At 43.3% G+C, this 116008-nt stretch overlaps 3 protein-coding genes across 4 annotated transcripts; 1 reads left to right on the top strand and 2 right to left on the bottom strand.

Annotated features, from left to right (window-relative positions):
• Positions 1-16370: 16370 nt before the first annotated feature.
• On the bottom strand, positions 16371-94517 carry LOC137063834 (cadherin-7). 2 transcript variants are annotated; one of them, XR_010901441.1, is made up of 13 exons: positions 94390-94517; positions 89646-90099; positions 63590-63884; positions 57171-57290; positions 51573-51740; positions 44228-44415; positions 41097-41350; positions 36926-37062; positions 34864-34985; positions 28347-28464; positions 26979-27230; positions 17922-18601; positions 16371-17075 (listed from the first exon to the last, which is right to left on the bottom strand). XR_010901441.1 is itself a non-coding variant. In XM_067435108.1 (12 exons), the coding sequence occupies exons 2-12, from the start codon at positions 89865-89867 to the stop codon at positions 18090-18092; spliced, it is 2388 nt and encodes a 795-aa protein (XP_067291209.1). In that variant the 5' UTR covers positions 89868-90099; positions 94390-94517; the 3' UTR covers positions 17437-18089. The 2 variants fall into 2 exon arrangements, 1 of the variants encoding a protein (XP_067291209.1); XM_067435108.1 differs by lacking the exon at positions 16371-17075 and having other exon boundaries at positions 17437-18601.
• Positions 90115-92408, top strand: LOC137063810 (uncharacterized). Its single transcript, XM_067435077.1, has 3 exons — positions 90115-90131; positions 90588-92060; positions 92102-92408. Exons 1-3 carry the CDS (start codon positions 90115-90117, stop codon positions 92406-92408), a joined length of 1797 nt encoding a protein of 598 aa, XP_067291178.1.
• A 2827-nt stretch (positions 94518-97344) lies between the features above and the next one.
• Positions 97345-107871, bottom strand: LOC137063809 (uncharacterized). The gene is made up of 6 exons (XM_067435076.1): positions 107685-107871; positions 105587-106194; positions 104122-104917; positions 103659-103846; positions 102905-103575; positions 97345-98230 (listed from the first exon to the last, which is right to left on the bottom strand). The coding sequence occupies exons 1-6, from the start codon at positions 107869-107871 to the stop codon at positions 97345-97347; spliced, it is 3336 nt and encodes a 1111-aa protein (XP_067291177.1).
• Positions 107872-116008: the final 8137 nt, after the last annotated feature.

Genomic DNA, 116008 nt, shown 5'->3' with positions numbered 1-116008 from the left:
TCATGTATACTTAATTTACCTAAGGCTGCAAAGCCATCCCCTCGCTTCAAATATGGTAGGACGATAACCGCTGCGACTAAAGATTGCTTTGTACATAATCTTCCTCATCAGTTCCATCTCCTCAGCATTACAGATAGCCAAGATGAACTTGATGCTGCAACCGAAACTATTGACTCTCTCTTTACTAGCACTTTAGACATAGTTGCTCCCCGGCGCTTAAAGAAGATTAAAGCAAATAATCCAACGCCGTGGTACAACGAGCACACTCGGGCCCTTAAAACAGCAGCCAGAAAAATGGAGCGCAGCTGGAAGAAAACAAAACTAGAGGTTTTTCGCAATTTGTGGAAAGAGAGCATGATTGCATACAGAAAGGCCATAAAAACTGCTAGATCTGCTTATTTCTCATCTCTTTTAGAAGAAAACAAACACAACCCTAAGTATTTATTCGATACAGTGGCTAAATTATCAAAAAATAAAGCTTCAGCTTCTGATGTTTGTAAACAACACAGCAGTAATGACTTTATGAACTTCTTTACTAGTAAGATTGATAATATTAGGAATAAAATTATAACCATGCAGCCGTCTATTACAGTATCACTTCAGACAGAGCACTGCAGGGTCACTGAGGAAAAATTACACTCATTCACTGCTATAGGAGGAGAAGAACTGGCTAAACTTGTAAAATCATCAAAATCAACAACATGTATGCTTGACCCTATACCGACTAGGCTATTAAAAGAGATACTTCCAGAGGTCATAGAGCCTCTGCTTAATATCATTAATTCATCTTTGACATTAGGATATGTACCGAAAACTTTTAAGTTGGCTATAATTAAACCACTTATTAAAAAAACACAACTTGATCCTAAAGAATTAGTCAATTACAGGCCAATCTCGAATCTACCGTTTCTATCAAAAATACTAGAAAAGGCCGTGTCTTCACAATTATGTTCTTTTTTAGAAAGAAATGGTATATGTGAGGATTTCCAGTCAGGATTTAGACCGTATCATAGCACCGAGACTGCTCTCATTAGAGTTACAAATGATTTACTCTTATCATCTGATCGTGGTTGTATCTCTCTATTAGTGTTACTCGATCTTAGCGCTGCATTTGATACTATCGATCACAATATTCTTCTGAATAGAATCGAAAATTATGTTGGCATTAGTGGAACTGCTTTGGCATGGTTTAAATCGTACTTATCTGACCGTTATCAGTTTGTAGCAGTAAATGAAGAGATGTCACACCGATCACAAGTTCAGTATGGGGTACCGCAAGGCTCAGTGTTAGGACCGTTGCTTTTCACCCTGTATATGCTACCACTGGGAGATATCATTAGGAAACATGGCGTTAGTTTTCATTGTTATGCTGACGATACTCAGCTCTATATTTCCTCACGCCCGGATGAAACCTACCAATTCACAAGATTAACAGAATGCATAGCTGATATAAAAAATTGGATGAATAGTAATTTTCTGCAACTTAATTCAGATAAAACTGAATTTTTAATTATTGGACAGAAAAGCTCCACAAGTAGTAACAGAGAATACTGTCTAACACTTGATGACTGCTCTGTCAAGCCCTCGTCGTCAGTGAGGAACCTGGGTGTGCTCGTTGATACCAATCTTTCATTTGAAAGCCACGTTTCTAGCATCTGTAAAACCGCATTCTATCATCTTAAAAATATATCTAAATTACGGCACATGCTTTCAATGCAAAATGCTGAACAGTTAGTACATGCGTTCATGAGCTCAAGGCTAGATTATTGTAATGCTCTACTGGGTGGTTGCCCTGCTCGCTTAATAAACAAACTCCAGCTAGTCCAAAATGCAGCAGCTAGAGTTCTTACTAGAACCAGAAAGTATGATCATATTAGTCCAGTTCTGTCAACACTGCACTGGCTCCCTATTAAACATCGCATACATTTTAAAATCTTGCTTATTACTTACAAAGCACTAAATAGTTTAGCTCCCCGGTACTTAAGCGAGCTCTTAACGCATTATACTCCATCACGTCTATTGCGGTCTCAAAACTCTGGCCAGTTGATAATACCTAGAATATCTAAATCAACTGCAGGCGGTCGATCATTTTCCTATTTAGCTCCTAAATTGTGGAATAGTCTTCCTAGCATTGTTCGGGAAGCAGACACACTCTGTCAGTTTAAATCTAGACTAAAAACACATCTCTTTACTATGGCATACACATAGAACATTTTTAACTTTCATTATTCAGATCAATTGACTGATTGTTCGGCTGCATTAACTAGGTCAGCCGGAACCGGGAACACTTCCCATAACACCTGATGTACTAGTTACATCATAAAAAGAGTGACATCTACGCTAATGTTAGTCTCTCTGTTTATCCCGAGGTTTATCCCGGATCTGGGCCCTGTCGGGATCGGATGGTGGACCTGCCTGGACATGACCAACGCATCCTGGAGTGTCTGCTGAGCCGTGTCAAATGGTGTCTCCTCCGAATTTGCCTCACTGGCACGACATGCTCAAAACCCGTCTTCGGCGCAATAATTCCGATCTTTCATGTATTCATACTCTTGTGTAATTGACGCCCCATCCTAAATAAATCTGTCTCTTCCGTGATACCCTGAAAATTTTGAATAATCCGATCTAATATGATTTCCGACCTGTAAGGTTGCCAGAATAATAATCTTACACGGTGTGTTAATAGGCCAGAGGAGAACTGGCACCCCGACTGAGTCTGGTTTCTCCTAAGGTTTATTTTTCTCCATCATGCCCTGATGGAGTTTTGGTTCCTTGCCACTGTCGCCTTTGGCTTGGCTTGCTCAGTTGGGGACACTAAAAATATGATTAAAGTTATTCAACTTATTATACAAATAAAATATATGAATTAGGTCTTATTTAATTCTATAAACTATAATACTGATCTGCCAACATTGTCGCTATATGATAAATTAAAATAAGCTGATAACATCACTGTTTTCTCCAGTACGGCTGTACAGCCAAATCTAATTTTGTCGCAATATTACCCTGTTTGACACTGTGAAGCTGCTTTGACACAATCGTGATTGTAAAAGCGCTATATAAATAAAGTTGATTGATGTTTATGAATGCATTAGTGAGTGATTGCATGTGAATTAATTCTACCTGCCAGCGTCTCTACTAATAGTGAAGCTGTGAGTTTTAGTTATCAAGAAATATATGCTAGATATTTCCAGTTTCTCAGCTATTTTATTGATAAATCACAGAAATGGAAGCTTCAGCTTAAGTTCTGCCAGGAAGACTTAATTACTTCGTCACTATTAATTTCATCTCTATCCAATCACATCTTCATATTTTCTGTATGAAGGTCGTACTTACACATGCTTGAATTCGCAGATGCTGATGCGACAACAACCTCCACCCTCCCCACCACCACCAGGATGGTTCCGTCCATACCTCTAAGGGGGGGTCGGCTGCGCCCCCGCCTTCATCTCAGACAGGGATTTGCTGATCCGCTACCCTCGGATCACAAACTATGGACGGGCCTATGCCAAAACTTTATTATGCTTGCTGGGCTGTTAATAAATACATGCTTCATTCATCATTCTATCTCTGAGTCTTTCTGGTAGAACAGTGTTGACAATACATTTCTGCGCTACTGAATGGTTTTGTATGAGGTGCACGCGATCTCCGCGTGATCAGGCTGTGTGTGTGTTGCAATGCAAGCACGCATTAGTTTAACATGATGATTAACTTACGTGTACAATAAGCCTGCATTCTCCTGATCAATTTTGAGCATCCAGATGGTATATTCAAACATGTCTTGTGGAGAGCTCTCGGAGTATGCATTTATTTGTCATTTTTAACTGTTCAAAACTGTTATCCTGTTGCGCCCGCTATAGGCCAGCGACTAGTCGACGTCAAGCTTAAAGTGTCATAGCAGAGCATTAAAGTCGACTATTCGATTAGTCGACTAGTCGGTGCAACCCCTAGTTGGTAGAGTAAAGGTAGAAAAAACAGAGTGGGGAGATGCATGAGAAATAAAATGACAGGAGTCATGATAGAAAGTACCAATAATTAATTGCTGATGTACATTATTAACCTTAGACTAAAAAAAACTCATAAAGCGATCACATAATTCTGTGGAATACACAGAATCAGGAGGTCACAGAATATTGTTCACCACAGAGAAAAGAGACCTGGGATTTCCATTACTTACTCCAATTATGTTGGAGTAGTGATCAGATTTCGCTTTGGACAGTGCATTTTTGTACATTTGGATATGTTCAGCATACATTTCTTTATGAACAGTAAGGCCAGATCTAACGTACAACCTCTCTAACCTACGGCCTTTAGATTTAAGTTCATGCAGTTTAGGTGTAAACCAAGGAGCTGAATGTACAAATGAAATAGTTTGAGTTTTCACAGATGCAAAATCATCTAAAATCATGTTCAGTCCATTATTGTAATATGAAACTAGTTCATCAACATTAGAGAAATCAGATTTACTGGAGAAGATGGCAAGTTCATCAGCAAGAGTAGGCACATCAATGCACTTAATATTCCTAAATGTGATTGGACGGCACGGGTTTACCTTAAAAAATGCCAGTTGGGCATAAAAAGACACCAGCGGGTGATCAGATACGGACAGGTCAGAAACTTTTATAAGGTACTACAATTATAAGGTGCTGTACCTGAACAACAAACAAGATCAAGAGTATGCCCCTTAGTGTGAGTGGGCAGAGTGTTAAATTGTTACCAAAGCAATCCAAACATGATACAAATAATTTGTAAGTGCATTACTGACATTGTCTACATGAATGTTAAAATCACCCAACATAAAAACATTTGGAGACATGGAATATAGATAAGACAAGAGTTCTGAGAGTTCAGTTAAAAAGGCATTATTGCTTTTTGGAGGACGGAAAATGTTTGTGAGGATGGTTGGAATTGCCCATTAATTTTTAAGGCAATTGATTCAATAGAAGAATATGATGGCAAAGTTAACCGAGATACTTTAAATTTGTCTTTATAAAGTATTGCCCCTCCCCCTCCCCTCCCGTATCACGTGATTTACTTACGTAACCATATCCTGGGGGAACAGACTGGTTTAAATGAAAAAAAGTCATCTGGTTTCTGCCATGTCTCAGTTAGAGAGAGGAAGTCAAACTTACGGTCAGACAGCAGATCATACACCAGGGGTCCTTTAGTGGAGAGTGATCGTGTATTAATCCAAAAGAGATGTTTTTACCAGAGTCGTTGCCAACCGATCTGGCCAGGATGGTTAATACACTGTGATCAACAGTCCGTGAGGGCCTCCTCTGTGGGCGTGGTTTAGATGACCAAAATGACTAAATTTGATAGGAGTCATCAATGTTATAACTCCGCCGAGACCCGCGATGTATATATTTCAGATGTGGTATGTACACAATATCCGAGGGAAGATGTCGAGCTGATGGTAGATTAAAAGGACGCAGACGGAGGTGAATAAGTTCCGCCGCCGAATACTGAAGCATCGTCCATACCACAGAATGGTATGCAGCAGAAAGGACAACCCAAATGTAGTTCATTCGCCACAGTAGCTCAGTGATCCTCATAGTTGATCCCCGTGCCAGAGGTACCACAAAGAACAACCAGGAACCGGAAGGCAAACCGGCAACCGTAAACCAACCAGCGTACAAACCCGCAGAATCAACGCAGATACATAGATCAGAGATTAAAGATTGCATTCCTGCATTCATAAGTGCAGGAAGATTTAAAAGTATATTCCTAGTAACCCCGGTGTGTTAAAAAAAAATATAATAATAATAATAATAATAACATTTTTCTAACCAAACCTATATATATAATTGGGAATATATATAACTGATATTTTAATGTATTTTTTTTTTTATTTAAGAATTTCTAGGGGTGCCAATAATTATGGCCAACATGCACTGGAGAAAGACATTTTATAATGTGAGTCCCCCCCCCCCCCACACACACACACACTTTCAATGGTTTTCTTTAATGAAAGGTTAGAATTGTGTGAAATGTTAGAATGAAAGATCAAACGGATAAGCAATGCAGATTTGTTTTCACAGCCACATCCGATCATATTTACCAAGGGTGCCAATATTAGTGGAAGACTCTGGTATTTCCATGTTAAAAAAAAAGAAAAGAAAAGAAAAATAAATAAATAATATTAAATGTTATATATATCAATCAATCAATCAACTTTATTTATATAGCGCTTTTACAATCACGATTGTGTCAAAGCAGCTTCACAGTGTCAAACAGGGTAATATTGCGACAAAATTAGATTTGGCTGTACAGCCGTACTGGAGAAAACAGTGATGTTATCAGCTTATTTTAATTTATCATATAGCGACAATGTTGGCAGATCAGTATTATATTTTATAGAATTAAATAAGACCTAATTCATATATTTTATTTGTATAATAAGTTAAATAACTTTAATCATATTTTTAGTGATTATTCCACTAAATCATATTTAATTCATATATATATGTGTGTGTGTGTGTGGGGGGGGGGGTATTATGAGTCGTGATGCATATAATTAAGTTTAGTTTACAGTTTGTTATGTGTTTGTCATCATTAGTCATGCCTGGGCTGCAGCGTGTGGGTGGCATGCGTTCATTTGTTTATCATGTTGACACAGACAGCACTTACATGCAACAGTTCTGCTCTATTGCGCTCTCTGTTTCCCAAAATGAGTCCTGCCCTAATGATGCTGACAGCACTGCGTCTGTGGGTTCATAAATAAAGCAACATTATCATGAAATATGTATTTAAGCAGCACAAGTTTAAGTTCACCCTGTCTCATTACAGTGTTGTTGAATCATTTCCCTTTAATCCCTTTCAGTGTTTCATGTTCAGATCACATCAGATGGTCGTGTTAACTAAATATTTTTCCATCATTGACTGATTTATTTTTAAGCAGAGATTGAAAAATCTGAAGGCCATCCATTGTAGCAGGTCCGTCACCCATGCTGGCTGAACAACGTAAAGCTGCCGTAATGATGTTATTCAGAGTAATAACTTCAGCTTAGTTTGAAAATCAAAGTAACACTGACACTGTAAAATGGATTATTGGAAGAAAAAAAACGAATAATGACTAAATAATCATGTAAAATTGAAGTAAACAAGCAATGATTTTCTTACTAATTGTAGTTCACCTCTTCTGCTAAAAATCATTCCCGATTTAAGGTCAATTTTCATTCAGTCATGTAAGGGTTAGGTGGAGAAACTTTGCTGCCGCACATTAAGAGAGGTGGAGGTACCAGTTCTGTTCTGCTTATGACTGCAGAGAAAGAGAACGTTTTGTCCATCCTGAGACCTGAGGCATGGGAAGGGTAAGGAATTTTTATCTTAACAGTAAAATAACAGTCAAAAGTGATATGTAACAAATATGAGATGTGTGTGAGAGTGATGTTTCAGGTCAGTGAGTAAGGCAGAAGCCAAATACTTCTAGAGTAGGAGAACACAAGATATTAGCTTACGTCTGAATTAAAGGCTAATTTTATACAGCTATATTTGAGGTTTCTAAGACAGGGATAGTGAACCTATTCTGTAAAAAGGTTTTAAGCTAAAGTTTAAGTTTTGAAATTTAGGTATAATACTCATTACAGTTAATGGCCGGCTTAAAATTGCATGCTATGATCAAGTCCGTCTCAGATATGCACAGATATGTCCAATTGGGGGCCAAGACCCCCGATGTCCTCCATCTCCTGCCCCAGGCTGCCAGCGCCTGTCCTCCATCTCCCGCCCCAGACTGCCAGCTCTTGCCCTCCATCTCCCGCCCCAGACTGCCAGCTCTTGTCCTCCGTCTCCCGCCCCAGACTACCAGCTCTTATCGTCCATCTCCTGCCCAAGACTACCAGCTCTTGTCCTCCATCTCCTGCTCCAGACTGCCAGCTCTTGTCCTCCATCTCCTGCCCCAGACTACCAGCTCTTGTCCTCCATCTCCTGCTCCAGATTGTCAACTCTTGTCCTCCATCTCCTGCCCCAGACTACTAGCTCTTGTCCTCCATCTCCTGCCCCAGACTACCAGCTCTTGTCCTCCATCTCCTGCTCCAGATTGCCAACTCTTGTCCTCCATCTCCTGCCCCAGACTACCAGCTCTTGTCCTCCATCTCCTGCCCCAGACTGCCAGCTCTTGTCCTCCATCTCCTGCTCCAGACTGCCAGCTCTTGTCCTCCATCTCCTGCCCCAGACTGCCAGCTCTTGTCCTCCATCTCCTGCCCAAGACTACCAGCTCTTGTCCTCCATCTCCTGCTCCAGACTGCCAGCTCTTGTCCTCCATCTCCTGCCCAAGACTACCAGCTCTTGTCCTCCATCTCCTGCTCCAGACTGCCAGCTCTTGTCCTCCATCTCCTGCCCCAGACTACCAGCTCTTGTCCTCCATCTCCTGCTCCAGATTGCCAACTCTTGTCCTCCATCTCCTGCCCCAGACTACCAGCTCTTGTCCTCCATCTCCTGCCCCAGACTGCCAGCTCTTGTCCTCCATCTCCTGCTCCAGACTGCCAGCTCTTGTCCTCCATCTCCTGCCCCAGACTGCCAGGTCTTGTCCTCCATCTCCAAACTGCCAGCTCTTGCCCTCCATCTCCTGCTCCAGACTGCCAGCTCTTGTCCTCCATCTCCTGCTCCAGACTACCAGCTCTTGTCCTCCATCTCCTGCTCCAGATTGCCAACTCTTGTCCTCCATCTCCTGCCCCAGACTACCAGCTCTTGTCCTCCATCTCCTGCCCCAGACTGCCAGCTCTTGTCCTCCATCTCCTGCTCCAGACTGCCAGCTCTTGTCCTCCATCTCCTGCCCCAGACTGCCAGCTCTTGTCCTCCATCTCCTGCTCCAGACTGCCAGCTCTTGTCCTCAATCTCCTGCCCCAGACTACCAGATCTTGTCCTCCATCTCCTGCTCCAGATTGCCAACTCTTGTCCTCCATCTCCTGCCCCAGACTGCCAGCTCTTGTCCTCCATCTCCTGCCCCAGACTACCAGCTCTTATCGTCCATCTCCTGCCCAAGACTACCAGCTCTTGTCCTCCATCTCCTGCTCCAGACTGCCAGCTCTTGTCCTCCATCTCCTGCTCCAGACTGCCAGGTCTTGTCCTCCATCTCCTGCCCCAGACTGCCAGCTCTTGTCCTCCATCTCCTGCTCCAGACTGCCAGCTCTTGTCCTCCATCTCCTGCCCCAGACTACCAGCTCTTGTCCTCCATCTCCTGCTCCAGATTGCCAACTCTTGTCCTCCATCTCCTGCCCCAGACTACCAGCTCTTGTCCTCCATCTCCTGCTCCAGACTGCCAGCTCTTGTCCTCCATCTCCTGCCCCAGACTGCCAGGTCTTGTCCTCCATCTCCAAACTGCCAGCTCTTGCCCTCCATCTCCTGCCCCAGACTGCCAGATCTTGTCCTCCATCTCCTGCTCCAGACTGCCAGGTCTTGTCCTCCATCTCCTGTCCCAGACTGCCAGCTCTTGTCCTCCATCTCCTGCTCCAGACTGCCAGCTCTTGTCCTCCATCTCCTGCCCCAGACTACCAGCTCTTGTCCTCCATCTCCTGCTCCAGATTGCCAACTCTTGTCCTCCATCTCCTGCCCCAGACTACCAGCTCTTGTCCTCCATCTCCTGCCCCAGACTGCCAGCTCTTGTCCTCCATCTCCTGCTCCAGACTGCCAGATCTTGTCCTCCATCTCCTGCCCCAGACTGCCAGGTCTTGTCCTCCATCTCCAAACTGCCAGCTCTTGCCCTCCATCTCCTGCCCCAGACTGCCAGATCTTGTCCTCCATCTCCTGCCCCAGACTACCAGCTTTTATCGTCCATCTCCTGCCCAAGACTACCAGCTGTTGTCCTCCATCTCCTGCTCCAGACTGCCAGCTCTTGTCTTCCATCTCCTGCTCCAGACTACCAGCTCTTGTCCTCCATCTCCTGCTCCAGACTGCCAGCTCTTGTCCTCCATCTCCTGCCCCAGACTGCCAGCTCTTGCCCTCCATCTCCTGCCCCAGACTGCCAGCTCTTGTCCTCCATCTCCTGCTCCAGACTGCCAGCTCTTGTCCTCCATCTCCTGCCCCAGACTGCCAGCTCTTGTCCTCCATCTCCTGCCCCAGACTGCCAGCTCTTGTCCTCCATCTCCTGCCCCAGATTGCCAGCTCTTGTCCTCCGTCTCCCGCCCCAGACTACCAGCTCTTGTCCTCCATCTCCTGCCCCAGACTGCCAGCTCTTGCCCTCCATCTCCCGCCCCAGACTGCCAGCTCTTGTCCTCCGGCTCCCGCCCCAGACTGCCAGCTCTTGCCCTCCATCTCCCGCCCCAGACTGCCAGCTCTTGTCCTCCGTCTCCCGCCCCAGACTACCAGCTCTTATCGTCCATCTCCTGCCCAAGACTACCAGCTCTTGTCCTCCATCTCCTGCTCCAGACTGCCAGCTCTTGTCCTCCATCTCCTGCCCCAGACTACCAGCTCTTGTCCTCCATCTCCTGCTCCAGATTGTCAACTCTTGTCCTCCATCTCCTGCCCCAGACTACTAGCTCTTGTCCTCCATCTCCTGCCCCAGACTACCAGCTCTTGTCCTCCATCTCCTGCTCCAGATTGCCAACTCTTGTCCTCCATCTCCTGCCCCAGACTACCAGCTCTTGTCCTCCATCTCCTGCCCCAGACTGCCAGCTCTTGTCCTCCATCTCCTGCTCCAGACTGCCAGCTCTTGTCCTCCATCTCCTGCCCCAGACTGCCAGCTCTTGTCCTCCATCTCCTGCCCAAGACTACCAGCTCTTGTCCTCCATCTCCTGCTCCAGACTGCCAGCTCTTGTCCTCCATCTCCTGCCCAAGACTACCAGCTCTTGTCCTCCATCTCCTGCTCCAGACTGCCAGCTCTTGTCCTCCATCTCCTGCCCCAGACTACCAGCTCTTGTCCTCCATCTCCTGCTCCAGATTGCCAACTCTTGTCCTCCATCTCCTGCTCCAGACTGCCAGCTCTTGTCCTCCATCTCCTGCCCCAGACTGCCAGCTCTTGTCCTCCATCTCCTGCCCCAGACTGCCAGCTCTTGTCCTCCATCTCCTGCCCCAGACTACCAGCTCTTGTCCTCCATCTCCTGCCCCAGACTGCCAGCTCTTGTCCTCCATCTCCTGCTCCAGACTGCCAGCTCTTGTCCTCCATCTCCTGCCCCAGACTGCCAGGTCTTGTCCTCCATCTCCAAACTGCCAGCTCTTGCCCTCCATCTCCTGCTCCAGACTGCCAGCTCTTGTCCTCCATCTCCTGCCCCAGACTACCAGCTCTTGTCCTCCATCTCCTGCTCCAGATTGCCAACTCTTGTCCTCCATCTCCTGCCCCAGACTACCAGCTCTTGTCCTCCATCTCCTGCCCCAGACTGCCAGCTCTTGTCCTCCATCTCCTGCTCCAGACTGCCAGCTCTTGTCCTCCATCTCCTGCCCCAGACTGCCAGCTCTTGTCCTCCATCTCCTGCTCCAGACTGCCAGCTCTTGTCCTCAATCTCCTGCCCCAGACTACCAGATCTTGTCCTCCATCTCCTGCTCCAGATTGCCAACTCTTGTCCTCCATCTCCTGCCCCAGACTGCCAGCTCTTGTCCTCCATCTCCTGCCCCAGACTACCAGCTCTTATCGTCCATCTCCTGCCCAAGACTACCAGCTCTTGTCCTCCATCTCCTGCTCCAGACTGCCAGCTCTTGTCCTCCATCTCCTGCTCCAGACTGCCAGGTCTTGTCCTCCATCTCCTGCCCCAGACTACCAGATCTTGTCCTCCATCTCCTGCTCCAGATTGCCAACTCTTGTCCTCCATCTCCTGCCCCAGACTGCCAGCTCTTGTCCTCCATCTCCTGCCCCAGACTACCAGCTCTTATCGTCCATCTCCTGCCCAAGACTACCAGCTCTTGTCCTCCATCTCCTGCTCCAGACTGCCAGCTCTTGTCCTCCATCTCCTGCTCCAGACTGCCAGGTCTTGTCCTCCATCTCCTGCCCCAGACTGCCAGCTCTTGTCCTCCATCTCCTGCTCCAGACTGCCAGCTCTTGTCCTCCATCTCCTGCCCCAGACTACCAGCTCTTGTCCTCCATCTCCTGCTCCAGATTGCCAACTCTTGTCCTCCATCTCCTGCCCCAGACTACCAGCTCTTGTCCTCCATCTCCTGCTCCAGACTGCCAGCTCTTGTCCTCCATCTCCTGCCCCAGACTGCCAGGTCTTGTCCTCCATCTCCAAACTGCCAGCTCTTGCCCTCCATCTCCTGCCCCAGACTGCCAGATCTTGTCCTCCATCTCCTGCTCCAGACTGCCAGGTCTTGTCCTCCATCTCCTGTCCCAGACTGCCAGCTCTTGTCCTCCATCTCCTGCTCCAGACTGCCAGCTCTTGTCCTCCATCTCCTGCCCCAGACTACCAGCTCTTGTCCTCCATCTCCTGCTCCTGATTGCCAACTCTTGTCCTCCATCTCCTGCCCCAGACTACCAGCTCTTGTCCTCCATCTCCTGCCCCAGACTGCCAGCTCTTGTCCTCCATCTCCTGCTCCAGACTGCCAGATCTTGTCCTCCATCTCCTGCCCCAGACTGCCAGGTCTTGTCCTCCATCTCCAAACTGCCAGCTCTTGCCCTCCATCTCCTGCCCCAGACTGCCAGATCTTGTCCTCCATCTCCTGCCCCAGACTACCAGCTTTTATCGTCCATCTCCTGCCCAAGACTACCAGCTGTTGTCCTCCATCTCCTGCTCCAGACTGCCAGCTCTTGTCTTCCATCTCCTGCTCCAGACTACCAGCTCTTGTCCTCCATCTCCTGCTCCAGACTGCCAGCTCTTGTACTCCATCTCCTGCCCCAGACTGCCAGCTCTTGCCCTCCATCTCCTGCCCCAGACTGCCAGCTCTTGTCCTCCATCTCCTGCTCCAGACTGCCAGCTCTTGTCCTCCATCTCCTGCCCCAGACTGCCAGCTCTTGTCCTCCATCTCCTGCCCCAGACTGCCAGCTCTTGTCCTCCATCTCCTGCCCCAGATTGCCAGCTCTTGTCCTCCGTCTCCCGCCCCAGACTACCAGCTCTTGTCCTCCATCTCCTGCCCCAGACTGCCAGCTCTTGCCCTCCATCTCCTGCCCCAGACTGCCAGCTCTTGTCCTCCATCTCCTGCTCCAGACTGCCAGCTCTTGCCCTCCATCTCCTGCCCCAGACTGCCAGCTCTTGTCCTCCATCTCCTGCTCCAGACTGCCAGCTCTTGTCCTCCATCTCCTGCTCCAGACTGCCAGCTCTTGTCCTCCATCTCCTGCTCCAGACTGCCAGCTCTTGCCCTCCATCTCCTGCCCCAGACTGCCAGCTCTTGCCCTCCATCTCCTGCCCCAGACTGCCAGCTCTTGCCCTCCATCTCCTGCCCCAGACTGCCAGCTCTTGTCCTCCATCACCTGCTCCAGACTGCCAGCTCTTGTCCTCCATCTCCTGCTCCAGACTGCCAGCTCTTGTCCTCCATCTCCTGCTCCAGACTGCCAGCTCTTGCCCTCCATCTCCTGCCCCAGACTGCCAGCTCTTGCCCTCCATCTCCTGCCCCAGACTGCCAGCTCTTGCCCTCCATCTCCTGCCCCAGACTGCCAGCTCTTGACCTCCATCTCCTGCCCCAGACTGCCAGCTCTTGCCCTCCATCTCCTGCCCCAGACTGCCAGCTCTTGTCCTCCATCTCCTGCTCCAGACTGCCAGCTCTTGTCCTCCATCTCCTGCCCCAGACTGCCAGCTCTTGTCCTCCATCTCCTGCCCCAGACTACCAGCTCTTGTCCTCCATCTCCTGCCCCAGACTGCCAGCTACTGACATTGCTGTATCTGTTAGTGTGCTGACAAAGATAATTATGTTTGTTTTCTTATTATGTTGCTGATTTATGTACTTCATATTTCTTACGGAAGCCATAGGGATGAGATTGCCATTTTTTAATGAAATAAAAGAGTGGTGGCTTTTGTTTTTTATTTGGGATTTTTTATTAAGTAAATTAAAATGATCCCCTCTTTAGTTAGAATCACTTTTTTTATTATTTTGGCCTGAACCCCTCCTGAATATCCAGGCTTCCTGTTATTTATTTATTTATGAATAAAATATTAACTTTTGTGTTCTTACTGTGTGGTGTTAGTGTGTGAGCTGATACAGAAAAGGGGACATGGTCATTAACCTTCTTTTTATTATTATTTGCCACTGGCATTCCCAACCCTAGATAGGGGAGTTTGCGACAGTGTAGTTGGATTATTTTCATTAAAATAAATTTGGTTCCACCAAATTATATTTAATATCTTACTACTGATGTAAAAATACATTTAAAATACAGTTAGCATGACAAGAGAGCTGTATAATAAAAAGCATTTCAGTCTCAGTTTAGCATTTGCTGCCTCATTTTTGTTTCTCTCTCTTGCCGTGACATAAATGCTAATCTTAAAATCTCACACACACACACACAGACACACACAGACACACACACACACACACACACACACACACACACACACACACACACACACACACACACACACACACACGCATGCACGCACGCACACACACACACACACACACACAGAAATGAGGACTGATGTGTCAGAATCTATTCATGCGGTGAATCCCTTGCAGACTGTATTTCTGTCCACTGAGATGACACACTCTCCCTCAGGCCTTGCTTGACATTAACATATCTCTTTTGGCAATTGATCATTCAGAAAATTGAATCTCCCCAAAGACTGGAAGCACTGAAACATGAAGAGCAATTAAGAAAATAAAATAGTCTTGTTTGGAATGTTAGAACAATCTACAGATTTATGGCAAGTTCTTTTAAGATTTAATCCAATTTCAGATAACATGCAATTTTGACTCGTAATTGGAATTGAAGGTATCGAGAAGGCTCTTTTGACTAGTCATACTTCATTGACATACTAGACATTATTTTTTGATATTTACAAATGTGTTTTAATTAGTTAAAATTGTAATTAAAGTTGTTTATAATTATGTTAGCTAGGAGGCGTGGTTCAGCGGAGTCAGCAACAGGAGATGAGCGGTGAGTGAAAGGTCTAAAACTGCACTTGACCAAACTTACCAACGAGAAAACACTTAATATAATCTCAAAATACAACTTAAGATCTGGTCACACTTTACAATAGAGGCGCACTAATATTCAGTCATGTTTATTAATGCACAGATAATCATAAGTTAATGAATAACTAAGCCAGGCATTAATGATAATAAAGAGATCTGAATAATAGATATAGTACTATAGGAATGGCTAATAATTAAATGTGTTATCGTGGAATAATTTACTATCAACATCTAGTATTAACTAACAGTGTAAATGTGTTAATTATCACAATGAGTCGAAGCCATGGACTTAATCTTCTTTGACTCATATCCACAATTTAATGTATGAACCTAACCCACATTGTGCACTCCATCAGGACAAACAGGACATTATTGAATCAGATGATCCATGACTAAATATTATGCCTTTCCAAAAATAAATAACCATAAACAGTTCAAAAATCAACCCAATCAAAGTCTAAAACACTATGCAAACGTAATCATGGAAAAACTGGAATGCAGGGAAAAGTGTTGAACAAAGCAGACCTAAAAATGTACAAACTGGGTTTCTAGAATTCCAGATGCATTTCATAAATCTTTATGTAACCTTAATATTACAGACAAACCTCTTTCTCCCAGACTCTTCTGATGCTGCTACACTTTCTTCTTTCTCTGTGTGCAGTACAGTATCTTCAAAATGTGTGGTGTCAATATCCCTAAGGATGGATTCTGTTTACCAGCAAGCGGAGATGGGATACATCCTCATTGCATTTGGTTGCATCACGGCAAATTAAAGAACACCTTGCTGATTTCACTGACATGACGCTCATACAGTCTAACCCTACACCTGGTATTGCATCACTACACATAAGCCAGGGATGCATATGGCATGCAATTAATGAGAAAGATGCCCTTTAATGTTAACCCTGACAAACAGGGCACTGATGTAATAAAGAAGCCCCAGCACATAAGCCCTGGACTGTTTCTGTGCATGATCCGAGTGCGGAAGAATGACTGTATGAGCCCAGCTGCCCAAGGAGAAACAGAACATACAGCAAGTGTAGCGGGACGAGGGAAGACAGACTCGGTGGGTGTGGCGTCAGGCCTCCAGAGACTTTTATTTTACATAAATTTAGGTTCAAATAAACAAGGGTTTAAGTGTCATAGCTGTGCCGTTTTGTATAAATCTATAACTGCATTATGTTTAATGCTAATATACAAGAAGAAGAAGAAGAAGAAGAAGAAGAAGAAGAAGAAGAAGAAGAAGAAGAAGAAGAAGAAGAAGAAGACTGCATACCCTTATGAAAGGAAAATATATTTACCAATATATTTTCTTGAAGTATATTTTAATATATGGAATACTATATTGATGGTATTATAAAATATATTATATATTCATGCAATATATTGCAAAATAAACAAATGATTGCCGCTTTCAATATATTGCAATATATTGGAAAATATAAATATTAAATCCCATATATGTGATGTTGCAATATATTTTTGTTTCGTAAGGGTATGAATAAAAGGGTATCATGGAGCAATGTCCCACAGATTTCACTGCTGCCTTTTAACTACAAAAACTAGAAGAAGACCAGAAACACTGGAAATGCATACTTTCTCTCTCCTTGAATTAGAAACGTGTCCCTTTCTTGGATTTTATTAGCTGGGATGGCCAGTTTGATATCACCAAGAAACTAAATATTTCACCTTTCCAATCAGGAATGATCTTCCTGACCTTTATAACAGAAAATGACCAACTACAGCTTTCTTCCATTTCTCAAAAGAATAACAAACATTTAATAGGCTTTTGAAGAACCCAAAGCTGTTTTATTGTTCACTCAACAGTATTTAAAAAAAAATCCAATGCAAATTTTAATTTATTGTATCTTCAACATGTAGAACTAAAAATAGTTCACACGTTTGTTTTCTCAGCTTTGACGGGGATATTTATCTCCAAGGGAAACCTTGAACTGCATTGCTTTGAAACCTCAGACTTTCAGCAAACGTATAAAGTCCTCAGCCTTGAGTAGCGACACACATCCGTGGAAGCTTTCGCTTTATTACACTGGTGGGTTTCAGAGCTTTGACCTCTCTCTGATGTCTTGCTGAAAAAAAGTTTAAAGCAATGTTATATTAGATTTAAGAAAATAGATTGCTGAACCTTTTAAATTTCAGTCTGATACTACAGGTCACAAAGTGAACACTCAAGATCTATAAACTCTGACAATCGGAGGTTTACAAAAACATTCCAATAATTATTTTTAAGACTTGCATGGAAAGATTCAAGCAAACAAACTATATCCCCAACACACTTAATCATTTGGAATGCAACCCTAGTTCATGATATCAAAAGTAAAATAAAACCAAGTTGAAACATGTGTCATTTAACCATGTTTAATGATAAAAATGTATATGTTTCTGGTCTGTTATGAAAATTACAGTTCTGGCTGATTATTAGGAATAACGTCATTAGGAATATATCCTAATTATATATCCTAAGATGCTCTTTTGGAACCCTCTGAACATTGACAAATTCTCTGAAGTGCAAATGTATGTTATGTTGTCCAAAGTCTTATATTATTCAGTGCACGAGGTTCCTCAGATCCGTCCCTTAACTGCCCTGCATAGAAAACAGTTTACTGGTCCAAGCCTCTGCTCCTTTTCAATTGAGAATACCATCTTAAGTGCAATTTGAACACATTCATAGTATCTATAGCACACCTTTAAACTAAGCTTTCAAAAACCCATGGTGCACACTACAGTTCTGTGAAGATGTGGCATCTGAGACGCTCTGCTTCCTGTAGTGGCACTCGCTCAGTGTTTAAATCAGACAACGATTGCACTGCTTGAAGTTGAACGCTCCTCTTGATAAACTTGCTCAGGTTTCTGTGATTAAGGTTGAAACTATGCAAGGCAGTGGCCAGATTGGAGGGACACTTCAGTACACCTACCAAATCTAACCCTGGTACCACACCTTTGTCTCTTTCAGTGATTCGACGAACCTGTTAAAGCCAACAAAAGAAATACAGACCTTACACATTGCCTTTACATCTGTAGAACAATAACATTTGTTATCTTGTTGAATGTTTGTAGGCCAAGGTTGGCCATGATCCCTGAGGCTAGGAGAACCCACTGCTTCCCTCCAGACTGCCGTACAGGTCTGCCAGCCGCTTGAAGCGCGGCCCACAGTTGCTGAGGTAGTCGTAGCTCTGCTCTGAGTCTGAGCGGGGGGATTCCAGCGAGCTCAGAGACCCCGCCACCGAGCCATTCCCCTCGAATGCGTAGGTCTGCAGCGAATCATACGGTGGTGCTGAGGGATCCGCGTCAGTCACTTTCAGTCTGTCCCAGATAAACTCTTGAAAGACAATGTTGTCAGGAAATGTTTTGTAAGATGTCCGAGCTGAAGCTGAGTATGGGTTGACAGACGATGTTTCTGGAGTGACATTCTGGACCTTTGAATCACGAATGACATTAAGATTACGCAGTGCAGCCATATCGAAAGCTTCTGTATCTTCTTCACCTCCTCCTTCATCATCATACTGAACAATGTTCTCCCGCACATCACGCTCGTCCTCCAGGAAAAGAGGCACTTTTCGTCTGCGTTGCATTGCCACGATCAGCAGCATCAGAACTAGAGGAGAGAAAGACATGCATGTTGGTGCACCAATATAATGGAACCAAAATTTGACACAATTTTCCACTCCGAACAGATATGACTTTCTTCTGTACATTTTTGAAGAACAACCTGATCACTCTTTTTTAACTCTTTCCCTGCCATTGACAGAAAGTTCCCCCATTTGTGAGAAAATGCTTCCCCACCATTGATGGAAATGTCCAGCTTTCTGTGTTTTCTGTTATATGGTAGGGGGCGCTATTACACATCTTCTGAAAGAGTATTGAGCCTCCCGATCAAAACACAGGAAAAGGAGCAGAAACAAGTGATGTCATATATAAGCAGATGCATATGTAAAAAAAAAAGATCAACATTAAACAGCATATAAATAAAAATGATCTAATGTTACTGCATGAGATGTGGACCCAGGACGAGCTCTAGGACAGTGAAGCTTTGGGGTGTTGATGGACGCGATCTCCTCCATCGGTGTTTGATTATTGCTCTGAATCGATGTCCTTTTCCAGTTTACTTCACGCTTGTATGACGGCAAACACTGTTCCATGTACACCCGGCTTTAAAAGGGTCATGAGAAATCAAATCCCTGATCTTTTAACATATAAAATTATGATCAAAGTTATTCAACTAAATATACAAATAAAATGTATGAATTAGGTCTTATTTAATTCTATAAACTATAATCCTGATCTGCCAGCATTGTCTCTCTCTGATAAATTAAAATAAGCTGATAACATCACTGTTTACTCCAGAACGACTGTACAGCCAAATCTAATTCTGTTTCTGTTTCAATAATGTTTTCTGTTTGAAGCTGTTGTGAAGCTGCTTTGACACAATCGGCATTGGAAAAGTGTTATATAAATAAAGATGATTGATTGATTGATTGATTGATTGATTGATTGATATAAGAGGTCTTAAATCTTCCTACAAGTTTAATAGAAACCATAATTTTCTTTATAAACAAAGCATTTCTTTAACCAAGCTACGAAAATGGTTTGTGTGGATATTGTGGGATCTGTGATGAAAATTAATTTGCATAGAATTCCTCTAGAGCATTACAAAGATGAAACATTTTAAATCATCTCAGCATAAGCCTGTCACTGTCGATCAGTCACGTAATGGCTGATGTCTGCCAACCCCAGACATGATCAAAAGCAAACCCATTATAATGACTGACGCTGTCTACACTGCACACAGTAGATGGCTGCCTGTTCAGTTTCTGATGGACTCTTCTGACAACAGGACAAATGGAAAAAGAAATCTTCTCTTTCTGGCATTCTGTTTGAATGGCTCATTTGTTTCTCTGTACAAACGTCAGAAGGACCCCGAATCAGGAGCAAGTGCAGAGCTGTGTTCTGTGTGATGTTAAGTGGGTTCCACAGCTTATTCTGATCAGGAACCATCCACGTAGCCAGGAAGAGACGGTTTGAATGATATGAAAAGGAAATTTAAACAGTGCTAAAAATACTTGTGGATTTTTTTATAAAAACATTCCTCCTCAGGCTCCATTACCATCTCACTCATTCTGCCACTTCCCCACATATTACAACCGAAAATAATCTACCACCAAACGTCAACCAGAAAATGCCTAATGATGCACCATCCATCAATTTTCCAGCAGCCAGAGTGAAATATTGCTCGGTGAAAGCAATATTTCAGTGATTTTAGTGAAACCTATAAAGATTCTAGATAGTAAGACATTCATACAGGCTTTCAGAGGCAGAAAGTCCAATACTTTATGAGATCACGTATGGAGACTATGGAGATGAAAACTATGGTCTAACTTCAAGGCTGAGGAACATAGCAGAAGTGAGTTAATATAAGGGTTGTAGTTCCACAAGCACTAGCTGTACTAATGTGTGGGAAGAAAGGCCCTGAGCCTCATTTACACTCCAGGAAGAGAGACATGACGCCTGAAAATTCACCCATTTCTGATTGATTGCACATGATGGATCGTTTGCACAATTTAATTACATCAATTCCTCAGGAAAAAAAAATTGGACCATGGAGATAAATGAAGAAGGCGACAAGGGGAGATTCTTCAAGTTCAATGGAAAAGAAGAGGGTTTTTTAAATACAATTTCAACTTTAATGAACAAATGAATAATGACTGTACAAACTGAATATTTCTTTACTCATCTTTGTGTTGTTCAATTCTTATGACCTTTATTTTTTGAACACAAAAGATCATTTTTTATGTCCGTCTCACGGTTCACCATTAAAAATGGCAGTGAAGGATCGCCTTCTTCAAGCTGACGATATATGCAGATGTTTTATAAAATAATACTGTGTGATTAATTCCATATTTTCCAATCATAACATCCTGATGCTGTTTGAGGGTAAATGAGAAAGAAGAGAAAACAGAAGACGTGGATTCTGACAGTAACGCTAGTGAAAATGGATGACATGTAAGAAAGAAAATGGGTGAAAATATGATAAAAGTGCCAAATAAAGAGTTACAAGAGGTTCTCCTGGCTTGCCCTTGATATTGGATGTTCTACCAAACCATATAAATAGAGAAGATGGCACATTATAGCAAGAATTAATTAGAGAGAGAGAGAGAGAGAGAGAGAGAGAGAGAGAGAGAGAGAGAGAGAGAGAGAGAGAGAGAGAGAGAGAGAGAGAGAGAGAGAGAGAGAGAGAGAGAGAGAGAGAGAGAGAGAGAGAGAGAGAATATGAATAATAAATGTTAGGTGAAGAGGCAATGAAAGTCAGCACTTATAATGAGGCTGGTAGACGATCTCATAAATGACCTGAAGCTCTGCAACTCAACCTGTACATGTAAGAAAGCTCATGAAGACAAAGAGAAACACTAGGAAAGAGACTTTAATATCAAATATACTGGATACAGGCCAACATAAACAAGAGCCGGCAAACACCGAGGGAGAACTGAGGATTTCTACACACGGAACTAATGAAGATTGGGAACTAATGAGATAACTAGACCCCAGGTGTAAATAACTGGACAACTCAGGAAACTTGGGGCAGGACTGATTAGACATGTGACAGCATCAGAGGATGGGTTTCATTACCAAAGATGAGTCTGATGCCACAGGGCACTACCCAATCTTCCCATTCCTGCCCAAAGACACGAGGACTCACGCTATTCGCACTAGCTCTGCCTAACAATGCCTGGTTGTGCCAAACAACATTTGAAAAAACACTCGTGATTTAACGCCTTCAGTAAAGCGTTCGGCTTATGGATCATTGTTTTGACGCGATCAACACGGGTTTGAATTCGCCTTTTCCAAAGCTTGCTCTTCTCTCTTTTCTCATCACACATCACATCAGAAAGGCATTTACTTTCAATAAAATTTAAGAAAATGTTCTAAATGTGGAAATAAAGTGCCAAACAAAATGTTGAATAATAATAAAAGCATTTATTGGGTAGGGAGGGCTTTTAGTGTCCCTTTACGGTGGCATCCATTTATTCATTTAAGCAAAAATATTAATTTACAGTATGTTATTATTGCATCCTGTTAATATACAAGAATACTGAGGTGCAAATAGTGTGCATCTGTCAGAATAAAGTATAAACTACATATAGTTACTAATTGCACATATTGGAAAGAACTGCTATTTTTATATGCTGTAAATAGAATATATCACTATTTTCACTTAGTAAATAGCATCTACAGATATTTTCACTGAGTGTAAATCTCATCTATTGGGCAAACGGCTTGGCAGCAGCCGACACACTTCACTGAATCTGTTCCTCATGCTCGTAGAAACCTGTTGATCTATAGGTGAGAGACAGCTGATCTATGGCTTATTATCTAAGTATGCATTTATTTACAAAACCACACTTTTTGTATACCGAAAGTATTTGTTTATTTGTTTGTTTGTTTGTTTAGTACAGGGGTATTCAATTAAAATTCTAAGAGGTCCAGTTAGAAAAAAATTCAGCAACCAAAGGTCCGCAACATCACAGTGACTAACCTGTGTCCTCATTCAGTGCCGCAGCCTAGTAGTTGTATGAAAATACGTAAGTAGCCTAGTCAAGAGACGACTGTCAAATAAAATGAAAGTAAAAATGTAATTATATTTCAACAATATTTATTGTCTGTTTATTTATTGAGCTGTAGGGAAATAATAAGTACTCTAATAATAAATGATCAATTTAAATAAAATAAAGGCTGCATTTAAAAGTATATAAAAAAATATAGCTTGAGTTTCCCTTTTACTTTTTAGTTAACTCCCTTTCACATCTTAAGTTTAAACACATTTTAAAATAACCAATCTCAACACATTAACTATTGAACAGCTTTAACACCTCCTTTTCTCTTTCTTTCCCTTTTATATCCAACTTCCACACTTTCTCTCTCTCAGTGAGCAAAGTGGCCCTTGCTTGTCCTGCCAGGATTTTAAATCTGGGCTGGAATGGTGTCAGGGCCATTCTCAGACACACGTGTAGGTGCTCATTGGTGAGCCTGGATCAATATTTGCTTTTAATAATGTTCATTGTGGAGAAAGCTGCCTCACAGTTGTATGTGGAGCCAAACATGGTAAAGATGTGCAAGCCTACTTTCCTAAAACCTGGGAAAGAAGTCTCTGAGACCATTTGAAGCCAGAAAGTGGCAGGATCAGTTTTTCCAAAATGCTCTTTGAAGGCCACATCTGCTTGGAGATCGACCAGTTGCATCGGTGTGACTTTCTTTGAGATCTCCCTAACATCTGTGATGAGGAATGGGTTCTGAATGAACAGGATGAGCTCCTGTCCAAGGCTGAAGCTGCCGAAACGCTTGCTGAAGTTTACAATCAGCTTGTCAACAAAGTCAACAAAAGAAGACACATCTCTCTCACCCTGAACCTGTTCCTTCACAGTTGGAAAGTGTGCACAGTCTGCCAGCAGGTCTTCCCCAAACAACACAAGTTTCCTCTGAAAGGAGCGGACAGATGTCATCAGATCACAAACTGAATTGTCCTTGCCCTGTAGCTTTAAATTCAGTTCATTCAGGTGTGAAGTGATATCAACCAAAAAAGCTACAATATCCATCTTCTTGTCATCCTCCAAAAAGAGAGAAAATGTTGTTGCCTTCTGGCTCTTCAGCTGTGCCAAGTAAGCTGCGATTTCCCCTCGGATGGACCAAAAGCGCTCCAACACCCTACCTTTGCTGAGCCATCTTAAGCCCCGTTTCCACCAAAATTACACGGAACAATTTGTACCAGGAACTTTTTCTTTCTTTTTCTTTTTTCTTCCCCCCAGACCTGCAGCTGTCTGCGTTTCGATCGCGATCTAAAGTTCCGAGAAGATTAGGCAAATTAATTCGGTGATGTAGGACTGCGCGCGACTGAGCCGTTATCTAAACCGATCTGGTGTTTACATGTGATGACTTTCAATCACAATCATTTTGTCATGCAGTTTGTCTGCCGCATCAAAAATGTCAACGCTGTTTTCTCCAGCAGCTGGAGTGTGTTAACTGTAGCCATAGCAACTCTAAATGGCATTATATAAGCTATTTATTTGTTGTAAAGTGTAATAATCATCTCAGAAAAAAAAAAATCTTCTGTCAGGCGCAGTTAAAGTAAAAACTGCCTGGGGCAATATACGCTGTGTCATTACTCCAACATTATCTTCATAACTTACGAAATAAAAAGTTTAGCCCTCAGAAAAATGAGCTTTCCTCTCTCGTCAACATGAGCGCGGCACGTGCTGTCTCGTCATGTAAGGACGCACACTTAAAAGTAATCAGTCAGGTCGTTTACATGGTGAAAAAAATAATAATAACGAGTATGGAAGAGATTCAAGCTGTGCTGCTTTTGCTGGTTATGTATAGGTTTACTAAGGTAATTAACAACGACAGAAAAGAGCACTAATATGCAGATTCAAATTTAGATTCAGATTTAAAAATGCCGGTTGAACTAAAGGCTGCGTGAGCTAAGCCAATCAGCATGTTCAGCGCCCAAGTCCCGCCCTCGAAAGTTCCTGAACTTTGAAAAAGTACTACCTCGCGAGCAGGGCCGTTTGGAGGGGGAAATATTTACCCTGAACTTCATTTAGACCCTGGTTCCTGCGGTCTAAACACACCGAGTACCACCCAAAGCTCCTGGTTCCTGGGTAAAGTTCCTGTGGTGGAAACGCGGCTTTACATTGTTGTGTAGCAGAAGGTCATCAGCATTTGCATCCACTTCTCTGAGGAATTCCCTGAGCATGTGATGCTGATGGGAAGAGGAAGCTCTGAGAAAGTTTATCATTCTCATCATTGTGTTCATCACCTCAGCATACTCGTCTGACAGGGACAGGACTGACTGATGAATTATGCAATGGTAAGAGATGAGTTGTGGATTGTCATCTTCACTCTTGCCACAGCTCCTCTCTCTCTCTCCTCACCACGCCAGGGCTCCATCTGTGGTTATTGAAACCACCGGCTTCAGCTCTATTTCCCTCTTCTTTAACATCTCCTTTATAGCCTGGTAGATGTCCTCTCCTTTTGTACTGGCCTGAAGGGCTGTGACACCTAACAGGTCTTCACAGAACTCTTCCATGTCCTTGTTGAAGAACCTCACAAAAACGAACAGCTGAGCATTGTCAGACACATCAGTGGACTCATCTACAGCTAAGCCTATGCATGGTGCCTTGTGAATTGCTTCATCCAGCTGAGCTAGCACATCATGGGTTAATATTTCTGTTTTATTTGTGGCTGATGATGCTGACATAGGTATTTGCTTGATTTTTACACACGTCTTCTTTTTGTTTTCCCTCAAATAAGGTTTCAGCACTCATGCACTCCTTGACAACCCCTCCATCAGTAAATGTTTTTTTTTGTTTGCCCAAAATCCAAGCAACTTTAAGGGAACATTCATTAGCACGGTGTTGGGCAGTGAATGAATGTGTTAGGATTCTGCTGGATCGATCATATTGGGCTTTTAGATCGGTTATTTTCTCTGCCCTCAGTGCGGATTTAAGTGGGTATGTTTGGTCAAAAGATTTGTGCTTTGTCTCATAGTGGCGCTTCACATCGCCGCTTTTAATAATCGCGACAGTCTCTGAACATATGAGACATACCGGTTTGGAACTGCCCGTGGGAAGAATGAACATGTAAGAATCGGTCCATTCTTGATTAAAAGCTCTGTTTTCGCTGTCCACTTCTCTTTTTTTATAGCACGCCATGTGAAACGTTGTCTCTCTTTCGTCTCGTCTCTCCCTGTGTGTGTGTGTGTGTGTGTGTATCTCTCGCTGTCTGACTCGAGTAGAATCATGTGACATGATTTACAACGCATGCTATTGGTCTGTGAGTTTCCTGGGCCGCGCGAAACCAGTACCATAGATGCTAGAAAAGCTGCGCGGATTAAAATAGAAATGCTCCGTCAAAAGTAAATAATTATCAATAATGAATGGGTTATTGGTCCGGGTCCGGACAGAACGGCGCCTGGGTCCGGATCGCGGTCCGCATATTACTGACCTCTGATTTAGTAGATGAAAAAGGAAACGCAGCCAACACGTGAATATCATGGGATCTCTATTATATAAAAAGTTATAATTCATATGTAAAGGAGGTTACTTTGATAGAAGATAGCTTAGATTGATGAATTTACTGGTCACTTACATATAGTTACTTCATATACATTTGTGTTATTTCATAGTGTTTATAAAACCAATAATAAGTAGTAGGAGGAGGTTGCAAACTTTTGAGTGGTAGTCTACTTTAACTCTTCCAAAACAACAAGATTCCCTGCCTTCCCTCCTAGCTCTATGGTGTGTGTGTGTGTGTGTGTGTGTGTGTGTGTGTGTGTGTGTGTGTGTGTGTGTGTGTGTGTGTGTGTGTGTGTGTGTGTGTGTGTGTGTGTGTGTGTGTGTGTGTGTGTATGTGCGACCTGGTAATCCCTACGTTATGGGGACAAAATGTCCCCACAAAGATGGCAATATCCGAAATCCTTGTCCTTGTGGGGACATTTTTAGGTCCCCATGAGGAAAACATCTTATAAATCACACAGAAGGAGATTTTTTGAGAAAGTAAAAATGCAGAATGTTTCCTGTGATGGGTAGGTTTAGGTTTAGGGGCAGTGTGTGTGTGTGTGTGATGGGTAGGTTTAGGGGCAGTGTAGGGGGATAGGATGTACAGTTTGTACAGTATGAAATCCATTACGCCTATGGAAAGTCCCCATAAAACATGGAAACACGACACGTGCGTGTGTGTGTGTGTGTCTGTGTGTGTGCGTGCGTGCGTGTGTGTGTGTGTATGTACAGAGGGAAAACAGTGCGATCTACAGCCCAGGAGAGGACCAAACTGAGAGTAATGGCACACACACGGCATAATGAATGAATGGGAAGTCCGATGAAGTGTGGGCAATCACTTTATCACAGCGTGAGGGCAAATAGATGGATAAGGAGAGCGGTCGTTGCGGTTTAGGTTAGATGAGTTTCTGCACGGTTTCTTACCCAGCAGTGTGAGGATGCAGGCCAGGACAGCGAGCAGAGCTCCGGTGCTGAGACCCGTGGGGAAGGAGAAGGCAATGGCACCACAGGCCTGAGGAAGCCCGTCCGGATCGCACTCACACACACGCACCGAGAGTGTGTTAATGCTGCTCAAGGCCGGGCTGCCACTGTCCATGATCTGCACTGGCAGCAGGTACAGAGACTGATCCTGCCTCCGGAAGCCAGAGCGCTTGGCCAGCACTGAGGCGGTGTTATCTGAGAGGGACGGCAAAGGTCAAGGGTCAAGACTGGTCACCTGACACCAAACCCAGCACTGAGAGTTAATGAATATCTAAATGAAGCGATAGATGGATGAAGAGTTGGATGATGGGAAAACACAATCACTTCATGCTTCATGAAAAAGAAAGAAACAATAAATACGAAACATAAGCACGTTCCTCCGCGATTCTCTGCGGCGCGAGGATGGGGGACTAATGTCACGATCATGTTCAGTTTTGTCTTTTTTTATATTCTTTTCCTTGTCCTTTGGTTCCCTTTCCCTGATCTTATTAGTTTTGGGCTCCCTGCGTGTATGATTAGTTCCCCGTTTGTTCCTGTGGCTATAGATCATGCACTATCCCCTCTTTATTTAACTCCTGAGGTTGGTTCTGGTCTTCATCACGTATTGTCTTGTATTGGTACGAGCTGTTACTCTATCCTGTGCTTCCTGGACTGTTTCGTTTATTTGGATTAAAAGACGAATCCCTTCATCTGTTCATCTTTGCCTTGAGCGCTGCCACCGTTTAACAGCTCGCTGATCATCACTTTGGTCTGTTTGTGACACAGCTAATATTTCACTGCGGAGATGTCAAATATAACACACCATCTGTATGGAATACTTTAATTTATTAAACAGCTTTAAAGATTTAATTTTCCTTTCTATGAAAGTGATTATAATCAAACAGAAAAGAAAGGCTAAATACATGAACAAAATCTAATCTGCCTGTGTAAATATGTGTTTGAAAGGCTGCAATAAGAGATTCGGCGTAACATGACCTTTGACCTCAGTTCATCAATTCATAATTAAACGCAAGTGCCATACACTATCTGACTGCAGACAACTGTACACACATATATAAAGAAAAACATCTGAACTATAAAATCTAGAATTAATTAAAACTATATATAATATTTATCTTCTGTTCCAGCAAACAGAATAGCAAATAGTTCCCTTTTGTCAAACAAACAGCCTCTCAAAATAAAACAGCTCCGCATCTCGGTTTGGGGTCACGGAAATTAAACATAATATGAAATAAAATATTTATTTTAAGGTCAGAAATGCTACATTGCTGCATCATACAAACAGTTCCTTAATTCTCTCTGGTGGCTTACCTCGATTATCTCTGAGGGTGAAGTTGCTATTATTGAGGGCAGAGAGCGCGAGAGAGAAAGAGAAGCGGTGTCCGCTGGGAGGCTCATCTTTATCCACAGCACTGACCGTCTGAATGACCTGAATCAGACACAAGAACACACAAACAGCTGGTCAAAATATACAGCAAGCTTCAGAGTTTAAAGCACTAAAACCTAGAATTGTAATGTTTTCAGGTTTCTGCAAATCTAATTTTAATGTAATATTCATCGGTTTAATCACAATCATTCTGTGTAGCCATGTTTAATAACTCATGTTCATAACTCACTGCTGAATGTGCAAACAACCACTTAAGAGAGCTGAGGGTTATTTGTTTATACGTTTCCACTAAACAACAAAAGATGAACTTGTTATGTACCGTACTTGTTACTGTAACTGAACATGAAGCTTTATTAGATCTCTATAAAGGCTAATGGTGGTAAGAAAATACATATTGCACTTAACACAAACTTCTGCTTTTACCTTTGCACTATAGAACAAATCACGTTTTCTGTAGTGACACCTGTTGGATAAACCATTACCATGAAAATGTGTTTTTTATGTCCACTAGCCTGTACTAAATTTGGTTTGAATCCAGTTTTCAAACAGCTTTGATTCATTTCTTGGAATCACCCAATTCTGACGTGGAATCCAACAGCACCTAGCACTAGCAACTAGCAAAAGTTTTCACCAATCATTTGCTGACAAAAGTTTAAAATACTTACTTTTTTAAGAGCCGAATGTCTCTGTTTTTGTGGAAAGTGCTATTGAATGCATGTTATGACCCATGTTGCTTGTTGAGGTTGGATAGTTTCAGGTTTTTAGCTTTTGTGACATACTTTATCACTCAGACTGAAAGTGGTTATTTGGCAGGACATTTTAGGCTGATCTCAGAAGGAGAATCTTTTTAAGCAGATCTAAATCTTTATGTCTAAGAAAAGAATCAATACTGTAATTAACTTATGAGGACATTGTCCTTTCACAAAGAGAATACATGATTAGGCCAACTTGGCACTGATCTAGATAATGCTGTACAAATTACAGCACACCAGTCATTGCAGGACTAGACGTTTGGATTGCAGCAAAGACTCAATCATCGAGAAGGAAAAAAAAAAGTTAGATGACAAATGTACCAACAATTATATGCAAGTATTGTGGTTTTAAGCTTCAAATGAATTGCAAAACTTGAAGTTGTAAAGCTTTTTATTAAAGCTTATATTAGTGTCTGCACCAGCCGACGATATCCTTCTGTTTCTATGCTCGAGCTCATTACATCCTGTGTGGTTTTCCAGAAAGCAGGTTAAGTGACATATCTGGGCATGTTTAAGGGTTAGTAAGTGGATAACCTCAACCTTGATTTCTGGAATACACCCTTGGAGGGATTCTGATTGGCTGTCAAAATAAAAATAAAAAAACAATAGTTCTGACAGTGTTTCCAATGATATTGTTTCTCTGTGCCCCTATCGTTTCATCTGTGGTGTGGTGAGAAGAGTTCCATAGATGTGTGTTTCTTAATGTCATTAAAAACACCTAATAAAAGAAATTACAAACAACAATGTGCAGTATGTCTCAATTATAACATTTCCTTACCCTAAACAAGATATGCAATTTTGAACACAGATACAGTGGGGCAAAAAAGTATTTAGTCAGCCACCAATTGTATTATTTTCTCTAGCTGCTCCTTGTGACATCAAATGAAGGAAGGCAGAAGAGATGTAGTCCTCCACTAGGCCTGTATCTTCAAGAGCTTGTTTGGGTTAAGACTTGGGTTAAGAGCTTTCCTATTGCTCAAACAGTAGAGCATTGTGCTAGCAATGCAAAGGTCATGGGTTCGATTCCCAGGGAGAGCAAGATGTAAAAAATATGTAAAAATGTGTACCTTGAATACAATGTATGTCGCTTTGGATAAAAGCGTCTGCCAAATGCATAAATGTAAATGTAAATGTTAAGACTGGTCCAATGCCTGGGCTGTGGAGCATCCAGCTTTGTGTCTGCTCACCTCCTCTGCTTCTCTCTTACTCTGGCTTCTTTGTTCTCTTTTATGTGGCTGTTAATTGAGCCCAACAGCCTGCCACTGAGGTTCCCTGTCGGAGGGGAAATGTGCACGCTTGTGTTGGAGCAATCCTCGATCCTGACCATCACTGGTCCTCCTCTGATGTTGCTCTGATGGCTGACACCACCGGGCCTCTGGCTGAAGCCACCGGGCCTTTGGCTGACACCGCCGGGCCTCTGGCTGACACCGCCGGGCCTCTGGCTGACACCACCGGGCCTCTGGCTGACGCCACCGGGCCTCTGGCTGACGCCACCGGGCCTCTGGCTGACGCCACCGGGCCTCTGGCTTACGCCACCGGGCCTCTGGCTGACGCCACCGGGCCTCTGGCTGACGCCACAGGGCCTCTGGCTGACGCCACCGGGCCTCTGGCTGACACCACCGGGCCTCTGGCTTACGCCACCGGGCCTCTGGCTGACGCCACCGGGCCTCTGGCTTACGCCACCGGGCCTCTGGCTGACGCCACCGGGCCTCTGGCTGACGCCACCGGGCCTCTGGCTGACGCCACCGGGCCTCTGGCTGACGCCACCGGGCCTTTGGCTGACGCCACCGGGCCTCTGGCTGACGCCACCGGGCCTCTGGCTGACGCCACCGGGCCTCTGGCTGACGCCACCGGGCCTCTGGCTGACGCCACCGGGCCTCTGGCTGACGCCACCGGGCCTCTGGCTGACACCACTGGGCCTCTGGCTGACACCACTGGGCCTCTGGCTGGCACTACTGGGCCTCTGGCTGACACCACTGGGCCTCTGGCTGATATCACTGGGCCTCTGGCTGGCACTACTGGGCCTCTGGCTGACACCACTGGGCCTCTGGCTGATATCACTGGGCCTCTGGCTAGCATCACTGGGCCTCTGGCTAACACCACTGGGCCTCTGGCTAACACCACTGGGCCTCTGGCTGACACCACTGGGCCTCTGGTAGTGCACTACTGACTCAGTAGTGCTCACCTCTGCTCCTAAACAGCTTCCATCTTCAGATTCTTTCGATTCTAGACTCAAAGCTGAGCTACTGACACAACAGAAAGGAAGCCGCACAAAACTGATGTGGTAGATTCAAAAAAAAGATTTGCTTTATTTGCTTTTATGAGCAGTAAGAGCCAATGCAAATCCACATTAAATAAATAAGCTTAATGGCTGTTTCTTTAATAGTATCATTTTGATCTATTATACTTGTTTATGTCCTTGTGGCTTTTCTCCCTTGCTCAGTATATTTTCCAAATGTCAAGAGCATCCAGTTCAGCTATTTAGCTCCACAATAGACTCAAAAAAACTCTTTTTCTACATATTAGCTTTAAATGACTGTGAATAAAGGTCAAAGGAGGCACACAATTCACACATTATATTCTTCTCTGTTTGCCTGCATCTTTTGTCTATCCAAACCACAAGGTGCAGGTGAAACAGGAGTAGGACATATAGTAAGTAGGTTTTATAAATGTGCCTTAGGGCGTTTTCACACCTGAAAGTCCACACCAAGGTCTGAACCAAAGTTTGGGTTTTGATATATTGTATCCATTTGGTTAGTTTTGGTTTGCCGCCACATTGTAGTTATGTGAGCGCACTAAAGAACTTTATACTGTCGTCCTGTTCGTCATCATCTATGTGGGCTGCATCTTAACATTGATTGGTTTGTTAGTGGACGTGCGTCTGACGTTAGTGTGTTGTCAATTCAGTGGCTAACTTTGACAAGAATGAATAAACAGACGCATATCATTGCCAAGACTGTTAATATTATGGCATTATCTGCAGCACCAACTATACTCGAGGCGAATTCACCAAATGAACGTCCTCATTCTGTGAACATTTTATCGGCACTGACAGGAAAGGATGATCATCTTCTCGAGAAGACTAAGCTACTTTTTTTTTAGCCAAACAATGTATTTTGTTTTATAGTTTTGTTTAAATATTATAATGTTATTTTTTTAATTTCAGCTGGGCTATATTGATTATGAAACGTGCACAGAGGTCAGAAATGATTTTGTGTGTAATGGTCGTTAGTCCTATGCTTTGGTTTACAACATGGCCGCCACACCAGAGCCTGTGCACAACATGGCCACCATGTCAGAACCTCTAACTGTGCTACACGAAGTCTTCAGCTGCCTTGGACTTGACTTGCCGTGCACATGAATCCATTAAGGTGGTCCCTATGCGAGTGAGACTGGCATCCAGTTTGGAAAACACACCACTGACATCGGTAGGTGTAACCGGCATTCCTAGACCAGCGCCATCTAGCCCACTGGCCTCAGAAACATCAAGCCTTGTGGTGCCTGCGCCTTCCGTCCTAGAGGTTGCTCTCTTGTCCTCTGTTCTCCACATCACAGCAAAAGCCACTTCGTGTGTTTGGGCCGCACACTACTCTCCAGCCCCTAGAGTCTAGTGTCCGCTTTAGACCTTTTTTCCTACAAACTTCCTCTCTTCCCGGACCACAGAGGTCGCCCTTGAGTCCTCTGTCTGCCCTGATGCAAACACGGAGTTCGTTTCTGAACTTCCTGTCTGCCTCGATGTGACTGCAGAGGTTGTACCTGGGCTTCCTGTTTGTCTCTGCGTGGCCAAAGAGGTCATACATGAACCTGAAATGAACACAGAGGTCAACCTGGAACACCCTGCCGGTCCCATTTTGACCATAAAGGCTGCCCTTGAGGTCCCTGCCTGTTTGGACAGGGCCGCTGAGGCAAATCTTAAGCTCTCTGTGCTCTGTGTTTCCGTTTTGCTGTTGTGGTGGTGATCAATAACGCCGTGGTGGATTTCAGCCCTGTCTCCTCCACCTTGGAGGTCTTCGTGGTGTGGTGTTTTCCAGCATGTCTGAGGTGGTCTTCAGCCCTTCCTGCCCAGCCTGCTCAGCCTCAGTCTGCAGGCCCTCTATCACTCAATGGACCTGGTCCACCAACCTTCCTCCTGGTCCACCTCCGCTTAGCCTCAGTCTGCAGGCCCTCTATCACTCAATGGACCTGGTCCATCAACCTTCCCCCTGGTCCACCTCCGCTTAGCCTCAGTCTGCAGGCCCTCTATCACTCAATGGACCTGGTCCATCAACCTTCCCCCTGGTCCACTTCCGCTTAGCCTCAGTCTGCAGGCCCTCTATCACTCAATGGACCTGGTCCACCAACATTCCCCCTGGTCCACCTCCACTTAGCCTCAGTCTGCAGGCCCTCTATCACTCAATGGACCTGGTCCATCAACCTTCCCCCTGGTCCACCTCCACTTAGCCTCAGTCTGCAGGCCCTCTATCACTCAATGGACCTGGTCCATCAACCTTCCCCCTGGTCCATCTCCGCTTAGCCTCAGTCTGCAGGCCCTCTATCACTCAATGGACCTGGTCCATCAACCTTCCCCCTGGTCCACCTCCGCTTAGCCTCAGTCTGCAGGCCCTCTATCACTCAATGGACCTGGTCCATCAACCTTCCCCCTGGTCCATCTCTGCTTAGCCTCAGTCTGCAGGCCCTCTATCACTCAATGGACCTGGTCCATCAACCTTCCCCCTGGTCCACCTCCGCTTAGCCTCAGTCTCCAGGCCCTCTATCACTCAATGGACCTGGTCCATCAACCTTCCCCCTGGTCCACCTCCGCTTAGCCTCCCTCCTGGACTTCTCTAACTATGTTAGGAGTGTCTGGAATATTTACCCATAATCATTTGCACAGACTCATTAGCATTCATTGTGTTCCGCTGTTTCTCATTGGTCTGATTACCTAACCCTATATGAGCCTGGTTATTGCCAGTTCATTGCAAAGGTGAATGACCTGATGCAAAGCTCTCATTGGCTGCATGTTTGTGTCTTGTTTGGTTTGAGAACATGGTTTAGGATTGTGTTCGCTGGCCACGTGCTCATGTTTTTGTCATTTTTAGTGTCTATTGTTTTGACATATTAGGGGGTTTCATTTAAATTAAACATTTTAATCAACTATTTTTACAGTGCAAAGACTGTACCTGCAAAAAAAAAACTTACTTAACCTGGACAATGACTTTCTTCTAGAGCTGCTGTACAAACAGTCTTTGTTGCATTATTTCCCTGTTATCACTGTGAAGCTGCTTTGAAACTGTATTGTAAAAGAGCTCCATATTTAACGGTGACTTGACTTGACCCCACCTTTCTTGTTACCTGATTATTAATCTCTTCATTTCCTCTCCTATGTATTCTCCTTTAGTTCTCTGTCTTGTGCCAGTTGGTTGTCTGCTGTTCTCATGTCTGTTCCTGTTCTGGCTTGTCCTGCCCAGTCCAGCAGACAGGAGCGTTTTTCAAACAGGGTAGTTATATGTTTGATTTTGTTTTATTTATTACAAATAAAAGCCAATTGCTCTCTGCATCTTTGAGTCCACGCTCATCCTTCACCACAACCTTGACAGATTGGGTATTAATATAGTCATTGTAATTCAATTCCATATTTGATGTATTTCATGTTTATTACAACACTAATGCTGCATTTTAACCCTAATAATACACAGAGAGCTACACATACCTGTCCAGGTGAAGCATTTTCACACATGAGTGTCTCGTACTCAATAGCAAACACTGGAGCGTTGTCATTAATGTCCATGACTGTGATCAGAGCGATTCCTCTGCCAACCTGAGATGGGTCCTCTGACAGAAAATGGCATTACGTTAGTAATGATGTTTGGTGAGTGTGTATGAGAACACATTAAGATTCTGTGGCGTGAGATCCTTTCTCCTTGAAAGTGTTATTCTGCATGTGTGTCACCTCAAAGCATGACATTTGCATAATTAAACGCAGAATGATTGTGTATACATGCCTTAGTCAGCATATCACGCAACATGTATTTTTTGCTCTGCATTTCTGGTTCTTAACCTACTGAAAACACGTTTAGTGCTGTACATGCCCTCCCTCTGATCACACAGGCCTCAGACTGCCCTCTGAGCAGGACAATGAAGCACTTGAATATGAATGTGTTCTTCTGGGACGGATGGTTACCCATGGCTCAGGGTCTCAGCTGTGGCTATGAGCGGAGCTGCTTACTACGGCATGTAGACACAATTGTTCTGCATTTAATTATGCAAATGTCATGACGTGAGGTGACACACAAGCAGAAAAAAACTCTTTCAAGGAGAAAGGATCTCGCCCTACAGAACATATGTATGTGTGTGTGTGTGTGTGTGTGTGTTACCTGATTTTCATAATTCCTTTAATAATAAACAAATAAAATAAACCTGTAATATAAATAATTTAAAAACTTTGCTGTGCCTCACAATTCCTTAGCAACGTAGCCTTAGTCATAATGCTGTGGTCCGAGGTGCAAGAAAACAGAGGGAATAAAACTGAAAGAGACTGCGTTCTGTCCGTTTCACCGTCGCACACAAATAGGAGAAGTAATACAATAGGGTTACACTTTTACCATAATGCTGTTTAAAAAGTAAACAAAGTACAAAACAATGTTTACTACTTCACCCTTACAATAACTACACTGTTAAAGATGTCATGAACTGGCTTTAAAAAAAAGTGTCATGTCTGAGGTCAACTAATGACGTGTGTGTGGTTTTTACATTCAAAAACATCATAACTAATACTGTAAGTAATAGGCTGTTTTCTACACTGGTTTAGAGGCTCTCTCCAGAACGCTGGGTTCTGGTGGGCGTGTCACTGAAGATTTGGAAGCAAACGCCCACGGCTAGGATTGGATACATTTGCATATTTAATGAGCTTCAGCTCCCTTCAGTTCACAAGAGGGAGGGGTTGTTTTGAAAGCTGAAACCGGAATGATTCTCTCCACCACAGGCCTCTCAAAACGTCTTTATCAACAGACACAATGATTTATCTCTCATCCACCCATGATTGTTTGCTTTTTTTTATTACTTGGTCCGCCTGATCGGTGGATAAGGGAGTAAACCACACACACACACACACACACACACACACACACACACACACACACACACACACACACACACACACACACACACACACACACACACACACACATGCACGCTCTCTCTTCAAACACAATGGAAATCCAGAAAGGAATGTTATTTCACTATTTGAGATTCACCGCCTGCCAACGTGCTAAGTTAGATGCTCTGTTAGACACATCACGTACACATAATCAATACGATCTGTAACAATACAATATATAAAAAACACGTTTCAATGACATAAGTGTGCTGCACAATTCCTGTCGGATCCAATATAAGAAGCACAGCATTGTGTTTTAATCTCAATATGTCTGCAAACCCAGTGTCGACCGGTGTGTTGTTTGCAAATGATTATCTTGCTATCTCCGGCGTGTTTATTGCTCATTTAGCTGCACGAGTCTGTGGGTGGGGCTACAGAAGCAGACGAACACAGTTATCTGTAGAGGCGGCGTGTTCCCTTCTAATACATGATTGATTTGAGAGCCTCGTTTTCTGGGCCTGGTGTCTATAAAAGATTTTATTTTGCTAACAAGGACATTTTCAGCTCTGAAACTTACAGGATATTATTATATTACCCTGACCTTTCATGTTTACATCCGATTTCAGATTTCAAATTTCCCCTCAGAATTGCCAGATGTGGCTTATGTTATACTCACGGTTCTCAGTGGCAAATATGGTGATGTTGTGGACTGAACTGACTTCTCTGTCCAGAGGTTTGGCTGTGCTGATGACTCCAGACAGAGCATCCACATTGAAGAACCGCTCCAGGTCTGTGTTACGGTCTATGGAGTACCTGGACACATCAGTGACGAGACTTTTAATCATAACAGGGAAAATAATGCTTCTTTATGGTCTTTTGTCTTTTTTAGGTCAGTCAGGAGCACTTTGAGAATTGAATGTATTGAGAGTCTTTGGATTTAGCAAAAGGCTTAAGGTACGTTCACACCAAACACGAATAGAGCGTCTGGAGCGAATAATGTCCATGTTAAGTCAATGGAAAGGCGCGTTGAAGCGCATCTGGAGGTCCTGCGTCGTGATAGTCGCGTTTCGTGCGGTGCGATGGACGCGTTTCGTGCGGCGCGATGGACGCGTTTCCGCCTCATTCGCGCGTCCAGTTCGCGCGAATAGCGAATAGCGAATAGCGCGAATTTGAAGCGAATTGAGCGTCTTCCGCGATACGCACGTTAAGCGCGAGCGGTGTTTTTTGTGCATTCACGCGTTTGAAGCGAATTCGCGTCTACGCCCGAGTAGAAAAATTTGAACTTTGGCGTCAATTCGCGCCGCGTTAACCAATGAGGAGCCTGTTTGCTGCTGCCACGTGATGAGAAACCCTGCATATAATTAAAAAATACTGATATTTTGCCACTAAATGTAGTTTTAATGCTTTTCAGTTGATAATGTAGTTGTTTAAAGCTAAAATATGTTTAAAGCTAATATTTACCTAGGATGTTTTACTCATAGACAGTGCCTATTTAAAAAGAACACTCTTGGCTTTTTGGAGTTGTGAGATCCAGGCGCTCAGCGGGCGCTCAGCACTCGTTAACCCCGGCGAGAGCAGCCTTTCCTCGGCCAGTCCTTCTGGCGTTTGCCGCTGGCTCGGATGTCTGTGTAGAGGTTAAACATGACATATACTTCGTCTTGTGTACATCTAATGGGCGATCTTTGGTCCAATTAATCTATTGTTACCTACCAAATCATTTTGACTAAGAGCAAAGTGAAGTTTCATAACTTTATATTTTATTTAAATATAGATGCGGTGAAGATAATCCAGGTAGTGCGTTGGCTGAACCACATGTGTGCCTGTTAATGATTAATATATTTCACCTGGAGCACCTTTAACGCGCTTCTATTTCGCTTCAAATGGTCGATTTCTACGCGCGTCCAATTAGCTGCGGACGCACGAATGGATTCAAAATGTTCACGCGTCAAACTAGATGCGGTAGACGCGATTTTGACGCTCAATTCGCGTTTGGTGTGAACGTAGCATTAGGATCCAAGGTGCTCGAGCTGAGCTTGAGATAGATCCTCGAGACACAAATCCCCCAAGCCTTTGTAATAACCAAATGTGTCTTAGCACATATTACAGAAGGAGATACAATGATTGCATAAACAGAGTTTCTACACAGAATCTGATGTTCAGTTATGAAGATGCTAGGAGGTGAAGGTGTAAATGTCTGTGTGACAGGCTGAGGAGCGTGCGTTTGAATGGGCTTAAAGACTGATCAGTTGATCAGAGAAGGTGGAGTGAGCGTCAGCTGATATCGTTTAGCGATCAGTGGTCAGCTGAACTACGCTTCAATTCCATTCCCTCACTCAAGCTCTATTTATCATTGGCTCTAACCTGAAAAATAATTCACCTGATTAACTGGAGCATAAATAAAAGGATTCACAGATTTTTTTCCTCCTGTGTTGTTATTAAACAAGTACAAATATTAAATCTGCAGTTCAATCATTGATCTAACTCAGTTTCCTTCAGTCACAGAAAAGCCGTCCTAAAAAAAATATTAATAATATTAAAATTAAAGTGAGTGATATAATTTTTGGATTAAAATGACAGATAATCTTAACCATCCAAGCCTCAATTGCTCACAGTAATTCTTCAATTAGCATATAATTGTAAAGGATCCCAGTGTGTGTGTCAGAACGGATTGTGTAGTGTTGGCATGTTACACTAGTCTCTGCTTCCAGCATGGGTCAAGAATTATTACCCTTTAAATCTGCATAATAGATATTTAAAGAGCAATTTGATCAAACATATTTTGAGTCTGTTTGTTAATTACTCAAATAATGATCTCATTCATTTCGATTAAGTTTAAAATCTTAATGAATAAAATAAGACTATAATCTTTGGTAATGCTTTCGATTACGGCCGAAACGGTAAGTACGTGTAGGTATAAGGGAACAATATGTAATATTGGGGGAATTAAAGGGGTAACTATCAGGAAAATGAACAAATGATTTATACTGCAAGTGTTTTTTAATTAAGGGGTGATTATCCGTGTAGTGACAGGGTTAGTGTGACTCTGCGGGCTGTAAATTACAGTGGCTCTTGTTCCCCTCATGTCTTTAGCTAATATTCTGTATTCTGTAACTGTTACACTGAAAGTACAGTGCACGCAGAAATGTCATCACTGTTTACTCGTCTTTTACCCTCATGCCATCTTAAATAAAGAATAAAGGCATATACATAAATAACAGGGGTGTAACGATTCGTTTTAACAACGATTCGATTCGTATCACGATTTGAGGTTGTTGATACGATCCAAGGACGATATTGGTTCATTTAGAACGATACGATCAAATGCATTATTTCCTATTATTGATACATTCAATTGATTACCTTTTAAAATGATATTAGATCGATATATGTCATCCAGAAGGCCAACTTGCCGAGCACAGATCGATGTAGTTGGATCATATGAATATAAATCGATACATCGATGTAGTAAATGAATCGTTACACCCCTAATAAATAAATAATCTCTGGTAATGAAAACTCATTTGGGTTTCTAAGACTTAAAGCATCAAACAGCACAAACAGCAATAACTACAGTAATCCATACGATCCCAATGGATGAATCAATGTCTTCTGAAGTTAAACAATAAGTGTTTGTAAGAAAAAATAACAATAATTTACGTTATTTAAACTGTAGACTATATATCGCTTCCGACCAGCAGTCATCTGCGTGGACATGCGAGGGTTGATTTCACGCTTGGCGTAACTGGAAGCGTGACGTCCACGTGCCGAAAAATCTCTGGTCATGCTGTCGGATGATGTCGGTTTTTATTTTTTTTAATGCTCAAAACAGTATACAAACAATAACACAATATATGATTATAGCAATTAGAAACAAACAAGACTAAAAGACAAGAGACGTCAGTTCTCGCGTGTGTTTCAGATGAAACGTGCAAAACGTGAAAAAGCTTAAAGCACCTCGTGCAAGGGCTGGTCACAGCTGATCGGATAGGAAACCATTCCTAAATTATGACAGCATTTCTTAATGTACAACTTTTCCTTTTTAATAAATAATAATGCAAAATATCAAAAGACATGGGATTCCTCTAAAGATCCTTCAATGGAAATAATGAAAAAGAAAAGAAGAGGAACAAGAAAAGAAAAAAGAAAAGAAAAGAAAAGAAAAGAAAAGAAAAGAAAAGAAAAGAAAAGAAAAGAAAAGAAAAGAAAAGGAAAGACAAAACTCTTTCTGTCAGGTTGTTATCACTTGAAATGAAAAGTTTAAGTGTCTAGTGTGAGCGATGCGTATAGTGCCACCCCTGGGATAATCTGATCATAACATGCACAGCCCCAGGATAAACCACAATCAATTTTCACAATCACAATCAAAACAAACAAAACACTTTTGTGAATATTAAATTGTAAAACACAATTTTAACCAGAAAGTTTGCAATTACATCCCCAGTCTCTCTGTTTAGATCAATGTGCTCAACCATGTCCCTTTTTGTCCTTTCGTTACGTATCTGGATTGGGTTGTAAATAAAATCCAAAGAATCTCCTCATTCTCTGTTCTAGTTCCTCCAGCTGATAGGATTATTAAGATTATTAAGGGAGGCTCTCAGTCTTCCCAGGTGTGATGATTCCGTCTACCAGCTTTTTATATGTTTGATAATTAAATTAACCTTCTGTCTGACACAATAATGGAAGTTGGATTTTCTTTGCAGAGAAGCAGCACATTGGTACAGACTCTGATTCATGTGTGTTTACAGAGGTACAGTGTTGTTCTCAACTGTACCGCGTACACTAAGAGGACAGTAAGATGATCACATTACTATATCACACAGCAGCACACAGATGAATAAAGCGTTTACCTGATGGCACTGCTGGACGAGTCTGGGTCTCGAGCTGAAACGGTCCCAATGACAGAGCCAACCCTCGCTGCCTCAGACACCAGCATCTGACTGACCCGGGCCGAGAAGACCGGCGGCTCGTTCACATCTTCTACAAACACCTTTACAACCGCCGTATCACTGAACGGGCCGAAGCTCAGGAACTGAGGGTCGATATTCCGATTAGTGGCTTCAATCTTCAGAGAAAAACTGCTTTTAGTTTCATAGTCCAAAATCTGGAGAGAGAGAGAGAGAGAGAGAGAGAGAGAGAGAGAGAGAGAGAGAGAGAGAGAGAGAGAGAGAGAGAGAGAGAGCAATTACATTTAAAGACAGAATGGGAGAAGACAAGTACAGAGAAGGAGAAAAGCAACAAACAGCAAAAATGTATTCTTTGTCAGTGATTTTGTCTTTTCATAGAAAACTATCAAGACAGTCTTAAAGCAGGAGTGTAGCTGACAGTGTCACTCCCTCTGCTTCTACTCTCATTTCCTGTTTGAGCTGTATTTAGCAAGAGCTGTATTTAGCAAGAGCTGTATTTAGCCGCATGTTGGTTCACTGCAAAGTATTGCCAGTTCTACTGCCTTACCAAGCGTTTTCAAGAGTGACCTGACTGTGTCAGTTCTGCCTTTTTCCTGTCTTACGTCTGTTGTATCTTCCCCTTGCATAGGCTGCTTCGGCCCCGTCCACACAGATCCGTCCTATACCAGCAGGATCTCACAAAAAATGCGTATAAATAGTACGAGTGTGCAATGTCGTCAAATGTGTACGGCAAAACTCATTTTGACGTGCATATGATGCGCTGTTTTTTGTGTGCATATGATACGCATTTTATGGCGTATTATACATACGAACCCCCCCACCCCACCACCCTAAGCCTACCCAAGCGCGTGTCATATATACGCCATAAAGTGCGTATCATATGCACGCGAAAAACAGCGTATCATTTGCACGCCAAAATGAGTTTTGGCGTATACATTCCACGACATTGCACACTCATACTATTCATACGCATTTATGTGTGATCAGGTTGCCTATACGTATAAATTTTGTACCGTATCAGCGTTTCGTCCACACGGATCCGGCGTTTGGGAAGCATGAATCCGATATTTTCTGAAACCGGGTCCCAAAGTGGATAAATCTAAAAAACAACAATCTTTCGTTTTCGTGTGTACAGCGAATCCGTGTATTTTCTGAAACGGTGATGTCATCACACTACGTCCAGCACGGTGAAGAGTTTAGGGATAAAGCTCCGGCACTGGGCATGAGCTCATCAATATCGCCTCATTTAATGACCGTATCTGCAGTACTGTACGGGTGTGTTCAGGGTCAGGGGTCGGTGTAGGCGTTAATAAAACACATCTGTTAAGTAGCAAATGTATTTATTGTTATTTTATTGTGATTTTTTGCCTCACCTCCGACCTCTGCTATACCCCTGCCTAGCCACAACTCTTCTTCTCCCTTTTTAGTGTATTTCTGTGGCAGAATTACAGCGCCACACACTGGCCTGGCATGGAAACTACATCGTTTTTTAGTTGGTTTCGGTAATCTTGTGTGGACGCAGATATTTCTTGAAATGAGGGAAAAAAAAGTTCGTATTGGGAAAGCTCTGGCTTCGTGTGGACAGGGCCTTAGTTTGGACTAATGACTGTTTGGACCTTCTGCCTGCCTACTCATCTCTGCCTTTTGGATCACCCTGGTGTATGTTACTGATCGGTTTGAACCTTTTGTCTAGCCTAACGTTTCTGTCCCTAAGTCTTCCTGTTAATACACTTCCACAAATTGATTAATGCCACCTCAGCCTCTTCGCTACACTCTCCTACAAAAAATAAAAGTGGCACTGATTTAATTAATTAACTGATTCTTAAAACACACAGTTTATATACAAATAACATATGTATATCCCCGGACAATATTAAACTAAACTAGTTGATACAGTGTGGTGTAATCCTAGGACTGCCGGCAGTGCCGCCGCTCCCATCACGCGCACCACGATGAACTTCTGTCAGCACCAACCCATAACAGAAATTAAGCAAAGTGTTTTAGGTGCACATGGACAGCTCTTCACAATATTGACCATAGAAGGGTGTTATGTTCCCAATTAGATTTATAGGGGCAACACGAAAGTGGCTTTTGAATTGTTCTCAGTCCCAGCACTCGGTACACAAAGTAAGATTTCATCATGTGTATTTACAATAAGCACATGATGACTTAAACACAGTGCAAAAAGAACCCTAAACAAACAATTCTAACATAAAAAGAGAAGCATTTTCTTCAGGAGTGGGTTAGGCCAAAGCAACAAACAAAAGATAGCTACCAGAAGCCTGTTTCATAAAACAAGTTTACCAAATCAGCCAGCCTTATTTCAGTTAGTCTCATAGACTCATTGTAAAATGATTTGGTGTCATAAAGTTAATTTAACAGCTCAAGCCTGTGTTCGGCTATGGGTGCTTCCCAATTCTTATTTGTGCATCCTCGTTTCCTTTCCTAGCTTCCTTTCCTCGCGCCTTAGCTCTGGCCCTTCAGGATGCGAGGGAAGGACGTGAGGAAAAGACGCGAGGAAAAGATGTGAGGATGGAGGAATTGAATCAAGTGAAATGATATATCCTCGCTCCCTTTAACGTCACTTTAAAGCGCCGTCAGTTAATGATAACTCTGCACCGCTGGATTGAGTCAGGATTCTTGGATATTAGAGATCATTATTTATATTGCAGCTTCAGCCTCCACAAAATACAACATTTGTCCATATTTTAATCAATATTTCCTGCTATTATTAATAAGAAATTCCAGTTAACTGCTTTTTATTCATTGTATAGTATTAGTTTCTATTTGTTTCTCAATTTGTTTCTTTCATTTTATTGTGCTTTGATATAATTCTGCAACTGTCAGCTGTTGTTATTTGACAAACATTTGTGTCTTTTATATGTAAACATAATAATAATTATGAATAAACTGTGGCACGATGTGAAGGGGGAGGAGAATTAATGCATGCGTCACGTTGAGTCAATAAAACACTTCCACAAAGGATACTCCTGTGTAACCTCGCTCATGCCTCCTCAGGAAGCCTCCTCGGAAACGAGGAGGGATATTGAGAAGCACCCTGTGTATGATCTCACCCTCTGCAGAAAGATGACTCCCTCCTGCGTCTCCTCGTCTGTGGTGATGTTGAACACACCAGCTGCATCTCCATCTATTATACAGTAGTCCATCTCTGCATTGGAGCCGATATCAGCATCTGCGGCCTTCAGTCTGGCCACGACTGCCGACACGGGCAGAGACTCCAGCACCGAGTACTGATACGACTCTGCAGACAGATGTTTAACATTAACACTAAACTCATTCAAAAGGGTGGATTTCACCTAAACCTGCCAATGGCCAACCCATAAATCAAAGGAAATGAATTAGAAATGTCATTTTCGGCTTGATGAAAATTAAACAAATAATATTTGCATACAATTTAGGATCAGTAAGATTTTGTATTTTTTGTGACAATTACACTTTTGTGACAATTTGCACATTTCTTGCAACCCATTATTTTTAGCCTAATGATGTGTCATTGTAATGTCAGTACAATTACAGTACTCGTAATAATGTAACACTACAAATGGGCTGTTATTGTATAGTTATTTATTGTTCTGGTTCTTATTTATTGTTTATTTATTGTTATTTTTTGGAGAAACACAAAACAAAAGTACAACCTAAATTATGTCAATCAATCAATCAACTTTATTTATATCGCGCTTTTACAATACCGATTGTTTCAGAGCAGCTGAATTCTAGTTTATAGAATTAAATAAGACCTAATTAATTAATGTTATTTGTATATTTAGTTGAATAACTTTGATCATAATGTCAGTGTCCCCAACTGAGCGAGCCAAGCCAAAGGCGACCAAAGGAACCGAAACTCCATCAGGGCGTGATGGAGAAAAATAAACCTTAGAGAAACCAGACTCAGTTCTCCTCTGGCCTATTAACACACAGCGGAGGATTATTATTCTGGACACCGCACAGCTCAGAAATCATATTAGAGCTGAATATTCAACATTTCTGGGTATCACGCAAGAGACGGGTTTATTTAGGATGGTGCGTCGATTACACAAGAGTATGAACACTTGAAAGATCGGAGTTATTGCGCCGGAGACGGGTTTATTGAGCATGACGTGCCGGTGAGGCAAATTCAGAGGAGACACCAATGGACATGGACTCAGCAGACACTCCAGGATGAGCTGGTCATGTCCAGACGCAGCTCCACCATCCGATCCGGACACACACACACACACACACACACACACACACACACACACACACACACACACACCATCCGATCCGGACACGGCTTGGATCCGGCCGACTGCAGTAAACCTCGGGATAAACAGAGAGACTAACATTAGCGTAGATGCCACTCTTTTTATGATGTAACGAGTCCATCAGGTGTTATGGGAAGTGTTCCCGGTTCCGGCTGACCTAGTTAATGCAGCCTAACAATCAGTCAATTGATTTGAATAATGAAAGTTATAAATTGTATAAAGTATTTTTGGAGCAATAGAAGTGAACACACATGAAGACTATAGCATTACTACACACAAACACCTCTGGGAATGTAGATACAGTAATGGGAATTAGGGATAAAACAAGAAAAATCTTAGTCATCCCAATAGGTACCATTTTCTTCTTCCAAAATATGATTTCTTATTTCATTTTTTATTTTGTTTTTTGGGTGAAATGTGTGTCTGTTTTTGTGAGACTGACAGGCTGGGGACAGAAATTGCGATATTATACACAGTACTTTCAATCCTTTTTTCATTTGGATCTTCAATAAGAATATCTGCGGGTCCGTATAATCGTACGGCCTCAGGTTTTCCTCGGATGCTGATGAGAGCTGGAGGGTAAGATGATGATGATGATGAGTGTCATTAGATCTCGCCGTCTGTGTTATCACGTCTCCCTCGTGGAGAACCGGCGTGTAAATCTCTGTAATGACTTTAATTTGCCATGGAATAGAAGCTTCTAGCAGACCAAACCTGGTCCGTCACCCTCGCCTTGGTTTCATCTCTCCATTCATCCATCCATCTACCTATCCTTTTCTTTTTCTTTGCCATCCATTATTCTCTCTTTCCTGTCTTTATTTTTATTCCTTACAGGTTTCTTCAGACTCCCCTTATTTTCTCAGGCCTCTCTTTTTCACAGTGCTCTTCTTATTCCAAATGTGTTTGACTTCTGTCTAGCGTCTAGACAGTAAAAAGCCCATTCATTTTCTTCATAGAGGAAATTATATCTAGGGTTAACATGTTAGCCTTTTTGTCAAGAGAGACTTACCATGAGTTCTGAAGTTGTTAAATGATCGAGTCAAGTTTTTATTTTTAATAATAGGCCAGTCTGTTTCCTGACCTGGGCCATAAGTCGGATACTACTAAACTTGATCAGGGATTAAACATTATTATTTTATTTCACTTTAATGCTAAAACTCTGTAAGACAATTACTTCATAACTTGAAAATGTGGGTGTGGTTTCAGCATCCAGGCATCTCAGCTCCAGGCATGTCCTGCCTCTTTGCCCATTTTCAGTTATCCAGGAGTGACATGCTGCAAAGATGGCGCCAGCCGGTTTCACCTACTTAAGGCTACGAAAATGCATACGGGTGTACGGGTCATAACGCTTAGATGGGGTCAAACTTTGATCCAATTCGCAGAAGCCAAATTCCCAGCATGCAGCCAGTTCTGTGTGATATGGTACAGTAAGAACTGGAGGAAGACACAGCAAAATATCATAATCTGGATACTTGCTAAACCAAAACGCCTGAGTTTGCTCTATTGCATGTGCACTGATCGCTTGAGCACAGGTTTAATGCTCGCAATGCATCATTTGTCTACTCTTGGTGGGAAAAGTGCCTTTTAGCTGATGATAATTAATCTGGCGGATGTGACAATGAACCCTAATTGCAAACATAGAAGGAGTGTCTTTCCAGAAAACAATGATAAATGACTAGTGGAAAAAAACTCCACAAGTAACCTAGAATACTGTCTAACACTGGATGACTGCTCTGTCAAGCCCTCGTCGTCAGTGAGGAACCTGGGTGTGCTCTTTGATACCAATCTCTCATTTGAAAGCCACATTTCTAGCATCTGTAAAACCGCATTCTACCATCTTAAAAATATATCTGAACTATGGCACATGCTTTCAATGCAAAATGCTGAACAGTTAGTACATGCGTTCATGAGCTCAAGGCTAGATTATTGTAATGCTCTACTGGGTGGTTGCCCTGCTCGCTTAATAAAAAAACTCCAGCTGGTCCAAAACGCAGCAGCTCTTCTTCCCTCAGTTCACGAGAGAGAGGAGAGATTGAGGGAGAAGCGGCAACCAGAATGATTCTCTCGACCACAGGGCTCGTAAACGTCTTTATCAAACAAACACAATGATTTATTTCTCCTCGACCCGTGATTGATTGGACTATTATTTTTATATTACACATAGCCCGCAAGATCGGACAATATAAGCGCAAACTTCAGATGTCGGTGGGCGAGGCTACTGGATTAGGCGCGCCATAGAGGCGATGTTTCGCGCAATGACGTAAGTATGAAGCACAGGACCGTTTGAGCCTGGTGTCTATAAAAGCTTTTCTTTGACTAACAAGGAAGTTTTCAGCTCATAAACTTACAGGATATTCTTATATTACCATGACATTTTATAGATCTAAAACTCAAGGGAAAGTTGATTTCTCAATTCATCAACCCTTTAAACATCACATACATTTTAAAGGGTTAGTTCACCCAAAAATAAATAAACTGTAAATACTGTCATTAATTTACTTACCCTGTTGTCGTTCGACACCGGTAAGACATGAAGTTCATCTTCAGAACACAAATGAAGATACACTGCTCAAAAAAATTAAAGGAAAACTTTGAAAACACATCAGATTTCAAAGGGGGAAAATATCATGCTGGATATCTATACTCATATGGACTATGTAATGTGTTATGAATGAAAAAATGCTACAAAATTTGATGGAAATAAAAATGATCAAACTACAGAGAACTGAATTCAAAGATACTCTGAAAATCTAAGTGAAACAATTATGCAGCAGGCAAGTCCATTTTCCTGAAATGTCATTGCAGCAACTCAAATTGGTACTCAGTAGTTTATATGGCGCCCACATGCTTGTATGCATGCCTGACCATGTTGGGGTTTGCTCCTAATTAGACAACGGATGATGTCCTGTGGTATTTCCTCCCAGATCTGGACCAGGGCTAGCCTGACAAGCCTGACCCACATCAAGATGTTTGCTGGAAACTCACCATTGACAGGGCTCAATCCGAGGGGCGGGATAAACGGTTTTCTTTCAAACTCCCTCTGCACGCGATAGGATAGCGCTACACCAACCAGAGCAACGAAGGTGAAACGGTGCTCGTTGATAGATTAAACATTCGCCGTATCCGGTCAGCTAAACTCCGAACACATCTTCCCTTCTTCAGAATGACTTCAGTGCCGCTCTTTGTTCTTTTCTCAGAGAAAAGCTTAACTCAAGTCTTCCAGAGTCGCTGATTCGAAAGACCGCCGTTCGCCAGTGTCTACTAGAAGCAAGCAAACGCAACTCGGCCATCGTCATTATGGCCCCGCCCGCCGACTCTATACACGATGTGATGGGCCTGACAAGAGTTTGGCGTTTACAGCTCAGAAGGGTATTGAGAGTTGCTAGACGACACTCGCGGGCAGATTAGATTTGCTGCCGCTAGGGTGCGTCTAGACTTCTAGGCTAGACCAGGGTATCACTGAGCTCCTGGACAGTCTGAGGTGAAACCTAGTGCCGTCGGATGGACAGGAACAAAATGTCGCAGAGGTGTTTTTTTGGATTTAGGCCAGGTGAGCGTGGTGCAATTCAATGTTTTCAATTCCTTCATCCTCTAGGAACTGCCTGCATACTCTTGCCAGATGAGGCTGCTATTGTCTAGCCTGTAGAGGTCTGTGCATCCCTCCAAGGATATATCTCCCCAGACCATCCACCAAACCGGTCATGCTGAACAATGTTACAGGCAGCATAACTCCACAGATTCTCCAGACCCTTTCTCGACTGTTACATATGCTCAGGATGAACCTTCTCTCATCTGGGAAAAGCACAGGCTGCCAGTGGTGGACCTGCCAATTCTGGTGTTCAATGGCAAATGCCAATCAAGCTCCACGGAGCTGAGCAGTGAGCACAGGGCCCACTAAAGGACCCTGGCCATAAAGTCTGTTTCTGAATGTTTGGTCAGAGACATTCACACCAGTGGCCTCATTTTAAAGGGCTCTGGCAGAGCTCATCCTGTTCCTCCTTGCACAAAGGAGCAGATTCCGGTCCTGCTGATGGGCTAAGGACCTTCTACAGCCCTGTCCAGCTCTACTAGAGTAACTGTCTGTCTCCTGGAATCTCCTCCATGCTCTTGAAACTGTGCTGGGAGACACAGCAAACCTTCTAACAATGGCATGTATTGTTGAGCCATCCTGGAGAAGTTGGACTGCCTGTGCAACCTCTGTAAAGTCTATGTATCACCGCATGCTACCAGTAGTGACACTGACCCTAGCCAAATACAAAACTGGTGAAAAGTCAGAAAAGGGGGTTGGGGGTTTTCTCATTGTTGCCCATCTAGTGCACCTGTTGTTAGTTTCATTAACACCAAAGCAGCTGAAACTGATTAACCGACTGATTAACTGACCAGATCAATATCCCAGGAGTTATTGTTGAAATCTGTCAGCTCAGAAAGGCCTCCGACACCAATGTCATTTACTCTCTTAAGACCCATAAAAGGAACTAAAGACATCTCTAACCCTAAAGTGGTTCTACAATCATTTTATGAAGCAACGAGAATAGAAATAAAATTAAATAACGACTTATATAGTGATGGGCCGATTTTAAAACACAGCTTCGTAAAGTCTCAGAGCTTAAGTAATCAGTTGAATTAGCATTTTTGGATCGCCAAAGTCACATGATTTCAGCAGTTTGGCGGTTTGACACACACTCTGAATCATGAATCAAAACACTGATTCATAACGGTTCGAAGCTTTATGAATTGGTGTTTTGAAATCGGCCATCACTATAGAAGTGGTAATTTATTTTATTTTTTGCTTACAAAAACTCTTCTTGCTGCTATATAAAATAATTGTAGAGCCACTGTAGTGAGATGGGCTTTGTAACGACGTCTTTAGTGCCTTTATGGGTCTTGAGAGAGGAAATGACATTGGTGTCAATGAAGGCCTTTCTGAGCCATCGGATTTCAACACTAATATCTTCATCTGTGTGTGAAGATGAACCGAGGTCTTACAGGTGTCCAGCAATATGAGGAATTAATGACAGAATTCACATTTCTGGGTGAACTAACAATTTAAAATCTTGCTAAATGCTCAAAGCAGTAATGGTTTAGCTCCTCAGTACTTGAGCGAGCTCTCAGCTCATTATACTTCCTCACATCTATTGCGGAACCGGGAACACTTCCCATAACACCTGATGTACTCGTTTCATCATAAAAAGAGTGGCATCTACACTAATCTTGGTCTCTCTGTTTATCCCGAGGTTTACTGCAGTCGGCCGGATCCAGGTCAGATGGTGGACATGACCAGCTCCTCCATGAAGTGTCTGCTGAGACCGTGTCAACTAAACGCTCCTGTAAATGCCACATCGACATGACATCCTCAATAAACCCGTCTTCGGCGTGACAACTCCAATCTTTTGAATAATCTTATGAATACCTATCGATCTAATATGACCTTTGACCTGTACAGAATAATAATCACACACTGTGTGCTCGTCGGCCAGAGGAGAACTGAGCGACTGAGCCTGGTTTCTCCCAAGGTTTTTTTTTCTCCATTCTGGCCCTGAAGGAGTTTTGGTTCCTTGCCACCATCTCCTTTGGCTTTTGGCTTGCTCAGTTAGGGACACTAAAATCTCAACTATATCACTGATCTGCCCACATTGACACTATATGATAATTGAAATGAGTTGATAACATCAGCGTTTTCTGTTGCATTATCTTCCTGTTTAATACTGTGAAGCTGCTTTAAAAGAAGTGGACTTGTAAATAAAATTGACTTGACTAGTGTTTGTAGTAGTGTGTTACAAAGCAATTATATGTAGCCTATATATCACATTACAATTACTAACTACATTTTGTTACATCAATACTTGGTTGAGAAACATTTAAAGCATAAATTATGCTAATATGTATCTGTTTGATAGTTTAAAAGATGAACATAATGACATGCTTGCAATTTACATCTTTGTTTATTCTAATAAGAGAGTTGATCCTATTGATTGTCACACAACTCGCTTTCAGTTTAAACACAACGCACTTTTTCTAAAGCATTAGAACTTCTAACTGCTGTAGCTTGACGGCCAGCTTTTCATTTAGTTGAGATGGCTTACATCATATCCACTTTCCACAATCACCAGATGTCCTCGGTGACCAGAGGTCAGGAGGAAATGTTTGCTCTTACTGCGAGAGAAGCGCGGCGGGTTATCATTGACGTCGGTGAGATAGACCGTCACCGAGGTGCTGCCGGACAGTCCTCCCATCTGACCCATCATGTCCTTGGCCTGGATGACCAGCACGTACTGGTCACGCGTCTCTCGGTCCATGTTGGCCAGAGCTGTCCGTATTATGCCTGAGGGAAACAGCCTTTATTTAGTCTCTGGTGTGCGAAGAAAAAACAGGCATAAATCTAAAAACATGATCATTATGTTGTAATGCTGTTTGGACAGCACTTTTTGAAGTGATATTTTGAAGCAATATTTTTAGTTAAATATAAACTCTACAAGAACTACTCACTGGTTAACTTTTAAATAATAATAATAATAATAACAACAATAATAATAATAATAATAATAAACATTTATTGTTGAAATATTGTTCAGACAATTATTCAGACAATTTTATTATTATGACAAATCACCAGAGTAGGGGAGACAAACCAAAAAAATATATATTTTAGTAAACGAACAATTACTTGCAACAAATAATGGCTAAAGAAAAGTAAGAGAGATAATGTTAATAATTACTTGAGAAAAAGTAAAAAGAGTATGAATTAAAAGTCTACTCAAGTAGCAAGTTACTTGTTACTTCGGATCTGATTCAGAACGAGCAAGATGATAATATAAGCACATTTTGTTCATAGAGACTGGAACTAAACAGGCTTACTGAAAGACTGGCAAGAGGGAAGCCGCAACAATGGAGAGTATGAGGAAATAATCAACATTCAAGTAGGAAAACCTGCTAGAGACAGCTAACTGTGCAATATAAGTGAGCAAGACTGTAGTAGCACAGATGTTGATGAGATTGTTTGTGTGTGGGCTCGCAAACCCCTCGACTGTCAGAACCGCACGCCTGGCCCCAGATGGGGTCACAGTCTAATCATTATACAGCATCCACTGCTCATATGCAGCGTTTGTGTCACATCTATCCATTCCTCAGCAACATTATCACTTCTCAGATGTGGAACCTCAGATGAATCAAAAGGAAAAAGTCCATGACAGATGAACAATGCCTCAGATACAGCAGCAAATGACACACACACACACACACACACACACACACACACACAGAGACGTGTTGGTTAACACCACAGGCATCAGAGAATAATGAGACGGGTCGACACGCTCCTCTCGCCTCAGGAAAGAGAGAAACTAACAAGCACACCTACAACCTCCTGTCTGAGACTCATACCCAGAGTGCTTTGCAGGTGGCAGCTGGAACCCAGTAGGATGCTGGGTAATGAGACTGCAGCAGGTATGAACACACACACACACACACACACACACACACAGTAAGTCAACTGTCAGGTTTTCTGTCCTGTCCACTGATGTAATTTAGTGTTTGCTAAGGTAATCATAACTATTACTTTGGTTCATATTTAGGGTTGGTCAGAAAAGCAGAATATATTTAGACTACAGTGCACATTAAACTAGAAACTATTTATTGATTTTAGCTCAGCTTTTAATGCAATGAAGATACACATTTTGATGCAGAGACTAACTGATTAAAGAGTTAATGGCAGCCTCATGATGGATCAGATATTTTACGAGCTGGATGACGGCATCACTGTTTTCTCCAGAGCTGCTGTATAGATTAAATGAACTAATTTAATAACTGATGATCTTTACAATGGAACTGAATCAACACTGAACTGACTTCAGCTGAACAACAGAATACATCATTGTCCTGTTTTTACTGTGAAGCTGCTTTGGGTAGGCAGTTTATATACTGGTTGAAAGTCTCTTCACATCCTGATAATAATCAATATTTGAAGTGTTCTATCTTCTGTGGAAGTCAAAAGATATTTGTCCAATCATTGCAATTTGAACGAAGCATCAGTTTATTGTTCGGGATTTGTTGCATCTGTCCACCTGTGCCCAGTGTTGAGGGTTTCATGTGTCTTGTACTGTAATGGTGTCTCACCTCACTCCATGTGCACTTGTGGTCTTGCAGACTTATATGGCCACTGCGCACACGTGTGTGTTCAGTCTACGAGACTCGGTGTCCTGGTTGTGATTTTAGCTCACGAGTGTCCCCATTGCGGCCTCAGTTAGGGTTAGTCAAAGCAGCGTTACATCACCACAGTGTGGACTCAGAGGAAGACTGTGAGGATCAGGGTGCCATTGGGACAGGGCCTTTAAAAGCGTTGCATTCCTCATGTTTCTCTCAAACGGCGTCTATCATGGTGGTTTACAGAGTCTGCTCTGGCTGAGGCGTGGCTCTGAAGATGATCTGAATGGGGGCCGGAATCTCATGCTTTCGGAGCTAGGTTGCTATTGCTAGCCCTTACAAAACTGCTCACCCTAGCTTTAAGGAACAAGCATAAAAAGGAAAACTTAACTTGGCTGCATTGATGACACATCCAGAGAAGAATGGAGGGGTGATGAGGATATTTTTTATCTCCCTTGGGAACATACTGTAAGGGCTGTTCTTTTTTAAGGCAAGAAAACATTAGCAAAACTTTGGCAAAACTACACATACAAAGGAGGTCTAATGGCAAAGAAGAAATGCATGAAGCAGATTGTCATCTGGCATCTTAGCTCAGTTCAAGTCATCTTTATTTGTATAATTTATATATTATATTATTTTTACAAGTCCAATTGTTTCAAAGCAGCTTCACAGTGTTAACAGGAAAATAATGCAACACAATTTGATTCAGTCAATGCGGGTGGATCAGTAGTATACAGGTGCTGCTCATATAATTAGAATATCATCAAAAAGTTGATTTTACTTATTCTATTCAATAGTGAAACTTGTATATTATTGTAAAAGAGTTCGAAGATGGGAAGGAAGGAGGCGGGAACCAGCGAACATTCAACAAACTTTAATTCAAAATAAAAAAACAAAATGAAAGTAAACCGTAAACCGTAACTAAAATAGTAGGGATAACCACACCCTGGATAGGATTGTGAAACAAAACCCATTCAAAAATTCACAATGAGTGGACTGCAGCTGGAGTCAGTGCTTCAAGAACCACTGCGCACAGACGTATGCGAGACATGGGTTTCAGCTTCGCATTTCTTGTGTCAAGCCACTCTTGATCAACAGACAGCATCAGAAGCGTCTCATCTGGGCTAAAGACAGAAAGGACTGCTGAGTGGGCCAAAGTTATGTTCTGTGATGAAAGTAAATTTTGCATTTCCTTTGGAAATCAGGGTCCCAGAGTCTGGAGGAAGAGAGGAGAGGCACACAGTCCACGCTGCTTGAGCTCCAGTGTAAAGTTTCCACAGTCAGTGATGGTTTGGGAAGCCATGGCATTTGCTGGTGTTGGTCCACTGTGTTCTCTGAGGTCCAAGGTCAAGGCAGTGCAAAAACAACCAGTACTTGGTTTAAGGACCATGGGATCCCTGTTCTTAATTGGCCAGAAAACTTGCCTGACCTTAACCTCATAGAAAATCTATGAGGTATTGTGAAGAGGAAGATGCATAACACCTGAGCCGTGTCAGTTAAGTTGAACACACCTAATGAAAGCAGCTGAAGGATAAGGGTTAGGGTTAGGGTTAGGGTAAGGTAGCGTAGGAGCGCTTTAGTAGTTACGACACTACACTCGATTTCTCTCCTCATTTACTCTGCCCCATGCCATCCCAGATGTATATGGATAGACCTTTATCACACTAAAGTGGAGCAGTGTAAAGCTACTTCTGGTCCCATCACAATCCAATCAGAACTAATGTCAGAATCCTCTTGCTGGTGTTTCTGCAGCGATCCGGCTGCTCTAACTCTAAATAACGACACCTCAGGTTTCCCCATTTCCTGACACTAAAGAATAGAGGAAGCATGGGTGAGACGGACATGGCAGGAGGAATGTCCTTCTTTTAAAACAATATGCTGGAGTATGTCCGTGTGTGGTATGGTTTCATATCTTCAGCTGCTGAAATGTGCCAAATCTGCATTCTGAATAATAAATAAGTGTATTTCCCAACTAACCTGCTTGCAATCCAGTGCTCGTCTCCCAATAACAGTGTATTTCTCTTACTGATCATGTTTCATACCTGTTGAATTTACATTGTTTATGAATTTGACTGATAAATACTCTTTCAAAAATCAACCATAGTTTTATTATAGTAAAAATGTAGTAACCATGTTTTTTTGTGGATTGATCACTATAACCCTTAGAAGCTAACCCTAGCCCTAACCTCCATGAGGAGAAGCTAACTCTAGCCCTAACCTCCATGAGGAGAAGCTAACCCTAACCCTAACCTCCATGAGGAGAAGCTAACCCTAACCCGAACCTCCATGAGGAGAAGCTAACCCTAACCCTCCATGAGGAGAAGCTAACCCTAACCCTAACCCTCCATGAGGAGAAGCTAACTCTAGCCCTAACCTCCATGAGGAGAAGCTAACCCTAACCCTAACCTCCATGAGGAGAAGCTAACCCTAACCCGAACCTCCATGAGGAGAAGCTAACCCTAACCCTCCATGAGGAGAAGCTAACCCTAACCCTAACCCTCCATGAGAAGAAGCTAACCCTAACCCTAACCTCCATGAGGAGAAGCTAACCCTAGCTCTAACCTCCATGAGGAGAAGCTAACCCTAACCTCCATGAGAAGAAGCTAACCCTAACCCTAACCCTCCATGAGGAGAAGCTAACCCTAACCCTAACCTCCATGAGGAGAAGATAACCCTAACCCTAACCCTCCATGAGGAGAAGCTAACCCTAACCCTCCATGAGGAGAAGCTAACCCTAACCCTAACCCTAACCTCCATGAGGAGAAGCTAACCCTAACCCTAACCTCCATGAGGAGAAGCTAACCCTAACCTCCATGAGGAGAAGCTAACCCTAACCCTAACCTCCATGAGGAGAAGCTAACCCTAACCCTAACCTCCATGAGGAGAAGCTAACCCTAACCCTCCATGAGGAGAAGCTAACCCTGACCCTAACCCTCCATGAGGAGAAGCTAACCCTAACCCTAACCCTCCATGAGGAGAAGCTAACCCTAACCCTAACCCTCCATGAGGAGAAGCTAACCCTAACCCTCCATGAGGAGAAGCTAACCCTGACCCTAACCCTAACCTCCATGAGGAGAAGCTAACCCTAACCCTAACCTCCATGAGGAGAAGCTAACCCTAACCCTAACCTCCATGAGGAGAAGCTAACCCTAACCCTAACCTCCATGAGGAAAAGCTAAGTCTAACCCTAACCTCCATGAGGAGAAGCTAACCCTAACCTCCATGAGGAGAAGCTAACCCTAGCCCTAACCTCCATGAGGAGAAGCTAACCCTAACCCTAACCCTAACCTCCATGAGGAGAAGCTAACCCTAGCCTTAACCTCCATGAGGAGAAGCTAACCCTAGCCTTAACCTCCATGAGGAGAAGCTAACCCTAACGCTCCATGAGGAGAAGCTAACCCTAACATTAACCTCCATGAGGAGAAGCTAACCCTAGCCTTAACCTCCATGAGGAGAAGCTAACCCTAACCATAATTACTGACACACATCACACATGTCATACGCTCCCAAAACTGAGCATAAAAGTAGCCTATTTGTCCACTTTCAATTTTATTGTATGAAAATATGTAATGTAAACTTTTGAGCTATATTGATGAAATAAATGTAAAGTGACCTGTCTTGGGCTCCACAGAGAAGTACGGGTGTCCATGTGTGATGCTGTAGAGGACTCTGGCACTGTTGCCATACGTGGGGTCATCTGCATCCGTCGCAGTCACCTGGACCACACTCGTGCCTGTGCATTCACAAAACATGCAGAGCAAGATGCTAGTGAGCATGAGAAAAGTGTGTAGCGTACAGCAGAATGTTGTGCTGCAGCTCAATTCAACCCATTTCAAATTCTGAGTTTACTGAAATGCTGGTTGATCTGTTTTTTTCTTGACATTTTGTGACTTTTTATTATTTATGGTCATGAACATGAATACAAAGTGTTTTGACATGCACACACATAACTACTATTTCATTTCTGATGTTCGTGAGTCAATTTGACTCTAATTTGATTATTTTAATATTCTATGGCAATTTTCTTTGGCTTTCTGACCCCAAGACTCAACTAATCTCTGCGATTTTCCATCTGTGACCCTTGGAGAGTCTTTGTTCACTCGAACTCTCTTCCTCTCGTGCATTAGAACGATACAGACACGCGTCCTGTTCCAGGCAGATTCATAACATCTTTAGTTGATTGAACTTATTAATTATTGCCCTGATGGTGGAAATGAGGATTTTCAATGCTTTAGCTGTTTTCTTATTACCTCTTCCTATTTTGTGAAGCTCAACAATCTTTTGCTAGACATCAGGAATATATTCTGTGGTTTTACTCATTCTGATGGATGATTAAGGGAATTTGGCATTTTTGTTTGTTTCCTCATATTTCTACATGAATGGACAATTTCATGTTCCTAGTCACCCTGGTGTGTTACAAAAACATAAATATGAATGAGAATATACTTCAGATACACTTTACTCTTAAGACCTGCAAAGGGTTAGTGTTTTTGTTAAAAGTGCCCCATCCAATAAAAAAGTGCATGTATTGTATTTTCCTAAGTGAACTGACCATGAAACGAAAAAACAAGACAAGCTTGGACTATCTATAAAAATAAGTGGTCTTATCTAGGCAGAGATAAGCAGATATCTGGGCTGTTCTGATTAACTCTGCTTCAGTAACACATACTTACAGTAAGCCAATGTACAGTTTGTTTGCTCATTTCCACCCTCATATAATCTGTCTCGAACAAAACACATTGCATGGGTCAAAGTCTGTGACATTTGCATGGAAGCAAACCGTATGAAAATGTCACAGAGAATAGATGAAGTGTTGTTGATTTGGCCTTGATGTAACGCATTACACTGTCTGAACTGCTGCAGAACAGAGTACTGATACTTTTACCCTACATAAAGCCACTCATAAAAACTAACTTTTAAGATGCTTTAAGAATGCAAAATAAACCCAACAGCAGATGCACTGCCTTCATGTAAACACACACACACACACACACACACACACACACACACACACACACACACACACACACACACACACACACACACACACACCTCTTATATGCATCAAGGCAATGCCTACAGCCATCTGAAGTGTTATTTGATTCTGTCCAGTGTGCAGTAGATTCTGCTGAAGCGTTTTTGATGGCTTGAGTGTCTAATCGCTGTCTCTCCCGCCGTCATCTCTCATTTGTCCATCTTCATTCCAGTGAATGATCACATTCTCAGGTTTCCATTCATTTTCTGTGTTCTAGAAATGCATCTCTGGGGTTTGTAATCAATTCTGTGCTCCAGGCAGCCGACTGTCATCTGACAGTAATGAAAATAAATATACCTTGACTAATTTTTGGAGATGAAACTTTTTCATGTTCCTCCCCCAAACAAGAGCTGAAATCTGACCGTTACGGTAGCAATTGTGAGAATGTGATGTATAGTTTATAGTAAATGATCCACCCATCCATCCATCTTTCATTCCATCTTTCCATCCATCTATCTATCTATCTATCTATCTATCTATCTATCTATCTATCTATCTATCTATCTATCTATCTATCCATCCATCCATCCATCCATCCATCCATCCATCTATCTCGTGTCTCGTGTAATACTCATAGAGCCAGGGATTTTTTGAGGTCCTCAGATTCCCCTTTAGTTGTTGATCTGAAACATCACAGTTAAAGCCACGTGAGGTTTCTGTCATGCCGTGTTCTGTGCGTCTGTTTGCTGCCGCAGCTTCTGACCCGTTTCTGGCTCGCTGTCACTCCAGCAGAACCTGGAGTTTAATCTGTGAGTCTCGTTCTGACAGGTCCTCAGGCGAGCAGCATTACGCTTCAGAATCCTTTAGGAGATCTCCTGAGATCTGAGAAATCAGCTATCTCAACCTTTTGGTTTTGCATCCGTGTTTCTTTCTCTCGTTCTCTCTTGCTCTCATTCTTGTGCTTCTGAAAGCTCGTGGTGATTTTCATTGGCAGTTTGATGTGGGACAGACCGATGCAAAGATATGACACACACATTCAGTGGCTCATAGTTCATCTGGAGAGTAAAAACTCTGTGCCTTAGATATTGAGAAAACCGGCAAAAGCTCGTCCTCTTCCTAACTCACAGGAGTCTTGTAATAATCTCATTCATTTCTTTAGTCATAATAGTCATGTGCCCCAACAAGTAAAGTCATAACATAATAAACGTAAACATTTCTTTTCGGGAGATCTTATGTCTTTTAGCAATTAAATCTATTTGTATTTTCCCATTTTTAAATTATCTTAACTGTAGCACTTTGAGATTTGTAAATGTAAAGTGCAATACAAATAAAATGTATTATATTATTATTATTATTATTATTATTATTATTATTATTATTATTATATTTTTATGAATTATTAGCTAATTATTAATTAAAGCAGACAACTGGAACTTAACCATGAATTAAAGCATATTAGCGCACCCTTATTGTAAAGTGTTACCAGTGTATGTGTACTGTACTATTGTTACAAGCTCGCCAGGCTCCACCCTCTCCACGTCACAACGCTCGCAGTCACCAGAGTACTGATCACACGCACCTGCACATCATCAGCACGCCAATCACCACACACCACAAGCCCCGCTCACGCATTCAGTCACTGTCTGGTCTCGTATGCACATGCATCAGCTTATGCTCACTACCACGGACTCACCTGCATACTTACCTATGTCTCCTTATCTCCCGAGTGTTTCCACGTCTTGTCTCCTGGCTCCTCGTCTCCATCGCTCCTGTGTCTCAGTCTGCCATTCCTTCAGTTAACAACAGCAAAGAGACGTATCGTATTAATCTATTGTCATTCTTCCTGGATCCATCTTGCCTGCATTCATCTCTGCCATACTCATCCTGGTTCATCTCAATAAACTCTGTGTTTCACTGTCTTCAGTTCTCTGTGTCCTCTCTGTTTGTAACAGAAGACCGGACCTACACCGTACACCAGGATGAGCACCCCGGATCCGTTTCAAGAGCTCGTCGATGCTGTATGACGAGCTCTTCCCAGTGAGCCGATCTCACCGATCTCAATCGAGCACTACCGGAAACAACACCGCTTCTTCTTCGTCGATGGAGTGCGCCAGTCCCATGGCCAGACCGGCGCCCTACTCTGGTTCTGCAGAGGATTGCAACGGGTTTCTGCTTCAATACTGCTTCATACTAGTCCTGGAGATGCAGCCGCACTTGTATCCACAGGAATGTGCCAAAGTGGCCATCATCATGTCTCAGTTATCTGGTAAAGCACTCTGATGGGCGGAATCCTTGTGGTCCAACGACAGTCCAGTGATCCAGACCCTGTCAGGTTTCATCACGCATTTCAAGAAGGTCTTTGGGAAACCATCATGGGATTCACCGATCGGTGAGCAGCTTTATCATTTAAAACAAGGTTCTCAGTCTGTAAATGAGTATGCCCTACAGTTCCGTACCCTCGCGGCTGCCAGTGGCTGTAATGAACGATCCCTGATAACGACCTACCGACAGTGTCTGGATCCTCGAGTGCGGCTGCATCTCGCTGTATACGAGGATTCCATCGGGCTTGAAAGGTTCATTCAACTCTCCATCCGCTTCGCCACTCGCATGCAGGTGTGTATCGAAGAGCACCAGGGCCAGCCATCATTCTCTCCATACCTCTGCCAACCAGATGGTGTCCGCTCTCCAGAACCAGCCAACGAAGCCAAGCAACTTGATAACTCAAGGCTGACAGCGGCAGAGGCAGCTGACCCAGGGTCTGTGTTTATATTGCGGTCTCTCCAGGCATTACATCTCCGAATGCCCAGTCCGTCCTCCACGTCATATGGTTAGTGCGATCATTCCTTCCCGAGGAGTCCACGGCTGACATCATTATAGGGCACCCATGATTAGAGCAGCACAGCCCAGTCATCTCCTGGAAAACCGGGGAAGTCCTGAAGTGGGGCGACACCTGTGTCCCGGACTGCTTCCCATCTCCACCGGTACATCCCTCTCCACGTTCCCAAGATCTCCATGTCTGCACCACGTCCATCGTGAGTCCGGTAGAGCGACGTTCAGTGGATGTCCCGTCCTACTACGCCCCTTTCAGTGACGTCTTCTGTCCCCAACGGGCTTCCAAGCTTCCTCCCCATCGGCCATGGGACCGTGCCATTGATCTTCTGCCCGGTGGACTCGCCAACGCCAATGAGTCGCAGATTTGTTGGCCCCTTTACCATCCTGCAGCAGATCTATCCGGTCACTTACAAATTACAACTGCCTCCACAATACCAGATTCACCCCACCTTCCATGTGTCACTGTTAAAGCCTCCCCACCCATCTGTTTCTGTTTCCACAGAGCCTGGCGTTACCCCGGAGCTTCCTCCTCCTCTCCTACACAAAGACGGCACAGCATATCAGGTCAAGGAAATCTTGAGCTCCCGGCGTCGTGTTGGTCAGCTCCAGTATCTCGTGGACTGGGAGGGTTATGGCCCAGAAGAGCGTTCATGGGTACCCCGACATGACATCCTAGATCCAAAATCTCCTCGAGACCTTCCACTCCACTCATCCAGATCGACCGGTGCCATGGGGTAGAGGTAGACCACCACGCTGTCGGGATCTTCAGCCCTCGGGAGATGGCCATGGAGGGGTAATGTTACAAGCATGCCAGGCTCCCAGACACAACGCTCACAGTCACAAGAGTACTGATCACACGCACCTGCACATCATCAGCACACCAATCACCACCAGCACTTAAGCCCCGCTCACGCATTCAGTCACTGTCTGGTCTCGTTTGCACATGCATCAGCTTATGCTCACTACCACGGACTCACCTGCATACTTACCTATGTCTCCTTGTCTCCAGAGTGTTTCCACGTCTTGTCTCCTGGCTCCTCGTCTCAATCGCTCCAGCGCTCCTGTGTCTCAGTCTGCCATTCATCCAGTTATCTACACTTTTATCCAAAGCGACTTACATTACATTTTTAATGCAGACATTTTACATTTTTGTCAATTCTTGCTTTCCCTGGGAATCAAACCCATGACCTTGGCATTGCTAACACCACGCTCTACTGGTTGAGCTACAGAAAAGTTATCTACAGCAAAGACGTATCGTATTAATCTATTGTCATTCTACTCGGATCCATCTTGCCTGCATTCATCTCTGCCATACTCATCCTGGTTCATCTCAATAAACTCTGTGTTTCACTGTCTTCAGTTCTCCGTGTCCTCTCTGTTTGTAACAACTATGTGTACTGTGTTCGATTAACTGAGACTTGTTACAGCACTTGCATGCTGTTGCCCTTGTTTGTTTAGTTGATTCTATTGCTCTCCTCATTTGTAAGTCGCTTTGGATAAAAGAGTCTGCTAAATGATTAAATGTAAATGTAAATATTAAATGAGTAAACTTAGAGTATCATTTGAGTATCTCATTGCCGGACAGAGTGTCCAGGTTTTCGTTAATCAAAATATGGTCATCCTATTTTCTAATTATGTTTTTCACTTCAGTAACAAAGGCATTTTCTTTTTAAACTAGCAATGGCTAAATCTGGGAAGTAGTCTCACACACAAGATTTTTTTCTGTACAGCTTTTGTCTTTGTTTTTGTTCTACTGTAGAGTGCATTTAACAGAGAATAAAATGTCTTTTTCAAAAGACAAAAAATGTATGATAGTTTACACAAAATTCTGAAGCAGCACAACAGTTTCCAACACTGATAATAATCTTCAGTGTATGTTGATCATCAGATCCTCATATGAGAATGATTAGTGAAGGGTCATGTGACTCTGAAGACTGGAGTAATGATGATAAACTCAGCTCAGATCACAGGAATAAATCACACTTTACTATATATTCACACAGAGAACAGATGATCTACACTGGAGGAATATTACACTGCTTTACTGGAGTTATGATCATATTAATGAACAGAAGACACTCTCAGAAACATTACAAACATCTTACTGACCTAACCTTTTGAATAGTAGTTCTTGGCTATTTTTTAAATGTATTTTTATAAAAGGCCTTCAGAGAAAGTAATCATAATCTTTTGAAGATGAGCAAAGTGTGGTTAAATGGACATACCAAGAGGAGCCATCTCTGGCACTCCTGAGGTGTATGGCCCATCTAGAAACGTGGGCTCATTGTCATTGATGTCCTGGACCTTGACGACGAACTCCGACTCGCCCTCCACCGGACGGCTGGATTGGCGGTCGACGGCTTGAGCACGCAGTGTGTAATAGCCCTGTTCCTCTCGGTCCAGACGCTTGGTCGCATGGATGTCCCCTGTGTTCTCATCGATGGTAAAGATAGACGACGCTCCCTCCCCAGTCAACACGTACCGCACATTCCCATCACCCTTATCCACATCTGAATGCAGCTGTGAAAAACATACACAACATGCTATAATATACTGCATATATACAGACAAAACACACACTGCAGCAGGTTATGCTCTGACATTTAGATAACAGCTATTAAACATAATATACAATAACATAAATAAAGTAATAATAATGATAACTTTTTAACTTTTTGCATTTCACTTTTGAAGCATGCACACACCTGGAACTGCAGTCTAGCTGTCTTGATTATTTTCCTCCACATATAAAGTGCTCAGTGCATTTAAAAGTAACAAACGTTTGGTCACGGAGGACCTTACACAGTGTCAGCATTTATTTACAGCATTTATTTATATCTTTGCAATCATACCATATGTGTTTTGAAAAAGTGTGCAAGATCCGCTACCTTTTTTTAATTTTATAATTAATGCCACATCTCCTGCTGCCAGTTGGTGGTGCTGTGGTGCCACATCCATGTGATCAGCCCCCAAGACCAATCATACACCTACAAGACATGTGACACTTCCGCTTTCTCTGTTTTACCATAAATGTATTGCCTTGCCATGGTAAAAACCATTTGAGAAATAAAACAATATGTTTATAAAAGGCCTTCAGAGAAGGCCTCATACTTAACCTCATACTGACTCCTGATACAACACGTACTCCTACACAGATTACCTTTCGGCGTAATCTACGCTCACTCTCTTCCTCTCGCCTATTCACTATGGTTTCATCTTCACTCCCTCCACCTGCTCAGTTCTCAGCACTGGACACTAACAGTGCTACCGACACTCCAACATCCTCCTTAGACAGTTTTTGCCCCCTTTCATCCAGACCTGCCCGCCCCACCCCATCTGCCCGCTGGCTGTCTGATGTTCTCCGTGAACATCGCTCTGGACTCAGGGCGGCAGAGAGGAAATGGCAGAAATCTAAAAACTATACTGACCTTACCTTTTATCAGTCTCTTCTCTCTTCTTTCTCTACAAATGTCTCCACTGCTAAAACAACATACTACCACAACAAAATCAACAATTGCTCTGACTCTCGCAAACTCTTTAAAACATTCTCCTCTCTCCTTTGTCCTCCTCCTCCCCCTCCTTCATCAACTCTTACAGCTGATGACTTTGCATCATTTTTCACAAACAAAACAGCTCTCATTAGCAAACAGTTCTCCTCATCACAAACTGACACGCACATCTCAACAACTAACACGAACACGCTTCCATCCTTCTCTCCGCTCTCCGAGGCAGATATTTCTAAACTCATCCTTTCCAATCACCCTATTACCTGTCCACTTGATCCTATACCCACTCACCTCCTTCAGGCCATTTCTTCTTCAATCACTCCTGCACTCACTCACATTGTCAACACTTCTCTTCACACGGGAACCTTTCCCACAGCATTTAAGCAGGCTCGGGTAACCCCACTGCTTAAGAAACCCTCTCTGAATCCAGCACTTTTAGAAAACTACCGACCGGTATCCCTTCTGCCTTTCATTGCAAAGACACTTGAGCGAGTTGTGTTCAATCAACTCTCTATGTTTCTTGAACGGGACAACCTCCTAGACAACAAACAATCCGGCTTCAAAAGCGGCCATTCGACTGAGACTGCCATGCTCTCAGTAACTGAGGCACTGAGACTGGCAAAAGCAGCTTCCAAATCCTCAGTGCTCATTCTGCTGGATCTGTCTGCTGCTTTTGACACAGTTCACCACCAGATCCTCCTGTCAACACTTAAGAGGACGGGGATCTCAGGATCTGCTCTCCAGTGGTTCAGGTCTTACCTCTCTGGTAGGTCCTACAGGGTGTCATGGAGAGGTGAAGTGTCTAAGTCACATCATCTAGCTACTGGGGTTCCCCAGGGCTCAGTCCTTGGACCACTTCTCTTCTCCATCTACATGTCATCATTAGGTTCTGTCATTCAGAAACACGGCTTCTCCTATCACTGCTATGCTGATGACACTCAACTCTACTTCTCATTTCAACCAGATGATCCTACAGTCAGTGTTCATATCGCTGCCTGTCTGACAGACATTTCTGACTGGATGAAAAAGCATCATCTTAAACTCAATCTTGCAAAGACAGAATTACTTGTTTTCTCAACCAACCCAGCACTTCATCAAAATTTCTCCATTCAGCTTGGTTCATCGACCATAACTCCATCAAGGACAGCCAGGAACCTTGGAGTTGTGATTGATGACCAGTTAAACTTCACTGACCACATTACTGCAACAGCCCGGCCCTGCAGATTTGCTTTATACAACATTAGAAAGATCAGACCCTTCCTATCAGAACAGGCTGCACAACTCCTGGTTCAAGCTCTTGTTCTCTCCAGACTGGATTATTGTAATGCTCTTCTGGCTGGGCTTCCAGCATGCACTATCAAACCCTTGCAGCTGATCCAGAATGCAGCGGCGAGAGTGGTCTTTAATGAGCCGAAGAGAGCGCATGTTACGCCTCTCTTCATCAAACTGCACTGGTTGCCAATGGCTGCTCGCATCAAATTCAAGGCACTAGTTATCGCCTAAGCTCACTTGTTCAGACTTACACACCCTCCAGAAGCTTGCGTTCTGCGAGCGAGCGGCGCCTCGTGGTTCCAAAAAAAAAAAATGTTGTGTATTGTGCTAATTCATTGAGATTTCTTACAGCTCTTACAGGTTGTTGGCCTTGTCTGTTTCGTTGCTTCTATTGCTCTCCCCTTTTTTGTAAGTCGCTTTGGATAAAAGCGTCTGCTAAATGATTAAATGTAAATGTAATGTTTATTTTTTTATCATCTTGAAACTCTCGGCATAACGTTGACCAGTGCTGCGTTACAGTTGTTTTTTTATCATGCCCTTCACTCACTAACTTCCCTCAGTCTCGTAACTCGGATGTGCATCATTGCTTGCGTTGCATGAGTGTCTGGAGGAACCTTTGCAATGGCCTGAACTAGAACGCCCTAAGCCCTTGATCACTTGGAATCCACTATGGAGGTGATTTTATAATATTTGTTTCCTTTACGAAATTGTTTAATGCAGCATTCTATATGTATATGTGTGTGTGTTTTTTAAATGTTTGTCTAAATAATTAATTAGGGATGCACCGAATCCAGGATTTGGGTTCGGATTCGGCCAAATATTGGGCTTTTTGACTGGGTTCGGTTTCTGCCGAACCTTAGAATTTTTTTCCACCAAACCGAACCTGCTTGCACTACGCGATACTGGTCGAACATGATGTAGGCTATGAGAGAGAGAAAATGGAACTTGTGAACAGAATGTGTTGTTTGGCAGTACTTTCAGTCCCAAGAAGGGGAGTGCTTAGGGAAGTCTGCAAGTATGTCTAACAGTGGAGTGGAACGCAGCACAAGAATTGCATAACTCCCCTTTTAAATCCAACAAATCCAAAATATTTATTGGGCTATGGTGTAATTAATATAATTTTTAAAGTTGTCCAGGATGAGGAGAACAATGCATGCACTGAATATAAGTAACCCTAGTGTAAATAGCAAAAATAATGAGGTGACAAACTACTCAAATGTACTTTGTTGCATTTAAAATGCATTTTAACACTAATTACACATCACATCATACAAGCTTTTTGTTTTTCCAAAATAATACATACAATGATTTTTTTCATAATTATGCTTAAGTATACTTTAAAACCAGGGATATCTTGCAACTGCAGCTCTGTGTCCTGAGCAGGTGAGATGTGGCCAGACTCAGCAGTGAAGCAGTGAGTCTGCACATGACAGTCACAAACGAAAGCCGATGAGAGCAACACTGCAGATAAAGAGTATTTCCAACGGGAGCAGCCTGTGGTCAGAAGTTCCTGAACCCATCTAACCCTTCAGGTCACAATCAGGGCATATAAACGCACACTCCAATATGAAACCGATGTAATCTGATTACTTTTGGACTCCTTCAAGGTCACATATATAAAGTCAAGTAAAAAGCACGATCAAAAATATTTGTTATGGATTTGATTTGATGGGGTTAGAGATTAAATGACTGACAAGCATTACATTTTATCTAACATGATTTCTGTGCTAGTCTTATCTGCAAATGTTAAGTTGGTGTTTAGTCCTTTGATAAAGAAAGCCGTTTACTCTGTCCAACCATGCTGTTTCCATGGTCCTGTTTAAAAGCATAATAACTGCGGGCAGCCTCATAATTAACAGCTGAGCTGCGTCTGTTTCTCTCTGTGTCCGAAGAGGAGGATTGGCGTTATTTGCACACACACCGGCTCATGACGGACATTAACCACATCTGACAGAACCACTACCCTAATCAAGCAGATGTCAATATGTCAAAATATTAATCTATTTGATTTTAAAAGAAACCATTGTAATCCTGATAGTATTCCACTTTTTTAACAAAATCTAAAAGTAATCTGATTACTTTGCTTCTTGCTATAACTAACAATTACAGTTACCAGTTTCTGTATCATGATTACTTAACGGCGTTGCATGTCTTCCGTTACTCCGCAACCCTATCCTGGAGACTCTCTCCTCACACAAACTGGATCCCGCCGGCGTTAGCAGATCCCGTCCCCAGACCTCTGACAACACTATTCCTCATCTCCACGGCTCTACATCCTCTGTCAGTGCCCTCTCTCTAATTCCAGAATCCATTTCTCCCATAGACCTTCAAAGATTGAATAATAAGATCCCCTCATGGATTCCCCCGCTTCCCTTCGTCTCGAACAGAGAACCCTACGGCCCGCTCGTGCCAGCTCAGACCCCAGTCCAGACTTCATCGAGCCGAAGGTTCATTCGCTGATTGGCCTATGGCTGATTGTGTTATAGAAAATAGTCACAAGTTTGAAAATCATATTTCATTACCAAAAAGTTTATTTTGACTAATAGACTAATATTCTAAAATATACATTAAATAAAATTAACAGCTAGCTAACAACAACTTGCTTTGCACTTTTTTCTGTTTTCACCTCACTCCAGTCTAAATTAGGCTAAATATTTTTTAGGTAGTTTTTATACACATTGTCATATATAACCTGAAAATACTGGTTACACTTTAGTATGGAGAGCACATATTCACTATTAACTCCTACTTCTGCCTCAATAAACTCCTAATTTACTGCTTATTAATAGTTAGTAAGGTAGTTTTTGTAGCGTTTAAGTTTAGGTATTGGGTCGGAGTAAGGGATGTAGAATAAGCTCATGCAGAATAAGGCATTAATATGAGCTTTAGAAGTGCTCATAAACAGACAATATCCTAATAATACGCATGCTAATACTATAATATAGTTTGATTAGTTAAGATTACATTAGTTAGACTAATAACTAACATGAACTAACCATGATCAATACATTTGTTACTGTATTTATTAATCTTGTGTTTATCTTAGTTAATAAAAATACAGCTGTTCATTGTTTGTATGTTACTTCACAATGCACAGTAACTATGGTAACAAATAGAGAGCAAGACAGCGCTCGTATTGTTAGACGTGAATGCTCTCTCTCTCTCTCTCTCTCTCTCTCTCTCTCTCTCTCTCTCTCTCTCTCTCTCTCTCTCTCTCTCTGTCTCTCTCTCTCTCTCTCTCTCTCTCTCTCTCTCTCTCTCTCTCTCTCTCTCTCATATGCGCCCTGACAAGCACAGCAGTTATTCTATTCTACATCACTTGCCGAACAAATAAGGCTTTGGCAGCAAAAAAAAGGCAGAACGGGAGCACGCGCAGTCTTCTTGAATCGCTTGATTCGCTCAATGATGTGCCAGCTTCATCAAACCTGCCATCTACCGTTCTGGTAATGTGCGTTTGGAATGGAATGATTCGTAGCATTTTTATAATTTTAACGAGTAACTATGCAGCAAAGTACAGATAAGTACAGATAGCGCCTTTTAGTACTTAAGTACAGTAGTGAAGTAGTTCTACTTCGTTACTATCTCTGTCATGAACTGAACAATAAAGAGATCCGAGGCTGTCGAAGCCTCTCCTGCAGTATCTGCAGATCTATTACCCACATAACATCAACTTCACTAATAAACCCATCCGGTAATGCAACAGGTACACTTGTTTGAAGCTAGTATCTTCGGTCTGTCAGTCCAGAAGTGACCACAGCACAAAGACCTGCAGACGAGAGCTCAATAGCTTTGGCTGCGTTACACACAGGTGCCGCTTCCTCCACATCTCCGGCTTTTGTGGCGGAGCTCAATCTTTCTTGTGAATTTCAATAAAATTATCTCTCGTCCCCAGTCATTACTTCATCACTAGCAAATGAACAAGACAACCATCCAAACAAAACGGCTCTCATTACCTTATTTCAGGTCAAAAAGAAGTATTCGATCCGGCCTGGGAAGTCTAACCCTAATTCACAACAATTTACAGTTTATAAATCCACTCAGCCAGGATCCATTAAAGTCTACATTCATTTTTTTAACTCCTCCATCATCAGTGCCCCGCTCTCACAACCCTCAGATCGCTCTCCTTTACAGATCTACACAAATAACCCCACCCATCCCGACACCAGACTCCCGTTAACGCTTCACTATCCTCTGCTCTGGTGTATTTTTTCCCGCACAGCTAGGCCTTTCGTGATAGTCAATAAATCAATTAATCGCACAATAAAAAAAACGAGCTTGATCAGTTTTCCGGCCGCGATAATTTCCATTTGCATGCTTGTTTGTTTTCCTCGTCTCTCTCTCTCTCTCTCTCTCTCTCTCTCTCTCTCTCTCTCTCTCTCTCTCTCTCTCTCTGACTGCGCGCTCCTGGTCCGTTTGGGGTTTAAACTCGAGGCTCAGACTGAGGCGTGAGGAGACGTCATGCTCGGCATGCAAAAGCTCACCAAGCTTTCCTCAGAGATGGTCAAGTTAAGGTTGTTTTGTTTATTTAAAATGTTTTCCGTTTTCAGTGTTAAGTAGTCTTTAGAAATAAAAGTGCATTGATCTTTGAAAAGGTGTACTATGCCATTATCATCATTTTAGATAAAAATGGTCTCAGAAATCGACAATATTATCGGTTATCGCAATAATTTATTTGCCAATTTATCGTCCAGGATAATTTCCTATTGTGACAGGCCTACTCACAGCAGAACCAGGATGCCATGTTCAGTCTGTCACAAACAAAACACAAGCAAAGAAGAAGATCTGTGTGAACTAAAGGAGCGATAGAAGCATTGCTTACACTAACGCTCCAGTGATCAAACATTCATCTGCACGGAGGGCGGAGGGCGGAGATGCACTGAGACTATCGCGAGACTTTGGGTGAGATCCAACATGGCGGCGCACTGAACACCGTATGTAAACAGGAATACATATATATATTTTTCTCCTGCCTAAACTGGTTATTACCTTTCAACAACTCACAACCAAAACCGGACAATATCTGCTCTACCTTCTCCGACGGCCATCTCTTCATTTTTGTCACTATGTCATCCGAACCCAGCAAGAAACGCACCCGCGACGGCTCAACTGAGACTGAACCAGAATCACCTCCCGCTCTCGCTTCCTCTACAGTCACCATCGAGGTCAGTTTACTGCAATCCATAAACAGCAAACTTTCTATACTGGAACATCTTCATGCAGACATTAAGGATTTAAAAGCCAGCCTCGAATTTTCTCAATCACAGATCGACACACTCGCATTAGAAAACCGTGAGTTAAAAGGAACTGTCACAAACCTATCGAACCAGGTTAATCATCTGACCAGCGAAAATCGAATCATGAAAGAAAAATTGCTAGACCTCCAATGCCGCAGCATGCGCGATAACCTAATTTTTTCAGGACTCCCTATACCCAAATCTACACCCGACGACCCGGAGAAAGCAGTTAAAGAATTCATGCAATCATCCCTGAAAATCCCACCAGAGACAGTTAACAGGATTACCTTCCACCGAGTACACCGTCTCACTTCTAAAGACAATAAAAGGCCACCTCCAATAATAGCGAAATTTGAACATTACAAGCATAAAGAACTCATTAAAAGCAAAGGAAAGGAACTGAAAGGCACACCATTTGGTCTGAACGACCAATTCCCTAAAGAAATACAGGAAAGAAGAAGAGCCCTCCTGCCTATAATGAAACAACTCAGACAGGAGGGGAAACGAGCCACACTTTCTGTCGATAAACTGTATGTAGATGGAATACTCTACCGCAACCATAATATCACCACCTGGTTTTAGTAGCTCTTATACCACGCCAATATGCATCTTGATTGTAATTTTGACACCCTCCCCCTCCCTTAAACTTGCAGTAACCTACTGGCCCTGACGCCCCGAATGCGACCTCTGTCCTCTCTCTTCCTATGTCTCAATCTCCCCTTGTCCACTCCTTTCTCTCTTTTTCTCTCAATGTTGAGTGCTTATAATGTTTTGTTCACTATGTTTCGTCTATGGTTTGTTTGCCTGTATGTACTGTTTGTTTGTGTTCATTGTGACTGTAGGCTGAACTTCAATTGTGATCCTTGTGCTGTGAATACTAAACAAGTAATGCTGACGCCACTCCAGAACCAGAGTCATACCTCTTCATTCACGGTATCTACCCTACCCTGCATCCTGTATAACTCATACACATACCATATCACATACCTATTCATCTCCCTCCTTATCCCCCTCTCTACGTTGAGTCATATACACACCTGCGCACACCCTCACACACACACTGCCCTTATCGCCATCATACATTTTCATAACTCCTCAATCACAATATGGCACCACTTACATTTCTGACTTGGAACATTCGTGGGGTTGGATCTCAGGCAAAGAGGATCAAAGTCTTTAAACATTTGGATAATTTAAAAGCTGACATATGTCTCCTACAAGAAACTCACCTATCAGAATCAGACTACATCCGCATCAAATCAACAGAATTCAGTCACCTATTTTCAGCACATTACAACACAAAACAAAGGGGAGTTTGTATTTTGATAAGAAAAAATATCTCATTCACTCATAACACCACCATCACAGACCCAGAAGGACGTTTTATCATCATAAACATCTCAATCAACAGCACCCCTGTTACAATTGCAAGTGTTTATGGCCCCAATACAGATGATCCAGTTTTCTTTCAGAACCTTTTTTCTTCCATCTCAACTATATCTGACTGCCCCATCATAATCGCAGGTGACTTCAATACCGTTTTAGACCCCACAATAGACAGATCTGATCACTCAAAAAACAAACGAATATGGCAATCCGCAAAAACAATAAAACAGTTCATGAGCGATTTTGGCCTTGGCGATGGTTGGCGGCTAAAGCACCCGAACTCCAAAGACTACACTTTTTTTTCTCCAGTCCACCACTCTTATTCCCGTATTGATTATTTTCTAACCAGCAACTCTATCATGCCGAATATTTCTGATTCAACAATACATCCTATAGTCATTAGTGACCATGCTCCGGTTACAATCAAATGGAACATAATTAACCTACAGAAACCCATTAGCAGATGGCGTTTCAACACATCTCTCTTGCAAGACCCAAAATTCATCAGTTTTATTAGGAGAGAGTGGGCTTTCTTTCTAGAAGTGAACGATTCCCCTGGAACCTCTCCATCCCTTCTGTGGGAAACAGGAAAAGCAGTGATTAGAGGAAGAATTATTTCGTATTCTGTATATAATAAAAAGAAGGAAAAAGAACAGGAAGCAGATCTAAATAACAAAATCAAACAATTGGAAGAAATCAATGCAAACAACCCAACAGAAGAAACGTGGTCGGAACTAAGAAAACATAAATTCAAACTCAATGAAATTCTCAACAAACGCACTCAGTTTATCATCCATCGTTTGAGGCAAGAAAACTTCCACCATAGCAATATATCAGGTAAATACTTAGCAAATCAAATTCAACGGAACAAAGAAAAAGCAACAATCTCAGTCATAAAAAACGCAGCAGGGAAGCCAACCAGCTCACCAGAAGAGATAAATCAGGTTTTTTACAATTTTTACAATAAACTATATTCTTCAAAAAATAACCCTAATCAGGAATCCATCGACTCATTTCTAAATAGCATCAAATTACCACAACTCAGTGAAAATCAAACAAATAATTTAGAGTCACCTATAACTCAACAAGAACTGTATGTTGCTCTTAAACATATGCCTAATGATAAAGCACCAGGTCCGGATGGCTTCCCTGCTGAGTTCTACAAACAATTCTGGCCCATCTTAGCTCCACTTTTCATCAGAATGTTTAATGAATCAAAACAAAAAGGAAGACTTCCAGCTAGTTCCACCACAGCATCAATTTCACTCCTCCTTAAGCCCAATAAGGACCCAACAATGCCATCCAGCTACCGGCCAATTTCTCTTCTCAATGTTGACAATAAAATAATCGCCAAAACATTAGCACGTAGACTAGAAGAGGTATCTCCATCCATTATCCACCCAGACCAAACTGGCTTCATTAAAGGCAGAATTTCATCTTCCAACACCCGCAGACTGTTTAATGTTATGTACCACTCCTCAACTCTTCAAAAAAATACTATTATAGCAACTCTTGACGCAGAAAAAGCTTTTGACAGGGTAAACTGGAATTTCCTGTTTTCCACTATGAGGCGGTTTGGTTTCGGGGAATCGTTCATTAAATGGGTTAAACTTCTTTACAATTCACCTTCAGCCACAGTGATCACCAATGGACTAACATCACAAAGTTTCACACTATACCGGGGAACTAGACAGGGATGCCCACTCTCCCCTTCTTTATTTACCATCTTCATTGAACCTCTAGCAGCCGCCATCCGTCAGAACCCCCGCATCAAGGGAGTTCAGACTCCAACTATGGATCATAAAATCAGTCTCTACGCCGACGACATCCTTCTCTTTCTTCAAGACCCCAGAGCATCAGTACAAGAAACAATTAAACTCATTGACACATTCTCTAATATTTCTGAATACTCAATCAATTGGAATAAGTCTGCAATTCTCCCCTTACACCCGAACAGCTGGGAAGTGACAGCACACTCTTCACCGATCCCACTCTGCACTAATTATATTACATATTTAGGGATAAAGGTCTCTGCCAGGCTGTCCGACTTATTTACTCTAAATTTCCCCCCACTACTTAATTCAATAGTTGATGACCTGCAGCGCTGGATGAACCTCCCACTATCCATCATGGGCAGAATATCAGTCATCAAAATGACAATATTACCCAAAATAAATTATTTATTCTCAATGATTCCCACTCAGCCCACCTCAATCTGGTTTAAGACTCTCGATTCAACAATTACTCAATTCTACTGGAAAAATAAGACACCAAGAATCAAACTGACCACTCTACAAAAACCTAAAGCACTCGGAGGACTAGAGGCTCCACACTTCCAGCACTATGCACTGGCCAACCAGCTTCAATACATCTACAAATGGTTACATCCCACTCCCTCAGACCACACCTGGTTAGACTTAGAACAAACCATCTGCAAGGATATTCAGATCTCAGACCTCCCATTCTGCAGTCAGTCAATCAAAAAACATCCTTCCTTCAAAGCACCAACAGTATCGTCCAGTCTGACAGCCTGGTGGAAATTCTATCACATTACTAGTTCACCTGTAGCACCATCAATTCGCACCCCAATTTGGAACAACCCCGACTTCATGGTCAACAAAACAACACTCAACTTTCTCACATGGATAGGCAAGGGTATTACTCACCTTCACCACATCATTCAAGACAAAAATCTGGTTTCATTCTCTTATTTGATCCAGAAGCATGGCATCGAGAGTAAACACTTCTTAGAATACCTACAAATTAAATCATCTATTCAAGCAAAAATTAATATTCAAACCGCTAACCTGGACATCCCTCCGCCAATTTTGGAGCTGATCAACATTCCCTCATCCAAAAAAATTCTCTCCAAAATGTACAAAATTATATTTCATTCAGAAAAAACATTAAGCCTTCCATGTCACAAATGGGAAGCAGACTTGTCCATTACTCCCGGTGCCGACTTCTGGACCCAAATCTGTAAAAACATCTACCTAATGACAAAAAATAGTAATCTACAACTAATACAATACAAGGTACTTCACAGATTTCACTTCACTGCACAGAAATTGTCTAAAATGGGGTTTGGTTCTGATTTATGTTCTCACTGCATGCAAAATAACCCAGACACATACATTCATGCTGTCTGGCAATGCACTCCAGTCAGCCGTTTTTGGGTAAGTGTCACAGAATCACTCTCTTCTATCTTTGGCTGTCACATCCCAGCAACCCCTTCCCTGTGTATTCTTGGTGATACTACCACAATCAACTTAAGCACCTCGTGCAATAAAACACTGCTAGTAGCATTGACTATCGCCAAGAAAACAATACTCATGAACTGGAAATCAAGGAACAATATACATATTACTCACTGGAAAAACTTGTTAACAGATTATATATCAATGGACACTATATCATCTCCAAAATTAATCAATACTCAAGATTCACCCTCCCTTTGGTCACCCTTCATCACCTACTTACAGTCCTGACACTCTCTCCCTGAGATCCAAACCACAACGTCAGATCCACACATTTCTTCATATTCACATGTCAATAGCCACAAACACTAGGGCAGAGGATGGTAGCTGGAACAATCATCATTGATGGTGATGATAACAATGATGGTGATAATAATAGTGATGATAATAATAATGATAATAATAATAATATTGTTGTGATTATTATTAATTATTATTAATTAAATATGAATATAATTTCCCCCTCCCCTTCTATCTTCTATTTTTATTTTTTTTATTTTTTCTAATAACTTCATTATTTACCCCCCCCCCTCTCTCTCTCTCTCTCTCTCTCTCTCTCTCTCTCTCTCTCTCTCTCTCTCTCTCTCTCTACTTCTCTCTACTCGTCTCTATTGTGCCTGGGCCCCATGGATGGCTCGGACGGCCCGGTCCTGTGGGGTTGCCATGTTGGTTTGGTGTCGGCCGGTCCGGTGGGGTATCTGCGGGTTCTAGGGCCCCCATGGGGCCCCCCTCCCCACTCAGGCATGCGTGCGCCACACCCTGGTAGCACTCAACACGCCTTACTCTCTTTTAAATGCTCTACACATTAGGCTGGACACATCATATTTCTACCAATAACAAGAATAAAAATCAAAATAGGGTATGTGAGATGTACATGTGGATGCCTTAGCAGGTGTTTCACTGTACACCTCACTTCTTTTAATGCACAGAGAAAGCATATATCCACTAATACATAGGGGGAGTGCGTTGTGCAGGAAGGGGGGATCTGGGTAGATACTCACCCTGCATATCCACTTCTTTTAATGCAGTACATCTGATAAGCCCATAATTTAGTAATTCACACTCATACATAGGGCGAGAGTAGTATGTTGAGAATTGGCTATGGGGTTGGGGCGTGGTAGATCCTGTGGGGGGAGGGGGTTGTGTGCTGTGGGCCTGATGGCACGCAGGGCCTCCCCTCTGCTGCCCCACCATGGTATACCCTGTGCGGGGACCGGAGAGCACTGTGGCTTTGTATGGGTGACCAGGCAGTCTGAATTCAGCTTTTTACAGTTCACCCCCCCCCCACCACACACACACACACACACACACACACACACACACACACACACACACACACACACACACACACACTGCTTCTTCACTCCTGGGAATTTTTTTTTTTTTTTTTTTTTTTCTTACTTAATTTTTGCCATTTCATTCATATCTAGAATCAACCTGTATGCAATAACACTCAGCCTTTATATTTGTTGTTAATGTTATTTCCTATCAAGATAATATTCTAATATTATGTGTAATACATGTGTCTATTGTATTGTTATAGTTTGTTTGTAAATAAAAAAAAAAAAAAAAAAAAAAAAAAAAAAAAAAAACATTCATCTGCACTCAACAAAACTGCCTGACGTTACTGAATGAAATGATGAACCCATGAAGAGGAAACGACTGAGAGCTTTGAGGTGGTGAAGGACTCGATCGACTGCATCTGTCTTTGATCATCGCTCCGAATCCCATCCGGACACAGTCTTTGACAAAACTGGGATTTTTCAGCTTTTTGATCAAAACAAGTTTTTTTGTGTGTTTTGTTTTGTTTTTGTTGCTGTTGTTTTGTTTTTGTTTTTAAAAATATGAAACTTACTTACATTCAAGTCTTGATAAAAAATAATGAATGATTTATATTCAACATAATATTCTTGGTGACATGAAAGTTTTGTGAATATGAACAAAAATGCTGGAATTCACAAATGTTTTAGGAAATGCTGGCAGGGAAAGAATGAACACACTAGATGAAAAAACCTGCGGGAAGGCAATGCCATTTTCCATTAGTCAGTGTCACGATATGAGGCAAGACTTGGGTCGTAGTCTTCATTAGAGAGAGTTTTATTGACCAAAGCACGGAGAGCATAAGCCATGCATTGAACTCAGTCAATAACATTAATAACCCTCCCGTAAGCATACCCAAACTACGGTAGCTTCCCATGAACAAAAGACAATCTCACAACATTCAGTGAACAGTAAAATATCTGCATTGTCTGGCTCCATAAATACAGTAATATAATATCTACAGCAGTGGCGGCTGGTGAAAAATATTATAGGTGGGGCTATTTTTGGGGGGTCTAGCGGTTAGCCTGGTCTGGTAAGACAATATCATATGTATATGAAACATAGATCTAATATAATGTATCGCTTTGCGTTTGCACTTTTTCTAAAAGTTTGAATGAAATGAGTTGAAATGAGTTCTAAACACATTCTAAAGTAAAACCATCATTAGCATATAATTAACACACATTATGTTTCAAAATGAGAGATTATTAAAAAATAAATATTAATAATAAAAACAGCCAGGCAAGCCTCTGCTAATCTACAGCCATCATGACCAGTCATTATCCATATTTCAGCTCAGAGTAGAGTCATTTTTATGCTTAGAAATGCATCTAAACCTATACTATAACAAAAAAGTGCTACTTTGTGGTTAATGTAAATATTTCAAAACACAGAGATGCATATTCCCACTTCATACAGAGAATGATTCCCACTTGGAATGAGTCCACGGATTCGATCTGACAGTCCAGAGAGAAATCTAGAAGTTGCTCACAGTAATGTCCAAAATACTCAGAGTAATTTACATATACAAGTATGTGCACTCTGACTCTGCCGATTGTGGTTATGGCAGTTTTGTGTGCGATACACATCAGATGGTCAGTAAGCGGTAAATGTTCACGGGTCTGAGTGAAAGCTCTAATTGGTTGTGTGCTAAGATCAATTGAAGGTAAGTTATGGAAAGGCAGGTTAGCAGCTTCAGGAGCATCAGTCAGCTCGGCACAGCCAACCATGTGTTCAGAAACTGACAGCATCTTGAGACGGCCTTTTACAAATGCAAATGTGAAAACAGCTTCAGACAGCTTTGCTGAGGATAAGACAAGCTTCAGGGCTCACAGACCAATCAGCTTTCCATCAAAGTCACAACTGATTCTTACATTCCTGATTATACTTCCTCTGGAGCGCGGGAAGACTTCATATCTGCGTTTAATCACACCATCCCCAAGAACACGTGCATTAGACAAAAGCTGAATGTGTGATTTAAAAAAAGAGCCATTAATACAGCCTTTTAAATTTAAAAAGACATAAAAGTGGAGCATATAGTGTATTTCAATTCAATTCAATTTAAACTTTATTGTCATGTGTTCCAGAGACAGTCTTCACGGAACAATGTAAATCTTATTCTGTGAATCCTCCCAGCAGCAGTAAACATCAATTAAACAAATAAACATAAACATAGATAACAAAGATACATACAACAACAATGTGTATGTATGCATATGTTCAGTGCAAAATTCACATAAGTAGGTTGTCAGTAGTTATGTTATGTTGCGTGTTTTTGTGTGTGTGTGCGTGTGTGTGTATGTGTGTGTGTGTGTGTGTGTGTGTGTGTGTGTGTGTGTGTGTGTGTGTGTGTGTGTGTGTGTGTGTGTGTGTGTGTGTGTGTGTTTGTGTGTGTGTGTGTGTGTGTGTGTGTGTGTGTGCGCGCATTTATGTGTATGCAAGGTGAAATGTATCATTACAAAATAATGTAGCGTCTTCCTGATGGTAGAAGTGTGAATAAGTTTTCTGGTGACCCTGGCCTGGTAAATACTCTCCAGCATTGATAGGGCTGTTCCTGTGAAGTTTTCAGCTGCTCTCACCACCTTTTGCAGAGCCTTGCGATCCCAAACCAGACTGTGATAGAGGATGGTGAGGATGCTCTCAATTGTACACCTGTAGAAGCTGCTGAGTATTTTTCCTGGCATGCCAAATTTCCTCAGCCTTCTTAAGAAATACAATCACTGTCGTGATTTCCTTACCAGGTGTGTGATGTTATGAGTCCACGAGAGATCCTCAGATATGTGAACACCAAGAAATTTAAATGTGCTCACCTTCTCCACTACAGTCTCTCCAATATGCAATGGTAAGTGCTACTGCCTCCTTCTCCGTGGGTCAACAATCATCTACTTTGTTTTGCCAATATTTAGGGAGAGATTGTTGACCTGACACCACTTCACCACTTCACCAGGCCATCCACCTCCCTCCTGTATGCTGAATCATCACCTCCAGATATCAGTCCAATGACTGTAGTATCATCAGCAAACTTGATGCGGGTGTTAGTCTGGGAGGCAACGCAGTCATGGGTGTAAAGTGTGTAGAACATGGGACTCGTCTAAAGTCAGCGGCGCGTTGCGCGTTGTTCATTATGCTATTTTAAGGGCGCATGCTTGGCCATAATCTATAGCATGCAAAACACGCAGACACTTTGCTCATGTAATCTACACAAATGCAACAGTTATTTTTGCAAATCATAAATTGTTACATTAAAAAAATATTAACACATGAGATGACGGAAATCATTCTGGTGTGCCACGAAGATGTGAAAAAATAGGCATAAATCTAGCTTACAAATTATTCAGGCTAATTGTAGTAATTAAGGATTAGACCTGTTTGCCCAATAGTGGCAAGACATATATGAATATAAGGACATCTGTCCTTCACTGCTCTACAAGAACATCCGTCTCCTCGGCTGTGAGCCGCTCCTGGCGTGCGCCTGGTAAATACGCCATAATAATAGCGACCCATAATGGAACTTGCGCAGCTGCTTTTAAAGGGAATGTTGGATGCCGCTCTGATTGGTTTATTCACGTTACGCCCAAACCACACCTATGAATAATGAAGCTACTTCAGACCAACCCATTTTAGATTTGCGCCGGGCACAAGAGCCATTTATCCCGCCGGGAAAATAGCAACAGCGCCGAGACCCGCCCACAAAGTTACTTGCGCTTCGCGCTTTGACACTTGCGTTTCAGATCATTAAAATAGGGCCCTAACACACACTAACCCTAACCCACCGAGAACACACTCCAACACACACTAACCCAAACCCACCGAGAACACACTCCAACACACACTAACCCAAACCCACCGAGAACACACTCCAACACACACTAACCCTAACCCACGAGAACATACACTAACCCTAACCCACCGAGAACACACTCCAAAACACACTAACCCTAACCCACTGAGAACACACTCCAACACACACTAACCCAAACCCACCGAGAACACACTCCAACACACACTAACCCTAACCCACTGAGAACACACTCCAACACACACTAACCCAAACCCTCCGAGAACACACTCCAACACACACTAACCCAAACCCACCGAGAACACACTCCAACACACACTAACCCAAACCCACCGAGAACACACTCCAACACACACTAACCCTAACCCACGAGAACATACACTAACCCTAACCCACCGAGAACACACTCCAAAGCACACTAACCCTAACCCACCGAGAACACACTCCAACACACACTAACCCTAACCCACTGAGAACACACTCCAACACACACTAACCCAAACCCACCGAGAACACACTCCAACACACACTAACCCTAACCCACTGAGAACACACTCCAACACACACTAACCCAAACCCCCCGAGAACACACTCCAACACACACTAACCCAAACCCACCGAGAACACACTCCAACACACACTAACCCAAACCCACCGAGAACACACTCCAACACACACTAACCCAAACCCACCGAGTACACACTCCAACACACACTAACCCAAACCCACCGAGAACACACTCCAACATACACTAACCCAAACCCACCGAGAACACACTCCAACACACACTAACCCAAACCCACTGAGAACACACTCCAACACACACTAACCCAAACCCACCGAGAACACACTCCAACACACACTAACCCAAACCCACCGAGAACACACTCCAACACACACTAACCCAAACCCTCCGAGAACACACTCCATCACACACTAACCCAAACCCACCGAGAACACACTCCAACACACACTAACCCAAACCCACCGAGAACACACTCCAACACACACTAACCCTAACCCACGAGAACATACACTAACCCTAACCCACCGAGAACACACTCCAACACACACTAACCCTAACCCACCGAGAACACACTCCAACATACACTAACCCTAACCCATGAGAACACACTCCAACACACACTAACCCAAACCCATGAGAACACACTCCAACACACACTAACCCAAACCCTCCGAGAACACACTCCAACACACCCTAACCCACTGAGAACACACTCCAACACACACTAACCCAAACCCACCGAGAACACACTCCAAAGCACACTAACCCTAACCCACCGAGAACACACTCCAACACACACTAACCCTAACCCACTGAGAACATACTCCAACACACACTAACCCAAACCCACCGAGAACACACTCCAACACACACTAACCCTAACCCACTGAGAACACACTCCAACACACACTAACCCAAACCCCCCGAGAACACACTCCAACACACACTAACCCAAACCCACCGAGAACACACTCCAACACACACTAACCCAAACCCACCGAGAACACACTCCAACACACACTAACCCAAACCCACCGAGAACACACTCCAACACACACTAACCCAAACCCACCGAGAACACACTCCAACATACACTAACCCAAACCCACCGAGAACACACTCCAACACACATTAACCCTAACCCACCAAGAACACACTCCAACACACACTAACCCAAACCCACCGAGAACACACTCCAACACACACTAACCCAAACCCTCCGAGAACACACTCCATCACACACTAACCCAAACCCACCGAGAACACACTCCAACACACACTAACCCAAACCCACCGAGAACACACTCCAACACACACTAACCCTAACCCACGAGAACATACACTAACCCTAACCCACCGAGAACACACTCCAACACACACTAACCCTAACCCACCGAGAACACACTCCAACATACACTAACCCTAACCCATGAGAACACACTCCAACACACACTAACCCAAACCCATGAGAACACACTCCAACACACACTAACCCAAACCCTCCGAGAACACACTCCAACACACACTAACCCAAACCCACCGAGAACACACTCCAACACACACTAACCCTAACCCACGAGAACATACACTAACCCTAACCCACCGAGAACACACTCCAACACATACTAACCCAAACCCATGAGAACATACACTAACCCTAACCCACCGAGAACACACTCCAACACATACTAACCCAAACCCATGAGAACACACTCCAACACACACTAACCCAAACCCATGAGAACACACTCCAACACACACTAACCCAAACCCATGAGAACAGACTCCAACACACACTAACCCAAACCCATGAGAACATACACTAACCCTAACCCACCGAGAACACACTCCAACACACACTAACCCAAACCCATGAGAACACACTCCAACACATACTAACCCAAACCCATGAGAACACACTCCAACACACACTAACCCAAACCCATGAGAACAGACTCCAACACACACTAACCCAAACCCATGAGAACATACACTAACCCTAACCCACCGAGAACACACTCCAACACACACTAACCCAAACCCATGAGAACACACTCCAACACACACTAACCCTAACCCACCGAGAACACACTCCAACATACACTAACCCTAACCCATGAGAACACACTCCAACACACACTAACCCAAACCCATGAGAACACACTCCAACACACACTAACCCAAACCCTCCGAGAACACACTCCAACACACACTAACCCAAACCCACCGAGAACACACTCCAACACACACTAACCCAAACCCATGAGAACAGACTCCAACACACACTGGCTTCCCATCCCAGTGCAGTCCTTGGGACTATCAAGAGGGTGTGTTCGGATAAAAAGCTTGAAATCATTTTAACAGATTAAAAACTAAAAGAAGTGTTTCGTATTCATTTCTAAAACCAACTGGCAGCCATTGAAGGGAAGGAACAATAGCTTTTCTTTCTTTATTAATTCCTCTTTAGGGGGAATTACAGCCGAGTATAGATAAAGGCAACGATACACTTCTCAAAATCTTTAACAGACAGGAAAGGCTTTACCGTAGATAACATTTCAATTACATTAACTCACTTTAATGACTCCATTAATCTGTTTATCAAAATTAATTCCACTGTCACATATAAAGCACTTTTTTATTTAAGGATGAGGGTCAACATCCCACCAACATTTACAAAGCCAAGTCTCTCAGAAAGGCCGAACATCATTTATTCTGGAGATCTATAGATGTGGAATCACAGCCGGTGGGGAAGTTGGTTTCATATGTGATGGGTTGGAAATGTGATAGTGGCCGACCATAATGGCACACCGGATTCTCCTACAATTATATCCACAAAGAATTGGAGCAAACTCTTAAAATGCATCAAGAGACCCATTTTAAACCTTTAGTTTGAAAAAAAGATTATTTTTTATCTCATCAGAAAAATATTTTGCCCTTGCTGCTTTCACAGATTTTTTAGACTTTGATAAGAGGATTTCATAAGACAGAATTCTTCCATTTACTTCCCAGATATCATCATCTTACCAGGGGTTTACAAGTTTCTTCCTCTGAGGAGCAAAAGCATTTAAGATCTTTACACAAGTGGAGTTAAAAGCTCCTGCTCCTCTACATTTTGATGAGATGAAGAGAAGTCTTAAAAGGATTCTAGTGCCTCTTCATATGCAAGTCTCTATGAGACAGAGCTAAATATATGAATGGACATTCGCCGTCGACGGACAAACAGAGACAGAGTTCCCACAAATGTGTGCAGAGCCGTTCCCAAATAAGTCATTCCCAAAAGGGTCAATAATATTTAAAAATCCCATTACAGCATACATGGATATTAAAGTCCCTAACAATTAATGTTTTATCATAGTTAGGGACAAATTCCATTCATTCATTAATTCTGTCATTCATTCATTCATTCATTCATTCATTCTTTGTTAGATTTGGGATATTCCAGTTCCAGTAAAAGCCCTGCAGTCCAGATCTCCGTCTGTGTGAGAGAACAGCCGATCTTTCTTCTCAAACATGTTAGCTCAGTTCCTTGAACGGTGCGGTTTGTTTGCGTGCTCTGAAGTTGTCATTACACATGTTTATCCAGGAATATATCTATCTGCTGCCTTTCATCTAATCTCAGTCTCTGGCAGAAAGCCGTTGCTAACAGGGTAGCCCGAGGGACGGCAGTGCCGGAAAAATAATATAAATGCAAATGACACATTGTGTCGCTATTGGCCTGTGGAAATACCCACTCTCAGGCTGCGCTCTCTCACCTGCCTTCTCATGTTCAGTGTCTGTCTCTCGCTCTGCTTCGGTCTGAAGTGTTGTCAACTTCCAGCTCTATCATTTCACAGGAAAACAGGCACAGATATTGCCATTCCAGGAGAGAGAATGGGAAAAGAGCTTTGGTGTTCTTTGAAGAAGAAGCTTATTCATGTTCTCCATTTGTGATTCCACTTCAAGAAACAATGCGCATCGCTGCATATATTACACAATGATGAAATTTGCCAACGAGTATAGTTGGCACCACTGGCAGTGGCAAACATCCATGATGAGGTATTGAAGATGAGAAGAACAGAACAGAGGGAGGAAACACGCCAAATGAAGTGGATCTGTCGTTCGGGAAACTTCTCCTGCGGCCACTTTTATAAGAGAAGCTTTGGAATATAATAAAAATATGCCAATCACGTTTGTGTGTTCAACATTAATCCGTCTCGGATGATTGCCCATAGAGCCCGATTGAAGGCATGCAGACACCGTAACCCTTGACCTCTAAACAGAGCTCAATTTTGACTGGTCAACAGGCCGTGTGCTTCAGTATCTATGAGAGCATTACGAGTGTTGACTGCATTAAACTGACTGGGCAAGCCAGGAAATGACGACACTCTGAACTGCTGCAGAGACAGAAGCAGTGTGTCTAAGTCACATTTACGGCAGCGTTTTTAATCTTATCTAGCATTTGTAAATAATACATTTCTGAGCTTGGTCTTTCACTGTTTAGAGTCAGCTTACGAAGCAGCTTTAATATTGTAATATTGTGTTCTTGATGTACATTTTGTAGTGCTCTAAATGCTAAGTATTCAAGTACACCTTTCTGAGGTTTAGAAAACAAATGTTTTAATAATAGCCATAGTAAAGAGCAGATGATATGAAACAATCAAACATTTGGGCTAAAACTCAGCTCAGTTTTTTTTTTTTTAAACAATATAAGCAGATATACCATATATAGCAACTGGTAATGAAACGGTCTTGAGGGAATCGATAAGAATGAATGTTGTTTCTCTGCACGCTGCTTATAGATTAGGCATAATGGACAAGTCAAGTCAGCTTTATGCAACGCAGATCGTTTCAAAGCAGCTTTACAGAAATAAGGCAGAAAATAAATAATCAATGATTCTGTAAAGCAGCTCTAAAAGAAAATAGAGCCATTGTTGAGCCGAGGTTATTTGAGTGTTGAATAACTGTGGCGTCGGTTCACGTCATCTCTACAGCAGTTCATCATCGCCCAGCTCCGTTCAGTTCTCACACAGGCAGATCAATAACACAGCTGAATATGAATAAGTGTCCCAGAGGCCAAACCCAAACTCCATCAGTGACACAACTGAGAATCTGTCACTGAGTTCTCCTGAATGAACACAGTTTTGTAAAGTGCAGTCTGTAAACAAAATCATTTACATTTGTGCATTTGGCTAAAAGCAGGAGTTTTTCAGCTAATGGGTGAATAAGACAGTATTTACAGTAATATGATGCAAGTGTGATACTTGACAGCATCGCTTCTACGTTTATCTCAGACTCTTCTCAACATCGGCACGGAAAGTACTGCGTAAGTAAAAGGAATTTACAGCATAATTTTCTGTAATTATAGTGTAACTATGTGTAGTTATAAGGGAACAATGTGTAATATTTGTGTAATAAAGGGGTAACTATCAGGAAAATTAACAAATCATTTATACTGGAAGTATTTTTTAATTAAGGGGTGATCATCTGTGTGGTTACAGGGTAAGTGTGAACCTACGGGCTGTCTCTGGTTCCCCCCATAGGCTGGTCTATGGCGGCAGGCCGGTCTCCACCGTCTGCTGGTCTCTGGCGGCAGTGGAGTGGGACGGCTAATGCTGTCATCTTCAGAAGGGCCGATGGTAAACGGCCAGTTATTTACCAGTACCCATTCCACAAATACGTTTTCTAACATGAAATCAAAGATGGCGGCGCCAGTGTTTCCTCGTTTGTCTCCGTAGTTTATCTGTGTTTTATAAGCTTAACGGGTTACCTGATTAGAATAACTTTCATCCTGGGTCTCAGTACTGTGCTAACAACTTGGTGATGTTAAAAACACAAAATAACACACCCTAATCTATAAAAATGAAACATGCTGCATCAATAACATGAGGCTACCGGATTACCTTCTGCTCACTTATGTGCTCAGATGGATCATTTTCCGGATTCTTCCAAATTCTGTAATTATGCTGTTTCCTGACACCAGTGGCTTTGCATCAATCCACATGGCTTCATCTGAGTTTTTGACTGTTCTTCTGAGACCCTGCACCCTGTCATGGAGATCTGCATTTGTCCTCCCTCTATTTAAAAGTGGACCCACAACCTGTCGTCTCTACTGATGTGCTGTGAGGGAATCAGGTGTGCTGGATGATGGAGACACACAGGACAGCTTTGAGAACCACTGATGATGGCTCATATTTTAAAAAAAATCCACTTTATATTTGTAAGCAAAAAACATTTGATTGATATCTGTTCATGATAGATGTTTTCTGATGAAGCCACAGGTTGACATGGTAACGGGTGGAGAACAGCTGTCATGAACATGGCGAAACACCAGAGCGCCAGAATTAACAGGCTTTCCTCAGGAGCTGCCGTTTACTACAGTTCCAGAAATTAAAGGGCAGAAAGAATGTGTTATTCTAAGACGTAGGCCCATTCTTTGTGTGCTGTGAAGTCTACTCTGTAATACCGCTTCTACATTACTCTGTACTGAAAAATGATACACATTACAAATGTGGGCCAGTTCTGCTTCATGCGTTTTGTTCATGGCTGACATGCGGCATTGCTATGGCTTCATTGTGGCCTAAATCTGACAAACGGGAGTGGACCGCCCAAGTGCCATCATTCCACGCGGGTAGTGGGCCAGATGAAAGTGTCAAGTGTGGGCCGGATCTGGGCCAGAGCAATTTTGCTATCTGGGCCAGATGTAGGCCAGTTCTGCTTCATGCGTTTTGTTCATGGCTGACATGCGGCGTTGCTATGGCTTGATTGCGGCCTAAATCTGGCAAACGGGGCGGACCGCCCAAGTGCCATCATTCCACGCGGGTAGTGGGCCAGGATGAAAGTGTAAAGTGTGGGCCGGATCTGGGCCAGAGCAATTTTGCTATCTGGGCCAGATGTGGGCCAGTTCTGCTTCATGCGTTTTGTTCATGGCTGACATGCGGCGTTGCTATGGCTTGATTGTGGCCTAAATCTGACAAACGGGAGTGGACCGCCCAAGTGCCATCATTCCACGCGGGTAGTGGCCCAGATGAAAGTGTCAAGTGTGGGCCGGATCTGGGCCAGAGCAATTTTGCTATCTGGGCCAGATGTGGGCCAGTTCTGCTTCATGCGTTTTTTTCATGGCTGACATGCGGCGTTGCTATGGCTTGATTGTGGCCTAAATCTGACAAACGGGAGCGGACCGCCCAAGTGCCATCATTCCACGCGGGTAGTGGGCCAGATGATAGTGTAAAGTGTGGGCCGGATCTGGGCCAGAGCAATTTTGCTATCTGGGCCAGATGTGGGCCAGTTCTGCTTCATGCGTTTTGTTCATGGCTGACATGCGGCGTTGCTATGGCTTGATTGTGGCCTAAATCTGACAAACGGGAGTGGACCGCCCAAGTGCCATCATTCCACGCGGGTAGTGGGCCAGATGATAGTGTCAAGTGTGGGCCGGATCTGGGCCAGAGCAATTTTGCTATCTGGGCCAGATGTGGGCCAGTTCTGCTTCATGCGTTTTGTTCATGGCTGACATGCGGCGTTGCTATGGCTTGATTGTGGCCTAAATCTGACAAACGGGAGTGGACCGCCCAAGTGCCATCATTCCACGCGGGTAGTGGGCCAGATGAAAGTGTCAAGTGTGGGCCAGATCTGGGCCAGAGCAATTTTGCTATCTGGGCCAGATGTGGGCCAGTTCTGCTTCATGCGTTTTGTTCATGGCTGACATGCGGCGTTGCTATGGCTTGATTGCGGCCTAAATCTGGCAAACAGGAGCGGACCGCCCAAGTGCCATCATTCCACGCGGGTAGTGGGCCAGATGAAAGTGTCAAGTGTGGGCCGGATCTGGGCCAGAGCAATTTTGCTATCTGGGAATGTTGTATTAGTGCATGGGCAGAGAGAACAAAACAAGGACCTGTACATGTTAGGACTTGACTGCATGTATTCAATTATTCTAAACACAAAACTTATGTGGAGATTATTTAAAAAAACAAGACTTTCATGTGGGAAACGAGGGAAGAGTTCTTACCTTGCCTACATACAGCGGCTCTGTCCCGGTGTATTCCTCAAGCACAAAGAACTGATTCCAAACCCAGTTACGTTTCTGTCTCTGCAGAGCGTCCTGTGAATGTCTGTGGTTCTCCAGAGGTTGGTCATGGGTCGGTTCAGCAGACATCAGTCCCCACCGGCTCATGTTCTGGACAGCCAGGAGCCAGGCGGCACAACATACGAGACGGACACAAAAACCCATCTGGGATCGTGAAGGATCACCACACGAGACGGTCAGAGACTAAACAAAACACAAACGTTCTGAAACACCACCAACAAAAAACCCAGCAGAGAATGAAATGTCCAACTCTTGCAGTTTGTGGATTTTTCAAAGTTTTTGATGCAGAAAACCCAGAAAACCCTGATGGGATGACAGTGATGTCACTCTGAAGGACGGGTCGCTCATGGTTCATCTGCGTGAGGAGTTTTGATGCCTATCAGAGAAAGAGATGAGTGAGAAACAAGAGTGAGAGGATCTGCCGAGTTTCTGAAGAAGTGTTTTTCCAGCCAATCCGCACTGCGATGCTTGGGTGTTGGGCAGGATGTTGCTAAAAGCAGTCGGTTCATCTTGTCATGATTATTAGGGTGTATTACTGTGAAAAACCCTCTCTACAGTTGTTGTTGTTTTCCCGCTATAGCTGGAACGATGGCAAATGGTGCAAATGGATTTTTAAATGCCAGTCGCAATTTTTATAAACATATTTTTTTATTCTGGTATTGCAATTTAAGGGAAAATGTATATAGGACGCCATTTTGAACCATAAAAATGTGTTTTCCTTTAATGTGTCACCCTTCTGTGGAATGGTGTTTTTCCCCTTAAAATAGCACAATAACACATAATGTGATGAATAATGAATATGTGTAAGTACAACGGGCATTATTAGAGAAATTATTGCATTATATTAATAATTCAATGCCCCAGAGTCAATCATTACACCTGGGCCCCTACACCTGCTCCACACTGGACCCCGACACCTGCACCCCATCCTGGGCCCCTACACCTGCTCCACCCTGGGCCCCTACACCTGCTCCACACTGGACCCCGACACCTGCACCCCACCCAGGGCCCCTACACCTGCTCCACCCAGGGCCCCTACACCTGCTCCACCCTGGGCCCCAACACCTGCTCCACACTGGACCCCGATACCTGCTCCACACTGGACCCCGATACCTGCCCCACACTGGGCCCCTACACCTGCTCCACACTGGACCCCGATACCTGCTCCACACTGGACCCCTACACCTGCTCCACACTGGACCCCTACACCTGCTCCACACTGGACCCCGATACCTGCTCCCCACTGGACCCCTACACCTGCTCCACATTGGGCCCCTACACCTGCTCCACACTGGACCCCGATACCTGCTCCTCACTGGACCCCGATACCAGCTCCACACTGGACCCCGATACCTGCTCCACACTGGGCCCCTACACCTGCTCCACACTGGACCCCGATACCTGCTCCACACTGGACCCTGATACCTGCTCCACACTGGACCCCGATACCTACTCCACACTGGACCCCGATACCTGCTCCACACTGGGCCCCTACACCTGCTCCACACTGGACCCCGATACCTGCTGCACACTGGGCCCCTACACCTGCTCCACACTGGACCCCGATACCTGCTCCACACTGGACCCCGACACCTGCACCCCACCCTGGGCCCCTACACCTGCTCCACACTGGACCCCGATACCTGCTCCACACTGGACCCCGATACCTGCTCCACACTGGACCCCGATACCTGCTCCACACTGGACCTCGATACCTGCTCCACACTGGTCCCCGATGCCTGCTCCACACTGGACCACGATACCTACTCCACCCTGGGGCCCTACACCTGCTCCACCCTGGACCCCGATACCTGCTCCACCCTGGGGCCCTACGCCTGCTCCACACTGGACCCCTACACATGCTCCACACTGGACCCCGATACCTGCTCCACACTGGACCCCGATACCTGCTCCACACTGGTCCACGATGCCTGCTCCACACTGGACCCCTACACATGCTCCACACTGGACCCCGATACCTGCTCCACACTGGTCCCCGATGCCTGCTCCACACTGGACCCCGGTACCTGCTCCACACTGGACCCCTACACCTGCTCCACACTGGACCCCTACACCTGCTCCACACTGGACCCCGATACCTGCTCCACCCTGGACCCCGATAACTGCCCCACCCTGGGCCCCTACGCCTGCTCCACCCTGGACCCCGATACCTGCTCCACCCTGGGCCCCTATGCCTGCCCCACCCTGGGCCCCTATGCCTGCTCCACCCTGGACCCTGATACCTGCCCCACCCTGGGCCCCTACACATGCTCCACCCTGGACCCCGATAACTGCCCCACCCTGGGCCCCTATACCTGCCCCACCCTGGGCCCCTACGCCTGCTCAACCCTGGACCCTGATACCTGCTCCACCCTAAGTCCCACCCTGGGCCCCTACACCTGCCCCACCCTGGGCCCCTATGCCTGCTCCACCCTGGGCCCCTACACCTGCCCCACCCTGGGTCCCTACACCTGCTCCACACTAGGCCCCTACACCTGCTCCACACTGGGCCCCTACACCTGCCCCACCCTGAGCCCCTACACCTGCCCCAACCTGGGCCCCTACACCTGCTCCACCCTGGGCCCCTACACCTGCTCCACACTGGGCCCCTACACCTGCCCCACCCTGGACCCCGATACCTGCTCCACACTGGACCCCGATACCTGCCCCACCCTGGGCCCCTAGACCTGCCCCACCCTGGGCCCCTACACCTGCTCCACACTGGGCCCCTACACCTGCCCCACCCTGGGCCCCTACACCTGCCCCACCCTGGGCCCCTACACCTGCTCCACACTGGGCCCCTACACCTGCCCCACCCTGGGCCCCTAGACCTGCCCCACCCTGGGCCCCTACACCTGCCCCACCCTGGGCCCCTACACCTGCTCCACACTGGGCCCCTACACCTGCCCCACCCTGGGCCCCTAGACCTGCCCCACCCTAAGCCACGCCCTTGTCAGCCTCCAGTCCAGCCATACAATACTCTGACGATTATTCGGGAGGAGGGAGTACAGTCACGGTTTGAGTGTGTTCATGTTTGTTTCTTGGCTGGTTTTCTTGTTCTGTCCCGTATCAGTATGTTATCTGAGAGAGTTCAGGTGTGTCTAGTTTAGTCTCATCAGTTCCTCTGGTTGCAGTGTACTTAAGCCCTGTGTGTCTTTCTGTTCATTGGCAGTTCTACGTCGGGTTGGTTGTTCTGCCCTGTTCGTGAGTATTTGAGTTTGTTTTTGAATAAAGTTCTCAGATCCTGCTTCATCTCTGCTGCAACACAAACACACACACACACACACACACACACACACACACACACACACACACACACACACTTACACACACACACACACACATATATATATATATATATATATATACTTAATCAAATGTGACAGAAAATACATGTAGGATTTCTATTTAACATAAATTATGTTCTTATTCATGAAAGAATCCTGAAAAATAAAAGGCATCACAATTTACACTAAAATGTGAAGCAGCAAAAACCCACAGAAAGCAGGACTTCGAGTTTATGTTGGTATTCATTACTGCAAAATGTTATATTCAGTATTGTCAGTGGTTTTAAATATATATATTCAATTTTAATTACATACACAAAGAAATAGACATTTTCACATTGTATGAGTCAAATAAAATATGGAATGAAACAAAATTCAGTTTAAAATTCTAACCCTAACTAATGCAGTGCCTTGCATGCAGCGTCAAGCTTTTGATATGCAGAAGAGATTTTAGGCAAACAATATAATATGTAATAAATACATTTAATATATAATATAAATATGTTCATTATGCACATATAATAGTCAGTCCAGTATTCAGCGAACACAAAGACATGAATATACTTTTTATAACAAACTAAGAAATGGTTGAATGTATATTTAAGCCTTTAAGAGTATGCATTTTTTTGTTGTTGATTTTTGTTTTTTGTAAAATTAGCAACTTTTACATTCTAACAATATTTGATGTGCATGTGCTCTATAGAGAAAACACCAGATCAGTTCGTGGATGGATGACATTTTCATTCAGAATCAGTTTAAAGTGAATGCGAGAGCGGGTACAGACAGACTAATGAGAAGATAATGGGTGGTTTCTGCCAAAGACATGTAATAATAATTAATAACTAATATCAACAATTATTACTATTTTGTAATGACTTTTTTAATATTATTATTATTATTATTATTATTATTATTATTATTATTATTATTATTATTATTATTATTATTATTTGATTATCAAAGTCAGTATAGTGCAAAATTCATGCCTCCGTCTGGATATAGGCATTATGCTTCTGGTTAACTTACATTATATAAAAAAAGGTTAAAAAGATAAGAAAAATATGATTTACAAATATAATAGCTTCTGATTAATGTTCCTTGCTGTTTAATTGACTGTCCTTTAAAGTAAGATAATAGACCCCATGTAGGCTTTAACGCATAAGAGATACAAAGTTTACATTTAAATAGTTTCAATTTACATATTTGAATGCATCTTAAAGCCTCTGATCTGAACACATCTGAAGACTGACTGAGACTGTCTACTGATGTTCATGTAAAACCATGTAACATGAAGACAATTCAAAGCCAAATATTCTCTTAATGTTGTTTTATGGAAGTAAATAACATCTCATTAATCACAGACACACATAAAAACTCACCTAACGTGACTGTCGAGAAACATGGCAGAAGTTCTCGCTTCGATATGACCGTGTTGACCCGACAAGCTCAAGTAAGGAAAGCTGTCAGAGAGAAAAGACAGACCAGAGTCAGATCCTCTCGTGCGCACATGAACGAGTGTGAGGAGACGCGCCTCTCTCTCTCTCTCTCTCTCTCTCTCTCTCTCTCTCTCTCTCTCTCTCTCTCTCTCTCTCTCTCTCTCTCTCTCTCTCTCTCTCTCTCTCTCTCCCTCACACACACACACACACACTGACTGAACTGTTTATTCGAGCTGGTATCACAAACTTAAAAAAGCTTGTATGTTCAGCAGGGGCTGGATTAGGAAATGTTGAGGAAATGGCTGCTTGTGTGAAGATCAAATCTGTTCGAGCAATGAGTCTAATAAGAGGATCGGCGATCGGCTCTTACATCAGAGGAAGATGCTCAAGGACTATTGTGAAGGACTGACTCTTTCTGATGACATGGACCCCTTCCCTAAATTGTTCTTATCCCCCAATCTAGAGAATCACTCTGGTATTTTTCTAGAATTAAAGAGTATGTATTTGGATTTTAGTGATGTTAATGGAAAACAGTTGTGTGTAAAGTTTTTTAACAAAAAAAGGGTTACATCAGAAAGTGGACACACCTTGGCGGGATGCTTTGGGACTAAATGAAAATGTCGAGCCAGAGTGGAGAGCGATATATAAGCCACCATTAACCAATCAACCAGCTGACATTCATTGGAGGGTTTTACATGGGATAATCGCAGTCAATGCTTTTCTTTCTCTTTTAAATCCTGACACGAGTCAATATTGCCCTTTTTGTGCTGAAAAACAGACTGTTTTTCACTGTTTTATATACGGTGCCAGGTTAAAACCATTGTTTGAAATGACGAAATAACTTTTTGATTGTTTCAATGAGGTTTTTTCTGTGCAGATTTTAATTTTTCGTTTTAAATATGTGAAAAGTAGACGTGGTGAATGTCAGTTGTTGAATTGTGTATGTTCTCTTGTCTACTATTGAATGTGATGTTGTCACCCTGTTGGTGAGTGTTTGTATCATAGTCAAGTCTGTTCCTGTGTAACGTTTAGTAAAGTCTCGCCAAGCCAAGTCAAGTCTTTTGTTTATTGTTTTTGCCATGTCTTTGTTTTATGTTTTGGATATTCTCTGAATGAACCACTTGGGTTCTACATCTTGCCTCCAGTGGACTCACCTGTTACACTATGCTTACGTAGAAATAAATATAGTACTATATCAGCAAATGGGATTAAATAAGAAGCACCTGGGGTTCACTCAGAACATAGAAAATCTGCTTTTTTTAACGCACTGTCAATAAAAACCCCTTGCACAACAGAGCTATTGCGGCCTTGCAATCATTTCTTGTGCGGGACCATTGTTCCACCACACCTCGTCACACACCGACTGGTTAAACTATGCTGATAATGACAGAACTTGCAACCATAGTTGGATAATGATGCTTTTGGGAAACGCACCCCTGTATGGCTTCATTGAGTTTAGTTTTGTAGAAAATCTTTTTTAAAAGTGAATTTTATTTTAATTGTAATCAATGTTTCACCAACTAATTGCCTGTTATGAAATGTAGACTACATCAATAAATTACAACAATTCTGTTCTATGGGCACTGCCACTGTCATTGATACACTAAGTAGCCTAGTACACTAAGCTTGCTTCTGCTTTTCAAACATGGAAGTGTGACAAATGCACATAGGCTAGTCTATAAATTCGCTAATGTGGATAAAGGTATATTTTGTACACATCATGTTCTTATTAGGATAAAATATTTGAGGTTTTAACGAGAAAAAATATACACCATATCTCGTTATTACGAGAAAAGATGTTGATAAAATTACACAATATCTTGTTCTAACGACATAATTGAGTGGAAAAAAACTATATGTATGTGGCAGCAATATGTCACCGTAGTACGGGTGTTTAAAATAGTGTAATCAGAGAAAACCTCAGGTGTGCTTCTAAAAATCTCCACGGTGAGAGCGGAACGCATGACATTACTGGACTCTGACAGAGCTGTGATGAGGCTTTAATGGACAATGATAAGCCAGAGATCCACAAAGGTCAATGGTACAGTTATACCTGATTTACTTTATCTAAAACATAGATACATAGTGCGCTAATGAAAGAGAAGCGAAAGTGTAAAGGAGGGAAGTGTAAAATCTGTTAACAGTCTAATCATAATTCTTACCCTTCAGTGTGAAGATTAAACCTTGATCACATTCATTACTGCCACTGATTACAGTCGAGCTTTACAGAGGACTGCAAATCAATTTGTTGCAGAAATAATTATTTTGTGAAATGCATTTATTCCCCTGGAATTAGAGTGAGTTGCAGGATGGAGAACACTTTGCTTTGTGTTGTCCTACTTTAAGATGCTCACTGTTGTGATTTCAGTCATGTAAAGGCTGATGTCTGTCAACACCTGTCTACACTGAAAATATACATTTACACTCAAACTGACCACCAGTCTCAACTTTCAGACGCCATCTTTATTTTTTTAGCTCAACCATTGTTGCGTCTCAGTTCTCCTACTTATACTACTCCTTAAAGATATGTATTTTTTTTGTGAAGAAAAAGTTCCAACTTTTCAGTTTTTACCAGAAGAGTATTTTGGACAAACTAAGATGTGATTAAATTGCATCTTTAACACACGCTCTGCTGCATACTTACTCACATCCTGTCACTGTACACCGGCCTGTCAATCATCCTCCACATTTCATATCAGAGAAAAGAAGAAGCAGCACGTTGATCTGCGGGTCTCTCATGCAGGGGCTCTCCTCAAATTAACGCATAACAATGCCTTTAAAAGTTAATGGCCAGACAGATAATTATTAACGTTCACATTGTTGTGCACACAAGCAGAGAATATCGGGATATCAAGATTTCTCTATGCTATCTTCAAGAAAGAATCAGATGAAGGGATCTCAGGAGACGAGAATTGAAGCTATAGCACTGGATTGGGATGTGTAGACTGTGGGAAGTGAAGCTATAGCACTGGATTGGGATGTGTAGACTGTGGGAAGTGAAGCTATAGCACTGGATTGGGATGTGTAGACTGTGGGAAGTGAAGCTATAGCACTGGATTGGGATGTGTAGGCTGAGGGAAGTGAAGATATAGCACTGGATTGGGATGTGTAGACTGTGGGAAGTGAAGCTATAGCACTGGATTGGGATGTGTAGACTGTGGGAAGTGAAGCTATAGCACTGGATTGGGATGTGTAGACTGTGGGAAGTGAAGCTATAGCACTGGATTGGGATGTGTAGACTGTGGGAAGTGAAGCTATAGCACTGGATTGGGATGTGTAGACTGTGGGAAGTGAAACTATAGCACTGGATTGGGATGTGTAGACTGTGAGAAGTGAAGCTATAGCACTGGATTGGGATGTGTAGGATGTGGGAAATGAAGCTATAGCACTGGATTGGGATGTGTAGACTGTGGGAAGTGAAGCTATAGCACTGGATTGGGATGTGTAGACTGTGAGAAGTGAAGCTATAGCACTGGATTGGGATGTGTAGGATGTGGGAAATGAAGCTATAGCACTGGATTGGGATGTGTAGACTGTGGGAAGTGAAACTAAAGCAGTGGATTGGGATGTGTAGGATGGGGGAAGTGAAGCTATAGCAGTGGATTGGGATGTGTAGGATGGGGGAAGTGAAGCTAAAGCACTGGATTGGGATGTGTAGGATGGGGAAGTGAAGCTATAGCACTGGATTGGGATGTGTAGGATGGGGGAAGTGAAGCTATAGCACTGGATTGGGATGTGTAGACTGTGGGAAGTGAAGCTGTAGCACTGGATTGGTATGTGTAGGCTGAGGGAAGTGAAGCTAAAGCTTCACTAGCTAGAGAGAAGCAATTCAATTGACTGATAGACAACTACTCTGTAAGTGTTTGTAACTTTTCTCATTTGATTGTTTGTTCATTTGTTGTTGGATAAGTGTGTCTGTGTAGTGCTGAGGTGTGTATTATTAGTTTTGGTATATTCTCTGGGTGTGTGTGGGAGTTAGCATTTGTTGAGTTAGCATTTGTTTGGTCATTGCCACATTGGAAGCGAGTTTGTTGGGGGCGTGGCCAGCGAGGTATTAAAAGCCTTGTGTGTTTGAAACATTTTGGCTAGAGAGAAGCAATTCAATTGACTGATAGACAACTACTCCGTAAGTGTTTGTAACTTTTCTCATTTGATTGTTTGTTCATTTGTTGTTGGATAAGTGTGTCTGTGTAGTGCTGAGGTGTGTATTATTAGTTTTGGTATATTCTCTGGGTGTGTGTGGGAGTTAGCATTTGTTGAGTTAGCATTTGTTGGTTCATTGCCACATTGGAAGCGAGTTTGTTGGGGGCGTTCCCAGCTGCTTTCAATAACGATACTCAAGTGAGTATAAATAGCGTGATAGTCCGCGGCAGCGGAAGCGGCAGTGTGAAGCCCTCCTTGTGTGAAGACCGACGAGTGTAAAGACTTCAACTCTTCCCTGTGCAACTCCTCGCGAGCAAGGACCTCGACAAGCCACTTGAGTATCATCTTCCTTTCATTATTTGTGTTCGGCTCTAATTCCTATCTGGCCTTTTCATCATGTGCTTTCAAATCTCAACTATAACTACTAGCACTCGTAAATCACGCTCCGTACGCACGAGACGCCGTAATCCTAATAATTTGCGCTATATCCTAACATCCTCTGCTACTTTACTCTTTATTCCAATTGGTCTCTGGAATTGCCAGTCGGCTGTAAACAAAGCAGACTTTATTTCATCTATTGGGACTCATTCTCAGCTTAGCCTCATGGCCCTAACTGAGACCTGGATCAAACCAGAGGACACTGCCACTCCTGCAGCACTCTCAAGCAATTATACTTTTTCACACACTCCTCGGCCTATTGGGAGGGGTGGGGGTACTGGTTTGCTTATCTCAAATGATTGGAAATTTGATCCATTACCGTCTCTACCGGCCAATTCATTTGAATCGCACTCAATCACTATTACTCACCCTGTTAAAATCCATGTGGTAGTGGTCTATCGTCCTCCAGGTCACCTCGGTAACTTTGTGGAGGAGTTGGATGTGTTACTTTCTAGCTTCCCTGAGGATGGCACTCCACTGATTCTGCTTGGCGACTTCAACATCCATCTTGATAAACACCTAGCTGCAGACTTCAGCACTCTACTGACTTCATTTGACCTTAAGTTAGTATCTACTACGGCTACTCACAGATCAGGTAACCAATTAGACCTGGTCTACACACGCAACTGCTCCACGGACAACACTTTAGTTACTCCATTACACACCTCAGACCACTTTCTCATCACTCTTAACCTCATACTGACTCCTGATACAAAACATACTCCTACACAGATTACCTTTCGGCGTAATCTACGCTCACTCTCTCCCTCTCGCCTATCCACTATGGTTTCATCTTCACTCCCTCCACCTGCTCAGTTCTCAGCACTGGACACTAACAGTGCTACCGACACTCTTTGCTCCACTCTAACATCCTCCTTAGACAGTTTTTGCCCCCTTTCATCCAGACCAGCCCGCCCCACCCCATCTGCCCCCTGGCTGTCTGAAGTTCTCCGTGAACATCGCTCTGGACTCAGGGCGGCAGAGAGGAAATGGCATAAATCTAAAAACAATACTGACCTTGCCTTTTATCAGTCTCTTCTCTCTTCTTTCTCTACAAATGTCTCCACTGCTAAAACAACATACTACCACAACAAAATCAACAATTGCTCTGACTCTCGCCAACTCTTTAAAACATTCTCCTCTATCCTTTGTCCACCTCCTCCCCCTCCTTCATCAACTCTTACAGCTGATGACTTTGCATCATTTTTCACCAACAAAACAGCTCTCATTAGCAAACAGTTCTCCTCATCACTAACTGACACGCACATCTCAACAACTAACACGAACACGCTTCCATCCTTCTCTCCACTCTCCGAGGCAGATATTTCTAAACTCATCCTTTCCAACCACCCTACTACCTGTCCACTTGATCCTATTCCCACTCACCTCCTTCAGGCTATTTCTTCTTCAATCACTCCTGCACTCACTCACATTGTCAACACTTCTCTTCACACGGGAACCTTTCCCACAGCATTTAAGCAGGCTCGGGTAACCCCACTGCTTAAGAAACCCTCTCTGAATCCAGCACTTTTAGAAAACTACCGACCGGTATCCCTTCTGCCTTTCATTGCAAAGACCCTTGAGCGAGTTGTGTTCAATCAACTCTCTATGTTTCTTGAAAGGGACAACCTCCTAGACAACAACCAATCCGGCTTCAAAAGCGGCCATTCGACTGAGACGGCCTTGCTCTCGGTAACTGAGGCACTGCGACTGGCAAAAGCAGCTTCCAAATCCTCAGTGCTCATTCTGCTGGATCTGTCTGCTGCTTTTGACACAGTTAACCACCAGATCCTCCTGTCAACACTTAAGAGGACGGGGATCTCAGGATCTGCTCTCCAGTGGTTCAGGTCTTACCTCTCTGGTAGGTCCTACAGGGTGTCATGGAGAGGTGAAGTGTCTAAGTCTTATAATCTGGCTACTGGGGTTCCCCAGGGCTCAGTCCTTGGACCACTTCTCTTCTCCATCTACATGTCATCATTAGGTTCTGTCATTCAGAAACACGGCTTCTCCTATCACTGCTATGCGGATGACACTCAACTCTACTTCTCATTTCAACCAGATGATCCTACAGTCAGTGTTCGTATCGCTGCCTGTCTGACAGACATTTCTGACTGGATGAAAGAGCATCATCTTAAACTCAATCTTGCAAAGACAGAATTACTTGTCTTCTCAACCAACCCAGCACTTCATCAAAATTTCTCCATTCAGCTTGGTTCATCGACCATAACTCCATCAAGGACAGCAAGAAACCTTGGAGTTGTGATTGATGACCAGTTAAACTTCACTGACCACATTACTGCAACAGCCCGGTCCTGCAGATTTGCTTTATACAACATTAGAAAGATTAGACCCTTCCTATCAGAACAGGCTGCACAACTCCTGATTCAAGCTCTTGTTCTCTCCAGACTGGATTATTGTAATGCTCTTCTGGCTGGGCTTCCAGCATGCACTATCAAACCCTTGCAGCTGATCCAGAATGCAGCGGCGAGAGTGGTCTTTAATGAGCTGAAGAGAGCGCATGTTACGCCTCTCTTCATCAAACTGCACTGGTTGCCAATGGCTGCTCGCATCAAATTCAAGGCACTAGTTATCGCCTACAAAACAACCTCTGGCTCGGCACCAATATACCTAAATTCACTTGCTCAGACTTACACACCCTCCAGAAGCTTGCGTTCTGCGAACGAGCGGCGCCTCGTGGTTCCATCCCAAAGAGGCATGAAATCGCTCTCACGGACATTTTCCTGGACCGTTCCTACCTGGTGGAATGACCTGCCGATCTCAATTCGTGCTGCCGAGTCTGTAGCCATTCTTAAAAAACATCTTAAGACACATCTTTTCCATTTGCACTTGACCAATACAGAATAGCACTTACTGATCACCACAGCAACGACCAAAAAGCGCACACTCCTGGATCATATCTACGTCTCTCATCCGGATTTGCGCCTTCAGGCGGGTATGTTACATAGTAATCATAACTATCAGAATCCAGTGTTCTGTATATTGCGTACGTGAGTTTTTGTTGTAGATGGCTATTGCTGCGCGTTTAGCTAGAATACAAAACCAACCCATTGGGCCACTGAATCTGCATTAACGACAACAGCTGGGGCAACAGCCTTAGTCCTAATGGGTTGTAGCTATCTTAGCTATCAAAATCCAGTGTTCGGCACTGTGCGGACGGGAGTTTTTGTTGTAGATGTCTGTCTTTAAAAAAAAAAAAAAAAAAAAAAAAAAAATTGTGTATTGTGCTAATTAATTGAGATTTCTTACAGCTCTTACAGGTTTTTGGCCTTGTCTGTTCCGTTGCTTCTATTACTCTCCCCTTTTTTGTAAGTCTGGATTGGGATGTTTAGGCTGAGGAAATTAAGCTATAGCACTGGATTGGGGTGTGTAGACTGTGGGAAGTGAAACTAAAGCAGTGGATTAGGGTGTGTAGGATGGGGGAAGTGAAGCTAAAGCATTGGATTGGGATGTGTAGGATAGGGGAAGTGAAGCTCTAACACTGGATTGGGATGTGTAGGATGGGGGAAGTGAAGCTAAAGCACTGGATTGGGATGTGTAGGATGGGGGAAGTGAAGCTAAAGCACTGGATTGGGATGTGTAGGATGGGGGAAGTGAAGCTATAGCAGTGGATTGGGATGTGTAGGATGGGGAAGTGAAGCTAAAGCACTGGATTGAGATGTGTAGGATGGGGGAAGTGAAGCTATAGCAGTGGATTGGGATGTGTAGGATGGGGGAAGTGAAGCTATAGCACTGGATTGGGATGTGTAGGATGGGGGAAGTGAAGCTATAGCACTGGATTGGGATGTGCAGGATGGGGGAAGTGAAGCTATAACACTGGATTGGGATGTGTAGGATGGGGGAAGTGAAGCTCTAACACTGGATTGGGATGTGTAGGATGGGGGAAGTGAAGCTAAAGCACTGGATTGGGATGTGTAGGCTGTGGGAAGTGAAGCTATAGCACTGGATTGGGATGTGTAGGATGGGGGAAGTGAAGCTATAACACTGGATTGGGATGTGTAGGATGGGGGAAGTGAAGCTATAGCAGTGGATTGGGATGTGTAGGCTGTGGGAAAGTGAAGCTATAGCACTGGATTGGGATGTGTAGGATGTGGGAAGTGAAGCTATAGCACTGGATTGGGATGTGTAGGATGGGGGAAGTGAAGCTATAACACTGGATTGGGATGTGTAGGATGGGGGAAGTGAAGCTCTAACACTGGATCGGGATGTGTAGGATGGGGGAAGTGAAGCTAAAGCACTGGATTGGGATGTGTAGGATGGGGGAAGTGAAGCTATAGCAGTGGATTGGGATGTGTAGGATGGGGAAGTGAAGCTAAAGCACTGGATTGGGATGTGTAGGATGGGGGAAGTGAAGCTATAGCACTGGATTTGGATGTGTAGGATGGGGAAAGTGAAGCTATAGCACTGGATTGGGATGTGTAGGATGGGGGAAGTGAAGCTAAAGCACTGGATTTGGATGTGTAGGATGGGGAAAGAGAAGCTATAGCACTGGATTGGGATGTGTAGGATGGGGGAAGTGAAGCTATAGCACTGGATTGGGATGTGCAGGATGGGGGAAGTGAAGCTATAACACTGGATTGGGATGTGTAGGATGGGGGAAGTGAAGCTCTAACACTGGATTGGGATGTGTAGGATGGGGGAAGTGAAGCTAAAGCACTGGATTGGGATGTGTAGGCTGTGGGAAGTGAAGCTATAGCACTGGATTGGGATGTGTAGGATGGGGGAAGTGAAGCTATAACACTGGATTGGGATGTGTAGGATGGGGGAAGTGAAGCTATAGCAGTGGATTGGGATGTGTAGGCTGTGGGAAAGTGAAGCTATAGCACTGGATTGGGATGTGTAGGATGTGGGAAGTGAAGCTATAGCACTGGATTGGGATGTGTAGGATGGGGGAAGTGAAGCTATAACACTGGATTGGGATGTGTAGGATGGGGAAGTGAAGCTCTAACACTGGATCGGGATGTGTAGGATGGGGGAAGTGAAGCTAAAGCACTGGATTGGGATGTGTAGGATGGGGGAAGTGAAGCTATAGCAGTGGATTGGGATGTGTAGGATGGGGAAGTGAAGCTAAAGCACTGGATTGGGATGTGTAGGATGGGGGAAGTGAAGCTATAGCACTGGATTTGGATGTGTAGGATGGGGAAAGTGAAGCTATAGCACTGGATTGGGATGTGTAGGATGGGGGAAGTGAAGCTAAAGCACTGGATTTGGATGTGTAGGATGGGGAAAGTGAAGCTATAGCACTGGATTGGGATGTGTAGGATGGGGGAAGTGAAGCTATAGCACTAGATTGGGATGTGTAGGATGGGGGAAGTGAAGCTATAGCACTGGACTGGGATGTGTAGGATGGGGGAAGTGAAGCTATAGCACTGGATTGGGATGTGTATGATGTGGAAAGTGAAGCTAAAGCAGTGGATTGGGATGTGTAGGATGGGGGAAGTGAAGCTATAGCACTGGATTGGGATGTGTAGGATGTGGGAAGTGAAGCTATAGCACTGGATTGGGATGTGTAGGATGATGGAAGTGAAGCTAAAGCACTGGATTGGGATGTGTAGGCTGAGGGAAGTGAAGCTATAGCACTGGATTGGGATGTGTAGGATGGGGAAGTGAAGCTAAAGCACTGGATTAGGATGTGTAGGCTGAGGGAAGTGAAGCTAAAGCACTGGATTGGGATGTGTAGGATGGGGGAAGTGAAGCTAAAGCACTGGATTGGGATGTGTAGGCTGAGGGAAGTGAAGCTATAGCACTGGATCGGGATGTGTAGGATGTGGGAAGTGAAGCTATAGCACTGGATTGGGATGTGTAGGATGGGGGAATTGAAGCTATAGCACTGGATTGGGATGTGTAGGATGTGGGAAGTGAAGCTAAAGCACTGGATTGGGATGTGTAGGATGGGGAAGTGAAGCTATAGCACTGGATTGGGATGTGTAGGCTGAGGGAAGTGAAGCTATAACACTGGATTAGGGATGTGTAGGCTGAGGGAAGTGAAGCTCTAACACTGGATTGGGATGTGTAGACTGTGGGAAGTGAAGCTGTAGCACTGGATTGGGATGTGTAGGATGTGGAAAGTGAAGCTATAGCACTGGATTGGGATGTGTAGGATGTGGGAAGTGAAGCTATAGCACTGGATTGGGATGTGTAGGCTGAGGGAAGTGAAGCTATAACACTGGATTGGGATGTGTAGGCTGAGGGAAGTGAAGCTAAAGCAATGGATTGGGATGTGTAGGATGGGGAAGTGAAGCTCTAACACTGGATTGGGATGTGTAGACTGTGGGAAGTGAAGCTATAGCACTGGATTGGGATGTGTAGGCTGAGGGAAGTGAAGCTATAACACTGGATTGGGATGTGTAGGTTGAGGGAAGTGAAGCTAAAGCACTGGATTGGGATGTGTAGGCTGAGGGAAGTGAAGCTATAGCACTGGATTGGGATGTGTAGGCTGAGGGAAGTGAAGCTATAACACTGGATTGGGATGTGTAGGCTGAGGGAAGTGAAGCTAAAGCACTGGATTGGGATGTGTAGGATGGGGAAGTGAAGCTCTAACACTGGATTGGGATGTGTAGACTGTGGGAAGTGAAGCTATAGCACTGGATTGGGATGTGTAGGCTGAGGGAAGTGAAGCTATAACACTGGATTGGGATGTGTAGGTTGAGGGAAGTGAAGCTAAAGCAGTGGATTGGGATGTGTAGGCTGAGGGAAGTGAAGCTCTAACACTGGATTGGGATGTGTAGGCTGAGGGAAGTGAAGCTATAGCACTGGATCGGGATGTGTAGGATGTGGGAAGTGAAGCTATAGCACTGGATTGGGATGTGTAGGATGGGGGAATTGAAGCTATAGCACTGGATTGGGATGTGTAGGATGTGGGAAGTGAAGCTAAAGCACTGGATTGGGATGTGTAGGATGGGGAAGTGAAGCTATAGCACTGGATTGGGATGTGTAGGCTGAGGGAAGTGAAGCTATAACACTGGATTAGGGATGTGTAGGCTGAGGGAAGTGAAGCTCTAACACTGGATTGGGATGTGTAGACTGTGGGAAGTGAAGCTGTAGCACTGGATTGGGATGTGTAGGATGTGGGAAGTGAAGCTATAGCACTGGATTGGGATGTGTAGGATGTGGGAAGTGAAGCTATAGCACTGGATTGGGATGTGTAGGCTGAGGGAAGTGAAGCTATAACACTGGATTGGGATGTGTAGGCTGAGGGAAGTGAAGCTAAAGCAATGGATTGGGATGTGTAGGATGGGGAAGTGAAGCTCTAACACTGGATTGGGATGTGTAGACTGTGGGAAGTGAAGCTATAGCACTGGATTGGGATGTGTAGGCTGAGGGAAGTGAAGCTATAACACTGGATTGGGATGTGTAGGTTGAGGGAAGTGAAGCTAAAGCACTGGATTGGGATGTGTAGGCTGAGGGAAGTGAAGCTATAGCACTGGATTGGGATGTGTAGGCTGAGGGAAGTGAAGCTATAACACTGGATTGGGATGTGTAGGCTGAGGGAAGTGAAGCTAAAGCACTGGATTGGGATGTGTAGGATGGGGAAGTGAAGCTCTAACACTGGATTGGGATGTGTAGACTGTGGGAAGTGAAGCTATAGCACTGGATTGGGATGTGTAGGCTGAGGGAAGTGAAGCTATAACACTGGATTGGGATGTGTAGGTTGAGGGAAGTGAAGCTAAAGCAGTGGATTGGGATGTGTAGGCTGAGGGAAGTGAAGCTCTAACACTGGATTGGGATGTGTAGGCTGAGGGAAGTGAAGCTATAGCACTGGATTGGGATGTGTAGGCTGAGGGAAGTAAAGCTATAGCACTTGATTGGGATGTGTAGGATGTGGGAAGTCAAGCTCTAAAACTGGATTGGGATGTGTAGGATGTGGGAAGTGAAGCTATAGCACTGGATTGGGATGTGTAGGATGTGGGAAGTGAAGCTCTAACACTGGATTGGGATGTGTAGGCTGAGGGAAGTGAAGCTATAGCACTGGATTGGGATGTGTAGGCTGAGGGAAGTGAAGCTATAGCACTGGATTGGGATGTGTAGGCTGAGGGAAGTGAAGCTGTAGCACTGGATTGGGATGTGTAGGCTGAGGGAAGTGAAGCTATAGCACTGGATTGGGATGTGTAGGATGTGGGAAGTCAAGCTCTAACACTGGATTGGGATGTGTAGACTGTGGGAAGTGAAGCTATAGCACTGGATTGGGATGTGTAGGATGTGGGAAGTCAAGCTCTAAAACTGGATTGGGATGTGTAGGATGTGGGAAGTGAAGCTATAGCACTGGATTGGGATGTGTAGGATGTGGGAAGTCAAGCTCTAAAACTGGATTGGGATGTGTAGGATGTGGGAAGTGAAGCTATAGCACTGGATTGGGATGTGTAGGATGTGGGAAGTCAAGCTCTAACACTGGATTGGGATGTGTAGGATGTGGGAAGTCAAGCTCTAAAACTGGATTGGGATGTGTAGGATGTGGGAAGTGAAGCTATAGCACTGGATTGGGATGTGTAGGATGTGGGAAGTGAAGCTCTAACACTGGATTGGGATGTGTAGGCTGAGGGAAGTGAAGCTATAGAACTGGATTGGGATGTGTAGGCTGAGGGAAGTAAAGCTATAGCACTGGATTGGGATGTGTAGGATGTGGGAAGTCAAGCTCTAACACTGGATTGGGATGTGTAGACTGTGGGAAGTGAAGCTATAGCACTGGATTGGGATGTGTAGACTTTGGGAAGTGAAGCTATAGCACTGGATTGGGATGTGTAGGCTGTCCTCTCCACATTTATCCGCTTCAGGATGCTCACACCGGACTCTGATAACACACTCCGGCTTGCTTGGACTCTCGGGCATTGTCTGGCCTTGAGTGTTTGATATGAACACCCTCGGGATTTGCTTGTATTTCTCGATTTCTTGCCATAAGTAGTGAGTTTGTTATGCACTCTAACTATTGAGTGTGGACCTTGTTCTGTTTTGTCAATGATCTACTGTTGAGACCAGGGGTCTGTTCTTCATACGTCACTAACTCAGATCGCTGGATTTGAGTGCTGATGATTTGGCTCGATCTCGGATTGTTTGGTTCTTCGATGCTCATCCTGGACTTGTTGTCATAGCAACCGGTTCATAAGCTTAAACCTGCTCAGGCTTATTTCATGTAAACAGGATTAGATTAATCTTGAGGTGATGCTTAAAATCTTTCCCCGCCACTGCTACTTTATTACAAGAGTTCATTACTGAGCCAGGGGCAATAATCATTTTAAATAATAATAATAATAATAATAATAATAATAATAATAATAATAATAATAATAATAATGTTTATTTGGAAATAATATTATAATGTTGTGTAAAAGGTGTATAACCCTATAGACACAGACACTAGATTGAGAGATTTATTTGTGATGGAATAATTACTTTATAATGTTATTGTAGTCTCACACTCATGCTGTAACATTATTCTGAGCCGTGCATTAATTTGAGTGATGACGCATATTATGGGATGGCTTGATGCAGAGAACTTAATCTTGATTTTTAAAAACTTTAATAAATGCTGTCACATAACAAATCTGCTTCAAATTGACTTAAAAATGTAATGAATTGCTAAAATTAACACTGAAATTAAAATGTAAAGGGTGTAGAAATACTGTTTCCTTATAAAGGTCCAGAAATCGTGTTTTTTATTTATTTATTTTATTTGTCAAATTTTTTGTCAGGTGGCTTTTTTAATTGTATGATGTCATCACGTTGTCTTGACGCCAGCCAATCGCTGCTTTGCTGATCTGGGTTTCCAGTATCGATCATCTGCCCTCTTCAGTGAACACAAGAACGCACAGTAATCTTAGATAACTTAATCCAGATATTTTAATCCAATCCGCAAATTCGTTTGATGAACCAAATTAGCCAGAGATCAGTTATCAGGATCAGAAGATCTGGGATCTGTCAAATGATCTCAGATGTGTTAAACGAGGTATGACGAATGGACCCCAGGTGAGCCTGCAATCCTGATTATTCCGTTTACAGAGCTATTCTGTGACCTAACCTGTTTTCTGTGTACCTCATGAAAGACTGTGTAATTCTGATTTACCCTTTCCTTATACACTTGCTTACTTCACTCCTGTGTCCGTCTTCACTAACCATATGTTAATTCTTCATAATGAGTGAGTGTTGATGTGATGAGTGTCCCTTAACTGACACCGGCCCCTAAAACACAGCGGTTCAGAATGAGCTCTGATAGACTGGGATATTTAAATAATGCAGAAATCTATGTTATGACCCCTTTAAGAGAGATTGTAAGCTTGTCCCTCTGTACTTTGGTCAGATGTTTGATTAGTCGAACGGCAGCACTTTAAGATGAACAGAGAACTGAACATCAAACTATCACCTGTTTGTTGGAGTAGGAAACAAAGTTACTGGTCAAATTTGCTTTTAAGCATAAGTGTTTAAATAAAACATTTTCATCGAACTGTATAAACAGCTGGGTAACTTGATTTGTCATTCTTTTCTCACACGCACTGATTTGCAGGGTCAGTCTCTGATGGGTCGCTGAGGAGCACCGCATGTGTATGCACTGAATATGGCATGAAGCACATGTTTCACAGCCTCAGGAGAAGCTTGTGGAGCGTGATGTTTCCTGACTCATGTGATAGATGACTGCTAACACAACATTAAACCGAGCAGCACAACGCTCGTTCCTTCCTCAGAGCTCATTATTCAGCGGTCGGGCTGTGAATATGACTGTAAACCATCCATCTGTCTGCCATCAGGAGCTCTTCAACAAACACCCTTACATCTGAACATACGTTTGGGTTACAAGACAACACTGAGGCCAAATTTGATGAATAACACTGTCGGAAGCCACAAAATCTGCAGGAGAAACCAATCAATAAATCTGCTGCAAACTCTCAGACTCTTCACGTTCTGACTGACTTAAGTTTATAAAAGAGCACTGAAGACCGCTGCGGCTGAAAGCACATTAAACAGAGTCTTTGAGGTCGATCCGCTCCTCCTCGGTTTGAGAGACGAGAAGAACTGGAGACGGTTTGCTCTTCCGGTCCAGCTCAGACAGAAGGAATCCCAAACGGTCTCCGAGGACTTTAATCTTTCTAGCCTGAAACACCTGTTTGAGTTCAGCCAAACAGATGGAATGGAAAAGGAAAAAAAGCTGTATAAACACAGAGACAAACTAGATGAAGAATAAGCATTTAAAGAGATTTTCAAAACAGTGCAATAATAGTGCATTTGAGCTTTCACATCAAATATTAGATTGATCACGTATAATATCTGTGGTTTTAATATATAACGTTAAGATGTTTTGTAGTCATTAGTGCTGGTGATGGAGTACACATCAGTGTCTGTGCAGAAGTCCTGGCGTGTCTCAGATAGAGACGGTGTAAATGTGGACTATGGGTTTCCAGCCATTAGGAGTGAGACGCGCTTCAGGCCGTAGATGATGGAGCGAGAGACTCGCCTCAGACTTCATTATCCAGGTGTGCTAATGCCCACAGTCCCAGAGTTACACTTTATAATACCTGCACGCTATCAATCATTAGGTCAATAGCAGTTCATCATTCACAAGGCAGTAATAGACATTAATAGTCTGTTTATAAGGCTTTATTCTTGTGTGCTTAATAATTGTATTGTCATACTTTATTAGTGATTAATTTACCATTTCTAAATATAGACATAAATCGTCCTGACTTAAAAAGAGCTCACTGGCAACTACTAAATGTTTAATAACTTCCTGAATTAATCACCAATTACAGTTGGAATAAGTATTAATAAAGCAATTATTGATTAACTATAACTGTATGTCTGAATAATTAAGTTAGTTTATTATTAATTCACTAAACCCTTTCTAAATTATCTCCTAAATAACTGGTTTGTAAATAATACTTAATTTAGAAAAATTATAAATTGATAATTAATAAAGCATGAAAATACTATTATCAAACACATTATAGACATGCTTATAAATCAAGAACAAAGCATTTATAAATGACTTACTAAAGCTTTATGAATGATGAATTAACGATTTACTAATGATTAATGATTCATAGCATGTAGTTATTATAAATGTTACCCAATGACTAATGTGCAAGGAAATAAACATATTCCTGTTACTGAATCAGTCACTGTACTCCCGACTGATACTAGATTGTAATATATTTTTTATAATTTTATTCTCACCTTTTATTGGTGTTTTAATTCCTTCTATGTAAACCCCTTTGAATTACCCTTGAGCATGAAATGTGCTTGCCATGGGGGTCGTGGTTTAGTGAGGTCTGTGACGGGAGAGAGAGTCCGGAGACAGGTAAGCTGTAAGTGGGCCAATTGCAAATAATGAACACCTGTGTCTTGTTCCAGTAATGGGCGTGGAGAGACCGGATATAAGCCACCAGAAAGAGAGCTTCTGGGAGAGAGACTGACAGGAGACTCGGGGATACACACACACACACACCAAGAGAGGAGAGCTCTGGAGAGCAACTGGACTGTGTTTGAGAACTTTTGATTTATTTTGTGAAACGCTGGTGAGCGTGTGCTGTGTTAAGAGAGTGTGTGAAACAGAGAAATAAAAGCCACCCGAGTCACCATTAAGCTGACCCTGCCTTCTTCCTTCCTTACCCATATCGAACATTGTTACAGTGGTGCCGAAACCCGGGAAGGAGGAAGCGACCGTCGCCATGCAAGTTCCGTCGTTATCATCGGCATTTGCGGAGATCATCTCGTCCCTCGCGGTCCTGCATCAGGATCAACACCAGGCTCTGCTTGATTTGAGGAACAACCAAGAGCACCGCTTCCAGACAATCGTGCAGGCCCAGCAGGAGGACCGTGAGAGGTTCTGGAGCTGGATGGACCGGGAGGTTCGGACAGAGATCCCAGCGATCCCGAGTATGACCACCCACCTGCCGCTGAACAAGATGGGGCCGCAGGACGACCCGTAGGTCTTCATAGACCTCTTTGAGAAGACGGCCGAGGCGGCAGGATGGGCTCGGGATCAATTTGCTATTATTAGGGACCGGTTGTATAGAGGGACACAAGACACTCAGACAAAAGAAAATACAACCCAGTTATTAGTGCCTAAAAGCCGCCGGGAAATGCTTTTCCTGGCGGCTCATTGTAATCCCATGGCTGGACATTTGGGACAGGGAACAACATTAAATTATCTCATGGCCCGTTTCTTTTGGCCAGGCATTCACGTGAAGATGGTGCGCGTCTTGTCGGGAATGTCAGCTGGTAAATCCACCGGCCGCACCAAAAGCGCCATTGCACCCTCTTCCGCTGATGCAGGTCCCCTTCGAGAGAATTTGTATGGACCTCATTGGGCCATTAGAACGATCTGCACGAGGGCATCGCTTTGCATTAGTGATAGTGGACTATGCAACACGATACCCAGAGGCAGTAGCGCTCCATAACATTTCGGCAAAAAGTGTTGCAGACGCTCTGTTTCGTTTAATCTCCCGCATGGGGATCCCGAAGGAGATCCTCACGTATCAGGGCACGCCGTTTATGTCGCGTCCTTTACGCGAACTGTACGAATTAATGGGCATTAAATCGATTCGTACCAGCGTCTATCACCCACAAACCCACAGTCTGGGAAAACACCGGACTGGGAAAACAAACACTGGACTGGGAAAACCCACAGACTAGGAAAACAAACACTGGACTGGGAAAACCCACAGACTAGGAAAACAAACACTGGACTGGGAAAACAAACACTGGACTGGGAAAACAAACACTGGACTGGGAAAACCCACAGACTAGGAAAACAAACACTGGACTGGGAAAACACCGGACTGGGAAAACAAACACTGGACTGGGAAAACACCAGACTGGGAAAACAAACACTGGACTGGGAAAACACCAGACTGGAAAAACAAACACCGGACTGGGAAAACAAACACTGGACTGAGAAAACAAACACCGGACTGGGAAAACAAACACTGCACTGGGAAAACAAACACCGGACTGGGAAAACAAACACCAGACTGGGAAAACAAACACTGGACTGGGAAAACAAACACTGGACTGGGAAAACAAACACCGGACCGGGAAAACAAACACTGGACTGGGAAAACACTGGACTGGGAAAACAAACACCGGACTGGGAAAACAAACACCGGACTGGGAAAACAAACACCGGACTGGGAAAACACTGGACTGGGAAAACAAACACCGGACTGGGAAAACACTGGACTGGGAAAACAAACACTGGACTGGGAAAACAAACACTGGACTGGGAAAACACTGGACTGGGAAAACAAACACCGGACTGGGAAAACAAACACCAGACTGGGAAAACATTGGACTGGGAAAACAAACACCGGACTGGGAAAACAAACACTGGACTGGGAAAACAAACACTGGACTGGGAAAACAAACACTGGACTGGGAAAACAAACACTGGACTGGGAAAACAAACACCGGACTGGGAAAACAAACACTGGACTGGGAAAACAAACACTGGACTGGGAAAACAAACACTGGACTGGGAAAACAAACACTGGACTGGGAAAACACTGGACTGGGAAAACAAACACCGGACTGGGAAAACAAACACTGGACTGGGAAAACAAACACTGGACTGGGAAAACAAACACTGGACTGGGAAAACAAACACCGGACTGGGAAAACAAACACTGGACTGGGAAAACAAACACTGGACTGGGAAAACAAACACTGGACTGGGAAAACAAACACCGGACTGGGAAAACAAACACTGGACTGGGAAAACAAACACTGGACTGGGAAAACAAACACTGGACTGGGAAAACAAACACCGGACTGGGAAAACACTGGACTGGGAAAACAAACACTGGACTGGGAAAACAAACACTGGACTGGGAAAACAAACACTGGACTGGGAAAACAAACACTGGACTGGGAAAACAAACACTGGACTGGGAAAACAAACACTGGACTGGGAAAACAAACACCGGACTGGGAAAACACCGGACTGGGAAAACAAACACCGGACTGGGAAAACAAACACTGGACTGGGAAAACAAACACTGGACTGGGAAAACAAACACTGGACTGGGAAAACAAACACTGGACTGGGAAAACATACACCGGACTGGGAAAACAAACACTGGACTGGGAAAACAAACACTGGACTGGGAAAACAAACACTGGACTGGGAAAACAAACACCGGAGTGGGAAAACAAACACCGGACTGGGAAAACACCGGACTGGGAAAACAAACACCGGACTGGGAAAACACTGGACTGGGAAAACACCGGACTGGGAAAACAAACACTGGACTGGGAAAACAAACACTGGACTGCGAAAACAAACACCGGACTGGGAAAACAAACACCAGACTGGGAAAACAAACACCGGACTGGGAAAACAAACACCGGACTGGGAAAACAAACACCGGACTGGGAAAACAAACACTGGACTGGGAAAACACTGGACTGGGATCAAAAGCGTGTCATATTTCTTCTTCATCACATCCACTGAAGGAAAGTGAATGCCTGATAGGGAGCATGCTTGTGGAGTCTCAATGTAAGAAATGATAAAAATGATTAAACCAGTCATTGTAGCTAAAAGTCCCAAACTGTTTTGTTTAAAAGGGGAAACAATTCAGATCTAATAAGAAAAGGTAATTTCATCCATCCTTCCTGCAGATTTTACAGCACAACAAACCGTTTTCTTTTAATTGGCAGTCATGAATGAAGTGGAAGGGGAGGACATGTTCCCGCCACCGCCTGTCTCGTCTCAGACTTTAATTGGCTCGACTTGATGGTCCTTCTGATAAGCACAAACAATGCACTCAAATGATTGACAGCTCATTGGCTGCCATGTAATTAGCAGGAGAGCAGCAGCGTCGTCACGGCACAAATGTGTGCGCCGCCTCGGCTTTAATCACGCTTTCTGCTTCTTTATTATATAGAAACACAATTCACAGAAGTGTTCGCTTAAGAGACGCTCATATAGAGTTAATAATAGCACCTGTGTGACGCTGAAGAGATCCGCAGCAGAGCACACGCCGAGGTCAGCATAGAGGCTTTATTATAAACGGATGAACGTATGAACTTCAGGACTGTATGAATAATAGGAAAAACAACAGCAAATTAAATCTGAGGCAGTTTTACCGAGATTCGATTATGAATGTTTTGTGAGCTGTAATCAGTGTGATGTCTCTCCTAAGACTCTTCTGAGCCTCTAAACCTAAGCCTTCACAGGAATAAAGTGTGGAGTGGACCTGACAGAAGCACTGGTTAATAACCTCTGATCTTACAGGATGGGATTTGTAGTTCATGTTCATAGTTTTCATGTGTCATTATAAGAACGTTAAAGCAAGCTTTCCTCCGCTGCCTCAAAACTAGAGCAGTAAGAAAGTGATATTATAAGTAGAAAAGGAAAATAATGGACATAATGGAATAATGTTCTCTATAGGAAATAAGGGACACTCAAATATTTGAAATCAAATTAATTAATAGTTTTATTCAGCAAGAATGCAGAAAATGTTTCAAAAGAGACAAAAGAGAAAAAGATTTCAATGTTACAAAAGCTTTCTATTTTTAGAATAATGCTGTTCTTTTGAACTTTATCCTCATCCAACAATCTGATTGAAGAAAAATGTCAACACTGATTGGTTGTTTCAGTGTCATGTCTACATTTAAAACAGAGACAAACCAATCAGACCCAATATACGGGCCGGGCCGGCTAATGCGGGACGGCTGGTATCCCTAATTATAAGATCAAACTCAATAAACACATTGTTGATGAGGAAAGCAGAATATGAACACAACACACGGATTAATTTACATTATTAGTTAATATAATATGTTATTAAGGAATTAATACATTAAGACACATTCAACTAATAACTATTTAATGATTACTTAATCTAATAATCATGATGAATCTTCATTAGGTGCTGATGCAGAAATCATTAATAAATGGGTTAGTTCACCAGTAATACATGAACTCATGATTATCTGTGCATTAATTAATCATGAATTAACGCACATTAGTTCACCC

Source organism: Pseudorasbora parva, chromosome 24 (assembly GCF_024679245.1).
Source record: "Pseudorasbora parva isolate DD20220531a chromosome 24, ASM2467924v1, whole genome shotgun sequence".
NCBI classification, from domain to species: Eukaryota; Metazoa; Chordata; class Actinopteri; order Cypriniformes; family Gobionidae; genus Pseudorasbora; species Pseudorasbora parva.
Note: the sequence above shows the minus strand (reverse complement) of the source record. Positions and strands in the feature narration are given on the sequence as shown.

Excerpts from the sequence above, each read along its gene's own strand:
- LOC137063834 (XM_067435108.1), bottom strand. The coding sequence starts at position 89,867 with ATGGGTTTTTGTGTCCGTCTCGTATGTTGTGCCGCCTGGCTCCTGGCT. Across the intron at positions 44,416-51,572 it reads CCCGCCGCGCTTCTCTCGCA|AGTCGTATCAGTACTCGGTG; the intron begins GTAAGAGCAAAC and ends ATCTGTCTGCAG. Across the intron at positions 28,465-34,863 it reads AAAATGCTTCACCTGGACAG|GTCATTCAGACGGTCAGTGC; the intron begins GTATGTGTAGCT and ends TGTCTGATTCAG.
- LOC137063810 (XM_067435077.1), top strand. Across the intron at positions 92,061-92,101 it reads GCCCCACCCTGGGCCCCTAC|TCCCACCCTGGGCCCCTACA; the intron begins GCCTGCTCAACC and ends CTCCACCCTAAG.
- LOC137063809 (XM_067435076.1), bottom strand. The coding sequence starts at position 107,871 with ATGCCCGAGAGTCCAAGCAAGCCGGAGTGTGTTATCAGAGTCCGGTGT. Across the intron at positions 106,195-107,684 it reads TCTACACATCCCAATCCAGT|CCTACACATCCCAATCCAGT; the intron begins GTTAGAGCTTGA and ends CACTTCCCTCAG. Across the intron at positions 104,918-105,586 it reads TCTACACATCCCAATCCAGT|TGCTTTAGCTTCACTTCCCA; the intron begins GTTAGAGCTTCA and ends ATCCCAATCCAG.